At 40.0% G+C, this 144,179-nt stretch overlaps 2 protein-coding genes across 2 annotated transcripts; one reads left to right on the top strand and one right to left on the bottom strand.

Moving 5' to 3' along the window:
• The first annotated feature begins 46,024 nt into the window (after positions 1–46,024).
• On the top strand, positions 46,025–55,948 carry dtwd1 (DTW domain containing 1). The gene is made up of 5 exons (XM_060853016.1): positions 46,025–46,448; positions 48,428–48,735; positions 49,620–49,763; positions 50,125–50,434; positions 55,463–55,948. The coding sequence occupies exons 2-5, from the start codon at positions 48,469–48,471 to the stop codon at positions 55,693–55,695; spliced, it is 954 nt and encodes a 317-aa protein (XP_060708999.1). The 5' UTR covers positions 46,025–46,448; positions 48,428–48,468; the 3' UTR covers positions 55,696–55,948.
• A 14,659-nt stretch (positions 55,949–70,607) lies between these two features.
• On the bottom strand, positions 70,608–140,544 carry LOC132834133 (NAD(P) transhydrogenase, mitochondrial-like). The gene is made up of 22 exons (XM_060852764.1): positions 140,406–140,544; positions 133,317–133,504; positions 120,725–120,954; positions 118,364–118,581; positions 114,375–114,462; positions 111,334–111,422; positions 110,370–110,557; positions 106,896–107,029; positions 106,567–106,758; positions 102,248–102,401; positions 100,468–100,629; positions 99,532–99,642; positions 98,604–98,749; positions 96,147–96,342; positions 88,370–88,603; positions 87,481–87,641; positions 86,125–86,304; positions 84,806–84,965; positions 82,668–82,749; positions 80,686–80,804; positions 77,417–77,532; positions 70,608–70,881 (listed from the first exon to the last, which is right to left on the bottom strand). The coding sequence occupies exons 2-22, from the start codon at positions 133,453–133,455 to the stop codon at positions 70,735–70,737; spliced, it is 3,246 nt and encodes a 1,081-aa protein (XP_060708747.1). The 5' UTR covers positions 133,456–133,504; positions 140,406–140,544; the 3' UTR covers positions 70,608–70,734.
• Between the last annotated feature and the right edge of the window lie 3,635 nt (positions 140,545–144,179).

Raw genomic sequence — 144,179 nt, 5'->3', positions numbered from 1 at the left:
AGATGGACCACATCTTAGTATAGTTTTCAGGGGTTTGTTCAGCAGTGGCAAGCTGTTTCACTTTGGAGAAATTGTTTAGCTGGTTCATTTGCACAACAGCAAACTTCCTCCAGGCTCTCCATCCAAATTACACTTGGATGCTGTTGATTAAAGACAACTAAATAATTAAGATCCCTCATATACATTTTCTTCTAGCTACTGAAAAAAAGCAAATAGGTCAGTGCAAAAACGAAAAGGGAAAATTTGACAGGTAATCTTGTTTCTTTATTCATGTTAGCAACCAGAACAAAATACACTTTAATTTGTTATACTTAATATCATGAATGCAAAGCAATTGCAGATTAATGCAAAAAAGGAACACATGCTTTTGATTAGCTTTGCTGAAAGATTGACCTGAAATATTAGGTTTCTTTCTTTCTCCAAAGGTGCTGCCAGACCTGAGCATTTCCAACATTGTCTGGTTTTATTTCAGATTTAGTACATGTGTAGTTTTTGTTTTTGTGTTGTAGTAACAATTACCTGACAATTACCATTCTTTTACAATTTGAAATTAATCTTAATTTTACAAATTGGAATGATTCTACAGAAAAATACTCATTTTCTTAACTTGAAGAACTCCTTTCAAAGCATTAGCAGGATCTTCCTAATTTAGTTATGATACCTATTAATGAGTAACTCCAATGTAGCATCAAAAACAATTGTGCAGTTCCAGGCTCAAGTGTCCCTGACCTTATTAACAGCAGATGCTGCAATTTATTGCAAGTAGTATGCAGGATTTCCACAACTATACATAAATTTAGAAAAAAGTCAAAGAACAGACTCTAGATTACTATTAACAAGGAAAGAATTCATACCTGTGATCCAAAGTGAGAAGAGTTCAGTTAGCTCATTTTTAAATTCATCCCCAAAACGGTTGTGAGATTCTGGGTAAGACTTGTAGAAAATTGCAAAGACAGCTTGAGCTAAGTAACCAGGATATACCTAAACAGAAATCAGATATAGTATTAACGTAATATGGATTTTCAGGTCATCTGCCTTGATCACACATGAGTTGAATGGAGACGTGGAACTTTGGAGAGGAATTAGAAGACATTTTTGCACAATACCTACTGACAATTCTTTGTTCAGCTGCATTGCATACACTACAATTTTGCAAGCATTTGATTTTAAGGGACAAAAAGCATCCAAAGTATTGATATTAAATGTTTTTAATGCTAACAAAGTTAATTTTGAATGGAAGCTCTATATGCAAAATACTTAAGGGGAACATGTTTTGACTTAAGCATTGAATTTTTGGTTATGTTTGTTGTTGCTAGTGTTCACAATAGTTTAAAAGGGTGACATTGTATTTAGTACAGATTTCTTTTCCCGTATTTCTAAATAATATGTAAACGTATACATTTTAAGCTTATTTAAGTATTGTGGTATGTTTTAAATGTTCCTAAAAAGTTCATTGTTGCCCACTAAGCCAGAGAGAGTGGATTGTACAAGAATTATTTCCCAGATATTAGGGAACAACAACAGTAACAAAAGGCTACATGAGAAAGAGTTCGACCATAACCAATGTTCACAGGAATTCAAGACGACAAGATAATTTGGTGCAACCTTCATAATGCTGTGATTGGCAGCAAGTGAACATAAAATTAATACTTGGGGATATTTAATGGTAGAAATATAGAAGATGAAATTATATATAGCAGAAATTCTAGAGCTATTTAAGTCATTCTGGTCTTCAATATCATTAAGAGAAAGTGAGGACTGCAGTTGCTGGAGATCAGAGTCAAAAACTGGCACTGGAAAAGCACAGCAAGTTAGGTAGTATCTGAGAAGTTGATGTTTTGGGCATAAGGCCTTCATCGGGGTTTATGCTGACTTGCTGTGCTTTTTCAGGGCCATAGTTTTCCACTGTGACTTCAATACCATTATGTCTAGCTGCTTAGTGTAAATAATTGTCTATAACTAAAATTTATATATTTTGATTGATTCATATCTTTCTGGCAATTACACATTGAGATGTAAGATTGTCTGGAGACTATTCAGCTGGAGAAAAGAATGAGCACACTTATGAATATACAAATGGATCTTTATCAGCAAGTGCATTTGGACAGCAGAGGATTGAGAAGGAAAGTCTAAATTTATGATCAAGAACTGGAGGATTCTCTCTCACTTTTTCGCTCAATCTCAATCCTAGCAAACCAGCATTGATGAAAAAAGCAACTTGAATACAGCACAGTTGACTGAGAAATTAATCATATCTGCAAGCTTTGCCATTCCTAAGACAGTAATTTAGCAGTTAAGTAGAGACTCTTGAAAAAAAAACTAAAATCTACATTTACCTTTACCTCCCTGTCTGCACCAGTCAGCTTCCCCGACCCCTTAAGCTTATTGGACATGTGTGTTTGTGTGTGTTAGTGGTTGCACTTTATTAATTTTTAGATTAATACAATTCCACTTTTATTCTGGAAGATATAGGAATTGGCTCTCCCATGTGATTAAAACAGAAAGTTGAGACTGACCAAGATGATGCTTGGTGGAACTGAGAAATAAGAAAGGGATAATCAGCTAATTGGGATGTACTATACACCCCCTCACAGTCAGAGAGAAATCAAGAAACAAATTTGTGAGGAGATCTCAGTCATCTGTAAGAATAATAGGGTAGTTATGATTTTAGATTACATTCCCTACAGTATGGAAACAGGTCCTTCCGCCCAACATAGGCAGCACGGTGGCTCAGTGATTTGCACTGCTTTCTCACAGCACCAGAGACCCGGGGTCAATTCCCACCTCGAGCAACAGTCTATGTGGAGTTTGCACATTCTCCTGGTGTCTGCGTGGGTTTCCTCCAACAGTCCAAAGATGCGCAGGCTAGATGAATTGTCCATGCTAAATTGCCCATAGTGTTAGATGTATTGTTCAGGGGTAAATATAGGGTAGGGGGATTGGTATGAGTGAGTTACACTTCAGAGGGTCAGTGTGGACTTGTTGAACCAAAGTTCCGTTTCCACACTGCAGGGAATCTAATCTAATCTAAAAAAAAAGAAGTCCACAACGACCCACCGAAGAATAACCCATCCAGACCCATCCCCCTACCCTACATTTACCGCTGACTAATGCACCTAACACTATGGGCAATTTAGCATGGACAATTCACCTAGCCTGTACAGCTTTGGACTGTAGGAGGAAACCGGAGCACCCGGAGGAAACCCACACAGACACGGGGAGAATATGCAAACTCCACACAGTTATCTGAGGTGGGAATTGAACCTGGGACCCTTGTGCTGTGAGGCAGCAGTGCTAACCACTGGGCTACCCTGGTGGGAGATTTTAGGTATGATAGGGGATTTTAACTTTCCAAACATAGACTGGGACTGGAACTGCCATAGTGTTAGGGGTTTAGATGGAGAGCAATTTGTTAAGTGTGTACAAGAAAATCTTCTCATTCAGTATATGGATGTACCTACTAGACAAGGTGCAAACCTCGACCTCCTCTTGGGAAATAAGACTGAGGTATCAGTGGGGGAGCACTTTGGGGTCAGCGACCATAATTCTCTTAATTTTAAAATAGTGATGGAAAAGGAAAGACTGGTTCTAAAAGTTAAAGTACTAAATTGCAGGAAAGCTAATTTTGACGGCATTAGGCAAGAGCTTTAAAAAGTTGATTGGGGGCAGATGTTCACAGGTAAAGTGATGGCTGGAAATGGGAAGCCTTCAAAAATTAGATAACGAGAGTCCAGAAACAGTATCTTGCTGTTCGGGTGAAAGGCAAGGCTGGTAGGTATGGGGAATGCTGGATGACTAGAGAAATTGAGGTTTCGGTCAAGTAAAAGAAGGAAGTATGTGTCATGTATAGATAGCAGAGATTGAATGAATCCTGAGAAGAGTATAAAGGCAGGACATTTAAGAGCGAAATCAGGTGGGTAAAAAGTGGACATGAGATCGCTTTGGCAAATAGGGTTAAGGAGAATTCAAAGAGATTTTACATTAACGAGAAAAGGGTAACTAGAGAGAGAATAGGACCCCTCAAGGGGCAGCCTATATGTGGAGCCATAGGAGATGGGGGAGATATAAACAAGTATTTTGCATCAGTGTTTATTGTGGAGAAGGACATGGAAGATGTAGAATGTAGGGAAATAGATGGTGACATCTTGAAAAACGTCCATTTTTACAGAGGAGAAAGCGCTGGATATCTAAAAACACATTAAGGTGGATGAATCCCTAGGAACTGATCAGGTATACCCTAGAATTCTGTGGGAAGTTAGGGAAGCGATTGCTGGGCCCCTTGCTGAGATATTTGTATCATCGAGAGTCACAGGTGAGGTGCCAGTAGACTGGAGGTTGGTTAACATGGTGCCAATACTTAAGAAAGGTGGTGAGGAAAAGCTCGGGAACTATGGACCAGGGAGCCTGACATCGGTGGTGGGCAAATTGTTTGAGGGAATCCTGAGGGATAGGATTGACATGCATTTAGAAAGGGAAAAACTGATTAGGGATAGTCAACATGACTTTGTGCATAGGAGATTATTTCTCACCAATTTGATTGAGCTTTTTGAAGAAGTAATGAAGAGGATTGATGAGGGAAAAGCAGTAGACATGATCTGCAGACAAGGTTCCTCATGGTAGACTGGTTAGCAAGGTTAAATCACATGGAATACAGGGAGAACTAGCTATTTAGATATAGAACTGGCTCGAAGGTAGAAGACAGAGGGTGATGGTGGAGGGTCCTTTTTCAGACTGGAGGGCTGTGGCCTGTGGTATGCCACAAGGATTGATGCTGGGTCTACTGCTTTCGTCATTTATATAAATGATTTGGATGTGAATACAGGAGGTATAATTAGTAAGTTTGAGGATCACACCAAAAGTAGAGGTGTAGTGGATAGCAAAGAAGGTAACCTCAGAGTACATCTGGATCTTGATCAGATGGGCCAATGCACTGAGGAATGGCAGATGGAGTTTAACTTAGATAAATGTGAAGTGCTGCTTTTCAGAAAGGCAAATCAGGGCAGGATTTATAAACTGAATGGTAAAATCCTAGGGAGTGGATGAACAAAGAGACCTTGAAGTGCAGGTTCATAGTTCCTTAATAGTGGAGTCATAGGTAGATAGGATAGTGAAGAAGGTGTTTGGTATGCTTTCCTTTATTGGTCAGAGCATTGAGTATAGGAGTTGGGAGGAGTTGTGGCTGTACAGGACATTGGTTTGGACACTTTTGGAATACTGCATTCAATTCTGGTCTCCCTGAAGAATGTTGTGAAACTTGAAAGAGTTCAGAAAGGTTTCACAAGGATGTTGCCAGGTATGGTGGGTTTGAGCTATAGGGAGATGCTGAAGAGGCTTGAGCTGTTTTTCCTGAAGCGCCAGAGGTTGAGGGGTGATCTTATAGAGGTTTATGAAATCATGAGGGGCATGGATAGGGTAAATAGACAAGGTCTTTTCCCTGGGGTGAGGGAGTCCAGAACTAGAGGGCATAGGTTTAAGGTGAGAGAAGAAAGATTTAAAAGGACCTTTTCACGCAGAGGATGGTGCACGTATAGAATGAGCTGCCAGAGGAAGTGGTGGAGGTTAGTACAATTATAACATAGGAAGGGTTGACAGGGATATGGGCCAAGTGCTGGCAAATACGATGAGCTTAATTTAGGACATCTGGTCGGCATGGACTAGTTGGACTGAAAGGTCTGTTTTTGTGGTGTACATCTCTCTGACTCTGTTAGAAAAGGGTAGAGCTATGAACCCTCCTCATTCAGTCATAACAACAGTCAGTAAATTTTTTTGCTGCATCTAGACTAAAATGTCAACACTTTAAATTAAATCTCACCAAACACCTACATTAAATATTGTAATTACTGATGGAAATCATTGACAGTATTTCTTGGCTTTAGATTCACAATTTTTAATCTATATATTACAAAATGGCATTCTGCCTAAATAAACTCTCAAAATCTGAACAGCATTCAAATTTCTTTGTGAGAAATGTTGATGATTTATCACAGGTCACAGGTTAAGAGGAGTTCTATCCCCATAAGTCTGCAAAACAGTGAGTGTCATGTCTTATCTCAACTAGCCAGATGCCAAAAGGAAATAAGCATATTTTCTACGAAGGACCACCTGATGAAGAGGCAACGCCTCAAAAGTTAGCGCTTCCAAATAAACCTGTTGGGCTATAACCTGGTGTTGTGTGATTTTTAACTTCTATGAGGGAGGTTAATAAATGTAAAATCTTATAATGCATTTTCAACAACAACGTTGTTATGGAGGTAAATTGGAGCATGATCATGAGAAAAGAAGAAGAAAACTTTCAGCATAGCAAAGAGATAAATGTGAGTTTACAAAAACGTAGGCATATTACTTGATCTAAATGATTCAAAAATTGTTTGGGGAGAGCTGCAGATAAATTATGATTCTACCAATTTTAAATGGAAAGATATAACAAGTAACAGGTAACCTTTTCACAACCTCCAAAAAGATGTTAGATTTAGCATGATATCAGATGACATGTGATGGAATGCATTGAGAATTGTTTGCCTGGTCTTAATCAGTGCAGTCATTTTCTGTTTGGCTGCAAGTTACTATTGGAGTGTTTGAGAATTGTTGAAAGAATAAATTGGTATCCAAATGACAAGGAAGCAGAATGTTTTTCACTCAGTGCTTTCTTTACTGTATTAACGTTCACTCTGGCTCACAGTCCATTTCCTTTCCCTGATCCATCCAACTTATGATTAAATGTCACAAATGCAAACTGGAAAAATTGCAGATTCAATTATTTTTTACTCCATTCTGGTAAGTACATTTCATGGATAATCATCACAGTCACTCAATCTTATTGAGATTAAAATAACAGATTGATTCAGTGTGTTGAGCTTACACATAGCAAATCTGTGTTTCTGCAGTGAAACCCGAGAGATTAAATTATTGACCATAACTAGAAAAACAAAATCCAGAAGTTACAGCAAACTACGTATTTGGAAGCTGTTGAAGGGACATAAATTGAAGGAAAACATCTTTGTTACTGAGCAATGATAAGCATCTGTTATTCATCATTATGACTGGAGTGTTGATGTGAGGTGTGATTTGAGGTTTGACTCTGTTCTTGAGCCAAATATTTATAAAAATGGTGTATGTTTACAGCCCTGCAGAAACCTGCACCAGCTGTGTTTCTATGTTTCCAAAAGGTAGTTAAAGTCTTAGGGATAATTACAGAAGATCATGCAATAGCAGAAAGCAACACAGAATTGCAACACCTGTATAGACAACTGTACTTTGGCAAAATATGAAGCTATACACTCTTCATGATTAGTGAGAAACAACACTGGCATTGGCCTACAAACAGAACATTAATGTTCACGAAATGCTACATAGAATTTATAGTGCAGGAACAGTTCCAACTGGCCTCTGCCAGTGTTTATACTTCACATGAGCTTCTTCCCATTCTAATTCACCTAACACCATCAACATATATTGTTTCTCTTTCATGTATTTATGCAGGATCATTTCAAATGCACAAATAATGTTTTGCCACAACCACACAACGTGAACACAAGCTCTCATTCTAACCACACACTAGTTAGTTTCTCCTGAATTCCTTATTGGATACATTAGTAACTGCCCTGACTTAAATGTGAACTGTGCACTGATATTCATTTCCAACTGTTACAAACTATATAAAATTTCAATGAGACCACGAATTTTCCTGACTGACTTCAACTCTGAACAAAAGCAATTCACACCAACTTTCTTCCAATAGCAGTAAAAAATACTATACTGTAATACAATTTTAACAAGAGCAGTGAAAAGAAAGAATTTTTAAATTTATGTAACTTAAAACTATACCCTTCAAAACCCCAAACATACATGCAATCCAAATTAAGATACACAAAAGACAAACAGTTTAACATCTATTATTGCGTAAAAAAAAAGACAGGGTAAACAAAATTCCAATGATCAAAAGTTCAAACTACAAGGTAGAAAGTTAATTTTTCTCCCAGTTCTTTTGATTTTTGCAATGTCTATAGTGTGATGGTCATTCTTCAATTCGATGGTTCATTGGGTTTTTCTGGATGTTCCTTTACGTGCTTTTGCTCTTGATACTTAAAGCTTTTTGATATACTGCAGCTCAACCAATCAGACAGCTGCTGTTGGGAAGAATTTTTTAAAAACTTGACAGAACCTTCAGGTTGTTCAGTCTCAAACCCTCCCTCTTACTGCTTCGAAAAAGCAACATCATCCTGCATAGCTCAACAATGTACAAACATTGATTCTCAAGGTGCAAAACGTGCAGCCATTCCAGTTACAGCAGACTAATTTCCACTTCAGTTTATAATTGCCAAAAAAAATGAAAAACATGTGGCTTCTTATTGTAACCATCCTATATTTATAATACCTAGCTTTTGACAGGTTGAAAGTATCTTTCCAATATGTAATTAGTCTAGATTTTGAAAACTAATAAAGGCATATCAGAGTTGTAAGAATCATACAGATTTGAAGTCATGGTTGAATTTGAAGTCCCCAAAAACAGGTGGACAAGCAAAGAGGTAACATTGGGTGGAAGAGCAGCAGTACCATTTTCATGACTTACATGCCATTGCTGGTTTTATATATCAATCATACAATAAAGATTAATTAAAACAATAATGCTGACTCTTAACTAGAATAAAGATCATATACATACGATGAAAATTGGGAGACCCTATTTACACGTCAGATCTCTACCACTATTGCTATTACCTGAGCACAGATAGGGGTCTACTGCATCACATCCTCCTTCTGGGCCTGCAGTTAGGATACATTCCCTTAAAAGTATATGCACATCATCTTACCCCACACACCCTTTTTTTTCTAAACCAGAAGTTTACCCTTAAAAAATAAAACTATTAACATTATAGTAAGTAAAGTGATATTGCCCTAGATTTTCTACTCTCCAGATAGGTCGAGACAGGACATAGCGCCACCCAAGATGTGTTTCAGGATCCTGCAGATGTCCTGATGTATTGATTCTAAAGAAATTTCCTGGGAGATCTGAACTTCCGATGTGCAATTCTCCAGTTCCAATTAAAACCCCGATGAAGATGAGTAAGTAACTTTTTTTTTGTCTTAACAGCATCAAAAAAGGGGTTCCTAAGCTGACCAGAAGCTTTGTGCTACTGTCTCTGAACATGCCCCAGTAGAAATGAATACATTTACCAGTATCTAAAATGTACAATTGTTTTTTTGGGTTCAAGTTCCACCTGCTTCAGAGATGTGTATTAACATCTCTGAAAGGTTAATTAGAAAAAATATCTATCCAACTAGACTTGATTATGCTAATTTTGTTTGGAGGTTGCTGTATGGTTTTTGAATGTTAGGTTGGGGCTTTGTATTTGTGTTGCATCTTAAGCCATTATGTGATTTGAATAGAAAGACTCGGTGTTTCAGGTTGTGGTATTGGTCCACATGCCATTTGTTTCATTGCTCTGCCTTGCCATTTTTGTCCATATTAAATATTTTCACTGATGTTCAGGTTGGGTAATTCAACTTGTGTGCATTTTGTACTCCAGGAACATTGATGAATGAGGATTTGGAAGAGTTTTCCACATGAGGCTGCTGAATAGTAATTCTGAATTGGTTACACAACATAATGAAGTACACAAGATCAGAAAAGGTATCTCCAACTGTTCTACTTGGACTATCAATTGATGACCTGCATTGCTAAATTGGATGATCTTCTCCAATGCAAGCATGGGGTTTCTGCTTGTGTTCACAGTGATACTCAGCTTTATCTAGACATCACTGTGATTGGCAATCAAGGGCAGGTCCCTTCACAGCTTGTAAGCCTGGACTTGCAGTTTCCACAACATAAGTTGTTGGAGTGACATCTGAGTGTCATAGATCCCAGGGATGTAATCTCAAAACTATATATGTGTTGAGCTTGACAGTGATTGGTTTAATTATCACTTGTCATTTTATCTGAGTAAAACATTTCAGTGTGCTAAGCAAAAGGATGTTTGTGCCTGTACTATATCCAATTTTGCAGACAATTTTTGCTTTCCTTATATCCATGGACTTTAAGCTGGATGGTGTCAAAAACATCTGTTGCACCCACTATGCTAGTACATTCTTTCACGGTCACCATACTGAATGTCTGCTCATGTTGTGCATCGATGTTCTAGTTATCCTCATCATCTGAATGTGTAGTTTGGCTACATATTTCATGGATCCTATTTTGACAATGTCTATTGCACATCCTTGGCTGAGTGGATTGCTGCACCTATTTGCCCTCTAGCTGTAGCTTGACATGACATGAGCCACTTGTTTTGGCCTTTATTTTCTGTACTGATACTTCCAATGTCTTTTGGTGCCCAATGCATTTCATACATCATTAAAAGGTGAACAATCACTGAGGCCACACTGCTTACTAGATTTGTCTATATTGCCTATCATGCTAATGTGGATAAATTCCACATATCTGTGGACTCTGTCTATTCAGTAGCATTGCTTCATACTTACATTTGCTTTGCAGTAGTGTTTCCATTTGGGTTGGTCAAAGCGATTTTCTGGAGCGCTTTTTTTTTTTTAGATTAGACTTACAGTGTGGAAACAGGCCCTTCGGCCCAACAAGTCCACACCGACCCGCCAAAGCGAAACCCACCCATACCCCTACATTACCCCTTACCTAACACTACGGGCAATTTAGCATAGCCAATTCACCTGACCCGCACATCTTTGGACTGTGGGAGGAAACCGGAGCACCCGGAGGAAACCCACGCAGACACGGGGAGAACGTGCAAACTCCACACAGTCAGTCGCCTGAGTCGGGAATTGAACCCGGGTCTTCAGGCGCTGTGAGGCAGCAGTGCTAACCACTGTGCCACCGTGCCGCCCACAGCTTCTGCTGGGGTAGATGCAATCAAGAGCTCTATTATTAGATCAGATTCCCTACAGTGTGCAAACAGGCCCTTTGGCCCAACAGGTCCACACCAACCTTTCGAAGAGTAACCCACCCAGACCTATTTCCCTCTGACTAATGCACCTAACCCTATGGGCAATTTAGCATGGCCAATTCATCTGACCTGCACGTCTTTGGACTGGGAGGAAACTAGAACACCTAGAGGATACCCACCACAGACATGGGAGAATGTGCAAACTCCACGCAGACAGTTGCCCGAGGCTGGAATCAAACCAGCCTTGGCGCTGTGAGGCAGCAATGCTGACCACTGTGCCACCGCAATTATTCTATTGCCTAGTTCTCAGTTGTTACCTAAATGACATGCATTTCAGACAGCATATTCTGAAGTTGGAAATCAATTACATGAGAGGCTTAAGTGCCAAATTTTATCTGGATTTTGAAGGTCATTGTTCAACAGAACTGAAGTCTGTAGAGGCCTTCGTTGCCTATGGAAAGTTTAATTTTAATGGCTTATTTTTCTAGCCCATAAATACTGAGTTTCAAGGTTGCTGATTAAATGCAATGACATTGCTGTTGAGCCAATTCTGTCTTTCATAAACTAACTGAAGCTTCATGCAAAAACAAACAAACAGTCATTTCTGGTATGAAAATGGATTGCAAACTTCATAGTTAGCATTAACCAGAAAAAAATGCATACTTTTTGCTGCCTTCTTTAAGCTGTTATAAGCTTTTCTCAATGAGCTCTTCTATTTTATTCACTATTGACTTCCTGAAGGTTGGTAAGCAACAGTAATTGATTATTCTATCAGTTGCATTTTGCTTAAACCTATACCCCCTGGAATCAGCAACGAATGTCTGTTCCTGCACAAACTTCATAGCCAAAAGATTTATGAATTTTAGCAATCCTACAACTCTGAATTCCAGTTGACTGGAATGAGATTTCAGTCCCAGACTGGAGGCACAGAGTGCATGATTCCTACAGTTGCAGAATCAGTTATGCACAATGAGTTAGTACTAGATCATTGTTTCAATTCCAGACCAATGCTGCAGCATTTAAAATGCTTTTTAAAAGGTAAATTTAGATTAGTTTAAATTCCCTAGAGTGTGGAAACAGGCTCTTCGACCCAACAAGTCCACACCGCCCCTCCGAAGCGTAACCCACCCAGATCCATCTCCCTCTGACTAATGCACCTAACTACGGGCAATTTAGTATGGCCAATTCACATAACCTGCACATCTTTGGACTGGGAGGAAACCGGAACACCCAGAGAAAACCCACACAGACAGTCACCCAAGACTTGAATCAAACTTGGGTCCCTGGTGCTGTGAGGCAGCAGTGCTAATCACTGAGCCACTGTGCCACCCTTGTGTATCCCCTCACAACCAGTCAAGTCCGAGTGGCTAGTCTTGTTGACTACAGCAAGAAGGGGGATCTGACGGGTAGAATCCTTCTTGTTCAGGCCAGTGGAGGCTCATCCACGAACATACACACCCCATCCAACTGGCCTGGGGAGCCCAGTACTTTTCCCCAGAGCCTGTCAGGCTAACCTCAGCAAAATTCTGCCTTACTCTCATATCTGGCTCTATGGCTATTCAGATTTGTCGACTGCATCCTGCAGAAATCAATGGACCTAGAGGCATCAGTGGGACTCGAGAGCTGTCAGTCATTTGGTCGACAACCCTTGGAACGAGGGCATGTTTCCTGATTAAGGGGAATGGTGAAGGATGGCTCAGAACTATCTGGTCTAGAGAGATGCACTTGGCCCAACTTTTAAGCCAGGGTTGGGTCATTGCCTCTGCATAAACTCAAATACTATAAAGTATAAGACCTTTTCATTTGCAGGCACTTGAATCGTACTTACCTGTAGAAGACATATCATGCTTGAAAATTAGAGGGAGGTATTCATCGGGCACATTCCAACATCTAACCCAGAATATCTAGCCTACAGAATTTTGAGCCCAAGCTAATCTTAAGAAAATAAGGATGATGCATAAGATTTAAGTTATTCAGTTGCTTATTTGAACCACAGGCGATGCTCATAATTACAATGAATGAAGTAAATGGATAACTTGTGCATAATCATTGTACTTTAACTTCTTTATAAAGTTTACTTTATAAACAGCTTTTCCACAGTTAGAAGTTGAACTCGTATGCTGTTTGTGTAGTTGGGAATTTCAAGTGAAAGAGATTTAATATGACTTATTGTCAACCTTCAGCTTCCACTGAACAGACAACGGCAGTATCTTAGATGTGGATGGGGAGGCGATGGCTCAGTGACATTATTGCTGGACTGTTAATCCAGAGACCCCTGGATCCTGGGGACCCAGGTTCGAAACCCACCATGGCGGAGGGTGGAATTTGAATTCAATAATAAAAAGAAACTGTTAAAAAATTACTAAGCGTCTAAGGACGACCATGAATCCATTGCCAATTATAGGAAAAACCCATCCGATTCACCAATGTCTTTTAGGAAAAGGAGCTGCCATCTCACCTGGTCTGAACTACATGGAACTCCAGATCCATATCAATATGGTTGTTTCTTAACTGTCCTCTGGACAATAAGGGATGGGCGACCTGATTTCCAACCTACATCCTGCACATGTTCACATGTAAAACTCTTATCTTCAAGTTTAAATCTCTATGAGTCCTCATAGGAGCCTAATATTCCTCTTCCTCTATTCCCTTTTGTAATCCACACACCCACTTCCTTTGCCTCATCATTGGTAACTATTAATTCAGACATCTATTCCCTATACTTTTAATTTTTTCCTTAAATCAGTGACACCCTCATCCTAGAAATGAATATAATATTTTTTTAAAAATCCATGTCCTCTAACACCTAGAAGAGCAAAAACAGCAAACTCATTGAACAAGATCACCTTCAAGTTCCCCTCCAAGTGACACACTGCTGGCATCGAACTATACTGCTGTTCTTTCATTGTTGCTAAGTAAACGTCATGAATTGGAAATTTATCACCATTCATTTGCTGTTGCTAGAATAAAATCCTGGAATTCCCTCCCCAATGGTATTGTTGGCCTGCCTACAGCAAATGGATTGCAGCAGTTAAGAAGGCAGCTCACACCACCAAGGGCAAGTGGGGATGAGCAATAACGCTGGCCAGCCGACCACTTCCCCACAAAGTGAATTTAAAAAACTGAAATTGAGGAACCACTTGATGTAGTCGTCTATTTGGATTTTCAGAATGCATTCAAAAAGGGGCCACAGAAAGTGTACTATGAGTGTACATCTATCCCAAAGCTCAGGAAAGTGCCCACTTTCTTAAGGGCAGTTTAAGTATAGATTGGTAAGTGCTGGGCTTTTCAGTGATGCTGATATTGCGTAAAAGAAGTATTATAAAATAAGAAAATTGCAGGAGCACTATATCTTCATGGCAGTATGTTGTTGCCTATGAAGCAGAGCATTTTTTAACCAAGGTATCAATGCAAGTGTTAGAAAGTCGATAGTAATTGAAAATACAATATGCCTCTGCACAAATATATGAATTTAGTAATATTACCTCTAATAATGAATCAAGCACCGGAGGAGGGCACGTCATAAAAAGTGTCACAAAACTATCAGCAATTCTGCTAAAAAGTTGATCTTGATCTTCTTGGGAAGGCTTATAATGATCAAGAATAAAATAAATTTGTTAAAATCACAACTTCATTCATGACTTCCACTCTACATACTGAATACAGCTGAACTACAGATTAAAAGGCTTCAGACAATGACAAAATAATACTGTGATGAGAAATATCAAAATTATTCCAAACATAAAAAAAGACAAAAATATATAAATTATAGAAAGCAAGTCTTTGAAAGATTACAAACAAATGATTACAAGCAAAAGGATTATACAATTTAAAAAGGCAAGCAAATATAGATTTATATATATATATATAATATATATATATATATATCATACAAGTCAAGCAAAATACTGAATATAAAATTTCTGAAAAGCAGCTCTTTGACAGCTTACTCTTTTCCAACCTACATTCTGCACACGTTCACATGTAAAACTCTTATCTTCAAGTTTAAATCTCTAGGAGTCCTCATGGGAGTTTAATGCTCTTCTTCCTCTATTCCCTTTTGTAATCCACACACCCACTTCCTTTACCTCATCATTGGTAACTGTTATGTCAGACATCTATTCCCTATACGTTTAATTTCTTCCTTAAATCACTCTTTGGGCTGAATTCAGCAGACATAGTGGTGGCCCAGTTCATTGGCCAGAAAGCTAGTGACAACTCTGTGGCAGTCCAATCCTGGGCTCCTGAATGGATTAAGTCCCAAACAAGCACAGCTTTTCCTGAAGTCTTGATTCAAGGGCCTTTGAATGCAAAGATACCCCTCCCAAGAGCAGCCAGCCAATGGGATATATGTACGAGAATCACATCCGACTATAGTGGCCACTGCTAGGACTGCAGTAGGCTCAGGGTCAACAGCAGAGATGAGAGTCGGACGAGAGATAAGTGAAGAAGCTTCTTTAGAATGCAAGTGGGATGACTTGGCGAGGTTTGAGGTAATTGTGGAGGGCGAGTAAGGAGGGAACATTCAACTGTGTAATCACCCGGAAATACATACACATGGACCCCACATAGCCAGTGGCAGTGAGACAGCAGGATGAGCCTCTTACTGGCCATGCAAGGGCTTCAATTGACCTAAAGGTGGAAAAGACGACTTTGATGTTCCCATTGATGACTTACTCATGGGGGCATCAGGAAGGCGATGGTTTCTCCTCCCTATATCTTCTGGTCCGATTAAATGGACTTCATCCATCTCCCTGCATGCCCCTCAGGTGAGATGGGGAAATGGGCATTAAATTTTGCCTTCCATTTCTATCCTCCTTAAAAGCCATAACACTTTAGTCAGGCAATATTTGGGTCATATAAAAACGTAAAGTGCTGGAGAAACTCAGCAGGTCTGGCAGAATTTGTAGAGCAAGGAAAAATAGAGTTAACATTTTGAGACCAATACAACTCTTCTTCAGAGCCAGTGTGTAATGCTTCCATAATGATTTCTGATGAAGGGCTTTTGCCTAAAATGTTGATTTTCCTGCTCCTCGGATGCTGCCTGACCTGCTACCCTTCTCCAGCACCACTCTAATCTTGAATCTAATCTCCAGCATCTGCAGTACCCACCTCCACCATGCTTCCATAATATCAGGGATCACATTCTCCAAATTTTTAATAACAACTGCTGATTTGAAATACTGAAAAGTGAAAATGTTCCACTATTTTTAGTATCAGTTCTGAAGAGTCAGATCAGATTTGAAACGTTAACCATATTTTGGTAATTCCTTCTAATATTTCTTTTTCAAGTATGACATCTATCCTTATTTAATTGTGTCACTGTGGAATGCCTTTTCATTGATAAACTGCTCACTAAATATAGTTAATTATTGACAATGATAGTTCAATGAGTTTACAACATAGAACATAGAAAAATACAGTGCAGTACAGGCCCTTCGGCCCTCGATGTTGCGCCGACCAAATCCTACCTAACCTACTCTAGCCCAATAACTTCCATATGCCTATCCAATGCCTGCTTAAATGACCATAAAGAGGGAGAGTTCACCACTGCTACTGGCAGGGCATTCCATGAACTCACAACCCGCTGCGTAAAGAATCTACCCCTAACATCTGTCCTATACCTACCACCCCTTAATTTAAAGCTGTGTCCCCTAGTAACAGCTGACTCCATTAGCAGTAAAAGGTTCTCAGTGTCTACCCTATCTAAACCCCTAATCATCTTATACACCTCTATCAAATCTCCCCTAAACCTTCTTTTCTCCAATGAGAACAGGCCCAAGTGCCTCAGCCTTTCCTCATACGATCTTCCTACCATGCCAGGCAACATCCTGGTAAACCTCCTCTGCACTCGTTCCAATGCCTCCACATCCTTCCTATAGTATGGCGACCAAAACTGCACACAATACTCCAGATGAGGCCGCACCAGAGTCTTATACAACTGCAACATGACCTCAGGACTCCGGAACTCAATTCCTCTACCAATAAAGCCCAGTACACCATATGCCTTCCTCACAGCACTATTTACCTGGGTGGCAACTTTCAGAGATCTGTGTACATGGACACCAAGATCCCTCTGCTCATCCACACTACCAAGTAGCCTACCATTAGCCCAGTAATCCATCTTCTTGTTACGCCTACCAAAGTGAATGACTTCACACTTAGCCACATTGAATTCCATCTGCCACCTTTCTGCCCAGCTCTGCAACCTATCTATATCCCGCTGTAACCTGCCACATCCTTCTTCACTGTCCACAACTCCACCGACCTTTGTGTCATCCGCAAACTTGCTCACCCAGCTTTCAAGCCCCTCCTCTAGATCATTTATAAAGATGACAAACAGCAACGGTCCCAAAACAGATCCCTGTGGTACACCGCTAGTAACTGCACTCCAAGATGAACCTAGTCCATCAACTACTACCCTCTGTCTCCTTCCAGCCAGCCAATTCCTAATCCAAACCTCTAATGAACCCTCAATGCCATACCTCCGTAGTTTTTGCATTAGCCTACCATGGGGTACCTTATCGAATGCCTTGCTAAAATCCATATACACCACATCTACTGCTTTACCCTCATCCACCTCCTTAGTCACCTTCTCAAAGAACTCAATAAGGTTTGTGAGGCACGACCTGCCCTTCACAAAACCATGCTGACTATCCTTGATCACATTATTCCTATCCAGATGTTCATAAATCTTATCCCTTACAATTCTCTCTAAGACTTTGCCCACAACAGAAGTGAGACTCACTGGCCTATAGTTACTCGGGCTGTCCCTACTCCCCTTCTTGAACAAGGGGACCACGTTTGCTATCCTCCAGTCTTCTGGTACTATTCCCGTTGACAATGACGACATAAAAATCAAGGCCAATGGCTCTGCTATCTCCTCCCTAGCTTCCCAGAGGATCCTAGGGTAAATGCCATCAGGCCCAGGAGACTTATCTATTTTCATCCTTTCCAGTACTCCCAAAACCTTCTCCCTACATACTTCAAGGCCATCCATTCTAATCACTTGTGACTCAATATTCACACCAGCAACAGAGTCCCGTTCCTGAGTGAATACTGACGAAAAGTATTGATTTAGTGTCTCACCAATCTCCTCCGCCTCCACGCACAACTTCCCACTACTATCCTTGACTGGACCGATACCTACCCTAGTCATTCTTTTATTCCTGAGTTTAATAAGTAAATAGCTGACTCACAGAGCAGCAGGTTTTAAATTCAATCTCTAATCTATACTAGCACACAGTGGTGAACAATGAAATAGGCTAACATTTTTACCTTCAGTATTTTAGGCTTTTCACACCAATAGCTGCTATTAAGATATTTTTGGAGCATGACACGTGATGTTCCATGCATTACGGAGGCATCGTGCACCAATTCCACACTGGCAACATTTTTCATGGAAATGTTAAAATCAAACGTTTATCTGAACTTTTTACAGACTGTTACAATGATACACCCAAACATTTTTTTAAATGACATAATTGTACCTGAAACTTGGAAAGGAAGAACCACCAAAATGCATCCTGAAGAATGGCACCGGATGAAGTTGAGAGAACCAGCTTTTTCAAGGTAATTTGATATTGAAGCTGTCAAGAAGTTTAGTTTGATTTAGTATTTGTAACTTTATCATAAGCTTGACTACAAAAAAGGATAGGTGACAGTGCTGTACCCTGCAGCAGCTCACATGGCACTTCATAAAATATAAAATACTACAGACACTGGAAATTTGAACAAAAAGAGAAAATGCTGAAAATAATCAGCAATTCCGGAAGCACCCATAGAAAGAGAGCATAAAAGAGTTAATGTTTCAAGTTAAATATCTTTTTCAGAACATATTATTTTGAGAAATTTTGGAATTTTCATCTTTGGAATCTTGCCAGAGACCATGCATGAGGCCATTCTTCTGACAGAACTAGAGAATTCAAAAACCAAATTAGTTTCTGGCATTGAATAAACAATAAAATATTACACATGCTGAAAATCTGAAATAAAAACATAAAATGCTCAACCTACAGGATAGCAAGCAAGATCTAGGATACTGGGGACATCTCTGCATTTTTCATGTTTCTCTTTCACCCATCTAACTCATTACTTTATCTATTCACACATTTGATGTGCCACATGCTTACCATATTTCTCTCACTGCATCTCCAGTTGTCTCATTTATATTTTCTTTCTCTCATTTACTTATTTCCTATTTGAGACTTGAATACATTATAGGTAAATCACTTAATTTAATTTTCATCTGGGTATGTTTATGATCTTTTATTTCGCCTTCACATTCGCCCGTTCAATTTTAAAACTCTGCTCATGTGCAATATTTTTCAGTCTGGTGAAAGAGCAAGCCTGAAGCATTAACCCACTTATTCTGTCTATAGATAGTCTCTGGTCTGCTAAGTAGATCCACACAGTTTTTTTTTGCTTTTCTTCATCCTTTGGCATTCTTGTACATTTCCTAGTACACAACTGTAGAATAGCATTGGAGAAGAGCATGGAAACAATCACCAACTTTCAGGAACTACTCTGTCTCCCAACACAGTGTACTAATTCAATTTACAATATTTATCTACCACAAAGTAAGTGGTGATTATACTATTTTATGAAAACTAATTAAAACTAAAATTACAAATCATATTTTGTAATGCATAAGTTGAAAGAGATGGACAACTGAATAGATAGGTATAACACATATATGACATCTGTATGCATATTGAATTTCAGATAGAGAAGTTAAAATAGATTCAAATTATTTGTAAAAACATAAACAACGAGTCACATTTACTTTCCAATATTTTATTAAAAAGACACATGAATCTGTTGTAATGGTTCAAAGAAATGCTTTTCCTTCACCACATTCTCAAAGCATCCAATTTGTAAATTTATAACTTTACCACAACAACAAAATCAGAACGCATAATAATGATTAGCATGCTAAAATGTTTCAAACTTCACAAGAAAAAGACCATAAAATATTCCGAAATACAAGGATAAGGAAGTAAAACAGTTAGTAAATGAAGGTTAAATCAAGTTTTAATAATAATAGCTTACATTAAACTTCTGAGTCCTCCAAATCAAACTTAGCAGTTGAATAGCCTCCGTATGTCCAGGAAGTTCTGTAAACTCAAATGGTTTGAAGCCTGGGAAACGTTCAGACTAAACAAAAAGAAAAATTACATATGACAAAAAAACTTTGATTGTGTTTTTACAAAGAAGGTGAGTGATTCTGTGGTCATCTATTTCCTAACACTGCTTCCTTCCACCAACCCCACAATCGAATAATGAAAGTGGAGAAGCTTTTATACATTTAATACATAAAAGAGAATAGAAATAGAGTCATAGAGATGTACAGCATGGAAACAGATCCTTCAGTCCAGCTCTCCATGCCGACCAGATACCCCAACTTAGTCTAGTCCCATTTGCCAGCACTTAGCCCATATCCCTCCAAACCCTTCCTATTCATATACCCATCCAAATGCCTTTTCAATGTTGTCATTGTACCAGCCTCCACCACTTGCACTGGCAGCGCATTCCATACATGTCCCACAGGTCCCTTTTATATCTTTCCCCTCTCACCCTAAATCTATGCCCTCTACTTCTGGACTCCCACACCACATGGAAAAGACTTTGTCTATTTATCCCATCCATACCCCTCATGATTTTATAAACTTCTATATGGAAACACACAAAATCCAGCTCATGGACCTGCTCCAACATTCATATTTTAGCCATTGCAGTCAGCATTTTGAGCTACATGAACAGAAAAGTATCACTTCAACAATGTAACAAGCCGATCTTTCTCCAGCCAGCTAATATTTGTTTCATTGTGGAATTGGCGTCTTTACCTTTCCTAGCTGTTGACTTGATAGTTCAATTTGGATGACGTTCAGCAATGTCCATGTTCATGTTCCAATGAATACTAACAAATTCTACTTATTATAACGTTGATTTCCAAGCTTACAAAATACGAGGTCAGTTAAGCATAAAGTACGCAGCTTAACGCATGACATGCAAAGAAATTGAAGGTTTACAGTTATATCTCCTATAAAAGCAATCAAATATGCTGTGGAACTCTACCATCCCAATCCTGATGAAGTAAAGGAAATATTATTTGAAAATGTAATTATTTGAAATGTGCTGCTGTAGATTTCAATGTTGATTGATATTTTGGAAATATGCCCCATTACACTAAAGGTACAGGGAGAAGTTTCAGTTTTGTTTCTGCAGAATTTATTAGGCTGCAGCAACTTAAATTAACATGGCAAAGAATGTTCTGCTAGAGACAGATAAGGTTATGGTTGCTGGAGATCAGTCATCTCAGCTCCAAGATGTCAATGTAGAGTCCAGTGTGATAATGTATGAGACACAATCATCTTCAGTTGTTTCATCCATGACCATTACGTTTCCTTCATTGTATGGTCAGAAGTGGGGATGCTCGTTGATTTTCAGCACCATTCATGACTCCTCAGACATTGAACCAGTCCAAGTTCAAATGCATCAAGACTTGAAGGACATCCAGGCTTGAGTTTACAACTGGCATGTAGCATTCAGACCACACAAGTGTCAGGCAATGACTATCCCTAACAAGATAAATTCTAACCATTGCTCTGAATATTCAATGGACCTATCATCACTGAATTCCCAACTACCAGTAACCTAGCACGGTTAAACGTTGACCATAAATTGAAATGAATTAGCCATCTCAATATTGTAACTACAAGAGCAGATCAGAGGCTAGGAATACTGCAGCAAATTACTCATATTCTGATTCACCAAAGCCTGTCTAGAATTTACAAGGCACAAATTAAGAGTTTGATGAATTGAAAAAAACAAAGAATTGTGGATGCAAGAAATCTGAAACAAAACCAGAAATTGCTGGAGAACCTCAGCAGGTCTGGCAAGATTAGAGGACAGAAATTGGAGAAAACGTTCTAGGTTCAGAACTTATTGTAGCTAGGAAAAGGTGTGATGGAATACCTTCCATTTGCCTGGATGAGTTCAACTTCAATAACACTCAAGATGTTTGACACTAATCAGATCAACTATACCCACAAATATTCATTCCCTCCACTACCAATGTGCAGCAGCAACAGTAACAGTGTGTACCATGTACAAAATACACTGTAGAAATTCATCAAGAATCCTTAGATAACAGCTCCCAAGCCCACGTCTACAAATATCCATAATGACAAGAACAGCAAATACTTGGAAATACCATCACCTGCAAGTTCCTCTCGAAGCCACTTGCCATCCTGAAATACAGGTATTCCACCTCCTCGCGCCCCCCCCCCACCCCGTATCCGTGGGTGATACATTCCAAGACCTACCGTTGATGCCTAAAACTGCAAATAATCGCGAACCCTATCATTTAAATGGGAAACTTACCTCCCCACTGCCCCTGGAATTATTTCTGGAATATTCCATGCAATATTTTTGGGCCACAGTAAACTGAGGATAACTGAAACCATGGAAATGGAATCTGAATATATCACTATTCCTTCACTGTTGCTAGTCAAAATTCTGGAACTCCCTTCCTAACAGATTTGAGAGCATATCAGCACCAAATGAATGGTAACAGGCCTTTTACCACCACCTTCTGAAGGGCAACTAGGAATGGGGAATTATTGCTGAACCAACTAGTGCCCACCACATCCCTGAATGAATAAAAAGAACTTTGGTGACTTTTCAAAAAATGATTACTTGTACCTAGGCAGAATACAACATATATTTGGTGGTCTGGTTCAGGATTTTAACACTTGTTACCGTCTCTAGATGCTATATCTAGAGCTATTATCTAGAGATAATATGCTATTATCTCATTTCCTCTTTTTGTCATTTTCACACCTTAACTGGGAGATGTGAGAAAATGAAAGAGGAATGCAGCAATGAGGAGGAAAAGGGGAGAGCAAGGCATGTTATTAGATGGTAATAAAAACAGTAATGAGGACGCTAATAATCATTGTTATCTAATAGTCCTATCCCTCTCATCAGTTTAGCAGCTTCATCTTGAACTTGATTTGTCCAAAATAGCAACTTCAAGGACTTATACCCAGGACTGTTTAAATAATGACAATGAAGATACTAAACCTTGAGACTAATATCTGAACACTGAAGTTATGAATTGAATAAACTCCATACATCAACAGTAGGAATATACAGCCCAACAACAGTTAAAAATGGTGCACTAATCCCTGAGCAATCCAACAACAGCTCAGAATTGAATAACCCTTTCACACTGCCACTAGGAACTGTATCAAAATGGATGTATCCTCTGTATGGTATTAGTGACCGTCACTAGGTCAAAATCTTGGAACTCCCTTTATAACAGCACTGTGGGTGCACCTAGTCAAAATGGACTGCAGCAGTTCAGGAAAGCACTTGCCATCATTTCTCCCTTTAACTGTGCCCTTCTCTCCTTGAACCTGTGCCCTCTTGCAGTTGACCTTCCCACCCTGGGAAAATGCCTTTGAATCTTCATCCTATGTACGCCTCCCATAATTTTGTCGACCTCAGTCAGGTCACCCCTCAGCCTCCATCTTTCCAGCGAAAATGATCAGAGTTTATCCAACCTCTCCTCATAACTTAAAACCCTCCAGACCAAGCAACATCCTGGTAAACCTTCTCTGCATCCTCTCCAAAGCGTCCACGTCCTTCTGGTAGTATGGTGACCAGAACTGCATGCAATATTGAAAATGTGGCCTAACTCAAGTTCAGTATAGCTGAAACATAACTTGCCAACTTTCATGTTCAACATAAAACATTTCAGGCCTCCTCTGTGTCCTATACATCCCGAGGAGCTCTGAGGCTGCGACCTCTCACTGAGCTGGGTGCTCCATGTTCTCCATGCCAAGCACCAGCCCCTGCCTGTTTACCAGGTACCTTGTTAAAGCTTGCATGTCCCCTATTACCTCACACTACTTCAACAACCCATTTCAACCCATACACCCAATGTCAAGATGCATCACATTAAGCTTCATCTACAACTGTCCTAAGCTACTCCACCTCACTTTACTTTTTGTCTATTTTTCCAGAACACAGTATACCATGAATATTGACCAATAATGGTCACCCTACAACCATGTTTCTGTAATAGCTATCAAGTCATGTATTTCTATTTGTGTCTTCAACTATCTTGTCACAAATGCTGTGTGCATTCAGATAAACAGCCTTCAGCTTTGCGTTTTTAACCATCAATACTTATTCTGGTTCTAGTTTCTGCACACTTCTGAATATATTTTCTACCCCTTCCTGTCACCTTTGATTATCTTTCACTCTTCACTGCCCTGCACCTCTGATTTTCCATTTCTTTTGGTTTCTTTACATTTCCTTTCAGTTGAAGCTAGCTTCCCCTCACTATCATCAGTCTTTGAACCATGCAATTACCATGCCAATTTGCAAATGATCCAAAGGTTATTTCCTTTGTGGTCTGCTTTCTAATCTAGCCCAAAGATGCTCATAGTTCCTCAGTAGAACCTCTTTCCTAGTCCAACCGATGTCATTGGTACCTATTTGTATCATGGTGCCCTTCCTGATGAAGGGCTTATGCCCGAAATGTCAATTCTCCTGCTCCTTGGATTCTGCCTGACCTGTTGTTCTTTTCCAGCACCATACTCTGGGCCCCTATGTGGATCATGGCAACTGGTTCCTCCCCTCCCACTCCAGGTTCAGCCCAGAAGAGATGTCCTGAATCCTTGGTGCCTGGTAACAGCTTTTAGGACTCTGTCTTTACTGCAGAAAACAATACCTATGCCCCTAACTACGCTATTGTCTATTAACAATACATTTCTCTTTTCTCTCTCCACTTTAATGGTACTCTGGATCAGGGCGTCATCTACTGTTCACTTATTCTGCCCACAATCTGTGTCCTCATCCACACCAGAAGCAAAAACCATGTGCAAACACCTAGACATAATGGGAGGAAGTGGAATAAAAACCTTCTGAGGGCACATCAGTGGCATGGGTGTGAAATCATAGTACATAATCTTAACTTTTTGATTGTATATTCACTCTCAATTCTAATATGTTATAGTCTTATTCAATCAGTAGGAAATGAGAAGGATCACCAAAGTGAAAGATGTAGAACAAAAAGATGTGCTGAGTTTCAATAACCATTTCTTGGTACCTCTGACATAGTCAGCAATGTGGGTGACTGATATCACAGCATCCCTCAGGAAACTACATTCTTATAAATTGGGATTTGAAATCAGGGGCTACACATTACAACCAGGGGCACTGAGAGTAATAATAAAAGGTCTAGGGAAAGAACCAGGACCTGGGCTGTCTAATTGGTGGAATCCACACTCCTTTTCAGAGTAATGGCAGAATCTGTCTTGTACCTACAGGCTCCAGGAGGGAAAGATCTATCCCATGTTTAGGCTTCTCAATGCCATTTTAAAACACTTAAGATAGTGAACAGCTGTTAAATTTATGAATTTGAATGCATGTCATTTGTATATGTGAAACACTGGAAGTTCAGGTGCAAGATGCTGCCCCTCTTATCATTGTGCAGCAACGGTGAGCATATCATTGATGGAAATTAACAGAGTTCAAAAGCCCAATTCATAAAGTTTCTTACACAGATATTGCACACTTATCATACCAAAACAAGCTTATGTTTTCATTAAATAAAATGAGCTCAATACAGACAACTATTTTTTCTTGTTGATTAAGAAACTGTGCAAAGGGAATAATCTGTATCCCGTTTATGTTGTTTGCCATGTTTCCAAAACTTTTAACAAAACCTCAAGACTAGTTTCTTTGTAGACACTTTATAAAATTTACTGAAGTTAAGAAATGCTTAGCTGTTGTATGTATGTTCAGAAAACCTTACCTCAACAGTCTTGCCCATGCGTGCAAAAGAAAGTTCTTCAGAAAGCTGTGAAAAAGAAAGCAATTTTGACAGTTGTATTTCCTTCAATGTTTCAAATCTCATAATTTCCATTAATGATTGAGTTAAAAAAAACTTCATGATAAATTCAACAAATTTAAACCAAACTTTAGAATTAAAATACTCTGGATCTATAATATGTTCAGTTTAAAAATAAGAGAAATACAATAGGTTGCAAATTTGCTCACTAAGCTGGAAGGTTCGTTTTCAGACGTTGTGACATCACGCTAAGTAACACCATCAGTGAGCCTCTGGTGAAGCGTTAGCATCATGTCCCGCTTTCTATTTACGTGTCTTGTTCTCTTAAAGGGGGTGATATCATTTCCGAATCTTTTTCTCAGAAGTTGGTAAATGGGATCCAAGACGATGTGTTTAGTGATGGAGTTCAGATTTCGAAATAAGTGACAGTTTCATGATGAAATTTTTTAAAAAAATCTTACCAAACAGCAGATGCACCTGTGAGTAATGCGGGCCCTGAAATAGAACAGATGCCTGCCAGTGCTGGGTCACGTCCCCACGTTGTATCTGAGTGATGTAAATCAAGTGAGTGTGGAGGTGGCCAAACAACTTTGTTAATGAGAAAAAAAAAGTTTCATGAAAAAGTCTTTGGATTTTGGAGCTTTTCAGATTTCAGGATTTCGGATAAAGGATTGTCTACCTGTACTTCAAATACATTGAGTATCATAACATCAAATGACCAACATAGTATGCGATCATTGAAATATGAAAAGCCAAGAAATACATTCCATGGCTAATTAAAATTTGGCATCAATATCTCAATTAATTGATTTTGCTCCAAATGGTTGATTGGTTAGTTTACTAAAACCAACATTTATCATTGTTAAACATTTCACATAGTGTATGGAGTGACATAAACATTACTTCAAAAGATGTCAAATGCCTGGATATCAATGTGTGATGTTAATTGGACAGTAAAATTACTATCACCTAAAGATTCCTAAGAGATTATTATGCACGGATGTTCCAGCTTTGGAGGATGTATGACAGAAACACTTTTTATTGCACATTCAAGAGTTTCCACCAAAGTTTGGGTATCTGACAGGAAAAACCATGAGGGAATTCACTCCAACTCTCCAAATATCAGGCCTTGGCTTTTGTTCCTGTAGTTATATAATAATGATAAACTTTACAGATTTTACTCGTAAGTAATTTCACTACTGTTACAGAAAACGTCACTGGAATTGGTTTTACCTTTCGGCTGGGATGTGTTAGTAACGCATCAGAATCCTTTATTTGTGTTAGAAAAGCTGGAACAGAAAGAAAAACATGATTTTATGCTCAAATAAATAAACCTTCATAAACTATAAAGCATCTTGACAAGTTTTAGAAGGAACATCTTGCGATTATATGGCACATTATCATATTTACAGCACATTCCATAGTGCTTCATATCTAATTATTTACTTTTTGAAATGCAGTCACTGTTGTACGCAGGAAGTGCAGCGGCCCATTTGGACAACGGAATGTTCTATAAAAAGCAAACAAGATGACAAACAGACTTATTTACTTGTCTACAGTGGTGCAAGTTGAAGGACAAATGTTGTCCAGGACATCAGATCACCCTTCTGTGTTTTTTTTTGAATCCCTTTTAAGCCAGAGGTGGGACATATTCTTGGTAAATAAGGGGCATGCAAGAGAATCTGGGGAAGGCATGAATGTAAATTGCAAATTACAATCAATTCAGCCATGGTCTAACAGTATGGTGGAGCAGACTTGAGGGGATAAATGGCCTACTCCTGCTCCTCGTTTGTATGAATACTACTATATAATAGTTTATATTTATCTGAACAGGAAAATGGGATGTTAATATGATGTCTTATCTGATGAAAGTTCATCTAATGAAATGTAACTTCCTTCAGTATTATACTGAAGTTCTGATCCAAATTGTGTCAAATTTCAGGATAGGGCTGGTAACCACAACAAGGGAGGTAAGAATCCTGACAAATCACTCAACCTGATATTTAAGGATAGCTTCATCAATTGCATGCTACTTAAAAGGATTCATTTTCTTGGGTGGAGTATGCACCAAATATAGAGCTGCAAAAAAGTGCCTTTCTTCCTCATTTCACTATTTAAACAAATCTGATTGCTGTGAGAAAATACATAAACTTTCACTATCCATACGTTTTGCTGTTAAGAACAGCTGTTTATTTTCAGGTGGCATGTTTTCTACTTTGAAGTTTGTTCTTCATAAAATATAACCAGTCTGACACTGCCGCAGGATATAGTGAGCAGGGCAACGGTAGACGTCTAGTAAGTAGCTACTGCCTTGGACACCTTAAAACGGCGGTGCTCAGATCAGACGTTGTGCACCACTGGAGGATGCGCTTACCCTTGCATGGATGGAATTTCACATTGGCCTCAAGGTCCCGTACTTCCCCCAGGAGCCTGTGCCCCACAACCTGAGCCACCTCCAGAATTTTAGTTTTGGCCCTTTTAAGGACATAAAACGGCGGGCCCTGTATCGACTGCTGCTGCACACCATCCACCTCTTCTCCCTCATCCACTGCCCGGACACGCCCTGGCGTGCCCATTTACCACCGGGCAGTGGGGACCCTCCAGTGGAGGGCTCTCTACGCAGGAGTCCTCCCCCTTTCTCTCGGGGATCTGGAGTGGAGGGTGCTGCACGCAGCGGTCCCCTGTAACCACAGATTGCGGTGGTTCACAGACTCCCAGCCCAACTGCTTGTTCAGTGGGGCTGTGGAGTCCGTGGACCATGTGGCCATTTGCACTCCCTTTTTGATTTTCTTAAAAACCTCCTTCTCTGGTTTTGGTTGCATTTCAGTCCCACGCTCCTGATCTTCGGACACCCAGCACGGAAGGGGGAGGGCAGATCTGAGGACCTTCTCTTGGGTCTGCTTCTGGACTGGCCAAACTGGCCATAAACAGGTCCAGGCAGCAGGCCGTGAAGGGGGTTGTTAGGGCTGACTGCCTGCCCCTCTTCTGCGGTTCCGTTAGAGCCCAAGTGTCTCTGGAGAAGGAGCATGCAGTGTCCATCAACATCCTTAAGCTGTTCAGGGAAAGGTGGGTGCCGCAGGGAGTGGAGTGCATTATTTCCCTTTCCAACACTATTTTGATTTAATCCCTGCCCTCCCCTTCACTGTTTGATCACACAGCATTGCCCTTTGATGAGAAGGGCACTGCTTGTCACAGGCCACTTGGGTGTTTCTTTTCTTCCTGGTGGTGGAAATTGAATAAAGATTCATGCACCTTGTGTCTTTCACTGTGTCTCACACCTGCACACACACAATATAAGTGCGGGGGGAAAAATTAATAAACACTACCGCAGTTAGGCAGTAGTGTAGGGGGAAAAAAAAGAAAAAAAAATAACCACAGTCTGCTCTGAACCTAATATACATTCATAAAACAAATCATTCCTATTCCAGTTCACACTTAAACTAAAAAATCATTTCCTAAAATATAACCGAAAGTGATGAGGTTAGTGGCACAGTTGATCACATCCCTGTCCCCTGATTCAAATGCTCTGAGTTCACATTCCATTGCATTTTAAGCACTCTTGCTGCAGCTTTTGTAGGTCAAGTCCTATCCTGAAATTTTACACATCATTTGGACCAACACTTCAGTGCAACACTAAAGACTTTCTGCCTCATTTAAATGAACCTTCTTCAGTCAAGATATTCCAGGTTATATTTTACCAAAACTCAGCTCAGTGTCAAGCCTTGCACCACTGTAGACAAGTAAATACGTCAGTTTGTCATGGAAAGTGTACTCACTACATGCTCATACAAGTTAAGCATCAACTTGTAAATCCTTCTAACATGCCAATGGCAGGAGGTAAATACAGGAGAGATATCTGGTCATACATATGATGGAAAGAAATTGGTGACTCTAACCCAATAACAACATGCATCAGGAAGCATATATAGCCATGGCAACTTGGATTCTTTGAAAGACCAGCTGGCTCATACAGCTGGACAGACAGTGAGGAATTGCTTGGTGCCAATAGCTTGGGGCTCAATCCTCATTCCAGCTGGAGTGGGTTTGTGGCCTGCCTCCTCATCTTTCCCATGGTAAAGGTCCTAGTGCTATGAATTGGACCCGATTTCATTCAGAGAAATGAAGACGAGGACTCAACGTGGCAGAAAGTCTTCCTCCATCACTTCAATCCTAGAAATAGCCAGGCCAGATACAAATTTTAATGTAGACGCCAGATACAGTGTGAACATGCAATTTGTATATACTGAGAATCAACTGATTCTGGAGAGACTTCTCCTGTACTGGATGACGAGTGGTTGCAGCTAGGGACCGACAGCATGATAGGTGGGGGCCTCAGGCAGGAAGAAATGCTGCACTGCCTCATCTCCAATCTTAAAGCTGTCTCCTGTCGCATGTAAATGGATAGTCTTTCTGTCTCATCCAGCCTTCTTGAAATTAGCTCAGATGTGGGATGGGGCTAGCAAACTGGGACGCCAACAGGCAACGTAAAATTCCAAACCTATCTGACTCTGGTGTCATTCCTATCAGTCATCAAACCTCCTGGCTGGTAACTCTGTTTATCTCTTCACAGTTACTGCCTGAGGTGTTGAGTATTTCCAGCATTTTCTGTTTTTTATTACTAATACAAGCTTCCACTGCTATAAAAGCAATACTGAAAAGCACAGATGTCTTACTGTATGATGTATTGATTTGGTGCTCGTTGATCTTAGATTCCCTAGGTTTATCTGTCAGAATTTTTGAGGAATATCTTTCCAATCGTGATACAAACTCACTAATCTTTTGCTCAATATCATCGAGAATCTCCATTTGGAAAGGTACATTTTCATGAATGTATTGCAAAGTTGATTCATATGAACTCAATACACCAGGCTTAATATTCATTTGAAACTCATCTTCGTCAGGGAGTAACTCTGGCCAGTTAGTCTGTAACATAAACAATAAAAGTCACAAACCAGAACATGCAATCAGACTAAATGTTTTCAATTACAAAAAATATAATTTTTATATAAAACATCTTTTTAAGTGAGGAATGAATTTTTTTTTGGTTGGTTTTGACTAATAAAATATTTTCTAGTTATTACACTATTTGTTACAAATATTATACAGTCATAATCATAGAAATATACAGCACAGAAACAGACCCTTCGGTCCAATTTGTCCATCTCGTCCTGATATCCTAACCTAATCTAGGCCCATTTGCCAGCACTTGGCCCACATCCTTTTAAATCCTTCCTATTCATATACCCATCCAGATGTCTTTTTAAATGCTGAAATTGTACCAGCCTTCACCACTTCCTCTGGCAGCTCATTCCAAAGGTGTACCACCCTTTGTGTGAAAAAGTTACCCCTTAGTTTTCCTTTTATATCTTTCCCCTCTCACCCTGAACTTATGCACACTAGTTCTGGACTCCCCCATCCCAAGGAAAAGACTTTGTCTATTTACCCTATCCAAGTCCCTCATAATTTTATAAACCTCCTCTTTAAGGTCACCCCTCAGCCCCCAACGCTCCAGGGAAGTCAGCCCCAGCCTATTCAGCCTCTTTCTGTAGCTCAAATCCTCCAACCCTGGCAACATCCTTGTAAATCTTTTCTGAACCCTTTCAAGTTTCACAACATCTTCCTGATATTATTAAATTGTCATGTCTTCTGTGTAGTTCTCAATAGTTATGTGATCTTTCCAATTCTTCATAGTACCTTTACTATTCCCAATGATAATTGATTATGTCACCTTCAAATGCTCACATTTAGTGATCCTTTAAAGCTTCTCAATGTACATTTTGTAGACTTAATTTGCCTTTGTTTGAATAGCAGGACTATCAATAAATACAGATAAAGTTTGAAGAGCCTGGATTAATTATCTTTCTATTTTTACAATAATAGCAGCAATTCCTGCCTCTGCTATAGATTCCAGCTTCATTAGTGTGTAAAGAATGTCAGACACAATGATGTTTGTGCAATGCCTCTGACTAGCTTCAGTATCACTGTCCAGCTGTGTCCTTCAATTACCCTGCCTGGCAATACTGCTGTTCAACAGCTGGAAATCTATTTAAAATGCTTGTACCCATGAATACTGCAACAGGATACTGCTGCATTGAACATGCCAATAAAGATGCAGAACAAATAGGTACGTCCTATTTTAGATCTGGATTTTATTGTCACGTGTTCTTGAGTACAGGAGTACAGTGAAAAGTGTACAAAGTCACCATGCTCCAGCACCATCTTAATATACAAAAGACAAGACTGAAAACAGAAGTAGAAATAAAAGAAACAGTCAAAAGAAAAAAATATGTCCAGATCACTCCCCTGCCTCTGTCATGAGTCCTCACCGCAAGGAAAGTAAAGCTACAAAGTCCATCCTTCAGTCTGCGAACACTTAGGCACCCCAAGTTCCACTGCCAAAGCTGAAATGCCAAAACACCACCACTTCGCTGTCAAGTACCCAGGCCCAGCCATATCCTGGAGCCATGCTACACAGCTGGAACCATGTCACCATTCTTTGGCACCATCTTGCCTCCATCAACTGTCACCAGCATGAGTCCATACTGGGTTGATCTTAGCAATGCAGCCACTGCTGGAGCTACTGTTTCTCCAGTTGGGCTCAAATTCGAGTCTGGGCCCAACACACTGAAGTGGCTGGTGCCCCATTCTGGGTTACATTGCTGCTTCCTCCTCAGATTGCTTTTTCAGCAAAGGATCCCACCACTGCTGACCTCTCCCCTCCCCACCACCCCCGGGGATGGGGACTGCTCCTGCCACTGCCAACATGCCCAGGAAAGGGACATTCAACTATCTTTCAAAGTTTCCCTTATTAAACCTCTTCCATATCGCTAATAATACATCATTGGCTGTTAGATGAGACCTTGTAGCTTTGCATGCCAAGGTTTAAACACTTTTCCATAAAATCTACAATGTAGTCAGTCTATTCCAGATACTTCTCTGGAGGTGTTTTTAACATGCACTAGTCCCGACATCAGAATTATGCCTAGCTGTCCATGTGGGTCTCCCTTCCATAAATGCATGTTTCTGCTTTTATTACCTCTTGACCTGGCTATTCCCAAGCACCCTGACCAGCCTCCTGTGTTCCACTGTATAAATCCAAGAACATCAAAACTCCTGCTGCCCATGTTCTACTGCACACATCACCCTGTGTTAGCTGGCTTACAGTGGCTGCTGACAGTCAATTAACTGAAGCTAGCTAACTGCATGCATGAGAGTAACTGAAGATAAAAAGGTCTGAAGGTTTTTGGTGATAAGGAATCATATAATTATAATACTTATAATTAAAGTGAAATGTAAATACTTCTAGACCATTTAAAATGGGTGCGATTATCAGACCTTAGGTAGGTCAAAACACTAATTTTCCCTCTGTTTACCTTCTATTACTAGCAAAACTATGGACAGATTCATTTATATCAAATCACTAAGGTGACCTCAGCATTTCACCAGTCAATGCAGTTAGTGTATGTAATGCAGGATAAAATCCATACTAACAACAGACCTTGACTTTGCTGGATTAGTACATGCAAAGTAGAGCAAAGGACAAGAAAGTATTTCGCAAACTATTTTCCAATGTGATCCTATTTTAACTCACCACTACATGTTCAAGCACAATTAAGGATAGTAAGAAAGGCTAGCCTTGCTAGTGGTGTTCACAGCTCATGAATTAATGTGCACATAAAGCAAGAAAACATCTAGTATGTTATTAAAGCTTGCCTGCTATAAAACAAATAATAAAACATTACAGAAAAATGAAGATTTATGTTTCTGTGCTCATGTAGGTATCAGCCAGACTGTCCATATTCTATGTTGACATAAGACTAAGTGAAGCGCTCTCCCCACAACCACACACATATTATAATCATCTGCTCTCTCCTAATCACACACATCCCCTTCACTCACACATGCCCTCTAACTCCTCTTAGCCTCGACACTCATTCATGCTGTCCGTCCTCATTCATCCCATTCAATGATCCTCTTCTCCACCCTCCCCAATCTGGATTTCTCCACCTTGCCTGGATGTTGAAGAACTGGAAGGACAGAAGTGACTGATAGCTGCCAAGAGCAGGTGGCTTTGGCCTCTTAAAAAAAATCAGTCTGTTGGTTGCACTGACGAGAGTAACCTGCCTCTGACCTTTGAGCAGCTTTGTGGGTTTCTGGCCTATCCAGTTGAAAAAAAATAAATTGTCAATGAAACTGACATTTCAGATTTCTTTCAACCTGACCAGCTAGGAATCAACAAAGCTGCTTCAAGGTCAGAAGGACCCCACCTTCAGTCAAACTGATAATAGACTTTTAAAAACTTTTTAACATTGGAAACAAAAGTCAAAATGTCAGATTTTTAAAAGTCCAATATCAAAATTTGCCATTTGCCAGACATTTCTCATGACTGGTCACTAAATGTTAAAGGATACCTTCTCGTAACTTAGTCTAAAATCTCTCGGCCCAAGGGCAAGATCATGAATGTCCACTAATTTTTGATTACAGGAAATGTGCAATTAACTGGCAGTCTTCTGCATTACTTCTACACAATGTGAACGACTCCTATGAGACTTTTGGGAAGCTATCAAGCACAGGGAAGTTGCTTCAGGCAAAAACAAAAGCAGAAAGGCGAGTAAACCTGGCAAAGCCTCATGTCTTTTCTGCCAACTACTTTGAACAGAGCTGTCAGTGGCCTAGCAGCAGCTCACTTGTCTACGCTCTCTGTTAGTTGTTTTTAGGACCTAGGTGAGAGGAAGACAAAATTGAATAGAAAGATAAAATTTATGTAATACTAATATTCTGCCATTTAAAATGTCATAACACACATATTCACATGATATCCATCCATTTGCCTTGAAATTCTAGACTGCACAATATATATTTTGTATTATTTCTCTTAAGAGAATAATGGACAGCTATGCAAAGTCATGGAAAGATGCCAAAAATGAAGTATAGGCCCCTTTCAAATCCAGAATGAATTTCAATCATTGAATAAAGTGACAGCTATTCACATTCTCTATATATTGTTCCTCTGTGTCTTACGTTAACTAAAATTTCCCACACATAAGCTTCCAACAGTTACATTATAAAAAGAATAGCAAAAGTTACTGTACATTTTCTGGAAAGTTTACGAGAATTTGGGTGATCAACTGCTTCATGCTGCCGGTCTCTAAAGCTGGCATGTGTTACTTGACTGCTGTAACCCAAGACATGGTGAGATACTTTTCACTGACATAGTCATCTTGTCTTCCTTCGAAACTGTCCAGAAACTTAAGTGTCACAATTTAAAGAGTAATTGGCATTTAGGAACCACAATATGTAAGATCTGTGTATATATTAGTATTAAACATTGCATTCTTGTTCATTCTTTGACTAGTACTTCAGACAAAGGGATAGTCTTCATGTGAATATCTGTGTTCTAACATTTAGTGACAGAATATTACTCTATAATAATCTTTATCTTTCTACTTGAAATTTTCCTTCTTCTCTCAAAGGTTTTAAACACAAATGTCTAGTAGAGAGACTAACTCATTAACAGCTCTGTTCAAGTTGTTGGCAGCAAAAGAATGATGACCATTCTGGTGGGATTGCTTGGGTTCTGACCTGCACCCGGATAATTTTGCTGCAAATCGGTCAAGAAACCACAGAAAACGGAGTTTCAGCTGAGTTGCTGGCTTGGGCTTCCACTCTGCTGTGACTTTCTCTCTGCCATGATTTGTGTTTACTTTTGAAGAAAGCAGCACCATTTTGCTTTGGCTGTGCCAGATGCAACAATCCTGAGCGAGCTCTTCCCAGGACTTGAAATCAAAATCAAAACTCCTAAAAAAGCATTCAGCTTGTTCTCGTAAAGCAACCTTTTGCGTGCTTTGTGAATACACCACAGACTCAAGCTCTCCAAATTAAATTCACTTTTATAAGTTAGATATCTAGCTACAGAATCAGCCTAACTCAATTGTGAATGTTGAAAATGTGTTGCTGGTTAAAGCACAGCAGGTTAGGCAGCATCCAAGGAATAGGAAATTCGACATTTCGGGCATAAGCCCTTCATCAGGCTTATGCCCGAAATGTCGAATTTCCTATTCCTTGGATGCTGCCTAACCTGCTGTGCTTTAACCAGCAACACATTTTCAACTGTGATCTCCAGCATCTGCAGACCTGATTTTTTACTCAATTGTGAATGTCTCAATATAGTGTAATGCTCGGCATACCAGCTTGGATAAGCACATCAACGTACAGCATTTGGTTCTGCTATCTGATCTTCAGAAACTTCTAAAGGCAGCTTAACTCAAAATGAAAGAGCTTATTAAAAGCAATGGAAATAAGGCAGAGACAGAACGTTCAGTTCTTGTTTCTGTTTATGATCCATTTGAACGTCCGCTCACCCAAATTTATCACCATGACCATTTATTCCCTCTCCCCCAAATGCTTGTCCAGTTTCTTCTTAAATCTATTTACAGTAGGCGCTTGATTCACTGCTATGTTGGCAAATTCTGTGTTCTCACGACTCTGGGTGAAGAAATTTCTTCTGAATTTCCAACTGGATTTCTTTATGACTATCCTATATCTAGTTATGATCTAACAAATAAGTGGAAATACTCCCTCTTCAATAACATTGATGTCCCTCTTTGGAGTCTTTACTACTTACAATAGTAACAGCAGAAACCAAGTGTTGTGTAATGTCTCATGGTCAGTACATCTATATACCTTTAAGAGACATGTTCATAAAATCACTGTATCATAACACGTGACCTAAAGAAAGAAGATTGTATAATAGATCTCATGTGATGCTGCAGTAGCATCCCTATCTCTTGTTAAGAAGGTTTGGTTTAAGTCCCACATGTTCCAGAGATGTGTCATAATAAGTCATAGAGTCATAGAGATGCACAGCATGGAAACAAACCCTTCAGTCCAACCCATCCATGCCGACCAGATAGCCCAACTCAATCTAGTCCCACCTGCCAGCACCCGGTCCATATCCCTCCAAACCCTTCCTATTCATATAACCATCCAAATGCCTTTTGAATGTTGCAATTGTACCAACCTCCACCACTTCCTCTGGCAGCTCATTCTATACATGTACTACCCTCTGCATGAAAAAGTTGCCCCCAGATCTCTTTTATATCTTTCCCCTCTCACCCTAAACCTATGCCCTCTAGTCCTGGACTCTCCAACCCCAGGGAAAATACTTTGTCTATTTATCCTATCCATGCCCCTCATAATTTTGTAAACCTCTATAAGGTCACCCCTCAGCCTTCGATGCTCCAGGGAATAAAGCCCCAGCATGTTCTCCCAATAGCTCAAATCCTCCAACCCTGGCAATATCCTTGTAAATCTTTTCAGAACCCTTTCAAGTTTCACAACATCTTTCCGATAGGAAGGAGATCACAGTTGCACACAATATTCCAACAGTGGCCAAGCCAATGTCCTGTACAGCCGCAACATGACCTCCCAACTCCTGTACTCAATACTCTGACCAATAAAAGAAAGCATACCAAACGCCTTCTTCACTATCCTATCTACCTGCACTCCAAGGTCTCTTTGTTCAGCAACACTCCCTAGGACCTTACCATTAAGTGTATAAGTCCTGCTAAGATTTGCTTTCCCAAAATGCAGCAACTCGCATTTATCTGAATTAACCTCCATCTGCCACTTCTCAGCCCATTGGCCCATCTGGTCAAGATCCTGTTGTAATCTGAGGGAACTTTCTTTGCTGTCCACTACACTTCCAATTTTGGTGTCATCTGCAAATTTAATAACTGTACCTCTTCTGCTCGCATCCAAATCATTTATGTAAATGACAAAAAGTAGAGGATCCAGCACCGATCCTACTGGTTAACTAAAAGTAACTGAACAGATCATATACTGCGTCTTAAGTAAGATCATTCAAGGCAGGACATCCTACTGGAAACATATTGCTCAATGCTGTTCCTGTGCAACTTAATATCTTAATGTTAACCCAGACACTGATGTGCCTGTGAATATTATGTTTACACATAATAAACATCTGTTAGATTCTTCAATTTCATATTATCCTCATCCAGTTTCTTATGCTACATGGGATAGCACAAGCATTACCACATCAGGTAAAATATCCTGTTGGAGGCAAGACCCATATCTATAAAGCTAGGCTTTTTATAGAAGTCCAAAGATCGTTTTCAGAACTAGAAGCTTTAGCTGTTTCAAACGAATCAAGTCAGACATACAAGCTGTTCAACAAAATAAATAAAAGAAGATAAACGAGTCTAGTCAAAAATCATGTATTTAATCTCCAACCTTGGTAACAACACTCTAAGCTGAGCACTGATTTTAACAGTTGAGAGTACAAATTTGGACATATATCAGGACATCGAAAAGCTGATGAAATAAATTCTTAATTATTGCATCGGTGAACTTAATTGTTTTTTGTGAGCACATCAAGACTGAAGCTTTTCTGGGATTTGTGTAGTGCAAACACCAAAATCTAACCTGGCTTTTTACATCATCAGCAGTGACAAGTTTTGTTTAGCAATCGATTTGCAAAAGAAAGTTATATCATAAGACATAGGAGTGGAAGTAAGGCCATTCGGCCCATCGAGTCCACTCCGCCATTCAATTGTGGCTGATGGGCATTTCAACTCCACTTACCCACACTCTCCCCATATCCCTTAATTCCTTGCAAGATTAAGAATTTACCAATCTCTGCCTTTAAGATATTTAACAACCTGGCCTCCACTGTGCTCTGTGGCAATGAATTCTATAAGCCCACCAATCTCTAGTTGAAGAAATGTCTCCTCATTTCCACTTTAAATTGACCCCCTCTAATTCTAAGGCTGTGCCCACAGGTCCTAGTATCCCCACCTGATGGAAACAAATTCCCAGCGTCCACCCTTTCTCCAGTATGCATTATCTTGTAAGTTTCTATTGATCTCCCCTCAACCTTCTAAACTCTAATGAATAGAATCCCAGGATCCTCAGCTGTTCATTGTATGTTCAGCCTACCATTCCAGGGATCATCCGTGTGACTCTCTGCTGGACACACTTCAGTGCCAGTATGTCCTTCCTGAGGTGTGGGGCCCAAAACTAGACACAGTATTCTAAATGGGGCCTAACCAGAGCTTTATACAGCCTCAGTCGCACATCACTGCTTTTACATTCCAACCCTCTTGAGATAAATGACAACATTACATTTGTTTTCTTAACCTGCAAATCAACTTTTAGAGAAACCTGGACTAGCACTCCCAGATTCCTTAGAAATTTTCTCACTGTTTAGAAAACAGTCCATCCCCGTATTCCTTTTTCCAAAGTGCAAGACCTAGCATTTGCTCACACTGATTTTCATCAGCCATTTCTTGGGCCAGTTTCCTAACGTGTCTAAATCTTTCTGCAGCTCCCCACCTCCTCAGAACTGCCTGCCTATCCCCCTAACTTCGTATCATCGGCGAACTTCGCCAGAATGCCCCAGTCCCTTCATCCAGATCATTAATATATAAAGTGAACAGCTGCGGTCCCTATAGTGAACCCTGCCGAACACCACTTGTCACTAGCTGCCATTCCGAAAAAGAACATTTTATCCCAATTCTCCGTCTTCTATCAGACAGCCATTCCCCAATCCATGCCAGTAGCTCACCTCGAACACCATGGGCCCCTACCTTACTCAGCAGCCTCCCATGAGGCACCTTATCAAAGGCCTTTTAGAAGTTAATACATTCTCAAGGATTCAGAAAAGAATGAGAATGATTTAGAGCCAGCCTGAATCAATCATATTTGAAACACCATTTTCATCTTACTTAGTCACATCCTGCACATATAAAGTTTGAAACAAGGAAGTTAATTCAAGTTCAGCTGAGATATTTTCTGATTCTGTTATCAAATACTTTATGAAAGTGAAGCAAATTATATGAGTACGATTTTTAAATCAGTTTTAAAAAGATTTGTAAATGATCTGTAACCTTGTCTACTGCTAACTTTTAATTCTGTAATGCTAAATTAAGCGCATAACAAGTTAAAATGAAAATTACTGTACATGACAGCAGAACAAACTCATTTTTACAAAATTAATTCACAAGATGTGGGCTTCCCTGGTTAGGCTAGCATCAATCATCTACCCAGAGGGCAGTTAAGACTCAACCACTTTGCTGCAGCTTTAGAGTCACATATAAACCAGACCAGGTAAGGACAACAGAGTTCCTTCTTTAAAGGACATAGTGTTAAGGGTTAAAATGGACAGGAATTTGTTAACTGTGTACAAGAAAATGTTTTGATTGAGTATGTGGATGTACCTACTCGAGAAGGTGCGAAACTTGACCTACTCTTGGGAAATAAGGCAGGGCAGGTGACTGAGGTGTCAGTGGAGCACTTTGGGACCAGCGACCATAATTCCATTCGATTTAAAATAGTGATGGAAAAGAGTAGACCAGATCTAAAAGTTGAAGATCAAAATTGGAGAAAGGCCAATTTTGACTGTATTAGGCAAGAACTTTCAAAAGCTGATTGGGGACAGATGTTCGCAGGTAAAGGGAAGGCTGGAAAATGGGAAGCCTTCAGAAATGAGATCACGAGAATCCAGAGAAAGTATATTGCTGTTAGGTATAGGGAATGCTGGATGACTAAAGAAATTGAGCGTGTGGTTAAGAAAAAGAAGGAGACATATGTAAGGTATAGACAGGATAGATCGAGTGAATCCTTAGAAGAGTATAAAGGCAGTAGGAGTATACTTAAGAGGGAAATCAGGAGGGCAAAAAGGGGACATGAGATAGCATTGACAAATAGAATTTAGGAGAATCCAAAAGGTTTTTACAAATACATTAAGGACAAAAGGATAACTAGGGAGAGAATAGGACCCCTCAAAGATCAGCAAGGCGGCCTTTGTGTGAAGCCACAGAAAATGGGGGACATACTAAACAAGTATTTTGCATCAGTATTTACTGTGGAGAAGGATATGGAAGACACAGAAAGTAGCAAAATAGATGGTGACACCTTGCAAAATGTCTAGATTACACAGGAGGAAGTGCTGGATGTCTTGAAATACATAAAGGTGGATAAATCCCCAGAACCTGATCGGGTGTACCCTAGAACTCTGTTGGAAGCAAGGGAAGTGATTGCTGGGCCTCTTGCGGAGATATTTGTATCATCGATCGTCACAGGTAAGGTGCTGGAAGACTGGAGGTTGTCCAACATGGTGCACTGTTTAAGAAGGGTGGTAAGGACAAGCCAGGGAACTATAGACCAGTGAGCCTGACGTCAGTAGTGGCAAGTTGTTGGAGGTAATCCTGAGGGACAGGATGTACATATATTTGGAAACGCAAGGACTGATTCGGGATAATCAACATGGCATTGTGCATGGGAAATCATGTCTCATAAACATGATTTGAGTTTTTTTGAAGAGGTAACAAAGAGGATTGATGAGGGCAGAGCCGTAGACATGATCTATATGGACTTCAGTAAGGTGTTCGACAAGATTCCCCATGGGAAACTGGTTAGCAAGGTTGAATCTCACTGAATACAGGGAGAACTCGCCATTTGGATACAGAACTGGCTCAAAGGTATAAGACAGAGGTTGGTGGTGGAGGGTTGTTTTTCAGACTGGAGGCCTGTGACCAATGGAGTGCCACGAGGATCGGTGCTGGGTCCTCTACGTTTTGTCATTTATATAAATGATTTGAATGCGAGCATAAGAAGGTACAGTTAGTAAGTTTGCAGATGACACCAAAATTGGAGGTGTAGTGGACAACGAAGAAGGTTACCTCAGATTACAATAGGATCTTGATCCGATGGGCCAATGGGCCGAGAAGTGGCAGATGGAGTTTAATTCAGATAAATGCGAGGTGCTGCATTTTGGGAAAGCAAATCTTAGCAGGACTTATACACTTAATGGTAAGGTCCTAGAGCGTGTTGCTGAACAAAGAGACCTTGGAGCGCAAGTTTCATAGCTCCTTGAAAGTGGAGTCGCAGGTAGATAGGATAGTGAAGGTGTTTGGTATGCTTTCTTTCATTGGTCAGAATATTGAGTACAGGAGTTGGGAGGTCATGTTGCAGCTGTACAGGACATTGGTTAGGCCACTGTTGGAATGTTGCATGCAACACTGGTCCCCTTCCTATTGGAAAGATGTTGCGAAGCTTGAAAGGGTTCAGAAAAGATTTACAAGGATGTTGCCAGGGTTGGAAGATTTGAACTATGGGGAGAGGCTGAACAGGCTGGGGCTGTTTTCCCTGTAGCATCAGAGGCTGAGGGGTGACCTTATAGAGGTTTACAAAATTATGAGGGGCATAGATAGGATAAACAGACAAAGTCTTTTCCCTGGGGTCAGGGAATCCAGAACTAGAGGGTAAAGGTTTAGGGTGAGAGGGGAAAGATATAAAAGAGACCTGAGGGAAAACATTTTCACGCAGAGGGTGGTACATGTATGGAATGAGCTGTGTTGGAGGTTGGCACAATTGCAACATTTAAAAGGCATTTGAATGGGCATACGAATAGGAAGAGTTTGGAGGGATATGGGCCAAGTGCTGGTATGTGGGGCTAGATTGGGTTGGGGTATCTGGTCAGCATGGACAGGTTGCAGCAAAAGTTCTGTTTCCATGCTGTACATCTCTATGACTCTATGACTTTAGTGAATCAGAACATTTTCCTGACAATGGGCAACAGTTTCACGGTTCTCATTAACAGCAAAGGTATTTTCCCGAGGATTGGGAAGTTAAAAACTAAAGAGTGTAATTTTAAGGAGAGAGGAGCAAGATTTAAAAGGGAGCTAAAGGGCAACTTTTTCCACACAGAGAGTGGTTTATATGTGGAATGAACTGCCAGAGGAAGTTGTAGATGCAGGTACAGTTCTAACATTTAAAATACATTTGGACAGGTGCATGAATAGGAAACATTTAGAAGATTACAGGCTGATGCAGGAAACTGGCGCTAGTTTGAGAAACCTGGTTAGCATGGAAGAGCTAGACCAAAGGGTCTGTTTACATGCTGTATGACTCCATGACTCTTAATTCCTGATTATTATTAATTCAAAATCAAACCATCTGTCATGGCAATATTCAAATGCAGGGCCCCAGAATAATACCTAGGTCTCTGGATTGATAGGTTAGCGACAATACCACTGGTCCACCACAACCCCTTTTGTGAATAGGTAGGTTTGTCATGAATGCAGTTTTGCAAAGGTAAATGCGAAGTGGTACTTCAGAAACAGAACAGAGAATTGAAATATATATTAAACAGCTCACAGCTGGTTTTGAAGGAATGAATGATGCCTGTCTGAAGTAAGCTAGTTATAGTTTTCTTGAGCATTGGGGCAAGATGGTAGGGAGAGTAGCTCATCAGTCAGCAGTTAAATGGGAAGGGCATCAAAGGGCACACAGTTGAAATTAAATCTGAGAGAGACAAGTGGAGTGAAAATAAAGAGTGAAGCAGAAAACTATATATATTTTAATATATTCCATATTATGACTATGGAAATGTAATGGTGTACAGTGTAATGATAAAGAGAGGGAATATGAGTCTGGAATTGACAGGTAGAATTTGTAGCTAACAGTGAAGCTGATATAATAGGCTAAACTGGACCTTTTCTGCATCTAAACTCCATGGTATAACTGAAGTAGGATGTACAGTGAATAAGCAACTGAATCACTTACCAGGTCTTCAAAGTGCAAAAATTCTTTAAGTTCTTTGGGTAGATTTTCCATTCGGTGTAAATATTTTCAAAGCGAGCTGTAAAGTATCATTGTTTTTAGAACAATTAAAATATCTAGTGCTAAAATAAGAGCTGAAAACGTGTTGCTGGAAAAGTGCAGCGTGTCAGGCAGCATCCAAAGAGCAGGAGAATCGACGTTTCGGGCATGGGCCCTTCTTCCAGCAACACATTTTCAGCTCTGATCTCAGCATCTGCAGTCCTCACTTTCTCCTAGTGCTAAAATAAGCAAATTTAAAAACCTTTCACACAAAACTAGTTAGAAATTTGAATTTGAACAGTTTTCAGTGTGGTAAGGTATGGTAAAAACAAACGTAAACTTATCACATCTATTATATGAATCACACCCTTGTCATAACCCTTTTAAAGCCCATGGGGAATCACTAATTTCCCTATAGAGCTCCTTATGTATGAGTCCCCCTGCTTACAGGCAATGGCCTGTTGAGTTGGTAATCAGACCTTCATAAAGCAGTGGAGATATAAAAATATATATTTAAAAAATCAAAACAAATCAGCTGAGATGGTTCTCATGGCACAGGGGTCGTGTCCCTATTCCTGAACTGAGATACCCGGGTTCAAGTCCACCTGTTCCAAAGTCGTGAATTGACATTTCTGAACAGGTTAATTAGGAAAATAGGTTAAATACAAAACTTGGGGCCCTTTTTGTGACATAGTGGTAGTGTTCCAGCCCTGAACCTGGGCCTCCCTGGTTCAAGTCCCTCCTGCTCTAGAGGTGTATTGTAACATCTCTGAACAGATTGATTAGAAAAATACTTCTGAACCAAGACACCTGGGTTCAACTCCATTTGCTCTAGAGATTTGTCATAACATCTTTTAAACAGGTTGGTTAGAAACATAAGTTAAATAAAAATATAGTATTAAGGGTTCCTACTTCCATACCAAGAGACCTGGGTTCAAGATCCATCTGCCCCAGAGGCATGTAATAATATTTCTGCACAGGTTGATTACTAAAGTAAACTGATCCATGAGCACTCTTATGCAACAGTGGTAGTACCCTACCTCTCAGTCAGGGGGGGTATGTTCAAGTCCCACCTGTTCCAGAGGTGCATAATTACATATCTGATTAGGTTGATTAGTAAAAATGTTTAAATCAGATCAAAAGTGCTCTTATGGCTCAGTGCTATTGTCGCTAACACTGAACCATGAGGTCCTACCAGCTTCAGAGGTGTGTAATAACATTTCTGAATGAGTTGATTACAAAATAGCTAATAAAACAAAATAGATACAGCAGATCAATAAGTGACCTTGTTGCACAGTGCTAGCTCCCTATCTCTGAACCAGGAAGCCTAGATTCAGGTCTCACCTGCTTCAAACAGTGCGTCTGAACAGGTTGACAAAAAACAGAACAAATGCAAGGGTTCTTGTGGCACTATGGTATGTTCCTATCTCTGGAACTGGAGACAAGGGTTCAAGTCCCATCTGCTCCAGTGGTTTGTAATAACATCTCTGAGCAGATGATTAGAAAACAGAATAAACATGTTCCAGTATAGTTTTGGTATTTGACAATAAATGGATGTTACTTTTTATAACCATAAGTAACATATATCCCTATTTAGTGTGTAATAATATATTATTATAATAATAATAATAATAATAATAATAATATACAAATGGATAAAGTATATATATGTATGCTTCCAAATATCACAATCTGAGAGTAAAGGTCTCAGATCACTACACAACAGAATACAATGAATGGACTAGAAAATGCAATGCTTAAAGCAAAACATTAAAGACGTCCCAATAAATTAAAGCATCTCTGCCTGACATCCTTCTCACCCCATCCCAAAACTGTCAAAATGAATTAGAATAAGCACTAAGGTTTTATCAACGCTCCCAATCCACCTGTGATTTAAATCGACCATTACTTCACACATTTTTCTTCTAACATTCCTTTTGCATTTTTCATTTTCAAAAAAGCTATTTAAATTTTATTAAAAGAGTGTACAGGGACTTTTATCATATTCTACGTTGCTTATTTTTCAAATGTATTGTAAGTTTTAACAGCAAGAGACGCTAACTTCAGTTTTGTTTTTTTCTGAGTACCTGACGCCTGGAGAATTAATCCTGTGATATTATCTTTATGCACATTCACATGCAGTCAGGATCTCAGTGCTTTCAAAAAGCATAATTGCAAGCAAATTTTATTTTTCCAAAATGACAGATTTTTGAAGTTAAGAAACGTGTCAGGAGATTATGATCAATAAAATGGTACGAATAATGAAATTATTTAAACAAATGCAGCTGCATATTCTTGACTTTTACATTTTACCAAAAATAGCGTATTACCAATAAACCAAAAAATAAGCAAGTCTCTTTTCACTGAAGTATAGTTCAACTAGAAATCCCACACAGCTTACATTCAGGAATCCTTCCTTCAACACGTTACTGTCAGCAACAAGTTGTAATTAATGTTCTTCACTGTGGACAAGAGAAGAAACGTCGAATTGATGAACTCACAAAGTGAAGAACCACCTTAGAAATTACAGCTGCTCTGTTGCTATGCAGCCCTAGCAACCACTACTTCCGGTGAGATGGGTGCACCGCCTTTCCCCCTCCGTCTCAGACATTCCTGAAAACAAAGGTTCCTACCCAAAGGGCCTGCGTGGGTGAACGGCAACCGTGAGTGTTGGCTTTATCTGAGGCTGCCCTCGCAGCTTGAGTAGCAAAAACTCTATTTTTAAAATAAAAGAAAAGAAAGAAGAAAAATGATCTTAGCTTGATTTGGAATAAAGTACAATTGGATTCCAGAACTAGACAGAAGGATTTTGCCCGGTTTTCCTGCTCCTCGGATGCTGCCTGACCTGCTGTGCTCTTCCAGCACCACTCTGTTCCAGAATCTGGTTTCCTGCATCTGCAGTCATTGTTTTTACCCAATAAATAAAGCCTGGTAGAGAAGGCCGACGTCTGGCGCATGTGCTGTGGCAGCAGATTGATGTTTGTTTAATGTTTGGTTCCTTTCACTGTAGCGAAGACCACAAAGAATAAAACTCTGCGAGACACCATCATGTAAGACAGTTTTCTTTTTCAAACTACGCTGTAATCTAGGTTAGAATTCACTGCAGTGATACAGGGCCGGGTGTAAGGAATGTGTAGAAATGTTTAAAGTGAACGGCAGTGTATTTGTAAAATTTGAATTATGCACTCTTATATAAGAGGGGCTAAAGCATACAGATGTTCAGCTTGTTCCTCTTGGGCAGCTAAACAGGCAAAGTTCAGTCTTGAAAGAGTCCTGCATTGACTGGGAGTTTGCCTGAACACTGTAGGGTGATGAGTGAGTGGGAAAATATTAAGGTAGAACACTTGCAATGGTAATGCCCCTGACTTTGAGCCCTGGAGGTCCTGGCTTCAAGTCCCACCTGCTCTGGGGGTGTGCAGTAATGTCTCTGAACAGGTTAATTAGAAAATATTAAGAACAGAATATGTGAATATGGTGATTATCTGAAACCTGTAGAGTGAGGCCAATGTGAATCTGATTAAGGGAACATCAGAGCAGTTGGAGCCTTCAGGTAACAAAGGCAGCCAAAAGTGGGAGTAAGGACACATAGCCTTCCTTAGAGTCATAGAGCTGTACAGCACAGAAACAGAATCTTTGGTCCAACTTGTCTACGCCAATCAGATATCCTAAATTAATCCAGTCCCACTTGCCAGCATTTGGCCCACTTCCTTCTAAACACTTTCTATTCACATACCCATCACACCTTTTAAATGCTGTAATTGTACCAGCCTCCACCACTTTTTCTAGCAGCTCATTCCATACACACCCCTCCCTCTGCATGAAAAAGTTGCCTCTTATTCCCATTTAAATCTTTCTCCTGCTTGGGCGAGTTTTAGAGGTATCAGTTATCTCAGCACGAGGTTCTGAGTTGACAGTTTGATTGACAATTTAAAGAGACTGTTAAAGGATCATCTGTCTCTGTCAGGTCTGAGGAGAAGTGTTTTTTTTCTATAAGAGACTAATAACTTGAGATTGAAAGGATTTGATTGTATTTCATGAATGGAAAGTTTTTTGCACTATAAAATCTGAGTGAGCAAGAGCTATGTGAGCTTATTAAATTTTTTTATTAGCATGACTCCTGATAGATGCTTATGATTACTTTGGAGATTCCCATATGGTTATTGGGTAAACTGAGTTAGAATGGGGTTAATGAAAGTCATTTAGGTGGAGAACATGAGCTAGTAAGGAGGTAACATAGTGACCAAAGTCTTAGAGGACTGAGTGCCTCAGCACTTTTCCTGCCCCAATAACCACTGAAGAAGTGCTTCCAGGATTACCTGGCTAGATTCTGTTCTGCCCAAGTTTCTCAGAATTAAAATTGGATCTCATGGAATCCAAGCTATATCCAATACAAGCTATTCACCTCAGTAGGGAAAATCCAGCTGGCTTTGATCTTGTCTATGTTTAATGGGTAGAAGGTGTGTTTTATCCAAGATTACATGTATTATTGGTAACATGAGATGATGGTGCTTATCATTAACTTTCATGTGAAAGTTGACATCCTATACCTGAACAGTTTGGCGAGGGGGAATGGGTCAAGGATGGATCCTTGAAGAAAGTCAGATATTATCTGGAAGAACAATAATATAAATAATTTCTGGAGAAATTAAATTAACATAATTGAATTTCATTTTTTTAAGAATAAATACACGTAGTACAGACTGTATAGTAGCACACTATTTCCTAAGATGGCTATTGTATGCTTATTATGCAAGTGGGGCTTTGAATTTGCATAGGCTTTTCAGACATTCATAAAGTGTAAATTATTTTCCCTTCTATGTCCACTAATATTGAAGCATTAATCATTGAGATTAAAATGTTCATAACCTCAAGCCATGTTGCTGTAATTTGATTCTATTTTTAAGTGCCAACCTTGGATATTATCTTTTGAGATGCTGTATTTTAAAATGAACAGTGATATATTCAGGAACACTTATTTGAAGACTGAAATTAATCAGCACTCACTTCTATGCTTTATTCTTAATTCCAGATAATCAACAATAATTAATAAAGCCGTAACAATTCCTCAGGATGTCAGTGGGCTTGGAAAAAACTGAGAGAGTTGAAGACATACCACACACTGATGCAAGTTCTGAAAGACTGTGCATTCAATCATGTGAAAGTTGTGGACAGGATTCATTTAAAGATTTGAAACTAGCTTCCCAGACAATACTCGAAACTCTGCAACAAAATGGTCGATCAAAATGTCCAAAATGCCTCAGCTCTAGGATGTTTTACTGTTACTCATGTTTTCTTTTAGTAGATGGTGTGAATTCTGATGAGATACCTCAGGTGAAGGTTTGTAACTAAAATTTGGTCATCATTTGGAGTTTTATAATAGAATTTAGTGTATAATTTCTAATGTACAGAACCTTCCTGAACATTGTCTTTCAGGTAACCACACAAACTTGATTTCACCTGGATGTAAGATATTTATGTTTTTTATAGTTCAAATATAATAAATTAAAACCAATTCCTCACTCTTTTAACACTGGTTAATTTGTATACTGGTACTCAGAAGCTTGGAGAAGTTACATTACAATGCAGTGATCAGTCTATTCCATTCCAATAGAAATCTAGCCATAAAGACCATGACGTGCTCATGCTATCATTTTTAGCTTTACTTATCTTTACAATTCATAAATATATGTGTATAGATGAATCTTTAACTTTTATATCATGACCTGACACTTGGTTGGAAAATCTGATTTCCAACATTGGAAAAACAAAACATCTGTGGTTCATCATGAATTGAAGTACGTTGTTTTAAGTCAACATTTTCCTGAAAACATTGCTTTAATGGTCATTGTGAGTCACAGCTTAAGTTTTTCCCATCCCTTTATGATGCCCACACACACAGAATTTGTGTTAGGTATCATTCATTCTTCAACCAGTGGTCACTAAGAACTAGCTTAGGAGAAATGATTTCAATTTCACTTTGGACAGTTGATTCTTAATGCCCTCTGCTACGGCTCTACAAGTTTCCCGGTTTTAAGTCATTACTTTGTCAGAGCAACTGGGGATTCAGAGGAACACATTTTTAAAGTAATGATATGCAAATTAGCTACTGCTTTTGGACCTCTTAAGGACCTGACAAAGGTTATATAAATACAGATCTATTATGTATCAATTATATTGTCTAATTTCCATTTTACTAAAAAGTAACTATAATTCATTTTCAGCTCCCTTTGAAGATTGATATTATCAAACATCCTAATGAAACTGATGGCAAAAGTACTGCTGTACATGCAAAGCTGTTGGCTCGGGATGATGTTAATATTTACACATACCCTTGCATGCCAGATAATGAGGAGGAAAAGCATGAAGTAAGTTATCAAAAAAAAAATACACTTTCTTTATCTAAGACCACATAATGTCTTTAGTTGTTCGGCTGTCAGTCTTTCGTTTAACGTCCCACACCATTTACTTAGGTGGTTTATGTTGAATTTCTATATTAAGGTCATACTGCAATAAGATTAAAGGAAAGTGTTGAGTCCATTCGAGGTAAGGTAGCGCAATTTTGGCTCACATCACACCTACCTTAGATGTAGGAAGTTGGATAATTAAAGTATCAAGAGAACTGAAGTTTTTTTTAAAAGAATTTTGTTGTTTCATTTTGTGTTTCATACGATCTTAATGTGTCACTTTAATTTTAATCCATTATTATTTGATGTTTCCCTGTTTTAGGTTGTAGTCGTGTTCCCGGGTCCAAAGTCTGTTTCCTTTGAAGATCTTCCCATGCATTTGTCTAAACTTGCTAATGAGAAATCCAATCTTTTGAAATATTCTTCCAAGAATGTTCACAGCCGTGAGGAGAGCCTTACATTGGAGGGACCAGAACATAAACGTGCAAAATATGACGATAAAGACCAAGGCAGGACAGAGGAGCAGAATGTTGGAGAGACAAGGACAAAAATTGCTCCACTAAAAAGAGTGATATTTATTGATAGCACCTGGAATCAAACCAATAAAATAATTACTGATGAACGTCTTCAAGGTACCATGTAACTTAGTATATTGGTGAGCTTGCTCAGTAATCTAAAACTTTCTCTATCTTCCACAGATACAGAATCACCAAATGGTTTGACTCAGTAAAACAAGATAGTCAGTTCAGTATCATACACAGTTGTTTCAGTGCATCCTTGAATAAATTGTACTTGATTTATTTAAACATTCGCTCGCATACACTTTAGCCTTTATTGACTATTGCTTTATATATGCCCCTACCAGTCCACTCCATATCTATTCTGTTCACTGAACTACATTTCATTTTGCTTTTGTGCTCTATATATTCTGTATATTTAGAGATCTTTAAAGAATTTGATTTTGTGCTTTTAAGAATAGAATTTTAAACTTAAGTTCTTGCACAGATGGAGAGGAAAATTGGATGAGGTATAGAGAGGGCTGGAACAGGCAAATTCCAACTCAACACTTCAATTTGTAAAACAATTACAATGTGGAAAAAAAAAGTCCTAGACAGTTCACCAAGTAGGTGTAACACAAATGGATGTGGAACACCGTGCATTACCATCTCTGAGAATTAGTTTGTGGCTTTGGTGAATATTTGCTTGGCATAAAGTCATTGCTAACATGATTGCTGGAGGCTTTGCTGACTTTTACATTGCACAAAGAGCAGGAAAACCAAAGTGAGATTGTGATTAAAGCATTGTTGTTGTTGTTGTTGTTGTTGTTGTATGCAGAGAAAAAATGAGGTACGAAGGTAAACTGGCCAGTAATATAAAGGAGAATAGTAAAAGCTTTTTTAAGTATGTGCAAGGCAAAAAAATGGTGAAGACTAAAATTGGGCCCTTGAAGACAGAAACAGGGGAATATATTACGGGGAACAAAGAAATGGCAGAAGAATTGAATTGGTACTTCAGATCTGTGTTCACTGGGGAAGACACAAGCAATCTCCCTGAGGTAACAGTGACTGCAGGACTTGAACTTAAGGGAATTTATATTTGCCAGGAATTGGTGTTGGAGAGACTGTTGGGTCTGAAGGTTGATGAGTCCCCGGGTCCTGATGGTCTACCTCCCAGGGTACTGAAGGAGGTGGCTCGAGAAATCGTGGATGCGTTGGTGTTTATTTTCCAGAGTTCGATAGATTCGGGATCAGTTCCTGCAGATTGGAGGGTGGCTAATGTTGTACCACTTTTTAAGAAAGGTGGGAGGGAGAAATCAGGAAAATATAGACCAGTTAGTCTGACCTCAGTGGTGGGAGTCTATTATATAGAATGAAATTATGATACATCTGGATAGTAGTAACAGGATAGGTCAGAGTCAGCATGGATTTATGAAGGGGAAATCATGCTTGACTAATCTTCTGGAATTTTTTGAGGATGTAACTCTGAAGATGGATGAGGGAGACCCAGTAGATGTAGTGTACCTGGACTTTCAGAAAGCTTTTGATAAAGTCCCACATTGGAGGTTAGTGAGCAAAATTAGGGCGCATGGTATTGGATTGAAAGTTGGTTGGCTGATAGGAAACAAAGATTAGTGATAAACGGCTCCATTTCAGAATGGCAGGCAGTGACCAGTGGGATATTTTTCCTTTTTGATGCTGCGACACTCCTGTTTTTTTTTTTTCTTTTTTTTTGATCATTTCAACAAGACTTCCTAATTTTATTTATTTATTTTTTAAACCCCCACACTACCGCCTAACTGCAGTAGTGCTTATTTTTATCCCCAGCACCCATGGTGTGTGTGTGCAGGTGAGAGACACAAAGTGTACAAATCTTTATTCAATTCCCACCACCAGGAAAAGTAGGAAAACACCCGAGTGGCCTGTGACAAGCAGTGCCCTTCACATCAAACCAGTGGGATACCGCAGGGATCAGTACTGGGACTGCAGCTTTTTACAATATATGTTAATGATATAGAAGATGGTATTAGTAATAACATTAGCAAATTTGCTGATGATACTAAGCTGGGTGGCAGGGTGAATTGTGAGGAGGATGTTAGGAGATTACAGGGTGACCTGGACAAGTTAGGTGAGTGGTCAGATGCATGGCAGATGCAGTTTAATGTGGATAAATGTATGGTTATCCACTTTGGTGGCAAGAACAGGAAGGCAAATTACTACCTAAATGGAATCAATTTAGGTAAAGGGGCAGTACAAAGAGATCTGGGTGTTCTTTTACACCAGTCAATGAAGGTAAGCATGCAGGTACAGCAGGTAGTGAAGAAGGCTAATAGCATGCTGGCCTTCATAACAAGAGGGATTGAGTGTAGAAGCAAAGAGGTTCTTCTGCAGCTGTACAGGGCCCTGGTGAGACCACACCTGGAGTACTGTGTGCAGTTCTGGTCTCCAAATTTGAGGAAAGACATTCTGGTTATTGAGGGAGTGCAGCGTAGGTTCATGAGGTCAATTCCTGGAATGGCGGGATTACCTTACACTGAAAGACTGGAGTGATTGGGCTTGTATACCCTTGAGTTTAGAAGACTGAGAGGGGATCTGATTGAGACATATAAGATTATTAAAGGATTGGACATTTTGGAGGCAGGAAACTTGCTTCCGCTAATGGGTGAGTGCCGAACCAGAGGACACAGCTTAAAAATACGGTGTAGACCATTTAGGACAGAGATGAGGAGAAACTTCTTCACCCAGAGAGTGGTGGCTGTGTGGAATGCTCTTCCCCAGATTCATTTAAGAAAGAGTTGGATAGAGCTCTCAAGGATAGTGGAATCAAGGGTTATGGAGATAAGGCAGGAACAGGATACTGATTTAAGGATGATCAGCCATGATCCTATTGAATGGTGGTGCAGGCTCGAAGGGCAGAATGGCCTACTCCTGCACCTATTGTCTATTGTTTTCCTCGCTGAGCTGGTGGGTTTGTTTTCAGACATTTCGTTACCATGCTTGGAACATCATCAGTGAGCCTCCAGTGAAGTATTTAGTGTTCTGTCCTGTTTGCTATTTGTGTCTCTGTTTGTTGTGGTGAGTGGTATCATTTCTGGTTCTGTTTCTGAGGGGGTTGGTAAATGGGGTCCAAGTCTATATGTTTACTAATGGAGTTCGGGTTTGAATGCCAGACTAGAGGAATTCCTGTGTGTGTGTCTTTGTTTAGCCTGTCCCAGGATAGATACTTTGTGTCAGTTGAACTAGTCGAAAGCGAGGACTGCAGATGCTGGAGATTAGAGTGGAGATTATGGTACTGGAAAAGCATAGCAGGTCGGGCAGCACCCAAGGAGCAGGAGAATCGACGTTTCGGGCAAAAGCCCTTCATTAGCAATTCCTCGGACGCTGCCTGACCTGTGCTTTTCCAGCACCACACTCTTGACTCCATTTGAACTGGTGTCACTCTTCGACTGTTTGCATAGATCCCAGTGATAGTTGGTCATGTCCCTTGGTGACTCGTTAGTTTACTGACAATTATCCAACGTAATGTTTGTTGCACCCTTGCAGGGTATTTTGTAAGTGATTTCCGTTCTGCTGGCTGTGGGTACAGGGTCTTTTAAACTCCTCAATAGTTGTTTAAGTGTGGTAGTAGGTTTGTGGGCTACCATGAGGCCAGGCTTACAACCTGATTAGCTCAGGTTGTAATGAGGAGGTTGTAACTACAAATTTTCTCCAAAATCTAATTAAAGCTTTGTTTTGAAAATGACTATCAGTAGCTTCCAGATTGATGTCATGCTTATCCAATTTCATCTTATGACCTTATTCATGTTATTTCTCTCTGGTTAGATGGCTTGGGCTTAATAGAAAATGACAAAGAAGATACAATAGAGAAACCAGGAATTTAGTCCATGGCAATGTTTAGGTTCCACTCAAGCCTCTTCCCAACCTTTTGTCATTTAACTTTGTCAGGATTATTGTCTAATAGTTTCTCCCTCACGTGGTTGTCTAGCTTCGTCCTTAAAGACTTATATACTGTTTTGCCTCAAGTACTCCCTCTGTTAGCAAAGTTCAATTCTCATCATGCTGAGAGAGTCATTTGTGAATGGCCTTTTTAATTATTTTTGGTAGCTATCTTACATTGTGGCCAATAGATTTGCTATTCTCCACTGATGGAAACAGTCTACTCAATCAAACATTTCATCGTTGTGAAGGTCTCTTTTAAGTCACCTCTCAAGAAAAGTGACACCACTTCGTATTTGAATGATTATAGGGGAGACAGTGGCCTAATTGTATTATTGCTGGACTATTAATTCAGACATCTAGATAAATGTTCCGGAGAAGGACAATTGATGTTTCGGGCATGAGCCCTCCTTCAGGCTCATGCCCGAAATGTCGACTCTCCTGTTCCTTGGATGCTGCCTGACCTGCTGTGCTTTTCCAGCAACACATATTCAGCTCTGATCTCCAGCATCTGCAGTTCCCACTTTGTCCTAAATGTTCTGGAGACCCAGGTTTGAATACCACCACGGCAGATGGTGGAATTTGAATTGAATAAATATCTGGAATTAAGAATCCACTGATGATCATGAATCCATTTTCAATTGTCAGAATAACCCATCTGATTCACTAGTGTCCTTTAGTGAAGGAAACTACCATCCTTACCTGGTCTGGCCTACATGTGACTCCAGACTCACAGCCATGTGGTTGACTCTAATCTGCCCTCTAGGCAATTATAGTTGGGCAATAAATGCTGCCTAGCCAGTGATGCCATCATTCCTGTGAATGAATTTTAAAAAATGAAAATTAATCCAATTTGAGAATGCTGTTGTGTAAAGTCAAGTGAAATTGACTGAAGTTTTCTTGCTATTGATCTTTATTTAGCTGTCCCAGTTAAAAGCGAATGTAAATTGAGTGAGGATACAAAGAGTTTTGACTTCTTTGTCTGATGCTAAGTTAACGTTCCCTGCATAAGATCAGGAGTGGTTATTCTGAAAATAGAGCTGGCACCTTCAGAACATGAAGGAAGGAGGAAGATTTCATTTAATTGGAAACACATATTTTTCATGTAATGAACAATTATTTTAGAAGGAATTGATTTGAATTGCTATATATTGACAGTTAATTTTACATATTTGTATTGATTGTTCTCAATAAGCTTATTGTTTTCCTGCATCCTTTTCTTTGTAGAATTACTTCACGTTGAGCTAAGAACACGGAAAACGTGCTTTTGGCGTGGCCAGAAAGGAAAGCCAGACACATATCTTGCTACAATTGAGGCTATTTACTATTTTTTAGTTGATTATCATCGATTGCTTTTAAAACAGAACTACAATGGGGAATATGACAATCTATTGTTTTTCTATTCATTCATGTACAGATTAATTAACAAAGCTAAACTTGCAGCTGGGAAATTGAACTGAACTGGAATGTAACTGATAGTGTCTCATTAAAATGTCAAACTGAAGAAGTACTATCATTAGTAGGCTAGTTACAATAAATAAGATTAAAGTAAATTCTGGATTTTAATCAAAACACGAATGATTTAAAACTTGTGTAGTTTGTTTAAATATCTTTTGGTCTCTGAACCTTACTTATTTCAGTACAAGATGTGTAAAACAAAAATTAAAATTATTTTTTCAGTTAGTTTACTTCTTTAAAGCAAAACTTATCATGTATGATTTTTCAATTAAATGTCTTCTTCCCTAAAGCAGAAAGTAACATTGAATGTAGATGACATCACTCATGTTTTTTTGTTTTTGTTTTCTTCAAAATTGAAAACATCTTGTTTTTTTTTAAAAATTAGCTAGCAACATTTGGTTTTGTATTGTTGACATTGGTTTTGGGATTAAACTTTGGTGCAAATTCAGGTTGAAAAGAATTGATTCCAAGTTATTGAGAATCATGGGTGATATTTTAAAGTCTATGTCGATTTTAAAAAATTGCAGTTAAGCTTAGAAAAACATTCAGCCCATGGAGTCCATTCTGCCATTCAATGCGATCATGGCTTATCTAATAACCCTCAACTCCACTTTCTGCCTTTTCCCAATAACCCTTGATTCCCTTAATGGTTTAAAAACTTCTAACTCAGCCTTGGGTATACTTAGTGACCCAGTCTGTACAGTCCTCTTCAGTAACAACAAAATCTAGTTTCACTACTCTGAGGGAAGAAATTTCTAACTTATGTCTCAAATGTGTGACCCCTTATACTAAGATTATGCCTTCTGGTTCCTACAAGGAGAAACAATATCTAGCCTAGCCTGTCAAGTCCTCTAAGACTCTTGTATGTTTCAACAAGGTCACCTCTCATTCTTCTAAAGTCCAGTGAGTACAGGCCCAACCTACTTCATCTCTCCTTTCTAAGACAGTTCCTCCATACCTGGTATCAGCCGAGTGAACCTTCTATGGACTACCTGCAATGCTAGTATATGTTTCCTTTGATAAGGGCCTACAACTGTTCACAGCATTTCAGCTGCAAGTTGACTCATGCCTTGTGATCTTTATACTCTATTTCCTTTGACATAAGGCCACTATTCCATTTGCTTTCTCTGTTACCCACTGAATTTGAATGCTAGCTTTTTGTGATTCAGATACAAGAACCTCTGAATCCCTTTGTTCTGTAACTTCTGCCATCTTTCTCCATTTAAATAATATTTTCCCACTTTCTGTTCCATGTGCCTATATCCCTGTGCAGATTCTGGGTCATCCTCACAACTTGCCTTCCCACCTATTTTTGTGTCATCTGCAAACTTAGTTATAGAACATTGCTTATCTAAGTCATGGTGTTGACTATTAATAACTTTGTCAGAATGCACAAAGTGACACTGGAGAAGCAGGCAGGTTTAATGGAGACATTTGACAATCTGAACTAAAGATTGGAGGAGTACACTAATGGCATCAATACCATGCTGGCTTTGGCATGCATGTATCTGGCTGCCATGGAGAACCCTGTCTAACACACTGTGTTTGCCAGTTATTCATCCAGCCCTTGGTCAATGGGAAGGTGAGGGTTAAAACAATGACTGCAGATGCTGGAAACCAGAGTCTAGATTAGAATGGTGCTGGAAAAGCACAGCAGTTTAGGCAGCATCCGAGGAGCAGTAAAATCTACGTTTTGGGCAAAAGCCCTTCATCAGGAATACAGGCAGAGAGCCTGAAGGGTGGAGAGAAATGAGAGTAGGGTGGGGGTGGGGGTGGGGAGAAAGTAGCATAGAGTACAATAGGTGAGTGGGGGAGGGGATGAAGATACAATAGGTGAGTGAGGGAGGGGATGAAGGTGACCTTGATCTACCTCAAAATGCCACTTCCTCAATGTCTGTAACCCAATCTTCTACCTGTAATGATGCAGAAACCCCTGATCAATTGACCATGTCCAATGCCATGATGTAAATCGGACAACACCCTCCACTGATTGTGACGGACTTGGATTCGACTGACAACTCTCCTTAGACTTGAGGCATGGCTATTTGATTGTAGTATTGTAAGCTCCCAGTTTGTGGTACAGGTATGGACACTAATGAAACAAGAGGTCGTACACCAACATGACAATCCCCTTGACTAATCATTGCTGGAAAAAAGACTGGGTGCCTGGCTTTGTGTCTGCACTAAAAACGAGATAGAAATACTGTGAGCCTGTAAGTTCTGAATGAAGAAGTGCACAAAAAATGCTGTGAGCATCCAAATAGCTGCAAACTGAAGAATCTCAAGATGCATCCTGTCCTGATACATGCCTGTCCCTGCCTGGCAGCAGTATTGCAATGAAAGCCATCAGCAACATCCAAAGTGCTGATGTGTTGAACTGGATTCTAAGCGAGTCGAAGATGCAGTTGGTTGCTTGTCTGATGCCACTTCCGGTTACATGGTGTGCAGGCAATGAACGTCCCTGGAGCGTGCCCTGAATTGTTGGGACTGCAGGCCAAGGTGGAGACCTGGTGGAGTAAGTGACAAGCAGAAGGATCCCTGTGGAAACTCACTCCGAGTTATTTTAAGATGCTGATCAGCAGGCATGGTGTTGCTTTGGCAAGAGGCACGGCTGCAATAGGCTCATGTATTTGTCCCATAAAGTTTGTTTGGTATTGAGAGGGGGGCATTATCCTATAGAAGTTGGTTACATCTACTACTCCCAGACTTCTTGATGTTTACTCATTGGTAACTGACACTCCATATCACCCGATATTAGATTGCAGGAGGCTAATGAGAAGTTAACGCTTCTGTAGTTGCAGTTTGAATTGACAGCCCAAACAGGATTATCTGTCCACTGCAATTATTTGTTCATGCAGCAACAGCTCAATAGCTAAAGGCATTCAAGAAGCTGCTTCCATTCCTAAATAGTAGGCTTATGCTCGAAACGTCGAATTCTCTATTCCTGAGATGCTGCCTGGCCTGCTGTGCTTTGACCAGCAACACATTTGCAGCTCCATTCCTAAATAACCTGGGATACTATGATATAGCAGTTTATGTCGACAATTTTGCAAAATTCATGCAAAGGCTATTATTCTGTTAAATTGATGTTAGTGGTGCAGCATGCCTGTGTAACGTACCATTCCACACTGGCCTGCTCTTTTAAGACCACCCACATTCACTTTGCATTACTTCGATTTAGTTGCGTATTACAATTTATAGCTTTCAATTTTTTCTTTATGGAGTACCTATTAATTGCAAGTGCTTTGTGAATTTCTTATGAGCCAGAGCCAAAGAGCAACATGTTTTACTTTGGTATCTTGTAAGGTTCTATACAAGTTGTTTATTTGAATTTCCAGAATGACACTCTCTTTTCTGGCAAAATGGCTGAAGAAGCAGCCAAGAAAAGAACTAATTGCCCACAGACCTTCACCCCCTGCCAAGATCTGTTTACAGGCTTCATGCATACTGCAACACTTTCATCTGGACATCTGAAATTTATCTTGACTATGTTATTCTATAAAAGACCTATTATACCCTTCAATCATACAATGATGAATGGTCGCAATTTTTCAATGCTCAACTACTTTTGAAATTGCTTAAACGAGCGATCCTGAATGCAGTGCATCGAAGAAAAAAGTTGGTAGGCCAGGGAGAAGGGGAACAGAAGAAATACAAAAACAAGTTTCAAACCTCAAAAGCTGAAGAACCATTAAGTGAACAGCAGCTATCCTGTAAGTGAAAGAAATCTGCTTTTTGTCTTTTTCCCAGAAAGGGGCGGTATGGTGGCTTAGTGGTTAGCACTGCTGCCTCAGTGCCAGGAAAGCGGGTTCAATTCTCACCTCTACGTGGAGTTCGCACATTCTCCCCATGTCTGCATAGGTTTCCTCCAGGTTCTCTGGTTTCCTCCCACAGTCCAAAGATGTGCAAGGCATGTGAATTGTCCATGCTCAATTGCCCATGGTGTTAGGTGCATTAGTCAGGGGTAAATATACGGTAGGGAAAATGGGGCTGGGTGGGTTACTCTTCGGAGGGTCAGTGTGGACTTGTTGGGCTGAAGAGTCTGTTTTCATACTGTAGAGAATCCAATCTAATATAATTAAAACCTCACTGAAACAATTTCCCCTCAAATGGTTGTACATTTTCTGGTGGCTGACTTAAAGCATTATTCACATAAAACGAGAGGCTGTTTGCATTCAGCTTCAGTGAACCTGAGAGGAATGCAACCAAAAGAGCGATCTAAAACCTACCCAAACATTTCATCATTATAGTAAATCCAAAGATTAAATGATAAACATTTACCTTCAATACAGAGTAAGTCAGAAGATAAGAGGAGCAGTAAGGTACAATCATCCTGTGTGTACTTTTGGTGCATGTGACCATTATCTAGATGTTTTGCTGGAAAGATGGAACTCCCATTTATAAATTCATAGAATAGGTACAGCACAGGAGTTGAGTGTGTGTTGCTGGAAAAGCACAGCAGATGAGGCAGCATCCAATAGCAGGAAAATTGACGTTTCGGGCCACAGCCCTTCGTCAGGAATGAGCTGATGAAGGTCTCCAGCCTGAAACATCAGTTTTCCTGCTCCTCAGTTGCTGCCTGACCTGCTGTGTTTTTCCAGTAACACACTCTCAACTCCAATCTCCAGCATCTGCAGTCCTCATTGTCTCCGCAGTGCAGGAAGTGGTCATTTAGTCCACTCTATCTGTGTCAGTTCTCTGCAAGATCTGTACTGGTCCAGTTCCCTCTCTTTTCTCCATAGTCCTTCAATCCTTTCCTTTTCAGATGTTTATTCTACTCCCTTTTGAAAGCCACAATTGTTTCCAAACTCAAGCAATGCATTACAGATCCTCAACACTCATTGCATTTCCTTGTGTTACCTTTTGTTCTTTTCATCTTAAATTCGTGCCTGCTGGTTCTTGACCCTCCCATCAGTGGGAACAGTTTGTATGCACCTTGTCCAGATTCCTAAATTTAAAATCTGTTGTCAACCTTCTCCGATGAGAACAGCTCTAGCTCCTCCAAACTATCCACTTATTCCTGTGATCATTCTCATAGATATTTTCTGCACCTTCTCGAAATCCTTCAGAAACTTCCCAAAAGGTGATTCCCAGTATTTGACATAATGCCATCATTGAGGCAGAAAGTGTTTTACGTTGCTCACCATATCCTACTTGCTTTTTGTAAACTCCAGGATCCTATTTGCCTTATTAACCACATTCCCTCAACCTATGCTGTCTCCTAGATGTGTGCGTATGTATAGTACTTTTCACAACTACAATGCACTTTCCAGTCAATTAAGTACTTTTCGGAATTAAGACAGTGCTCCAGTGTAGGACACATTGCCGTGTGCGCATTGCCATGTCCGAAAGCAGCACTAAAATAAATTAATAATCTTAGTGATATCACTTACATGATAAACATTGAGGAACTTACCTGCTCTTCTTTGCATTGTGTTGTTGCCCATCTTAGAAAGCAGCCAGGACCTTGGTTTTACTTTTACCAGAGTGATACTTTAGTAGTATGTATCGCCAAACTAAGGTTGCAAAATGTGAATTAAAGAATAGCTTGAGACAGAAGAGAATCCAACAATTGCAATGAAATCTAAGTCGATGACAAGCCTATTTCTTGATCTCCTTCACCTACCTTCCAAGCACTTCTCACATTTGTGGTCTAAATAGGAGATCTTCTGCTAGCAAGTGCCCTTTCCACTTTTATCAGCAGCTTCCTCCTGTTAACAAAATTAGTGATAAATTCCAATGATCAAGACAACATGCTGTGATATCCAAGTGTCAATACAAGAGACAGCTCCAAGAATAATTTCATGATAATATGTACAAGTTACTTTTGAATCTATAATAAATTAACAATCTTAGCAATATACAAGGAATGTTGTTTTTGAAATTTAAAGTATTAACTTATGTTAAGTGAACACTGACAGATTAATTTTTTTTCATGATATAGCAATCAAAAAATTAGTTTGAGATCTAGCATCTTATCTCCAGTGTTTTTTTTGTAATACTTTCTAAAATGGTCTGATCCAGACTTTCCTGTGCTTGCTTCTTTAAGCATTTGCAAATCTTTAGATCCTGCTTTAGAACAAAAGGTAACACAAGGAAATGCAATGAGTGGTAAGGATCTGAAATGCATTGCTTGAGTTTGGAAACAATTGTGGCTTTCAAAAGGGAGTAGAATAAATATTTGAAAAGGAAAGGATTGAAGGACTATGGAGAAAAGAGAGGGAACTGGACCAGTAACTTTCTGCTTATTGATGGGCAATTTCCCAATTGCCGATGAACACCCAATCAGAATATATACTTATACTTAGCACCAAGATAGTCATGAGTCAATGGTGTTATGCTTATTTCTCAGGATTAATAATATGTGTTCAAGCCCCATTTCAGAGATTTGAGCACACAATCTCAAGTGATTCTTAAGTGCAGTACACACAGACTTCAGTGGTTTTACATGACCACTTTTCAGTATTGATTGCCAATGAGATAACCCAGTGTTCCCAAGATCCAAATATCATGCTTAGGTGGACCGATCAAGAATGGCCAGGATGTTTCCATCTGATTACGTTGTTATTTTTCTTAAGTTCAATGTTTAAATATGTTCTGCAAACATATTTAATATTCTCTAAGATTTCTAAAACTATCTCACACAGAATGAATTATCTAAAAGGGAACTGATATGTTAAGCAGGTGAAATTTGTCAGCCATCTTGCATGTATTCAGATTCTACAAATAAAAACAAAATAAATAAGAAGTCTAAATCACTCATCTCAACATAATGCCATTGGACCATAAACAAGTAATGACAGATATATTTGTGTCCTCAGGCATTTTTATCATTAGCATATCAAAAGGAAATATGTATCTATGGGTATATTTATCATTTTGTTTAGACACATTGCTGAAAGGTTTTACATGAAAGTGTCTTTTTTTGTGCAGCAGCCTTTCTGATACGTGAGTAATATTGTTAAATCTGATTTCCAACTTTATTGAAGAAATCTATTGGTTGCATACGGAAATCAGCATTGTGCATTGATTGAAAACGGAAGCTTTCTTCAGGGCTCAACATGTTTGCAGAGTTTGGACTATGCCAACATCTGTAAACAAATGTTGCTTTTTAAATTATTTTTCTCCAGTTGTATTAGCCTTTGCATTGACAGATCCATTTTTCAGAGTACTTTCTATTATTCCTCAACATGGGAGTTAAGGGCAGGCATGTCAATGTTTTTGGGTCCAAATGTTTACAGCTAACACCTATTATACAATGTTTAAAAAGATTTCAAGTCTCTACCTAAAACATGAACTTGTGTTCAGATGTATCTGCTGCACTTCCAACAAGTTTTTTTTTGTTATTTTGACACAGTTTATTACATATGGATTAATTGCCATGTTTCTGGTATTAGACCTATGTCTCTGAAACAGACACAGTTTGGTAGCATTGTAAAACTCCAATGTGGTAATGCTTAGCAATGTTCTCCAAACAAAATATCAGTTTTTTTCTCCATATTTTTACTTACCCAATCCTGGTTATCCATGTTTAGTCAAGAATCTCCATACATGTTTCTATAAAAATGTTCAACATCAATCTTTAGATGAATTTGCAGGAGTCATACATCAACAGAGCAGGAAAGTGCCTGGTCTCTTTTTTTTCCCCACCATAAATAACCCAACAGTACTGAAAGACAGTTCTTATAGGAAAATCGTGACCGCAAAAGTCAGTTAAACTGATTGCAAACTTGGATCTTGGGAAGCTATTAGTATAGCTACTAATATGCCAAGAATCAGGATAATTTTCCACCCAAGTCATTGGTGCTGCTTTAGTCCATTAACTTACATAATGATTAACACTTTCAACACCTTTTGCCCCACTCATAGAACAAATTCCACATCTTGGCCAGCATTACAAGTAAAATCAGATTAAACTGTAATGTAAAGGGTGATCTATCACTTTGCAAATCAAGAGCGGAGATTTAACTTAAGAACTGCGATGGATTCACTATCCAATATATAACCTGGCCAGTTTTCCTTACTGAGAGAAAGTGAGAACTGCAGATGCTGGAGATCAGAATCAAAAAATGTGGCACTGCAAAAGCACAGCAGGTCAGGCAGCATACAACCCTGTCACAGTAGGTACTGAAAAATGTGCCAGAGTGTGGACATGGATACCACCATTACATGTGGGGACACCTCCCACCATGTACGTGGCAGATACTCATGTGACTCAGCCAACGTTGTCTTTATGCGTTGCAGGCAAGGATGCCTTGAGGCATGGTACATTGGGGAAACCGAGCAAAGACTATGGCAACGGATGAATGGGCACCGCACAACAATCAACAGACAGGAGTGTTCCCTCCCATCCTCCAAAGTGGACTTTGGGACAGGCAGCAGCGAAAAGTGGCCGAGCAGAGGCCTCAACCTTGGGTCAGATTACCACCATTGCACTATATACACACACACATGCATCCTCTCACAGTCTTCATGATTTGGAGATGCTGGTGTTGCACTCGAGTGTACAAAGTTAAAAATCACACAACACCAGGTTATAGTCCAACAGGTTTAATTGGAAGCACACTAGCTTTCGGAGCGACACTCCTTCATCACTATCATCTGATGAAGGAGCATCGCTCCGAAAGCTAGTGTGCTTCCAATTAAACCTGTTGGATTATAACCTGGTGTTGTGTGATTTTTAACTTCTCACAGTCTTAGATCACTCTACACTCACACACACACGTACACTTCCTCTCACAGTCACTCACAACCCCCCACCCCAGACACACACACACACATGCACCCCCTCACAGACTTAGACACTCTACACTTACATACATACACATGAACACTCTCTCTCACACTCACAAACCCCCACCCCAGACAGACAGACATACACTCACATAAACCCATATGCACATATACATATACGTTTGTGGGGTGAATTTGTACTTGCAGAGTTACATTGTACTTTGCTCAAAAACTGCATAAATTCATGTAAGACTCTGTTAACTCACTTTTTAAATTAGAATCAGTCTAAACATTATGGCACAGACAGAGAACACAGGGGGCTAACACCTTCAACATAGTATCTGACTAACACCAACTGTTATAGTTAACCAGAGAATGTAACTTGTAAAAACAATGTTTTGTGATTTACATATGAAAGAAGTGAAACTATCATGGTATTCGAACAGTTGAAAGACTCAACAAACAATCAAGGTATTTTTCAATGCATAATTTCAGTTACATCACACTGTAAACTTTTGCTATAAATTCTGTGCCTTACAATTGTGTCCCCCACAACCACCTGATGGAGCAGCACTCTGAAAGCTAGTGCTTCCAATTAAACCTGTTGGACTATAACCTGGTGTTGTGTGATTTTTAACTTTGTACACCCCAGTCCAACACCGGCATCTCCAAGTCAAGAATAGAGAAAATGTACAAATATGACAAATTACAGAGTCTTAAAGCATGGAAACAGACCCTTCAGTTCAACCATAATTCCAAACTAAACTAATCCCACCTGCCTGCGCTTGGCCAATATCTCTCCAAACATTTCTTATTCATGAACTTATTCAAATATCTTCTAAATGTTGTTCCTGCATCCATCACTTCTTCTGGCAGTTCAATCTACATATGAACTACTGTGTAAAAAAAAAATGTCCCATATGTCTTCTTTAAATCTTTCTCCTCTCACCTTAAAAATATGCCCCAGTCTTGGAATCCCCCACACCTGCCATTCACCTTGTTTATACCCCTCGTGATTTTATAAACCTGGAGCCCTGAAAGCAGCTTCAACCTCGACAAACATTATTATTATCAACTTCTCACATCTAATATCCTATTACTGATGCGCCATTATTGTAAATGCATAAAGGGAAAAATATTGTGGAAATTCTTAAGATACATAAGATTTGTGCAGGGCATCCTCAAATTACATTACAGTCAGTCCAGGTTGCGAATAGGTTCTGTTCTCGAGACTGTCAATTTGTGCATAAGTTGGAGCATAATGCAGAACAATATAAAATTGCAGGTTAAAAATACGGGAAATGATTGTATGTCAGATCTTTAAAACCATGCCCACCATATGGGATCATGTTTGTTAAGTACAAACATTCATAAGTTGGACGTTCATCAATCGGGATCCCCAGCATTGCAATGACACTCTCGGGGTGAGGCGTGAAGAAATAAACTATGGTTTTAGATGTGAGCTTCCATTAATACAAGATCAAGACCAGCAATAGAGTTGAAGAAAAGGAAGAGGGATTTCTGTAAGTAGTCATACTAGGAATGCTTCTCACTTGCATTTGGGATCTTGTAAGATTGTGACAACCAGAGCCAGCACATACCCCTCATTGAATCTGGAACCGTGTTGTCCATGATATGCAGATTGGATTAGAGCCACAAGTCTGACGGTACTTCAGTTTGTGGGTTTGGAGCTGTTATGACTCAAGATTGCCAACTTGGATTAGAGCCACTACAGCGTGAATATTTTTTTTCCCCCTGCAGCTTTGAAAAGCTATGCAACTGGTAATGATTAAAAACTCAACAGCAGCTTTTCATCTGGGTTCAGTGTGAAGACTTTTTCTAGTCAAAGGCAATAGAATTAGACATGTATAAAAAGACCATTTGCATTAATTGGATACAAGTACCAGTGCATACCAGTATGCTTAGCTGACATTAATAATTAAAGCTCTTCCACTGGGGAAAAAATTACATTGTTGATTAGGATGGACAGGTTTCTTTGGCTTGGCATAGCACTACATTTCTTAAATTGATTTGTTACAGTTTTTAATCAGTGTTTGTACCAGATTAGAATGCAAGATATATATTTTTTAGCTGACTACTTAATTCTCAATGCTTTGTAGTTCTATGTTTATATTAATTACTTGATTAAGTGACATGCCGCTAAAACATTATACATGGAAATTGATTTTTTGTTCTTCAACACATCACATCCTGAAATACCACTACAAACAGAGAAACTCAGCAGGTCGGGCAGCATCTGTGAAGAGAGATACTCAAGTTAACATTTGACTCTGTTCTGACTCTTCTTCAGAAATGGAAATTGTTGTAATAAGTTTTTTAAAAAATATGATCTAGAATAGTATCCGACGGTGCTGCGTTTGTCTCAGGTTTCTGGCAGAGGCAGTACTTTGCTTTTGAGTACCACCGTTAAATCTGATTTCAAACTTGATTATCCAATTTCATTGGTTCTATACCAAGCTCGACATTATAAATTCTTTTGGATCTGAAATGTTCTGGCCTCAACATACTTAGCAGATGTGCATAATTTCAGTTTGCTTTTTAAAAATGGTTAAAAAATGTTGTTTTCTTCCATTTGTACCAGTCTTTGTTAGTTTTCATATCTACTTTTCACTGACTAATTTCTACTATTTTTGAATGTGGGAGGTAGCAGTAGATATGTCAATATGTTTGGGTCTAAACATGAATAGCTAACACCTATAACTCTACAATGGGCGGAAAGATTTGAAGTCTCTATCTTAAGCATTAATCTCTGTCTGTTTGAATAAGGACATCGCTGTTGTTTCCAACATAGTGTTTGTATTTAAATATTGTTAATAAATATGAATCAATTGTCATGTTCTGTTTACCAGCTTCAAGTAGAAATGGCGACTTTTCTTAAACACAATTGGCAGAACTATATTTCAGGAAAATGCTGTTTATGCCACAGTAAAATTTTGGAGAGCTGCAGAATTCAGACTCGTTCCTAAATTGGGCTAGATTTTGCCAGGTGTAAAAAAGAATGATGCCAATATCCATTAATTATCAGCACAGATTTTTCCATTGAGTTTTGCACTGGGACGTACTGTAATGAGAAGGCCTCGACAGTCACTACAGAGTGCTTGGGACCTGTGTGAACAAGACAAGCAATTGTGCATCATTTTAACCAGATTAAAGATTTACTGCTGAGCAGGGCAGAGTCTGAGTCAGGAATGTTAAAATAGTTAATTCATCGGGAAATCGCACACAGAAAGCAAAATCGAAATGCTGAGAAAGGTATTTTTGAACTCTGCTGAGGGAATGTTACTCCACATTTGTAAAAGTTAATTTTCTGTGCTAGACATTGTTTGACATTACTGTACTAAAGAATTACACTTTTAAACGAAAACCCTTCATAATGGTAATAGATAAAATCTAACTTTTTCTGGTCTATCTACTGGCTATTTAATGGTAAGTACAGCAAATTCACACTGTCACATATATTCAATGATTCTCTTTACACAATATTAATAAAGCAAAGTCTCTGGGGACTTCATCACTAGAATTTGCTTTACACATCTATTATTTAATAAATGTCAAATACTTATTGTTATTTGTACTGCAAAATCTGGACTATTATCATCTTCAACAGTGTCGTATGTAAAACAAATGCACTGGTGAGTCAGAGTGAAGAAGCAATTATGTTCAATGTACAACATCTGCTTGGCTTGGTATGGTTTTGTGGATTATGTTGTTAATTATGTGTTTTGGTCTTCCCATTTAACCTTTAATAAAATGAAGCACAGCTTAAATATTATTTATCAATTAAGTTAACAAATTCCCTTCGGTTTCTGTCAATGTTAATGACAACAGAAAAAGGTTTCAGCAATTAGCAATTGTTCATTTACATTTAAATGACACAATGGAAGTACATTTTTAAAGACTACTCAACATATTCATTTACAATTAAAAATGTTGCAATGATTATTTTCTATTGCTGATTCCATAAAACTACTTTATGTACCACCCTCCTCTGCATAGCCTTTTCAGTTTCTAATTGTGTTCACATTGTTCTAACCTGATTTGACACAATATATTGTTCCCGGAGTACCAGTCACTTAATCAGATTCTGCAAAAAATATGGAAGATTACATTTTTGACCGATGAGCTCCACGTAAAGTGATCACCCGTCTTCTCCTACAAACACTGAATAGACTCGTATATTTCATATATTTTCCACCACTAAATTAAAATCCAGCATTTGTTTCTTTCATCAGTTTGTTTTCTCGCATGAAACTACCATCAGTCATGCTCACATACAGTTGCCAACACAAGCCCTGCAGCAAGTTTTAAAAGGAATTGTGATCATCTGCTTTTGTACTTTTCCCCCCTTTATTCTTTAAATGGGATGTAGGCCAGCATTGTTTTACCCTTCCAGAAATTCCCTTCAATTGAACATCTTGCTAGGCTATTTCAGAGGGCACTCAAGAGTCAACCACATTACTGTGTGTCTGGAGTCACATTTAGGCCAAACCAGGTAAGAATGGCAGATTTCCTTCCCTAAAGGGTACGGTGTGAGCCAAATGGATTTTCACAACTATTAATGACAGCTATCATGGCCCTTATTATCAAGACCAGCTTTACACTCCAGGTTCATTAATTGAATTCAGATTCTACTATTTGCGTTAGTGGGATTTGAATGAGTGGCCCTAGACTATTTAAATTAATAGTATAATGAAACTACCACCTATAGATTTCATTACAAAAGTTTTCAATGTGGTGAAACACTGGTCATGGTGCCATTCAACACCCAATATATATGTTTTTATATTTAACATATGGTGAAAATAGGATCTAGTTTGACAGATTTACTGAATGATGTGACTTCCACAAACCATTATGCATTCTGCAAATCACTTATAGAATTCTTACAGTGTGGAAGCAGGCCATTCAACCCATTGAGTCCACGCCATCCCTCCAAAGCTCATCTCACCTAGACCCACCCCCCCAACCCTATCCCTGTAACCATGCATTTCCCATGGCTAATCCATCTCGTCTGTACATCCCTGGACACTATGAACAATTAAGCATTGCCAATCCATTTAACCTTCACATCTTTGGACTGTGGGAGGAAACTGAAGCATCCAGAGGAAACCCAAGCAGTCACAGGGTCAGAGAGATATACAGCACGGAAACAGACCCTTCAGTGCAAACCGTCATGCCAATCAGATATCCCAACCCAATCTAGTCCCACTTGACACCACCCAGCCCGTATCCCTCCAAACCCTTCCTATTCATTTACCTATCCAAATGCCTTTTAAATGTTGCAATTGTACTAACCTCCACCACTTCCTCTGGCAGCTCATTCCATAGACGTACCACCCTCTGTGTAAAAAAGTTGTCCCTTCGATCTCTTTTATATCTTTCCCCTCTAGGGAAAAATGTACAAACTCCACACAGTCACCCGAGACTGGAGTCCAGACCAGGTTCTTGCTGCTGTGAGACAGCAGTGCTAACCATTGAGCCACCATGCTGCCCTTCTAGAGATGAGACTTTCTTCCAGTAGCATCAACAGACTTGTCACTTATGTGATAACTGCATAACTTCAAAATAATTTACTTGTTATCCATTCCTGTTTCTCTTTTAGAATTCCTGGTATCTCCTCCCTTTTACTGCTGCCTTCAATCTTCCGTTTTCCAGCAGTCATTGCAATCTCTAATCCAAAGCTAACGATTCTGCTGCTGCGTACATGGATTTCAGTTCCTTCCTTGTTTTCTCAGGACATTAAAAAATGTAAACTAAAATATTTTAAAAATCAATCATCCACCAGAAATAAAAATAAATCAGAAAACAATTAAAAGATAATGAAGCAGAATTTTAAAAAACCTTTCTTTGTAGCTTTTTTTTTTGAGATAGTTAATTCCTTTTTCATCCACAATTATCCCTAATGTCCAATTAATTTGGTTCCCTAATTTTCAGCTGCATTAATTCTTCAAAATCCCCAAAAATTGTCAAAATATTAAAATGTGAATAAAATGAAATATGAAAACATTGAATAACAAACAGTAGTTTCGAGGTCATTCCCATTTGTGATGCTAGCATTCCTGATCTAACCTGGAATTAATTTATTGTAACTTGATGCAAGTACTATGACTGGAACTTCCATGAAAACAATATCGGTAATAAAAGATATGAATACAAATAATATAGGAAAATATTTATTTTCAAATTTCCCCTGGATTATGTGTTCTGTTAGTTTCTGTAATCTTCAAAGCATGAAGTTCTGGACCAGAACAGCAGGTTTCTTCAGTATAACATTTCTATATCAATGTTTATTTTTCCATCTCCCTAATCTTGCCCTGCAGAGCATCACATGTCTTCTTTGCATCACCAAGCAGCATTGAAGAGTTCGGTTTGTAGAAGATTGGATTGTCAACTGCAGCATAGCCAACTCCAAGGGTTCGCTTCATCACAATAACCTGCAGGTGGAAGAAAGTTTCAGACAGATATCTCATTCAATTCTTGTACACAATGTTAGATTCAATTGGAATTTATCTCATTAATTTAAAATGCATATAGAGTTTCAGTTGCCTATTATTTGTCTTCACACATCTTTTTTTCAGTTCACAGTCAACTATGTCAATAGCTACATTGTGACTTTTTTCCAAAGTTGTTTTGCATAAAGAGTAATTAATATTTGTGCTAATTTGTTTTTTGTGAGAATCCAATCCAATTTTGGAAATCAAGTGTTTCTCTATTATTCTGGCATCCCAACTATCCCTTTTCAATTATGTTACAGCTTTGTAGAGTGCAAAACTCTCATCCAATGAATAGCTAATTTCTAATCAAATGACTGCCATGGATCAGTTTATGTGAAACTTTACACTAGTGGAGGCTGCTTTTCTGGCAATTTGTCTCAGATTGTTACGGTAAGGTAACAATGACTTTTCCTTACATTCAGCCATACTATAGCTTTCTGTCCTGAATGCTGCCCACAATGTAACCTCTGCTATTCTTCAGAAATGGTAACCATGATGTTGCTGATTAAATAATTCATAAATACATATTTTAACAAGAACAGTAAGAATTTCTGAATGTTGGAGCAGGGATATTAAGATGCCCTTAGCTACAAAAGTGGTAATCAACAAAGCAGGAATGTTGTGAAAACAAGAATGGCAAATTTAATTATTAATGACATTCGTCAAAAGTGTGTTGTGTGTAAAGAAGTGGAGAAACAAAATCAATGGTTAACAAGAAAGTGAAAAAGCCAGTGTGAAGAGCTAAGGCTTGCAATACAGGTGATCAAATCTTAAAAATAAGAAAGATGAAATTAAAATCAGTATGTGGTAAATGATGGGCAAATTATTCGAGATGTCTCAATAAAATGAAAAGACAGATTTGTAACGATGCTCTGCTGTGAAGTATTGTTGCAATTAATTCAGATTCTCAGAAAATGCTCCATAAAGCTCCACATACGAAAGATTTTAAGTTAATGCTCATGGAATATACGGCATGGTGGCTCAGTGGTTAGCACTGCGCCTCACAGCACTAGGGGCTCAAGTTCAATTCCACTCTTAGGCAACTGCGTGGAATTTGCATGTTCTCCCCATGTCTGCGTGAGTTTCTGCCGGGTGCTCCGGTTTCCTTTCGCAGCTCAAAGATGTGCAGATTAGGGTGGATTGGCCATGCTAAATTGCCCATAGTGTTCAGGAATGTATAGGGTAGGTGTGTTAGCTATGGAAAATATGGGGTTACAGGGTACGGGGATGGATCTGGGTGTGGATTTGTTGGGCCAAATCGCAGTTTCCACACTGCAGGGATTCTACGGATAATGGCAAAAATACAATCTTTAGCTAGACTGAAAATGGCTTGGCAACAAGCAGGAAACACATAAATAAAAAGATTCAAATTCCATGCAATGACTAATGACTTTTACAAGGATATTTCGGTCATGCCTTCTTTCCAATATTCATATGCAATTATGATACACATTTTCTGACAGCATTGCACTGGGAGAATGATTGCAATCAGAGCTCGAAATCAACATGAGAACTGGGTTTAGGAAGGACAAACGTGTTTATTAAATGCACTGGAATAGGAAACGAAAAAACATGCCCAGATGAAGAAAGATCTTTATGAACACAGACAAAAAGAGAAGCAAAGCAATTGTTTAATATACAACACCTAGTTCTTGATGTACTGGAAGGCATGTCTAGGAGTAAAAGTTAGCGAAACAAAATAAGTTGGCTAAAGAAATTCATCTTGCCATTTTCTTTGCAGAAAACGTTGTCTAGTCATTTACCTGCAAAATCAATTCAGGCTGTACACAATGCACTCTTTTTATATACAACAGTGCTGTCTAAAAGCAAGCTGTCATTTTAAGGCAATAACAGTTGTTCCAGAGCGCTAAGAGCTGAGAAGCTTCTTTAAGTCCTCACCTTTTTTTTTAAAGAAAACAGTGGTCTACCCAACTTTCTCATCTCTTTCTTCCCAATCTCAGTCACTCACCTCTTAGGTCATGGTACTTCTTAAGCCTCAAAATGGAGTCACAACGGGAAGGAAGTACTGCTACCCAACATTATAACCTGGTGTCCACAGCACTTTAATCCAGCAGAGATCTTAAGGGCTGGTGGAATCCAGGTGTAAACTCTGATTAAGGAGCAGACCTGGCACAGTTTATGAAATCTGGATAAGATTGCAAGACCTGGAGAGGTCTTTAGAGGACTGCAGGACCTGAAGGAGACCTGCAGGACAAGAAGCTAGTCAGATGGAAGATACATAGATACACAGAATGCAGGGAACTGGATCTTGCAAAGCAGATTATCCCAGGCATTGCTTACTGGGCAGACAAACAAGAAAATCGATCTGAAATAAAGAACTGAATCTGACATCATTCCAGGCTAAATGGCAAATCTGGCTTTGGGATGGATTATGGGAAAACACTAATTTGTTGGAATTTTGACCAGGATGCCTCCTTAATTGGTATCAAGACAGGTTCTGTCTTCAATTAAGGGCAGTGGGTAGGTTCACAATTTTGGACAGCCAATCAGTGGCCATCCACAGTTTGGGATAGCAGCAGACAGCATTAAAGGATTAGTAACTGAGAAGGTGGTTTATGGTAATATTGGCCTTCCAGACACTTTTTAAAGAAGAATAATTAAAAAGTAAACAGTATAGCCATGGCTGTGGGTTTGGAAGAGAATTCTGAGGGGTAACTGGTCTCCTCAGAGTAACCTATGATTGCTTGTATGCCCTTACCAAGGAAGGAGGGCCTCTGGGTATCCCTGGAGGTCGACAATTGGGTCCTCACCTTGAGGCAGTGGAACTCCACTCACTGCCATCACAATGAGAGAATGGAAACTTCGCCCTCCCCGTCAGCCATTACTTACTGTTAAAACTCTAAACAAGCCGAATTCCTGTTTTGTGGCAGTGTGCAGCCATTTTAGCCAAAGACTGACACAAGGAGGTTCCTGTATTTTCTGACCCTGTTCAACTCCTTTCCTAGCCTCACTGAGGGTCAAAGATCCTGCCCAGTGTTACACTGCAAACTGAAAATCCACACTGGGGAGATAGTCTTTTGGGGTTAGGATTAAAATACATTACTGGGGCACTCTGGAGAGTGCATTGCTTTCCGCTATGCCACATTTGCCTTGCTGTTTTCAGAGCTGATGCTGAATGCCAGAAAGAGAATAAAAAACTACATTCCCAAGTACTGATGCCTCTTGAAGTCTCTGACTGAGTCTATCCCACTGGATATTTTGTTGAAAGTAATAAAGAGGAATTTTTTTTACTGTACACAATTTCCAAGAATGTACCTCAACTGTCATAATGTTTCAGAGTATAACCTACTTTGGCCAAGAATTGTTATGCTTGGATAAGACTAGAATAAGCATTCAGCTTTCTTAAGGCCAGTCCATTATAATTACAGCTTGTGCGGCAATAAGAGAGGGTGGGCACGCATCAAAACCAACAGCCCACCCACCACATGTAAGTAAATATTTAAATACCACAGATCTTGTTCAATAAGCAGCCAGCCAATTACAGGGCATGATTTGTGCCCCAGTGAAAGGTGAAAGTCCAACAGTCAGCCAACTTAACCCACCCACAGTGTGCTGTTAGCTCACTGTCCATTTTCCTACCAGGACTGGTGGGGGTTGCAAGCGGTCTTCTTTTCCCTGTAATTTTCAGCCCCAAGCTGCACACATTCTTCAGTGTTGGGTGCGGCACAGTGGTCAGCACTGCTGCCTCACAGTGGCAGGGACCTGGTTCAGTTCCAGCCTCGGGCAACTATCTGTGTGGAGTTTGCACATTCTCCTTGTGTCTGCGTGGGTTTCCTCCAGGTATTCTGGTTTCCTCCCACAGTCCAAAGATGTGCAGGTCAGGTGAATTGGCCGTGCTAAATTGCTCAAAATGTTCACGGATGTGTAGGTTAGGCACATTAGTCATGGGAAATGTAGAGTAATAGGGTAGGAGCAGGGGAATGGGTCTGAATGTGATACTCTTTGGAGGGTCAATGCGGACTCGTTGGGCTTAATGGCCTGTATCCACACTGTAGGGATTCTCTGATCCATGATCAGAGTTTGGCAAGTTTAATAGTATACTTCTTTGTGGCACTAACAGCACATTATACAGAGAAACAGTGAGAAGCAGACAAGCATGGAGACACACTTCAAGAATTTGGAAAGTTAGACTAACGTTTCCATCCTGGATAGTCCAGAGATGTGAGCTGCAACAGAGGCGGTGGAAAACATGTTGGAGTTGTTTACCCAGGGCTGCCAACCCCAAGGCTCTGGGCTGCAGTGGAAGCCTGGGCCTCGGTTTTGTATTTCCAAATTAATTTTGTCAGAACTGGCTAGATCCTTTTGTTGACTTGCCAAATTATATATGTGCCCATCGTGCCACCAAAATGGGAAAACACATGCTTTTATACATTTTGACTACTTCGGCATAATCCTCAACTCTTTCATCCAAGTGGAGAATCAAACATGGTCTTCCAAATAGAAACAAAAATAAAGTATGATCTCAGACCCATTGTACAAGCAAACACTTGAAACGTTGGTGAGGCTAGCCTCATTCCAAAGTGGTTAAAAAAAAAACAGGCGTGTGTTATTTGGGGAGCAAATGTTCCTATTCCACAGCTTTCTCTTAAAACATTTTAATGCAACATTCTTTCTTTTTGTTTAACCATTAAACCAATAACCATTTGTGTAGCACTTTACACAAATCCAAAGCACTTCACCGCTACTTATCAACAAAGTGCAGTCATTGCTACACTGTACGAAATGTCGCAATAAACAGGCACAGTCAGGTCACAGTGACCAGAAAGTCTGCTTTTGTGACAATAGGCACAACACTGGAACGGTTCCCCAATTCCTCTTCGAAACAGTTGCACAGAAACGGTTTGCATCCATCTGAAGGGACCGGGGATCATCTCAGTTGGAAGGTGGCTCCACTGACAATGCAGCACTTCCTCACAGTTCATACCGAAATGAACTAAGAATCTAATGTGCACAGACATTAGTGAGAAAAGGGAGACTCAAGAACAGACATGATTTCACATTCGCAACTGCTGTTACGTCAAAATCATCATCATCATCATCCCCTGCTTCCTCCTTTCAGTGTCCTGGACAAATTCTTTTCCCCCAGCACCATCTCCAGCCCGCCACCAGCAACTGTCTGGATTGAGTACAATTGCTTGTGACTTCGGTATCATATGGGATTCCAAGATTATTGTATATTCGGCCAGCACAAAGACTGCCTACTTTCACTGTCACAACATCATTCAACTCCACCCTACCTGAGCTCATCTGCTGCTGAAACTACCATTTCTGTCTTTTTTATCCCTAACCTGGATAGTTTCAACAACTCCTAGATTCCCATCTTCCATGCTGCATAAACCTCTGCACTAAATTTCCTTACTTCACCATATGCCTCTGATCCATTAATACTGTGCATCAACCAATATCGAAGAGTTGTTTGAGTAGGTACCAATTTTAAAGTTCCCCACCCTTGCTTTCAAATTTCTCCAAGACTTATGACCTCCGGATCCATAATCTTCAGAGATATCTACACTATTGTGTTTGTACAATTTTAATTAAGCCACAATTGGCAGCTTTGCTTAACCTCTAGAATCCTCTTCCCCTACCCTCAGTTCCTCTTCGGGTGCTCCTTCAAACCTACTTCTTTGACCAAGCTTTTGGTCATGAGTCATGGCATCGACCCCAGAGAGAATGTTAAATTATGTTCGATAAATTGTTTTGGAGCATTGAAGGTGGTACAAAAATGCAAATGGGTTGCCTTGTGAAGACTTGTACATGATTTCAAAACCCCAGAGTGCCATATAGTGAGACAAGTAAATGTAAAAATTCTGCCTGAAGACCAAAAGAACATTGTTTATGGACATTAACTTGGTATATATCCAACAGAAACGGATTGATCCATTTATGGACCTAATTGAAAATCTGTATTCTTTGTTCTTCCCCCAACGCACTCTATTAAAAACACAATTTGCACAACCTGACCCTTTCTATAATTGACTGCTAATGACCACATTTATCATCTGCCAAAACGAAATGGTGTGTTTAGATCAAGATTATGTTTGGCTCAGGATTCCAAATTAAAGTGAAGTACTAGGAATGCTGGACAACCTCAACAGGTCCAGTAGATCTGTGGAGAGAGGCAGTTAATGTTTTTTTAGTTCAATCAGTGTCTTCTTCAGAACGCACTTCGAAAACGAGTTATATCAGACTCGAAATGCTGGCTTTCTTTCCACAGATTCTACCAGAGTTTCTCCAGCACCTTCCACTTTATTTCAACATTCCAAATGTTGTAACAGACAAAAAGAACAACCAAATGTATAGGCCTTTATAGTAGGTTTTGCAAAACCACCCTGGATTCAGAGCAAATAATAAGAAATGTTATTGTTCACAAAGCAATTGGTTTGCATAACGTATCAAGCAACTATTGTTTCAAACACCACTAGATCTTATAAGGTACTTTTACACTCCAGCTCACCTGCTTGGATTTCCAGACCTCCAAAACAGGCATACCAGCAATAATAGAATTGGGATCTTCCTGTGCTGCTGAATTTACAGTATCGTTGGCACCAATAACCATAACCAAATCAGTTTCTAAGGATACAAAAAGAGCTTGACGTCAGTCTGTTATTGTTGAATGCAACATAATAAACAAAATGTAAATCACTGTTATACAGTAATATTTTATTAATACTGAACCCTAAGCCCAGTTGTTTTATAAAAAAAGTACAGAACATCCTCATCAAGAATTATTTGTTTCTGCTATAACAAATATTAAATAGTGATTGCAGACTCACAAGTTGAGGCTGAATGAATCATCGTGAATGTACCTCATTTGGATTATGCAATCTCAAATGTTAATTTACCACCTGATTCACATACAGATAGGAACTTCCATTGGGCAATATTTATTTCGGACATTCTGCCTTTAAGAAATCTGTGCCTAAGAAGTCAAGTTGCTCAACTACATTCATGACACGGTACACAAAAACCTTTTTCTCGGAAGGCAAAAAGCAGCTTCCCTTATAATGAATGCAACATTTGATCAAGTGTAGGATCAAAGACCTTCTGTAAAACCCAGAGGGAAAATCAACCAGTTGCAGGTCAGACCTACCACAAAGACACATATCTGTGGCTGCTTTGTAAAATCCAGCCCAGGATTTGTTGAAATTCCTTCCAACTAAAAGGAAAGATGAATGGCCCTTGGATGGCCCCTGCTACAAAGATCATCCTCTCGTCAGCAGATGCACCTCCCATTCTGCCCACAGAGGCTGAATCAGACTGCTCTCAAAACTGGGCTGCAATCTGACCTTGCATTTTCTCCATTACAAGACCTCCCTACTTCACCTCTAGCATTAGTTGTCTCTTCATACCATCTTGTACAACTCTAGCTTGTATTAGCTTCAGTTTCAACTATTCCCAATATTCCCCAGCCAACATATTTTACTCCACCCTCCATTAAACTCAGCTTAATAAAATGTCTGCTGTCCATACCCACATTGTATGTACAAAGTTTACTTCCTTACAGAACTAGATGAGGAATATTGGGCCAAGTGCTAGAAAATGGGATGAGAATAGTTAGGTGGCTGATGTTGATACAATGCGTCAAAGGGGCTTATTCCAAACTCTCCGACTATGTGCAGCCACACACAGCCATGCCATTCTCCAATTGAAAGGATAGACATTTCTAAGGTTTTCTGCTAATGCTGCTTTGGAAAATGATGCATATCGATTTCTTTTCTGATCTTCCGTTCCTCCAAGGCAGGAATCCACCTCCGACCCAGCATTTCTCCACATATCCTGAGACAACATTGGAAACTCTGTGTGAGGCTGAATCAAGAGGAAAATCCAAGGGCTACCATTCATGGTATGGTGTGTCAGTTGCCATCAATATTATCTGATCAGTTTTTCTACATTCAAAAAAAAATTAGGAGGCAAACAATAATGCCAGTAATTGTTGAACACATGTTTCTCCTTAAAATCCAAGTTTACTAGAGTTGGTCATTTTGTCAATGCCCACTGCCTCATGAATAAATAAATCCTTGCACTTACTTCCAAACAAAAGCAGTTTGCTACCTCCTTTCACTTATAGATTACAGATATTTTAAGCATAAAGTTTATTTTAGCATTAACTTTTGATTTATCAGCAAATGTCATACATATTACCATGTTTGCTGAATTGTTTAAGGTAAAACAGTATTTTGTTAATTATCGTCTAAGTTTGCAACAACTTGTAATGTGATTGAATACAAAATAAAGGCCATGAGTTGCATTACAAACTCAGTAGAGACCAGTAATGTTTTTGTACTTATTTTAGTAATCACCTGGATTTCCAGATTCTAAAAGAAAAAAGCCATAGGCTGCACGGCTTAAATCAAAAATATTTTACTATCCAATTAGCTCAGTTACTTATAATCTAAAATGAACTGTTTGAATCACATATCCTTCTTTCCACAATGGACAGATCTTTTTCTTCTGCAGCCTATATTGAACCACTTTAACACAGAATCACCACCCTATAATTAGCTTATATTAAACTTTTCCCTCTCTCATTTATTGTTCAGGCAACCAGAGCATGTGATCATTCGCTAGTGACTGGGTGAATTACCCAAAATCAAATCCTCATGTGATCATTCGCTAGTGACTGGATGAATTCAAATCCTGGAAAAATCTAACTCCAAAGGGATCTTCATTCCATCACTAAATACGGGTTTCACCTGTAAGGTGAAGTCATTCATTGGACGTGTGCATCACTGGCTAGGCCAGTATTTATGGGGCATCCTTGACTGTCTTGGAGAAGGTAATGGGGAGCTGCTTTCTTGAAACACCGCAGTCTAAGGCAGAAATAAACAACCGAAATTTGTTCGAGGTTTATACTCTTTCCAGATCGGGTAGGCAAGCATGAGGGAGGAATGAGACAGCAGAGGATGTCAGTTTGAGGATGCCAAGGGAACAGGGACTAGATAGGAGAAGGGTGGTGGAAGAGAACGAGCAAGAGAACAGGTCAAATATTTATCAAATGCAAGATAGGAAACGCGAATTCATTTTAGGAATAGGAAATCGCTATCCTCAATGTCTGCTTATCTAACAAGTTTCTTCCTGAAGTATCTTTGTCAGTTTCAATTACATAGGGAGGCAAAATCAACAAAAAAATTATATCAGAAGGTCCAACTTAGAAGAAACATTTGTGTGCAGTATGGAGTCCATTACCATATTACAAACAACTGATAATGTGCTAATGGGTACAGCAGTATAGTCGTGGTATATATTACTAGTCTAGAGGTTGAAAATGGTACAACATACTTTGTGTTACAATTTTTGAATTTCTACTGTTGTTGTACATTTCCTGTGTCTATACATGACTGATAACGTGGCCCATGTGCAAAAGCTTAATGAGAACTTACTGCAAATTAAAAGGCAGCAAAATTATCCTCTGCTTCCATGACCTCTTGAATTAGTGGAGGGGAGGGGAGAATCTACTATTTATTTTTATTATGCTCTGCTTTATTTCTGCATTCATAGTTCTATGAATTTCTGTTCAAGTCTTCAATATACTGCTGCTCAACCAATATGAAAAACAAGTTCAGCTTTAATTTCAAGTGTTTACATAAGTAATTTTCTGATAAACTATACATATTATCACAAGCAAGTATGTGAACATTAATAAAACAAGGGATAATATTGAGAGGACACTGCATTGGTTCCTGGCAGCACCTCAGAACTATTGTTGTTTTTTTCTGTTCTCACCTGGGAAGTCCTCATTTATCTCATCCATCTCTAAAACAATGTCGTAAGGTACACCCGCCTCAGCCAAAAGTACATTGAGTTGACCAGGCATTCGGCCTGCAACAGGATGTATTCCAAACCTGCAAAACAACATTCCAACAATTAATGAAAATAACCTTTTTCGTAGTAAGTACCATATCATATTTTGATTGCTTAAACGACATTGTTTCTCAGTGAAGAAAAGTGGCATGTTCCATCGTGCATTTGATGGATGCAAACTTCACAAAACATGCCTTTCTTCTTGAATATTCGGTGCTGAATTTCTAACATCTATTCAACTGAACTATTACATAGGTTACCTGTAAACCATGAACTGCGGAATTAACAGCAATTTTGGCATGGATACAAACCAGTGTGACAGATTTTGAAGTAATGTTTGACCAGAACAAAGCAGTTTTCAATTCGAGTTTGAAAACCTACAAGAAGATTAAACAAGCTGAGTTTGCTTTGAAGAGTCTAAGTTTTGGACATCAAATTTCTGATTGAATCCATGAAGCATTTCATAATCTCTTTACTTAACGTTTAATGACATACTGGTTCATTGCAACAATTTCTGTTGTATTTGTCATGGTTTTAGTGTAAAACGTTTTTGCTCAATCAAAAATAAAAACATAAATTTGAATCTATAAATTGCTGGTTTATATTAGACTCCTGGTCAACAGAAGGAAATATTTTCTACACTGAATAATTCTCCATTACAATCATTTAGTAGATTAACGTAAGTCAGTTACACAGAGGACAAAATACAATTCATAAAATCTTTGGTATTTTAGAATGAGAGTGAAGTACAGACAGAAACAATAGTCAGGTCTTCATTGGAGAATTTAATAATGATGTGGGCACTATTTTATTCATGCAAGATTAAACCTGATTCCTGATGAAGGTCTTATGCCCAAAACATTGATGCTCCTGCTCCTCAGATGCTGCCTGACATTGTGGTTTTACAGCACCACACTCCCCAGCATTTGCAGTCCTCACTTTCTACTGTTTTATTCATGTCTGGGACATTCATAGGCAAGCTTATGCTTGAAACGTGGACTCATGTATGAAGCAATTTAATCAGCTAACATACTTAGGTTAAACAATAAGCCCAATAACACCAAAAGATTCACTAGTTTCTACATACCTAGCACTCTGGACATCTTTCAATGAAATAATGGTCTGACACATAATATGTCAAGCTATAAACTGCATTTACCAAGGCAAACCAATCAAATAGAAGGACAGGTAAACACAACAGATGTAAGCAGGATCTCAAAATAGATGCAATTAACTGATCATACCATTCACCCCACATCACCAATTCTCCCTGAGCCTACTGCTGGACAATTGAGATGTTTAGCAGAAGAACAGCACTAATGACTTGTAAAAACAAACCAGGGCAATGATTATACAGTAGATACGCATGTAGAATATTCAACAATATATAGAAATGTAAAGATCTACTGGCAAAGTACGTGCCTTGAATACTCCACTCTGATAGCATAGAATGGACACTGCTGTTCTCACACAGTGTTCATGCCTCCCGAAGTCCAATATCTCTGGCAGCAAAGTCAGCTTACAGGCCTCCCAATATTGCATTGACATGGAGCTGCAAAGAGGCATTTATAGAACCCCTGCAGCCTGCCAGTAGCATATTGATGAGGACCTGCCGTCAAATGGACTAGGCCTATTGCCACATATACCAGGAAGTTGGCCAGTGTGTTGTGGAGAATCCTCAGGTAGAAATTGTAAACAACTCATGACAGCCAAGTGTGATGGTGGTATAGATGAGAGGGAGGGGGAGAAAAAAATGAGAGAGAGAGAGAGAGAAAGAAAGAGAGAGAGAGAGAAAGAGAGAGAGAGAAAAAGAGAGAGAGAGAAAAAGAGAGAGAGAGAAAAAGAGAGAAAGAGAGAGAGAAAAAGAGAGAGAGAGAGAGAAAGAGAGAAAACCAAGCCCTTACCTGACCTGCTTCCCTTGTTCGATGAGCATCTTCACCATGTCAGCTATTGGATATTGAGCTTTTGCAGCACACAAACCCCAACCTGTTTTACAGAACACATATTTAATCCAAAATTAATGCACAACATTTTTTTTTAAAAAAGGTGAGATGGCATTTTAGGGCATGACAGCTTAAGATTCCTCAATGGCATTACCATTTACCTTGTTAACACAACATTAAAACAAGTGATTTTGGAGAAGATTAAATGTGTTTTTGGTTTGCTTGTATATATACTGGCCGACTAAGTAACTCCTCTGAAATTTTCTATTTATTTATTAAACCAGCAATGATGCTGGTGCTCATCCCACAATAACCATTTCTGCAGAATCAGGTAGACTCCACCTGATTGAGAGCGGGAAAAAAATCTCAAACACTAAAGTTTAATAATTAATGTCATGTTTAGATTAGATTAGATTACCTACAGTATGGAAACAGGCCCTCTGAAGAGTAACCCACCCAGACCCATTCCCCTACCCTGTATTTATCCCTGACTAATGGACCTAGAACTCTGGGCAATTTAGCATGGTCAGTTCACCTAACCTGCACATCTTTGGATTGTGGGAGGAAACAGGAGCACCCGGAGGAAACCCACGCAGACACTGGGAGAATGCGCAAACTCCACACAAACAAACAAACACCTGAGGCTGTAATCAAACCCGGGTCCCTGGTGCTGTGAGGCAGCAGCGCTAACCACTGAGTCACCGTGACGCCCTGGTGATATTTAGCCAAACTAGAAAATGGTAATAATATTGTCAGGGCTCTGCAAAATATCTAAAATATCGTTTGATACAATCAATCATCCAGCAACGTTTGCAACAACTGCAAGTTTTTTTAATAGATCTTAAAGAAACGGACAGGTTTAGTGACCCAGTATTTCCATGATCTCACTGTTTAATGCAGAAATAAGCTGGTAATAGGATGACAAGCAAGTGAAGCAAAAGCAATGTCATTGGAAATGGGAATTTTATCAGCGTGGAAATTCAACGGCGCACAGTGGAGAACGTGACAGCGAGTAGAGTAGCCACTAATGTTTTAAAATTCTTGTGGCCATCACTCACATGCAGCATTAATTGCTCATCATGTCTTTCCCTTGAATGGAATAGGTATTTAAGAGTCAACCACATTGCTACTGGGACTGGAGTCACATGAAAGCTAGACCAAGAATGAAGATTTCCTTCCCTAAAGTCCATCAGTGAAACAGATGAGTTTTTACAACAATCAATAGTGGTTACATGGTTGTCATAAAAGATAACTTCTAATTCAGATTTTTATTGGATTCAAATTTCACTATATGCACCATGATGGAATGCTAACCCATGTCCGCAGAACAATAATTCAGTAACATAAACACTACACCTTCTTCTTTCTCTTTCTACATGTAAACTTTAAAATATGCAGAGTAGCAAACACGTGGACGAATTTCTGGCATCTCCCTCTTCATTTTGTATCTTCTGGTAAATCATCTGACTGAACGAACAGTTTTTCCAAAGTTCCATTATTAAAACTCTTCACAATTTTAGCATTTAATCAAAAAAATACTTCATTATTGTTTTACCACTGAACCAAAGGGATTCTGATGGTGATGCAATTGTACAGATGCTGATAAACGACGGGTTCATATGATGTTGATTACATTACTAATTTTCACATTTATCTTCACCTTCCTCCATAAACACTATTTATTACTAATTATGGCTTATCTCTAGAGAAATGGTAACGTTCAATTGCAGGATGTTTGGCCTGAAGTAAAGTTGAAAGAAAAACAGTCTACATAATTCAGTTTTTTTCTTGCTTGTTAGTACAAAAGTGTTGCTGGAAAAGACAGGCAACTGAAGCTTTTCATCTTGAACACAACATGGAAACTCTTGCAATTTTGTCCCGAAAACAAAACAAAAATCTTTCATGGCATCTTTTTCCGATGAAACTCAAGTTTTTCAGTTTATTTTTGTAAAAAGAAAACAAATATTAATAATAAATGCATATATTGTAAATTATTATTAAAATATGGCAAATGTTTAAAATAATCAGATTGCGATATCTATCTTTGCTGCTTGAAACCTTCCTTTTCATAATAAGTGACCGATTTCAGATACCCATACCTGGAGTAATGATGATCGAGTTGGCCTCCTTGATCATTTCAATAGCCTGATCCACATTTACTTCAGTGTGAGTTCCAACAATTTCCATGGGTTTGCCTGTGCCTGTAGATGATGTTCCATATCCTCCCAAGATTACATTGGGTAATGAGCGATTCATCGCCTTTAATGTAAAGCACCAAATATTTAATGTATAGCAAGATATTTAGGTGTAGTTTAATTCCAGCAGATTGTTTCTTGTGAGCAATGACTATCTGACTAGATTTACTTTTGTGCATTGCTCTTCTATTTAGTTACAGTTTGTAACTGCCTGGATCATGGTACAAAGCTACTGAGGACACTTAAAAAGGCTGATACAGTAGAGCACATATATATATATATAAATACAAACTTCAGGAACCATGCACGCAATGAGTTTTCTTTTTTTTTTGCAAATTATGGAAATAGGCCTCACGTTAAGAACAATTTGTTGAAGGGATCACAGATGAATATTCGTTGTTGCACTGGTGCTGAACATGAAAAGCCTAATCACATATTCTCATTTAAGAACGTAACAGAGCAGTTTGCTAAGTTTAATTAATTGGCAACACAAACCAACGACTGAAAGTCACAATAATGTGACAAAGATGGAGCTAGTATCTATAAATGCTGCTCTATGTCAGTAACCAACATTTCACAACGATTTACATGTGCGATTCTGAAACCCTTCCTAAACAATCCATTATGACCTGTCTCTATAAACAAACTAGTCAGATCCATTTTGTACAAATGAGGAGTGTGCAAGGTATTTGTAGGAAGGAGTTATTATATGTAGCTCTAAGGGAAAAAAAAATGTTAGATTTTAATTGTTATTTATGTTTCTTCCTGTTTCAATATGGAAATCTGTTGCAGCCCACATAAAATCACTCCAGGTCTTCAGAGCATAGATCCACAATGATTAGATTTGGGAGACAATGATAAATAACTAGCACTTTTTAAATGTCTGTTATGCACAATCAACTAATAAGCTATTCTGATTACAGCTTTATTCTAATTCTCACATCTTCAAACCACTGATAACTTGTTCCCTATTTACATCCAATTTTTAAAAAATTCCAATTATCCTGGTCAGAGCTATTATACATACCTCTGGAGCAGGTGGGATTCGAATCCAGGTCTCCGAACTCAGGAGTAGGGATACTGCCACTGTGCCACAAGAACCCTCCCATTCAATTTCTGACTCGATAACCACTCACTCTGCCTCGGGCATCCCTACCAGCCCCCACTAGCTAATAACAGGCAGCAGCATTCTAAGGTTTACTTTTAAAAAGAAAATGTCTTACCACACACATGATGTAAGAGAGGATAGCGCCGGAAGATCCTATCAGAGCACCAACAATCGTCATCAAATTGTTATTCAATAGAAAACCTTCTGCACACAGGGCCCAACCAGAATAACTGTTTAACACAGTGATCACAACAGGCATGTCAGCCCCACCAATGGCAGCTGTGAGAGTTACCCCCTAGGCACAAAGTAGGTACAACAGTGTTATAATGCAGTCACATTACTCATTACCCAACTTATTGATCATAATGATCAGAAAATACTTATATCAAATATTGTTAAATATCTCTACAGCAGTGTCACAACAGTCCATAAACTTACGTGATAATATAAAATATTATCAATGAATACTGTCATCATCAGAAAAAAAAATCTGTATTTTAAACAATTAGTTATCAAGTTGCAATTTCAAAAACTACAATTAGATTCTATTGTCTTAACTATTTATCAAACAACTGAGCTGGCAATCCATTTCATATTTTCACAGTTCACAAGAGATACAATACAGCCAATAAAGGCCAGTTAGAATACCTTTGTTTATCCACCCTGAAAGACATTAAATGACAGTTGGTACCTGAATGTCTGTAAAAGAATTTTTTCATCTGCACGATGCTCTAGAAATCCACTCCAAGCTTTGAATTCTTTTGCACTTTGTAAAGAAACCCTGATAGCATCCCCCCCCAGATGAATTTATGCCTCTTTTTCTACTTAGTTTTTAAGTATCGCTTTATTTTAGGGCCAAAGAGTCATTTTAAATTCCTCCAATTTTCATTTGATCACTTAACAGCTTCCTGACTTTTCTATGAACCTGGTTGCCTTGTAATGAAGTCCTGACAATAGCGTGTACTCCCATTTTTTTGACTACACACTTGATCGGGATACAATGGATTGTTGCTTCAGATTACATGACCTGTAAATTGTGGCATTTACTGACAAAGTTATCTGAACTTTTTATTTCTTTATTTTTCTAACTTTTTTCTCTAAGAATTTGTACTCAAGAACCTCTACCTAAGGGGGCACCATAAGTGGCAACTTGTAAACTTTTCACTGTACACAAGCAAGTACATATAACACCGAAGTTAGTTCAATTCACTTTACTGTTTCGAATTTCTTTTTCCCCCAGTATCAAATTTTCTTAAATTTTTAACCCAATAAACCCAGGGAGAATGATAAAGCATGAAAATCATTCCTAAACAATTTTACTTCCAAGAATACAATGAATTACTCTTAAAATGTATTGGACGACATTACATACTTGCCATTTTGTGTAAAATCAACTACAGTATTTTTTTTTAAATTAACAAATATCAATTCTTTCAACAAATACCCACAACAGATTTAAAGGTTTTCGTACCATGATTGTTGACAAAGCAGAGACACTTAACAGACAGGTCATGCCTGTGGTATAACTGGGATCCAGCATAAATGGTACCAGTCCACCGACTGAGGCTGCTAACAATCCAGCGTTTAGGTAGTGTCGCCCAGGTAGCATAAGTGGAGCGGAGTTTAGTAGGCCTGTGTAACAAAGAAGCTTAGCTAGTAACTGCTTTAAAAAAAATTCTGTTGCTAAAGTGACTTTTAGTTGATCAGTTTTAAAGCAGTTTGGAAGAATTCAAGATCATTAAAAAAAAATAAATTTAATTGCAAACTGAAAGTAAAAAGCAATCAGTAACACACCAAGTAGAGAAAGTAATCTTCAGGTTGCAGATAGAAGTTGTGTGACTATCACCCTGTCTCTTTCTCTCTCTCACACACTCTCACACTGACTGTTTTGAAAGTTAAGCAGCATCTTGGCAGATGTGAAATGTGGCAGCTTCATCAATGAAGCATAAACTTACAAAAATATCAATGTTTTAAATAAAAAAAAGACACTTGTGTTCAAGCACTTTTGCTGACACTCTCAGTGCATTCATCTGTTCTCGACTCAGTACATGTACCTCCAAAATGCAAAGCCTTTCTGTAGCTTAAGTAGCAGGCAGTAATGGAGTTTAAACTTTCATTTGTATATTGCCTGAAAATAAAATTAGTTTATATTTTGGAACTAATCCGATTCTCATTGTTAATAATATTTAATTATAATTCAGAATATAAAATGCAATATCAAGAATATATAGATATTTAGAGTTACTTAATTAAAAGTATTAAAAAAAAACACACTGCATTCATGAAAGAACCACAAAGATTGAACCTAAAGTTTTAACAAGAAGGTAATTTAATACATTTTACTATATAGAAAACGTTACCTTGCAACTTCCCATAAGCCACTAGAGAACCGCTAAATGTCACGCCACCGATATAGGTGCCCAAATAAGCCACAGTCTTAATAAGATTTGCAGCAGGATTTGCATCAAGGTGTGGGAACTCGATCATATACTCAGCAACGCAGGTGAGAACTGCTGCCAAACCAACCAAACTGTGAAAGGCAGCAACCAGCTGAGGCAGATCCGAAATCTCAATGCGTTTGGCGATGGTGAGACCTAACAGATAAGAACAGCGTTTATAAATAAGACAAAATACTAAATTCAAAAGCTAGTAAGGATGCAGATTTAACTCTTCTACCCATTCAAAAATAGAGAGACAACGAGATCCAATTATTTGCCTTGAAGCAAATGGCGTTATTCATCTTTGCGGTGTATCCAGCTTACATTTATACCCATCTCTATTGGCCTCAATGACAGTACGGGCTGACATTTTACACCAGACTTCTGTTTGTACCCAAAGTCAGACTGAGCTCAATTGTCAGCAGCAGGACTGGCTTATGATCTTACCGCAGGATGTACTCATTGACCTTGAGGACCCCTGATGCTGCCAGCCCAATTAGAAAGCAGGAAGCTGTAGAGCCCAGGTAGTCCCACTGGAAGGGGAGGGCACTGCTAAGGCAGGTCAGAAGCCTTAAAAAGTGCCTCAGTACAAAGGCAACATGGGCCAGGTATACTGAAACTAAAATGCAGAGGATCAAGGGCAGTTGCTCCCACGGGATGGAGGGAAAATCCCTCGGGGGGGGGGGGTATTATCTTTTTTCTCCCCCCAGGCTCTCGACCCCTCATCAGTTCTCGGTTCAGTACCGTACCTCCCAAATGCAAGCTTTTTTGTTGCTTAAGTCGCAGACAGTAATGGAGTTGCCACAGAGAGTCCACCTCCTTGAAACCATTATCAACTTAGCTGGATAGCTGTTGCTCCATCAGCAAATGCCCATGTCCAGTCAAATCTCCTCTAACTGGGTCAGTAATGATCAGACTGCCCACCTCCACGAAGCATGTAGCTAATCAAAATTCTTCTCTCGAACCTGCCACTGCAGTGTTTCCTCATTAACAGGACAGCAATGGGAATCTGTACCCTGCACCTTTACAGCCCTATCCACCCATAGATCAGCAGAATTCAGCCTCTGACTCCATTCCATTCCCAATAAGGCCCGAGTGGGAAAGAAACTGCACTTTCCCAGAAGCCTTGCTGCCGTCCCCATCAACCTACCGCCTTTGAACAGCTTCATCTATTATGGAGCAGATTCCACAGCTACACCGTTCACATTGAGCTTTACCAGTCCAGCAGCTCCCTGAACAGCACCAGTGTTGGGTGCAGGATACTCTCTTTTACAGTTTGTCCCCATCTTATAGACCAATCCATCGTAACTCTAGAATACTGTAGTAGCATCCTTTAACAAAATACTAGATGGAGAGAGCTGTGCAGGGATTACTTTGTTTGGTTTTCCACCTGTCCTGGTGGGAGGCATTTCAGTGCCAGAGAAATGTTTCTCTGTGATCGTGTCTTATAGCTTAATGCAGAGGATTGGGTCTACTAATACAGCACAGTGGCTCAGTGGTTAATACTGCTACCTTACAGTGCTAGGGACCTAGGTTTTATTCCAGCCTTGGGAGACTGTTTGTGTGGAGTTTACAGATCCTCCCCAGTGTCTGTGTGGGTTTCTTCTGGATGCTCCAGTTTCCTCTCAGTCCAATGATGTGCAGGTTAGGCAAACTGACCATGGTAAATGATCTGTAGTGTCCAGGCTGGGTCGATTAGACTTGGGAATTACAAGTTTACATGGATCGGGTCATGCTCTTTGGAAGGCTGGTGTGGACTTGATGGGACAAATGGCCTGCTTCCACACTATAGGGATTCTCTGATTCTAACACATGGTTCATTACTCCAAGGTATATCAGCACGCTATCTCCTACTTAAAACCGTTCATTAAACCCTCTATGGTTTCCAGCTTTGAATACTTGCCCTCATGACGGAATGCAGTTTCATTACCAATTTCCTGCTGCTTTTCTTATTTGGTTCAAGCATTCCTCAACTCCTTGAACAACCATTGTAAATGACTTCCACCCTGACTACCCACACATTCCAGTTTGTGTTTTGTAGAAATGGGAGGAGCGCAAGAAAGCTGGAAGCAAAAGGCACGAGACAGTCGGAAAGAGTAAATGAAATGAGGTGACAAAAAAAAATTAAACCCAGTCAAACAAACGATAATTAAAGAGAGAACAGAATGGAAAACAAAAAAAGGTCCAAATTGCGTTTGGTCAATCTACAACCAGTTGATATTCTGAGTAGACTTTCTCTTGGGTTGTCGTACCCTAAGCTTTTGAAATCCTGCCTGTGTAGTCTGTTGAAATGTAAAAACTCAATAATGGAACTCACATGTGAGTGGTATTGAATTCTAATACTGGTGACCTTGTGTTAACCTATTCTTAAGTAACTACTTGGATTGTGCTAGTGCTTCTGCCAGCTGCACTGAATTTTGCTCTGTATGACTGGACGTTTGGGAGCTGTCGGGAAATAAATTGTTACCCTGTGCAAAAACACCAACATACATTTCACAACACCGATATACAACATGACATTTCAAATGTGGTACTTTCCAAAACGCCAGAGGCTCGGGTATTGGGTTTCTAATAGATGCAAGTCCACACTATTTCTGTCAGCATCATTTCAGTTGCATAAACTGTCTGGATACTGAACTTCTACAGACTATTGCATTCCTTTGAAAACTGTTACAGCTAGTCAACAACAAGAAGAGGGAGAGTCTCCAAACAATGATGCCTTCTCAAATGAAGTCGATGAAGCAAAGTTTTGTAAAGAATTATCCTGGCTTTCAAAAGCAGCCTGCTTACTCAATTGTTCCTAAGATAATAACAGTGTAGCACAATGGAAAGAATTCATGAATTTGTGCATTAGAAAAATATTTTGTTTTTCTAACAAAATATTTCTATTTGCAGTACACTCACTAAAGGAAGGAACCATGTTAGTGACAAAAGTAATCCTTTCTCTTCACACTTACTTTCAAGCATCTAGTCTCACTTCCAAATAGCCTTAATCAGTTTGACATGATTAAGTAATAGGGCAGATGTTTAAAGTCTATATCTATAATTCATAATGAAACAAAAACTTATTTTGTCATTGAACAATTCTGAAGTAAACGATGGTTGCGTTTTAATATTGGGATTGTACAATCCACAAATTACTGCCTCAACATTTATGTGATCAGCTGAAGGATGTTAGTCTTGGAAAGTAGCATTTTACATTTAAGGCACCTATTTTTTAAGCACACCAGGGAAAGATTAAACACCATTAAGTACAGAACAGAGCTTCGTCCACTACATATTAAAAGATGCATTATGTCTGCTGAAATTTTTTGGCAAAATTCAGAATATTGCCACTGGTTTTTATTTCAACTTCACAGCACACTACAGAACATGGGCCGTGGGTGACTATAAAATACACAATCTTACTATCAAAGCTCAGTTGATTCCACATCTCAACTCTTGTGATCTGTCCTTTTATAATTCTTTAAGAAACCCAACATAAAGACTTACACCCAGTACATTGTGGAAAGCCCAATAACCAAGCTCTACTTTGGTCATCAGAACAGATGGAGTGCTGGATCCAGTTCACAAAGCTGATGTATAATCCCAATATTTAAACATGAAAGAACAAAACAAAACTGCACTAATAAAGCACCTTATCATGACTCTCATAAATGTCTCAACATATCGCACACACAATAAGTTTCTTTGAAGTGCAGCAACAATTACGTCAACATGTCATAAAATGAAAAGGAGATTAATAGCCAGTTTGTCTGTTTTTGGTGGTGATGGTGAAGGAGGAATGTTGGAACAGCCTTTCCTGGAATAATTCCATGGGATTGTCAATGTTCACTCCAATGTTTAAATGAATATCCACCTGACACAGCAGCTGAGTATTTATATAATCCTCATCTTGTGGACACATTTGCCTTTTAAACAAAGAGCTGCTTGATTGGCTATCATTTTATGTTCCACAGTAAACCATTATGCAGTTTTTTTTTGCATTATTTACAGAATCCATTTGATAGGCGAGAGGGAAGTGGTTCCTCATGCTCCAAGTGTTGAAGCTCTGTTGCACCGTTATTGATTCTTCCACATTCATTTAAACCATGAGGCAAAAGTTAAAATTCATGAGATGATAAAAGGAAATGGAGTCAGAACTGGAGGAGATAAATCCATCATAGAAGCCAAATTACTCAACATTGAACTCGTACAATGTACTGAAAACTTACCCACTATACGAGAAACATGGCAACAGTAGTATTCTAGCAAGCACTACATTTTCTATAATTTTATAACTTTGAATCCTGTTTGGCTACTTTGCAAATTTTATAGCACTCACTTTTCATGTAGCATTTTGGTCACGACACATACTCAAATTTAGCTCTTCCTATCTGATTCCTCACTGTGCTTACAATGTACAGTAAATGCTCGAGCTTACAGCCACTTAGCCTTTGTCAATTTGTTGAGGAACTTTCTGAAATAGTTCACTCATAATCAATCTATTACTTGTGTCAATTAATCTTCCAACATTTGTATAATCACATTACTGTTATGCTGAATGTTAAATAATTTTTCCATCTGTACTGGATTTTTTTTTTAAACATTATTTTACTTATACAATGTGCATTGATTTACTGTGGAACACTCTGTACAGGGGAAATTTAGTTAAGATTTGGAATGGTTTTCTGACCAACAGCACCCTCTACTGATGGTTTCTCATAAAAAAGATCAAACACCAATGTCACCACTGTTCTTTCCTTGTGTCACTCACTTCTAATAGATACAATCAAAAATCAGTTTGCAATATCTTCTAACCACTTTTGTTACCATAATACAAATACACCAATTTTCCAAAAAGTCCCTCAAATCTCCAATTACTTCTAATGTGCAAATCATCTTGCCTGACCATCACATTTATATGCTACCAAGAACCAGTTCCCTATATACAGCATACAACTTTATCTCTCTGCCTCTTCCATCGATTCCAAGACTGCTGCAAGATTACCCTATTTCCAAATCTAAGTAGCAAAACCAGCAGGGTCAAAATTTCTGTCAGCGTTATGCCATTTCTTTCGTGCCTGTCAATAACTACACAAAGAATGGCAGGATCCTCACCAAAAAACAAAGACATTCATGGAATGTGGGCATAGCTGAACAGACTGACATTTACTGTCCCTCTCTAACTGCCCAGTTCAGGGTTAACCACATAGTTGTGGGTATGGAGTCACGTCTAGAGCGGGCAAGACAAGGATGGTATATTGCCTTCTCTGCACAACATTAGTAATCCAGATGGGTTTTTATGACCATCAACAGTTTCTTTTTTACATTCTAGATTCTTACTCAATTTAAATTTCACCATCTATCATTTTAGGGCATATTAGCTTGGGGGGTCTGGATTACTATCCCAGGGACATCATTAATATGCCAGTACTCTGGAAAACTGTAACAGAAATCTTTATCAGTCTTTGCTATGTATTTTGTGAAGTTTTATTTTGCATTAGTTAGAACATACACTACAGTTGGAACATTTATTGGGTAGACTAGAGATGACTGGCTCCTCATGCTCCAATTTTACTTTGAGAATTTTGTAAGCATAGCCCAGCTTCTCAACACCCTAACCAGACCCAATTTCAGTGATTACCTACACTAATCCAACGCTGCATCAACCCATCTCTCTTCCAACCTCAATGTACATTCATTCACTGCGTGGAATTAATCCCTTCTCCTGAGATAGACTTGGCGGCGTGGGGGCAACTATTCGGTGGAAGAATATTGATGGGGAATTTCACCACCTTCCTAACTTTTCACCAGTTAACTCCAGAATAGGAAGGCTCATGGATGACCTGAGCAGACCCTGCTATCGATTGAGGCCTTCAGAAGCACAATTAGTAGCTGGTATTCAACCAGCAATGGACAAGGAATGTATCAGTGCACTTTGCTGAATTGTGATAGTCTGTAGGAATGCGCATACATGTGGCAGAAGTGCCTGTGCTCCCTCTATTAGGCATCATTAACATACTTGGCACTACAGTGCAAGTCTGCTTAGACTGATCCCTAAGGTCCTTGTGGCGCAGTGGTAGCGTCCTGACTCTTGGACCCAGTGGCCCGGGTTCGATTCCCATCCACTCCAGAGGTGTGTAATAACATTTCTGATCATGTTGTTTAGAATAATAGGTTAAATTAAAAAGGAAAAAAAAAGCATCCCTGCTCTTGCTAGAGAGTTCTCCTTTCCTACACACCCAGGACTCAGTCTCTCAGGTGAGTGTATGACCAGTAACAGTCATTGTTCTCTGGTGCTGCTATTGAAAAATAAAACCTCTGATTGGCCAGCGGCTCTCAAGGTGGGGTTTCAGCCCCTAGGAATGGTCCATCACTGGGCGTCCTGAAAGGAAGTGATGTATGTTCTTTCCAACTCCCCAGCTGACAGGCATGACCAACCCCAACTCCCATCTCCATTAAATACCCCACAAATGACTCTTAATCCACTCACTCCCATGTTTCAAAAGCTTAACATTTTCACTTTGCCTCTCCCACCTGTTCAGGGTCTAGTGTTCACATGAGGCTGCTGCGAGATTCAATTTGTACTTGAACAATTGAATGTCTGAAGGCACTTAACTACCAGTGAAGGTTTTACAGTGTAGTCACTGTTGTCATGTTGACAGTGCAGCAGCTAATCTGAAGTCAGCAAATTCCCACCAGGAGAACATCTGCAGGACTCCACCTTCCTCAAGCCTTCAGACCCACCCACAGCAAGTGCAAGCTCCAACCCCAGGCTTCAGTAAAAAGTCTCATCTGAAGATGGCAGCTTTGACATTCTAGTACTCCCTCAGTACTGTCCTGGAGTATCACTGCTTTGTGTATTCATGGCCCAAGTGGGGCTTGAATCCAAAATCTTGCAATTCAGAGGCAAGTGCACTGCCAACTGACCATAACTGCAGAACAACCCCCTGCCTCCTGGACAACTGAACTTGAGATTACTAATAGGAAATTATCATGGCAGATTTATAGCTTATATACTCCTAACGGTCAATGGACCCATATTTGCTTTCTTTGTATCCCTGACTTTACTTAATCCATTTAATCAACTGACGAAGTTTACTAGGTTTCACTTTGTTCCCCAAAAGTACATTAAGCAAAGCAAAGCCCCACCCTGCGACCCAGAAGATTCATTCCAGGCTGGATTTTTTTCTGTATTGTGGCATGTATACAGTTCCAACATCTAAAAGATCCCTCCTACTTCACGTAGCATTTAACTATAAATCAGTGCAAACAAGTCCCGTTAACTATTGATCCTGATCTTAAACAAGTTATCAGTTTGCTTTAAGGAAGTAGGTCAGCCAACTGCTTTGCAAGGAAACACGTTGAAAGCGAGCTTCATCAGTGGATGCCCAACTTATTCGGCTTACAGAAAATTTCATTTGCAGACTGTCCTGGAATTAAGCAGTTGTAAATTTTTTTTTCCCTTTTATAACCGCATGCTTTGTCCGCTATAAAACTGACACATCCCTTTTACGAAACTCTGTTCCCCAACAAATCAAAACTATCTGGAGAATAGAGAGGCAAACTGTAGGATAGGCAGTTACAGAATCAGCCTTTCTGAGATTGAAGAGCCCCTGTTTCATTTTAATTCATATTCAGTATTGAAGATATTTCAAGTTAACCTGCTCTAGATACACTGGTTGACAGGTTACATTAATTAGACTTGTTTACTTACCTATAGTTCCACCCATCGCCATGGCTGAAGACATCTGACCCAGGAGTTCTGGTGTCGGTTTAATTGCACCGAGGGTGGCTGCCAAACCACCGGCTACACCGATCATACCCAGTGCATTTCCCAATCTAGCTGTTTTCTGTGCAGAAAGTCCAGCCAATGCGCCAACACAGCACAGCCCTGAACCAAGGTACATCATCTATAAGAGCAACATATTTATTACTTTGTAATGAAATATTTTAAAATGTTAGCAATATTGTCTATAATTTAGTATCCATTGAAATAGTAAACAGCGTATTTCAGGTAGTAAACTTTGTATGTTAACAAAAAGGTTAAGCTTTTCCCCCAACTATTAAGTACACCAAAAATATCCTGCTTCCAATTAAATTCAGGAATAGCCCATACTATACAAGTATTCAGTTTTATACATAGCCTTTCCTAATAGCTATTATTTAAATGCATTTTTTTCTATGCATATTGTGGGCAAGTTAAGTAATTATAACAAGAAGATAAAACCCTATTAAAGTTGTTCAAATGCTTCAAAATGGGTTCAGTTGCCTGATGGCCTGATACATAGCAGCACTCCTGCTGTTTAAACTCCATTATTATTTACTGCTGTCTGGAGATGACTTCAGCTTGGGTTTTCCTTCAATGCCACAGAACAGGGAAGACTTAGGAGTTAACTCCATGGGCTTCCAAGTGTTTGCAACAAAAAAAATTACTTCTAACATCTTAGATCTTAAAAGGCCACTGGTGTGAGAAAAAGCCAGAGTCATTAAATAACATCAGTTAACCTCAGGATGTATGGACTTTCCTTAAGCAGGTCAGAAATGTTAGCACTGATATAAAAGTTTCACCAGATTCAGAGATCAGATTGAATACATTTTTGTTTCTTTGTTAAAATGAAGCCCAGGGTAATTTCCAATTAACAAAAAAAGCTACATGAGCCTATAGCACCTCGGGGGTTAAAAAGAAAGTGAACGACTTTCAAAGAGGTATAAGTAAAGCATTGCCAAGCTGGATGACAGTATTAGCCTAGCAGGCAAATGGGGTTTCAGACATTTTAAAAGTTTAGTATTTACAAGTTTTCAGGTGAAAACTGTGACAACTAACCATTAAGGAGGTAAATTGAATTTTGGGTCCATCTTTTAGCTGTATCATTACATGCAAAGTTATTGTTAGCAACCAGACACTAGAGTCAAGTCTCTTTCGGTATTAAATTCAGTTTGCCCATTCTGCATGACTTGTCTCTTCTTTCATTGAATGGAAAGGATGAATAAAGCAGTGCATCATATTAGACATTATTAACAATGTGACAATACTATGGCTTGAAGAGGTGTATTCTGCCCTGCTTTTTTAAAAATGAAGAGAAGTTGAGACAGAGGTGCCGTGTAGTTTACTTCAGGCTGATAACATAAAAATAATTCCCCAAGGTCTCACAAGTTGCTTAAGTTGGAACAATAGAAGCAGCCTGAATGGGTGGGGTCAAGCTCCAACAGCACCAGGATATTGATTTACCTTTATGCAGTTGCTGGGGTCTTGAAACTAATGTGGAAGCTCTTATTCCTCTCTCTGTTACAGCTAAAAGCTGAAGTTCTTTTCCTGCTACTAAAATTGCATGCGAGACAATCGGTTTTATTGAATTTGCCTTTGTGAAGGGTGCATTTATGGGATGCTAATATATTGGAACAGTTGTTGTTAAGCAGTTAAATAATCTATTATTCTGTTACACTTTCCAATGGAGTTAAGTTATTCCAATTCTTCCTTCTTTTCTTTGCATTTTAAGATAGTGTAAAAATAAAATGTGTCTTGCTTCAAGCCTGATTGTTTGACTAATCAAATTGCATCTGGAAAGGAACACCTTACACTTGCCTTTAAAAGCACAAAAATGGTGGAGTCTAGGTTACTGTCTTAACATATTTTGAGGGGGTTTGGTCTGGTCCATAACAACAATTTCATCATGACATGGTGGGTCAGGGTGTTAAACGGAGCCGAAAGCTTCCTCGGGCAGTGAACTGCTTAATGATTCATGGGAAATTCCTTCACATCCCCTAATAAACTTGTTCTGAAAATGTGTCAATTACTGTTTTAAAACCAAGTAATTGTTTGTTTCACAAATGTATTAACAATGCAGGGAGTAAAATAAATGCTAATAATTTATTTTTGATTATTGTGTCACAATTTAAAATTAAAGTGACCCTTTGTTTTTGAAATGCTATAGAACAGTACAGCACAGAAACAGGCACTTTGGTCCCCCATGTCTGTGCTGACCATGATGCCATACTAGCTAACTAGTGGGCAAAATAAAAGCAACGTCAAATTCTAAATAAAATTGCAGCTTGTAATCCCAAAGAAGGGAGATACAAAATCATGAGACTCAATAGCTCAAACATGTTTTAAGCTTTTCACATGTAAAAGGAACTGGAATTAGAAGTAAAATAGAAGGTAAATAGACTCGACCTGCTCTATGTCATATCCACTGGCCAAAGAGGCACCATAACCACCAAGAAATGCTGCTCCTGGTAACATGTAGAGATAGTTGTATTCAGGTGGATCTGTGGGGCGCTTAAACATATCCAACATCCTCTGGGTAATAAGGAAACCACCTGAAATAAATACACATTTCCAAATATTGTTTATTTCACTGTAGACAAGCATATTAAATTGATGTGGCAAGGAGTAACATCAATCGCAGTTTACCACTGAAAGCAAGCATTTCCATCCAGAAGACAGTTTAAAACAAGCAACTCTTGAAACATATAGGGAATGAAATGACTGGTTCAATGTTTGTGACAGTAAGAGTTACTGTTTTTCTAATCCATCCAATGGTAGGAATGGAGGCACTATGCTTTATGGAGAGACCTCTAAAACTGTTTGGTGAAAAGGGCATCACGGCTTTTTGGACAGAGTGGGAGCTAGATCACCCTACTGCTGGGTTATAGGAATATCCTGGGCCCCTCACTTGAAAAATTAAAAAGATAATTTAACAAAAAAAAACCCTAGAATCACTTCAAACATAAATATAGGAGGCAAGTCAGAACTATAGCATTCTGTTTGCTCAGTCCTACTAAAGAAACATCAATTCTCTGGAGAAAGGAAGTTTCTGGTCAGGTTAAAGGGAGCTCAGGTTCAAATAATTTACGAAAGGACACAAATACAATCTTTGCTCTTTTAACAATTAAAAGTACTAATGGAGCAATTTCGTTCCAACTCTTTCCATCCTTGAGCATTAGCTGTGCCTGTGCAATCTGAATGAATTAAAATATTCTGTAGAGGGAAAGCAAACTCAAGATGGATTGATTGATAATTATAGTGGAACTGTTCAATCAGCACCTCACACTCACTTGTCCAACTAATACTGGCATCCTATCTCCGAAATACAACCCACCTGCTATATTAACTGATGAAATAAATGCAGCTAGGAGGGCAAGTGTTTGAGGAACGGATGATGGTAAGTAACTTCCTCCCATCAGGACTAGACCACCTACAGCTGTAAGGCCTGAAGAATACAAAAGAAAAACACGAGTGAACCACACAGTGAAGGAAAAAATAGCTTTCAGAAATCTGCTTTCTGCTCTTTTTGTTTATTGCAATAATTTCCAAGGTCACAGGATGTTTTGATGACATCTTTACATAAGTACAGCATAGCAATATGAAACATTAAAATTCCACGAGTAAAATATATGATTACTTAAGTTAACATTCCAACACAGTTTGTGGATCAAGGCACATAATTTGTATGCCTGTTTATAATGGGACCCTGTGAAGCAGAGCATACGATGTCTCCTGATCAAGGCCTGTTGGAAGCCAGAGGCCCACAGTTTTCACAGTCAGAAAAACAACTGGATGGAGTGGAGTTTGAGGAAGTGCCAACCCAATGCAATCTCACTAGGGACCAACAATTTTTGATTTTGTTTTCAACATGATCAGGTCTTGGTTGGTCAGATGATTACAAAGTTCACCAAACACCAGGCATTTGCTATTGATTTTATTTCATGAAAAGAATGTCTGTAAACTGACAACACAGGAAAAGGCCAGTCTGACATTTCACTGATAACAAACCTGAGGTAAACCTACAGGCTTTGCAGTCAACAGCGTTATAACTGGCTTGGAATGTCAGTGGAGTGAGAACTAAATTAGAGTCTGGTGAAGTAACAAATTACTCGTTTCAAGAAAACCTTTCTGGAAAATGCTTATTTAAACATATATGGAATTTTTTTTTAAAAAGATGGGACAGAACAGTCATGAATATACCCAGACTGGAGAACATTTTCTTGTACTTCAGAGATTATACCTTTATATTAGAACTTTACAAAATGCTTACCAGAAATGGCATTCGTCACTGACATTAGTGGTGAATGTAGAGCCGGAGTGACACCCCACACAGTGTGATAGCCCACAAGGCCAGCTAGGCCGAAGGTTGTCACCATCTGCGTGAAAGCAGGATTTGGGGAGCTTATTCCTAACCCGAGAACTCCAGCCAAACCTAAAGGTGCAACATGAGTTTAGTGTTACTTCAGTAATAAATCTTGATAATGAAACATTTCATTAAATTATTGTTAGAATGAAGCACACACTTCTTTCTCTCTCACACAGCTATGGTAATGACAATGAGCCGAACATTCAAGATGGAGTGAGTGGATCAGGAAACTGGTTTATTATTCAGACAGAAAACCACTTCTGGTAGGAAGCAGATTAAAGGTAAGATTGAGCCCTTAGTTAACATGCAGGACGGCTTCCTGTTCAATTAATGGAGGTGAATAGGTTCTCAGAACTGCAGGATCAGAGGTGTTCTGGCGATAGAAGCAATTGGCTGCAGTACTGGGTAAATACACCAGAGGGCACTTCAACAAGGACACAAACAGAAAAAGTTAAAAATCACACAACACCAGGTTATAGTCCAATAGGTTTAATTGGAAGCATCTGGTGAAGGAGCAGCGCTCCAAAAGCTAGTGCTTCCAATTAAACCTGTTGGACTATACCCTGGTGTTGTGTGATTTTTAACTTTGTACACCCCCCAGTCCAACACCGGCATCTCCAAATCATGACAAACAGAAAAGGCATCCACCAATAGGTGAGGGGACAGGTTTTGCCTTATTAAGAGGGTCTACCTATGTATTGCTACCCAAGTGTGCTGGGACAGTCTGAGAGCTTATCTGGAACACTCCAGTCATGTGCCAGACATTTAATCTCCATCCTGTCACATCAGGAAATTGACTCACCTCACCTTTCATATTCTCACTGAACCTAGCTTGCCTTTCTGCCTTAGAGGGACTTGGTTCCCCTACGGTCAGACAGGATGGTGCTGGGATCTACACTCTGATGATGATCCTCTCCTCAATGTCCCACCCCACTTCCCTCCTGCCTTCAGGTGGAGTCCTGAAAATTTAACCCTACAGGCAATTATCTCCAACTGTGCTGTGACAGGATCAATTCATCATCAATACAATGAATTATTTTTATCCAATTAATGAAATTAGGAATCAGATAGGAATTTGATTTTCACTAGATGGATGATCGATTAAAAAGACGAGTGTATCAGCCGCTGATTGCAAAAGGCTAGGGGTGTCTGAAAAACGCCTGATCCTCTTCCGATTTTACAGGCTAAGACAGACTTGACCTGCTTTGTGGATGGCCACCTGTGAACGCCACACAGAGCAGAAACCTGCAGGGAGGGCTGCTCAGATCACGGCCACTCTTCCATTTCCTACTCATGGCTGCATAGCCTTGGGAGCAGGAATTGAAACCACACGAGTATCAACAGCACAAAAACACTGATCCAGCTCCCCTGAAGCCGCTTTCTGTTTGATTGTCCTCTCCCTAGGTTAGAGTTTACTGGCATTTTTTTGAAAAAAGGGGTTTTCCAATATTTACCTGCTGTCCTATTATTTACTTATCTGTGCTACCTAACTGTGTAATCTGCCTGTATTGCTCGCAAGACAAAAGCTTTTCACTGTGCCTCGGTACACGTGACATTAAATTCAATTCAATTCAACTTATTTTTGTCCATTTGGATGTAATTCTGCACCACCTTTACTGGTCCAGTTAAAATAAAACAAAGTACAAAAGCTTTCTTCCCCTCCCCCCACTGCCTCTGGCCGTACCTGTTGTATAGATCCCCGCAGAGGTCATTGTCTTTGTGAAGGGAGAAACCATGGCCTCCTTTTCCATTTCGAGCTCTGCCACTGACTTTTGTTTAACAGGCGCACTCACCGGAACACTTAAGGGTTGAGGTGCTGGAAACAAGTTCTTGCCTTGCTGTGTGCAAAGGTGGAAAGTTTTAAGCATCCATAATTTAATCTCTTATCAAATAAAGATTGATTTATCTTCCTTGCTTTTAAAACTTACTGGCCAAATACACTTTAGACAGGTAAGAGGGGTACACAAAATTAGTGAAAGATCCAAACTCTGTTCAGATGTCGGGACTTACATCGCATCTTTATTGTAGGAAATTGTTCTTGCGCATCACAGCAGCCTGATCAGTCAAAAGCTGACATTGAATCAAAAGAGATAGTAGAAAATGGAGACACAAGATTCGGTTGGAGATTTTTTTTTGAGAGTCCGTGTTTTAAATAATGTCAAAAGAAAGGCAATGATTTAGGAAGAAAATTCCAGTGCTTAGATAACACTTGAAAAGTGCGATGCTGGAAAAGCACAGCAGGTTAGGCAGCATCCAAGAAGGAGAATCGACGTTGTGGGCATAAGCCCTTCATCAGGAATGGGTGGGGGGGGTCTGAGACGACGATAGGTAGATGCAGGTAGGGGCTGATGGTGATAGGTTGGAGGGGAGGGTGAAGCGGATAGAGAGGATGGACAGGTAGGACGGTTCAAGAGGGCAGTGCCGAGTTGGAGGGTTGGATCTGGGATGAGGTTGGCGGGGGGGGGAAGGAGGGAAGATGAGGAAACTGGTGAAGTCGTGTGGCCGGAGCGTCCCAACGTGGAAGATGAGGCATTCTTCTTCCAGGTGTCGGGTGGCTTGGATTTGGTGGTGGGTGAGGCCCAGGATTTGCATGTCCTTGGTGGAGTGGGACGGGCAGTTGAAGTGGTCGGCCACAGGGTGGTGGGGTTAGTTTGGTGAGCAACTCCCAGAGATGTTCCCTGAAACATTCTGTGAGTTGACGTCCTGCCTCCCCAACGTACAGGAGACCACATCAAGTGCAACGGATACAGCAGATGAGGTGTTTGGATGTGCAGGAAAATCTCTGCTGGATGTGGAAGGATCCTTTGGGGCCTTAGACTGAGGTGAGGGGGGAGGTGTTGGTGCACACAGGTTTTCTGATGAAAGGCTTTTGCCCGAAACGTCAATTTTCCTGCTGCTCGGATGCTGCCTGACCCGCTGTGCTTTTCCAACACCACACTCTTGACTCTAATCTCTAGCATCTGCAGTCCTCACTTTTGTCTAGCAGGTTTTGCAGTGATAAGGGAAGGAGCCAAGAGTGGGGAGTGGGTTGGTGGGAAGGTGTGGACCTAACAAGGGAATCGCAGAAGGAATGGTCTCTGCAGAATGCCAATAGGGGTGGGGAGGGAAGTATATTTCAGTTGGTGGGGTCTGAATGTAGGTAGCAGAAATGGCAGAAGATAATGCGCTGTATCTAGAGATTAGTGGGGTGAAAAGGTTCTATCCTTGTTGCAGTTGGAGGGGTGGGGTTCAAGGACAGAGGTGCAGGAAATGGAGTAGATGCACTGGAGGGCATTGACCACATGGGAGGGCAAGTTGAAATAGGAGGCCATTTAGGATGCCCTGGAATGAAATTGCTCCTCCTGGGAGCAGACATGGTGGAGGCAGAGCAACTGGGAGTAGGGGATATCATTTTTACAGGAGGGGTTATGGGAAGAGGTGTAGTCCAGGTAGCTGTGGTTGAAGATCATTGGAAATGGAGACAGAGGGGTCTAGGAAGGGAAGTGTCTGATGGGTGTCTAGGTGAACTTGAGATCAGGGTGGAAGGCATTCGTGAAGTTGATAAACAGTTCAACCTCCTTGTGAGAGCATGAGGTGGCGCTAATAGTCATCAATGTAGCAGAGGAAAAGGTGGGGGATGTTGCCAGTGTAACCATGGCCTCCTCCAACGCCAAATCCAAGCCACCCAACACCTGGAGGAAAAACACCTCATCTTCCATCTTGGGACCCTCCAACCACACAGCATCAACATTAATTTCACCTGTTTCCTCATCTCCCCTCATTCCAGACCCAACCCTCCAACTCCCCACTGCCCTTTTGAACTGTCCTACCTGTCCATCTTCCTTCCCACCTATCTGCTCCACCCTCCCCTCTGACCAATCAACATCACCCCCACCTGCATCTACCCACACCTTCCCAGCAACCTTCCCCAAGCCCCACTCCCACCTTCGTATTTATCTCTCAGCACCTCCCTCCTGCCCAGCCACATTCCTGATGAAGGGCTCATGCCCAAAATTTCGACTCTCCTGCTCCTCAGATGCTGCCTGACCTGCTGTGCGTTTCCAGCACCACGCTTTGCGACTGTGATCTCCAGCATCTGCAGCCCTCGCTTTCTCTTTGATAACATTGCCAGTAACGGTGTAGCACAGCAAGCACAGGGCAGTGCAAGAGGTCAGAGTCTGAAGATCCCAAGGCTCTTGGCAGGTTATAGGGCCGAATGAGGTCACAGCAATGAAGAAACTATGAACTATTTTGATGGCAAAAATGAATTTTATAAAAACTCTAAGCAGAGGTGAACTTTGAGCCTGTGTATACCCTTGAGAACAGCTTGATAAATGTTAGGTTACAGAAACCAGAATTGTGTCAGGTGCAGCTAAGAGACAAGCTAGCCAGCTGAACACTAGAATTGCCAGTTCTAAAGGTGAGAGCTTCAGCAGTGGATGCAGGGACAAAAGCAGCTAATGTTTCTGGGGGAAAGTATACGCTTTGTGTTGGTATTAACCAAAGGGAAGGAATTGGTAGAGGATGATCTCAGGGAAGGGAGTATCACATTTCTGAGCCAAGTCGTTATTAAAAAGGAAGAGGTGTTGTTCATCTTAAAAAGTATTAAGGTAGATAAATATTGAGGGAGGCAAGGGAACAAGTTACTGGAGCATTGACAGACATCTTTATATCCTCTCTGGCAACAGGTGAGGTCCCAGAGGACTGGAGAATAGCCAGTGTTGTTCCATTGTTTAAGAAGGATATGGGGATAATCCAGGAAATAACAGGCCTATGAGTCTCACATCATTATTAGGGAAATTATTGGAAAATTCTCAGGAACAAGATCTATATGCATTTAGAAGCAAATGGATTTATTAGCGAGAGACAGCATGGGTTTTGTGCGGGGTGAGGTCATTCCTCACTAACTTGATCGAGTTTTTTGAGGTGACGACAAAGATGATTGATGAGGGAAAAGTGGTTGATGTTGTCTACACGGAGTTCAATAAAGCCTTTGACAAGTACCAGTCTGCTATAAGGGACCAAAAAGGTGAAGTCACATGGCATGGGATGTGCTGGAACGATGGATACAGAACTGGCTTAGCCATAGGAGACAGAGGGAGTCGGTGGAAGGATGCTTTTTGGAATCGAGGGTAGTGACCAATGATGTTCCAAGGGATCAGTGCCAGGACCTCTGCTGTATGTGTTCAAAGGTGCCAGGGAAGGAACTTAAAAGTGATGCGAGAGGCAATTTTCTTTTCCACAAAGGGTGGTGAGTGCCTGGAACACACTGCCAGAGGTGGTGCTGGAAGCAGACTCAAAAGCAACATTCAAGAAGCACCTAGACAAACACATGAATAGGAAGGGAATAGAAGGAGATGGATTCTGTAAGGGGAGAGAGTTTTAACATGGAAGGGTAAAATGTGTTGACGAGGGTTGGAGGGCTGTATTGTTCTTTGTTCTTCTTTGTACGTGATTTGTGGCAACGGGGTCAGAAAGGATGCAAAGGTCGAGAGTGCAAAACCTTAAACAATCCATATGGTTCAACTCACCAAAATTCTCATCTTCATATTGGTTAGCACTTTTTTTAATTTCAAGCTTCACATTTCCTCTTTCTCCAGTACAGTGATAATTAACTAGTAATTATCCCTCCTGATTTTACACTTGCTGTCCCTTTTTTTGAGAGAAATCTGGATTCAAATAGTATTCAGGTGGGAAGGTAGTTATTAAATCTGAGCAAACGCAGCCGCAATTGCCAGGAATGCAATGATGTTGCTGCTCCTTGTTAGCCTCATTTAATCAGCAGAAAAACCTCAGGGAAAATATGTCCTACGATTTCAGCAATCCATTTAACATTCCTCCACTGACTGTGCGCAGCCTGATTGCACTTCATACTTTTTCTTTAAAGATTACAAAATTGAAGTGCAGTTCAGCATTTTCACATTACGTAACATGAAGTTTTAAATCTTCTTCACTTGCTTACTCAAATCCGATGGTAAGCCTTTCACACTAATCGGAATCAGATTAACGAATCACAACACGCACCTGCATGACCAAAGTGCCTCGGATAACGTGATCAACTGTTCCGTAGCCAAATTCATCCTTGGGCTCAAAGTGAAAGTATTCCTTGTCAGGACTGATTGCCTTCAGCAGCTTTAAAATGTTATTGGAGTACAGGCTACTGGCCTGTGTAGCCATTCTGCTTGGTAAATCTGTATAGCCGATGTGGGTCACACCCTAACAGATCAGACGAGAGTGTTAACAAAAACGAGCTGACATTTACAAAGATAATATTAGATTGTAACCTTTATTTTAAAAAAACCTTAAAATGTAAACAAAAACAAAAATGCAACTTTTGCAAATCTTTTACCAACCTTATGTACATAAATTTCTTCAGGTTTTGTTGTGGCAATATTTCCACCAGCTTCAGCAGCTAAATCCACGACAACTGAGCCATCCTTCATTGATTCCACCATCTCTTGAGTGATCAGAATTGGAGCCCGTTTTCCTGCAAAAACAAGGTTTATAATATTAGTATAAGTTTATTTTGCCTTTACTCATTGATATTCCATACTCAACATTATAAACATTACACATTTTAAGACGACTTCTTTCTACTTTATAAAGTTCGCAGAAATCATGCTCTTGTGAAATCTATAACTTTAATATATTGCTTTCATCTATTTGAATATACAGTACATACTGCAGTAAGTTAGCTCAAAGCAACAAAATTCTGTTTTATTTAAGGAAATGGGTAATCTTATTTCCTTTACAATATTCAATATTCTTTCTTCTCCTTATTACACATCAACTTCAAAGGGAAACTCCCTGCTGTGATCCTTAAAACTTAGTTTGGGCAGCTCAATGGTATCTTATTCATTTACCTATTTCTAAAGTGTACATCGAGACAACTGGGTTGTAAAAAAGGTACTTCATCAATGAGGCATTGAATTTTAACAGAAAGAGACAATTTTGTCAGTAGTGAATTTAGACAAATGGATGAGGAAATTAGAATAGGTGCAGCTTTCATCAAACTGGCTTTATCCAGCCAAATGATCACTGATGTGAAATGCGAACTGTTTCTCTCTCCAAAGATATCAACTGATATGCTGAGCATTTACAATTTTTGCTTCAGATTTTCAGCATCCATAGTATTTTGTCGTTGTAAAGATCATTGTAATCTTTGTTGTTTTGAATAGCTACTTTTATCTTCTTCTTCTTTCAACCAACTAGCCATTTATTCGGCTGCTAAGCCTGTTTTTGCATTTTAAAAACAATCCCTTAAAGGATGTGGCCACCATTTACAGCATTGCCAATCCCTAACTGCCCTCGAGAAGATGGTGGTCAGCTGCCCTCTCAAACTGTTGAATCCATGGTGGCACAGGAACAGTGTCATTAGCAAGCAACTTCCAAAATTTTGATTCAGTGACAGTGAGGGAAAAGTGATAAAAGTTCCAAGACACGATGGTGAGTGGCTTGGAGGGTAACTTGTAGGTGATGGTTTCACTATGCATCTGCATCTTTCTAGATAGTAAAAGCCAGGAACTTGGATGGTTTGCATGCTTTAATCTTGTCCATTAGTCTATTATGTTGTACCTTATGGAAATCCAGATACACTATATCTACTGTGGCACCCATGTCTACTCTCCCTGCTTTGAGCGCAGCCCAACACAAGCTGGAAGTACTTTCCATTTAGGCACGATGCAGCTTTCTGGTCTCAACAGTGAGTTCAGCAACTTTAGGACATGAACTCTCTCCACCATCTTGATAAAATATGTAATCTTCTGGCATTTAAAAAAAAATCTTTCTTTACTACTATGACTTCCCTCTGACAAAACCATGATGACTCTCCTTAATCAAAGTTTGCCTCTGAAAATAGAGGTTAATGTTCTCCTTCATTACTTTCTAAGAGAAAGTGAGGTCTGTAGATGCTGGAGATCAGAGCTGAAAATGTGTTGCTGGAAAAGCACAGCAGGTCAGGCAGCATCCAAGGAACAGGAAATTCGACGTTTCGGGCATAAGCCTGATGATTCCTGATGAAGGGCTTATGCCCGAAACATCGAATTTCCTGTTCCTTGGATGCTGCCTGACCGGCTGTGCTTTTCCAGCAACACATTTTCAGCTTCATTATTTTCTACAATAGCTTCTCTATCACTGATGTTAGATTCATTGGTCAATAGTTCCCCGGTCTCTCTTCACCATCGTTCTTATAAAGAGGAATCCCACTAGCAAAGCTTTGGCACCAGCCCTCAGGCAATTTAAAAAAAAATTCCTCCCTCGTCTCACAGCAGCTTGGGATATAACTCGTCTGGACCTGGAAATTTCCCACTTTTAAATCAGCTGAAAGGTCTTCACTTTTTACGTCAATCTGCTTCAGAACGTCATAGTCATACAGCACGGAAACAGATCCTCCAGTCCAAACAGAACATAACCCCAACCTTAACTGATCCCATCTGCCTGTTATTTGCCCACATCTCTCAAAACCTTTCCTATCCATGTACTGATCAGAATATCTTTTAAATGTCGTAACTGCACCCAAATCCTCCACTTTCTCAGGAAGTTCATTCAACAAGCGACCCATTCTCAGTGTGAAACTTTTACCACACTGATCCTTTTTAAAATTTCCTTCCTCTCACCGTAAAAATGTGTCCCCCGTCTATAATTCCTTCATCCTAGGAAGAAGACCCTACCTATACCCCTCATTATTCTATAAAGTCACCTCTCAACCTCGTACGCTCCAGTGAAAAAAGTCCCAAACTATCCAGCCATTTTTTTATAGCTCAAACCTTCCATACCCGGCAAATGACTGGTAAATCTCTTCTGAACCTTCTCCAGCTTAATAATACCCTTCCTATAACAGGGTGACCAGAACTGGACATAGGACTCCAGAAGAGTCCTCACCAATGTCCTGTACAACCTCAACATGCCTTCCTAACTCTTGTAATGAAAAGGACTCTATCTTCTGAAATTCTGTATCTGAGTCCTTCTCATCCTGATTAAAGTACTTATTTAACATTCTACCAATGTCCTCCAGTTTCAAGCACACATCGTCTCCGTGGTCACCAATATGCCTTACTCTTTTGCTGGTATATTTGTAGAATATCTTGGGATTCACCCTAATCTTGCCTGCCAGCATCTTTTCACCTCTTTGCTTTCCTAATCAGTTTTTTTTTTAAACATTCTCCTTGCACTTTCTACACTTCTCCAGGGCCTCTGTTGTTTTGCTCACTTCATTCCTGTTACACCTCTCTCTCTTTTCTTGTAATCCAGTCTTGACTATTGCAAGACATCCAAGGCTCTCTGGGTTTGTTGCTGCTACATTTCACCAGAAAAGGAAAATGGTGGGTCTGTCCTCCACCCCCAGTAGCTTTTTGAACATGTCTCACTGTTCTACTGTAGATTTACCCTCCAGCAGCTGTTCCCAGCCCATACTGGTTAAATCCTGCCTTATTTTATGCTTTAGGGAGAAAGTGAGGTCTGCAGATCTGAGCTGAAAATGTGTTGCTGGAAAAGCGCAGCAGGTCGGGCAGCATCCAAGGAACAGGAGATTCGACGTTTCGGGCATAAGCCCTTCGTCGAATTTCCTGTTCCTTGGATGCTGCCTGATCTGCTGCGCTTTTCCAGCAACACATTTTCAGCTTATTTTATGCTTTATCCCATTCCAAAACTTTTTTTTGCAGACCAAAAAGCTGAGACTATAATCATGGGAAAAAATAAAACTGGCTGTGTTTTTTTCCTTCTGTTGTAAAAAGGCCAAAATGCATCTTTTGGAAAATTTGGAGATTTTGCAAATAAAATGACAAAGTGATTTTGAAAAAACATTGAGCTTCAAGACTGTCATCACTCACCTGGGATCAGAGCAGTACTAATGAGAATATCCACTTCCTTACACTGTTTGGCAAACAGTGCCATTTCAGCTTCAATAAACTCCTTTGACATCTCTTTAGCATATCCCCCAGTTCCTTCTCCTGACTCCTCCACATCAACTTGAAGGGGCTCTGCTCCAAACGATTTAAACTGTTCCAACGCTGCAGCTCTAGAGAAGAATTATACATGATAATTTGTCTTTGATGATTGCCTATACAGCAGAGTTTGGGCACCTTTTCTGTAAAAGGCCAGCTTCCAAGCTGGTTGGAACATTAGTCATAATTCATTGATGAGGCCTTCCAGTAACTTCATAAAGCTTGTCCATCTCAGCTCTCTTTAATAGCAGCATTGATTGGAGAATTGACTGCAGAGGTTAACGTGCTTCACCTACAATACTAACTAAATTGGAAACAGGGTGAGCACTATATAATTTATCCCCTTTCAAAAGAAAGAAGTTTTTTAAAAAATGTTGATTAAATGCAGCAGCATTGCTTTTAAATTCCCTCACAGCCAACATTTAAATCTAACAATATCCTAATTAGTTCCACTTGTTCAATTTGGACATTTAATCAACATTTTTTTTTAAACTTTTCTTTTGAAAGGGGATAAATTATGTGGCGCTCACCCTGTTCCCAATTTAGATAGTATTACAGATAGAACACGTTAACCTCTGCATTCAATTCTCCAATCAACGCTGCTAAAAAGAAAAACTCTGCATTGGAAGAGAGATCCATAAGTGGATCCTAATAACCTTTGATGAAACGTTCAATGGTCGTTTAGTTTTAATTAACATCTTCCTCTGAAGATTGAGATTCCAATGTCCTATCGTCAATAACCAAAATATCCCTACCATCGTTTTACAGTTTTCTTGATCTTCTTTTTCCATTTTATAGGCAAAGGGGGCAGAATATTTAACATACTTGCATGCAGCAAAAGCAATATTACCTCGTGTCAAAACCACGGACTATGGCTCCCATCGATTTTGCAGCACCAGCGGCAGCTAAACCAGCCACACCTCCACCAATAACCAGTACCTAGCGTGCAAGACATTAAGGTGAGTGAAGTCGAGAAATTATAGAAAACCATTCATAATTACAATGGTTAAAACTAATGTTTACTGTGGCTTCCATTTTGGGGTATTCTTCATTAGGCAAGATACTCAGGCCTCAAAAAGAGCCCATGACAGATTCACTCAGAATAGTCTAGAGGGGAAAGGCTTCAGCTATGAGAAATGATTAAAGGAACTGGAGCTTCGTCATTAAGAAGAGGAGGTAGACAGGAGATAATGTTCAAAAATATGAACGGGATGGAATGAAGTAAATTGGAAAACAAAAGTCTATTTACACAGGATTGTGCATCAGTATAATTTTTGGGCTGCTCTTCCATAAACCAGTGTAAATAATATTCACAATTAGCTATTAAGTGGGAAGCAATTTGGAGAAAAGGCAGGAAAATTACACAAATTGGACAGCTTCTTTTTAAAAAAAAACTTAGCCATTGCAGCAACAGCGTAATGCTCAGATTACAATGTTACACTGCAATAAAACATGTAGTACATCATAAAATAATTTAAGCCAACTTTCTCTGATAACTGAATTAATACTTCTGGAGGAATGGAAATCATAAAATTATTAACTGCATTTTAGCCTTGAAACATTCAGTATGGTAAACATTCACAAAAACAAAATTCCCAAAAACTGCTCAGTAATTGTAAGGGGTTTGTTCAGTATTCAGTGTACAACATCTTTTAGTGGGGGGGCGGGGGGGGGGGGGGGGGAGAAGATTCCTTCACAATAAGGGGAGGTGGATATCATCCAGATTCCCTAACATGCTTTTACTCAATAATCGAACTATAGAGGCAGAAGTCCAAGGTCTGCTCAAAAGAAAATAACTGACAACGTATCTCTTTAACCATTTTACCCTTATTATCATAAGCACGATTTTGCCATGGCTGTTGCTACCAACTGGTTGATAAATTCAGTACATATTGTCCCACAAAGAGTTGATGTTTATAATCCACTTCAGTTGGAATATTAAATCTACTAGGGAAGTGGGAAAAGCAAAGCTGTTCTGAAAACTGCAATGACATATCATCAAAATAACAATTATGTTGCGCAAAGAATAGAAACCCTAAAATGTGCCCTTAAAGTCATCAATTGAGATAAATAATAATATAAATTCTGTAAATAAATGCAAAAACGGTGGCTCTGTGATTAGCACTTGCACAACACCAGGGACCCGGGTTCGATTCCGGCGTTGGGCAACTGTTTGTGTGGAGTTTGCACGTTCTCCCAGTGTCTGTGTGGGTTTCCTTCAGGTGCTCTGGCTTCCTCCCACAGTCCAAAGATGTGCAGGTCAGGTGAATTGGTCATTCTAAATTGCCCGTAGTGTTAGGTGCATTAGTCAGAGAGTATTGGGTCTGGGTGCATTTCTGTTTGGAGGGTTGGTGTGGACTTGTTGGGTCGAAAGGCCTGTTCCCACACATTTGGGAATCTAATCTAATCTAAACAAACAGGATTTAGGAACCCATAGGTCATGCAGCCCTTTGAGCTGGTTTACCATTCAATAAGATCATGGCTAATCAAACTATCGTCTCTACCCTAATTTCCTGTCTGCCTTCTATAATCTTTGATCCACTTGTTAATCAAGGATCTAACCTCAGCCTTAAAAATATTCAATTACCCTGCGCTCCCCGCCTCCCCCCACCTGCTCTCTGGCAAACAGAATTCCACTGAATAACAAAGGAATAAAACAATTCTAATTTTGTTCTTAAATGGGAGTGTGCTTCAAGCTTTAAACAGTTTTGCCTAGTTCTAGTCTCTCCCATGCAAAGAGATATTCTTGCGGTATCCACCCTGTCAAATCCCCTAAGTATCTTATATATTTCAATCAGGTCACTGCTCATTCTTCTAACCTCCAACAGAACCTACACAATCTGTCTAGAAATGTTCCAGAATTTAAAATGTAATATGTTGAAGGTGTGTAGTGGGTCTGCTAACGTCTGAAGGATTGGTTATTCCTTACATATGCAACCAGAAATGATGCCAATATTAGACATTAGGAGTTTCAGTATGTCTTTCATTTTCCTTTATCTGGAGGAAGTCAGTAAATATCTGACACTATCTCAAAGAAGGCAATTGCAAAGTTGTCTTCCTTCCTATCGGAAAAATGTTGTGAAATTTGAAAGGGTTCAGAAAAGATTTACAAGGATGTTGTCAGGATTGGAGGGAGAGGTTAAATAGGCTGGGGCTATTTTCCCTGGAGCGTTGGAGGCTGAGGGGTGACCTTATAGAGATTTATAAAATTATAAGGGACATGGATAGGGTAAATAGCCAATGTCTTTTTTCCAGGGTAAGGGTGTCCAAAACTAGAGGGTATAGGTTTAAGGTGAGAGGGGAAGATTTAAAAAGGACCGTGGGTAACCTTTTCACAGAGGGTGGTGTGTCTATGGAGTGAGCTGTTAGAGGAGATGGCAGAGGCTGATACAATTACAACATTTAATAAAAGGCATCTGGATGGATATATGGTTTAAGATAGAAATAGGCCAAATGGGAGTAGATTATTTTAGGATATCTGATGAGTTGGACCAAAGGGTGTTTTTCCATGCTGTACATTTCTTTGACCCTGCTTTTACACATGTAGCTAATCGGATGGTTAACATTATCTCACCACAGGGTCCAGCTGCTTAAATCTTCATCCTGATGTGTTTGTAACATTTTGCATACAAGCTGCCCACAGTACATCTGTATTTAGCCATGATATTTACTACAAATCTTCCTTCCATTAACTCAAGAACAAAGCAGTTGGGTCAAAATCAAAATGTCTTGGACATACTGAAGTCTAATTCTGTAGGAATTCAAATGGATTCTATAAGGCAGTGGGATAATGTAAAGCAGGACTGGAATTGTGCAACAATGCTACAACATTATATAGTGGTTGCACTAAAATTGTAAATTCCAGAGCAGTATTTGTTGAACAACGTTTACCTTTGCAGGAGGTACTTTTCCAGCAGCTGTTATCTGACCAGTGAAGAATCTGCCAAAATGGTTAGCTGCCAGGACAACAGACTTATACCTGGGAAAAGATAACAACAAGTATTTGAAAACATTCTTAGGAAATGACAAGGGTTAGTAAGACACTAACAACAGAATGCATTTATCTAGCATCACTAAGAAGCTTTACAGAGGGACAGTTGCTGAATGCATAGAAGGATGGAATCCCTACAGTGTGGAAGTAGGACATTTGGCCCATTGAGTTCACATGGATCCTCTGAAGAGCATCCCGCCCAGACCCACCGCCCAACTCACAAAAAGTCTGCAGTAGGTAGGGAAATGACCAACTTTGTACATCAATGTTTTTAAAAGTATGAAAGAGCGAGAAAAAGAGAAGTGAAGGTGGAAGGATTTAGTGAAAGAATTCCAAAGATGAAAGCCAAGACAATCAACGGCTCAGCTACCATTGGTCAACACTATCATTCCTTATTCTTATGGTGACATTTTGCAACCCAACAATATACAAATTATTTAAAATAAACTGTAATAGTCAATGCAAAATTCGACAGACAGGCAAATCATTTTTGCTTGCAATGTTGCTAGTTGTAAAGATTCTCCCAAGTTTCACTCATTGTGTGAACCATCGCATGGACAAAAGTTGCCATGAATGATTCTCCTGCTTAACCCCTCACTTCAGCAGAGGCATGAACATCCGCAGGTTAAAACCATCACCAGATGTCTCTCTCAAGATACGGTAAGAGCAGGGTGACTTTACCTTTTTATTAGCATGGGCAGAGAATGTGGAAAATCTCAGTGATCATTCTCCACAGGCAAAGAAGTGTAGCCATAGTTGTGTTTTAGAAAGCAATAGCTAATTTTATGCACAAGAAACAAAAAGATAATGACCAGATGACCTGCTTTTGTGAGTTTGATTAAGAGAAATATATTACACAGAACAATAGTGTAACTCCAGAGCTCTGCTTCAAATTAGGATCTTTTACATCCACCCGCACAGAACTCAGCTTTCTGTTGCTTTTATTCTTTGTATTGACATGGTAAACTACCAAGCCAATTGTTACTATTCCGCATCTTGTCAGCTTTTCTCTAATTAATTCATCACCATTTACTGAGTACTGCCAGACAAAATGGTGGCGGCTGGTACAACATTTAAAAGACATCAGGATGGGTAAATGAATAAGATGGGTTTAAAGGGATATGGGCCAAATGTTGGCAAAGTGGACTGGATTAATTTAGGATATCTGGTCGGCATGGACAAGTTGGACATATGGGTCTGTTTCTATGCTGTACATCTCTATGGTGCAATGACATATTTACAACTAACCCCTTAAAGTCCACATTGCTTCAATTTCCTCTAGAGTCTTAGAGATGTACAGCACAGAAACAGACCCTTCAGTCCAACTTGTCCATGCTGACCAGATATCCCAACCCAATCTAGTTTCACCTGGCAGCACCCGGCCCATATCCCTCCAAACCTTTCCCATCCATATGCCTTTTAAGTGTTGCAACTGTACCAGCCTCCACCACTTCCTCTGACAGCTCATTTCATATGCACACCATCATTTGCGTGAAAAAGTTGCCCGTTAGGGGCCTTTTATATCTTTCCCCTCTCACCCTGAACCTATGCCCTCTAGTTCTGGACTCCCCCGACCCAGGGAAAAGACCTTGTTTATTTATCCTATCAACCCCCCTCATGATTTCACAAACTTTTTGTGGTCATCCCTCATCCTCCGACGCTCCAGGGAAAACAGCGTCAGCCTATTCAACCTCTCCCTATAGCTCAAATCCTCCAAACCTGTTGTGGTTCTGTTCGCCGAGCTGGAAGTTTTTGAAGTGTGTAGTGCTGCCTCACTACAGACTCCACATTCAACAACCAGATATACGAACAAAGCAACGGCACACCCATGGGATCACCAATCTCGGGACTCATAGCAGAGGCAGTTATGCAAAGGTTAGAACAAACAGTCCTACCACAAATTCAACCCAAACTTTGGGTCAGATATGTCGATGACACGTTTGTAATCATTAAAAACACGGAAATAGAAAAAACACACCGGATCATCAACGCCACACTCGCAGGAATCCGATTCACGAGAGAAGAAAAAAAGGATAGCCAACTCCCATTCCTAGACGTGACAGTACAGAGAACACCGAACGGAGAATTCACCACAAGGGTATACAGGAAAACAATACACACAGACCAAGTCCTAAACTATGAAAGTAACCACCCCAACACACACAAACGAAGCTACATCAGGACACTATTCAAAAAGGGCAACAACACACTGCAGTACACCAGAACTGCAAAAAGAAGAAGAGGAACACCTATACAAGGTATTCGCCAAAAACGGATACCCGCGCAACTTCATCAACAGATGCCTAAGAGAAAGACCACGGAACGAGGACATGCCACAACCCAAAGGACTAGCCACACTACCATACATCAGGAGCGTTTCTGAACTGACAGCCAGACTACTGCGACCCTTAGGACTCATAACAGCACACAAACCAACAGCCACGCTCAGACAACAACTCACTAGAACGAAGGACCCGATACCCAACATGAGCAAAACTAATGTAGTGTACAAAATACCATGCAAGGACTGCACAAAACACTATATAGGACAAACAGGAAGACAGCTAACAATCCGCATACATGAACATCAACTAGCCACGAAATGACACGACCAGCTATCCCTAGTAGCCACACACACAGACAACAAGCAACATGAATTCGACTGGGACAACACCACTATCATAGGGCAAGCCAGACAGAACAGCCAGGGAATTCCTAGAGGCATGGCATTCATCCACAAACTCCATCAACAAACACATCGACCTGGACCCAATATACCAACCACTACAGCAGACGGCTGAAATTGACAACAGGAAGCGGGAAGGACAGACCACTATAAATACGGAAGAAACATCAAAGAAGCGCTTCGCAGGAGGCTCCAAAGCACTGATGATGTCGCCTAGCCAGGGGACGAAACGTTTGCAACAAAAACTTCCAGCTCGGCGAACAGAACCACAACAACGAGCACCCGAGCTACAAATCTTCGCACAAACTTCCTCCAAACCTGGCAACATCCTTGTAAATCTTTTCTGAACCCTGTCAAGTTTCACAACATCTGTATGATAGGAAGGAGACCAGAATTGCACGCAATATTCCAAAAGTGACCTAACCGATGTTCTGTACAGCCACAACACAACCTCCCAACTCCTGTACTCAATCCTCTGACCAATAAAGGAAAGCATACCAAATGCTTTCTTCACTATCCTATCTACCTGTGACTCCACTTTCAATGAACTAAGAACCTGCACTCCAAGGTCTCTTTGTTCAGCAACACTCCCTAGGATCTTACCATTAAGTGTATATGTCCGGCTAAGATTTGCTTTCCCAAAATGCAGCACCTCGCATTTATCCGAATTAAACTCCATCGGTCACTCCTCAGCCCATTGCTCCATCTGATCAAGATGCTGTCGTACTCGGAGGTAACCTTCTTCGCTGTCCACTACATCTCCAATTTTGGTGTCATCCGCAAACTTACTAACTATACCTCTAATGCTCATATCCAAATCCTACTATAATTCTGTCAATGGCAAGTTTCCTCTAGGTCAATCTGTAGCTCTCTGGCTGCCTCAACATATGCAAGTGCTCCCTTGTCTTTTTGTTCCAATTTGGAATCTGTTGGAGTCCAAGCACTACAGCACTTGAGTTAATGGGATTACAGTAGAACATTAAAAAAAAGTAGGCCATTTGGGCCCTCAATCCTGCTCCACTATTCAATAGGATCATGGCAGATCTGACTGTGGCCTCAACTTGACCACTCATACCCTCAAACCTCCTAGTCAATGAAAAGTCTAACTGACAAACAATGTAATTATAACAAGTAAAGCATTCCAATAGTTTTAAAAACACATTTAAACCCCAACATCAATTTAAAACAAAATATTTGCTATACCCTGCTATGTTAGCCATGGAACTGAGAGCATCATATCCCTGAGCTATAGTAACTCGAGGGACCTGGTCCATCGCCAGGACTGAGGCCTTGCGCTGAGCAAGTTTACTCATGAGGTCAGGGTTTTGGGCTGGATAGATGAAACTGATAAGAGTAGCCCTCTCCTTTAGTAGGTCTGCTTCATGTGCTCCCAACGTGTTATTGAAGCTCGGAGCCCTGACCTGCAAGAAAAATTATAAACAGATATAAATAGCTCTTACGAATACTGCTGAAGTAACAAATATTTCATCACATGGAAACGCTATTAGGAACGACAATGACATCACGCTTTAAGGCGTTTAAAGGCAACTTTTATATAGATACCATTTACATGTAAAGGAATAGCTATGGCACTTTGTAAGGGAGTGTCTTATCTATTGAGCCAATTTCAAGGGAGGGATCCAAATAACAACGGAGAAATTTTGTTACAATTGGGATTTGGATACACTGGAATTCCACTCCAATAGCTCCATAACGTTGAGGTCTCGCTTGTAAAACAAAAGATTTGCATTTAGATTTCATCTTTCATAGTATCAGATGTCTCAAAGCCCTTTGCAGTCAAATGAAGTACTTTTGAAATGCAGTCACAGTTTTAATGGAGGAACCATGGCAGTCAATTCCATATACCGCAAAAGGAACAACACCTGGGTCATCCACTCTTGGTAATATTATTCGAGGGACAAATTCTGGTCAGGACTTCAGGAGTGGTCTCTTCCTCTTCTAATGCCCAAAGATTATGTTCATCTGAGAGGTGGATGGGGTCTCAGGTTAACTGATCCAAATAACACCATCTCCAACAGCACATCACTTCTTCAGCACCGAAGTATCAGCACTGAGTTTGTGTTAGAGTTCGAATTGGGACTGGGCTCAGCAATCTGGCTAACTAAGAACTTTATTTTAAAATTACTTCCTTGAAGTATTCAACTAAGAGGTAACATGAAACCGAGAAGTTTAATGGGGAATGAATGCACCTACTGCACCTCATTTTACAGCAGAAAATGGTAGTTTTAACCGAAATTTCTTCTGACGTTTTTAAAATTAAATGTCTCCTTTTCTGCTGCATGACAATCCAATACCAAAAAGCTCCTGCCAGTGGCATGAATGGACAGTTAATTTCACGGTGCCTTTGAACTATAAGCTACTTGCTTTAAGAAAACATTTCAAATTGGGAAGGCAGATTTCCCAGGAAGAAACAGATCGACCTTAGGTTCAGACAAGATATTATCAGGTCAGCTTCACCAGGAGGGAACTTTTTTCCTGAATTTGGAACTGGTTTCTTGTTCAATTTTCCTCTTATTGATAATTTCTTTTTGTTCGGACATGTAATTTTAGAGCTATAAACATTTTAATAGTTTGCTTTAAGTTGATTAAATTTGACTGATCTTGTAATTCACATTGTTGTTTTGAATTTAAATGCTCTATCATGTTGATTACAATAATCAAGTAGTGTCAAGGTTCTATACAAACTATTTTGGATATTGGTCTTGACTTTCATACAAAGCTAATTAAATTTAATGGTTCAATGATTATTCATAACAGTAAAAAGTTGTCTTTTTTGGAGTGAGGGGCACCAGTGTGACTGAATAGGATGTTCAGTTATTATTACATTGGTCATATTCTGTTAACTACAACATATTATCCTCCTTTATATTACTTTTAAGAATTTACCAAAATTAGATCAAAGCCCTCTTCACAAGTCAATATCTGCTTTGAATCACAACGTTTCAAGTGCTTCAAAGGCAAAATCCTTCTCCATTTAAAAAATTTGTTTCACAATCTTATCCTTCCACATCTCTTTAGTGATTTTTGAAGTCCTTCAGAACCTCCACTCCAAACTCTGTTCCCCTGACACTTTTGTGGGCTTCATATTGTTGAAAGTATTCAGTCCTCAGCCATTGCTCGCTTGATCGTCATAACAGTAGTGGATTTTACAAAAGCACCATTAACAGATTACACTCAGCAGACAGTGGGGCTAGTTCCATCAAATGATTTGCGAGAAGTCTCCTTCTTTCTCTGACTATATGCACAATTACCTTGGGGCTCAGAGATGATGTTAGCTCAGTTGGCTGGAAGGCTGGTTTGCAATGCAGAGTGATGCAAACAGTGGGAGTACAATTCCTGTCCTGACTGAGCTTCCCATGAAAGGCTCTCCTTCCTTGCCTATCCCTTGACCTGAGGTGTGGTAACTACAAGGAGGGTTAACCACCACCAATCATTCCTGCTCTAAAAAGAGAGCAGCTTTATGGTCTGGTAGGATTGTGGTGATTTTACCTTCACTCACTTCCAGAAAATACCTTGTTGTTCATTCCTAGATAAAATAAATACCTTTAGAACAATATCTGATCCAAAAACATCTTTTGTCTCATTAATAGTGGCTCCAGCCTCTCGATATTGGTCATCGGAGAACTTAGCGCCTTCACCAGCTGTGGACTCCACTTTAACCGTAAATCCCTGCTTAACAAGAACTTCAACACCTGCAGGAGACACAGCCACTCTCCTCTCGTTCTTGTAGATTTCTTTAGGAATCCCAACCACCAAATCTTTGTAACGGACACCTACAGAAGTAGAAAAAAAATTCCAATTTTTAAGAAATCAAAGACGTGATGCAAAAGATCAATCATAGAATCCCTAAAATGTGGAGTAAGGCCATTCAGCCCATCATGATCCTCTGAAAAGCATTCCACCCAAACCCATCCCTGGGAACACTATCCCTGGGACCCCACATTTCCCATGGCTAATCCACCCAGCCTACACATCCCTGGACATTATGTGGAATTTAGCATGGCCAATCCACCTAATTCACACATCTCTGGACTACAGGAAGAAACCGGAGCACCCAGAGGAAACCCAGCACCCAAAGGATACCTACACAAACACAGGGAGAATGTCTCTGCAGAGTTTGCACACAGTCACCTAAGGCTGGAATTGAACCTGGGTCCCTGGCACTGTGAGACACCAGTGCTAATCACTGAGCCACCATGCCGCCCCATCTAAGAGTTGCCATAATGAACCAGAAATATTCTATTCAATTGCAGACCTTAATCAAAATGCACAGTCAGTTTTCTGAAATATTTCCATCAATCACTTTTATTAGCATATGGTAATATATTAAAGTAATAATTGGGTCACTTAGCCACTTTTGAACAAACAGTGACATTATATATATAATATGCAAACTAAATTCTACACAAACAGAAAATTCTGGAAACAAAAGCAATTCCTACAATATCTGCAGCGTGATGAAAATAGGGTTAATATTTCAAGGCAAAGATTTCACATCAAAATATAAAGATGTGACCGATATAAAGCCTATAAGCAAGTACAAAAAGTTAGAGAAAGAGGGGTCTGTAACTGGATTGGAAGGCTCTAGTGATCCAGCAATGTCACAGACCAAAAGCAATGGACTCTATCACTGGGGTCTGTATCACAGGCCTCAGTCTGAAATACTGAAAATGAATGTGATGGCAAAGGGCACTAAAGGGGCAAGGAGGTAAAGTGTTCTGTATCTAGCTTGCACCAAGAGTCATTGCAACAAGGTGGCCAAAGACAGAGAGATCGTAGTTGGAAGCCAGTGTCACACTCACAGACAGAATCAAACTTTGGTCACCCAGTCTGCATTTAACCTCACCAGCATTCAAGCTCAGCAAGCAGAAGCAGAAAGATTTGAACAAATGTAATGAATCACTTCCTTCCCTTGAGTCCCAAGTTACAGCAAGTAATGCTTCTTCCTCTCCCTACGCTCTTGAGCTGTAGATTGGGACTCGAGGTGTATTTGCATGTGAAGGTACTGGAAGGATAGCATTGATGGGGAGTGGCAGAGGAGGAGACGAAGGGTGTCATGGAAAGAATAGCCTCTGTGGAATGCTGAAAGGGAAAGGGGAAATAAAAGAGCTTTTAGTCATGGAACTGCACTGACGTGAGCAGAAATGGAAGAGGAGGATCTGTCAGCTGGTGGTATGAAGACAGCAGGGCCCAGTACAGGGCAGTATATTTGTGTCCAACAACTGGTCCCGGGGGTCTAAGGTAGCAAGGTGCTGGACTTAGGGGAGGGCTGGTAGTCCAGGTCAGGAGAGGCATCAGGGGCTATGAGTTTCCCTGTTGGCAAGGGCAAGGGAATGCAATCTGGTTGGAAGGTGAACACATGCACCAGAGCGAGAAACTGGAAAAAGGAAATGCAGTCTTCATAGGAAGTGATGAGAAAAGCAGTATAATCAACATACTGTTGAAATCAGAGGGCTCACTGCAGATATCAATGGATAACCTATCCTCCAGGATAGAGACAAAGTCAACAGAAGAAAACAGAACGTCAGAAGTAGACCATGTGAAAATGTTGAAGCTAGAAGCAAAAATTAAATAAAACTCTCCAGCTAAGGGTGAAGAATAGGGCATGGATGGGGGTCAGAATCCATAGCAAGTGCAGGAGTTGTCAGATGTTCAACCTCCAGGTAAACACAGTCTTTATTTTAAACCGTACAGCAACAGCACTTCCCTTATTAATATGTTTAACATCTAGATAAGACCTGGCTGAACAGAATTCTTCAAGGACAGAGAGAAATGAATTTGACTGAATGAGAGGATTGGAGATACTAATATGGCTGATGTCACATTGGTCAACTAAAAATGATAAAGAGATATTTACAGGCCGGAGCGAGGGGTGTGGTCGGGTTTTCTGTAGGCAGGAGGAGGGTCCATCATATACAGGGAGGCTTTCTGACCAAAGAGGCTGGCACACAGAAGCCAAACAACTCCAGCATCATGTAGAGCATGAGCTTCACTGAGGTGCAAGTGTGTGGATGGGCCTCCTCATTTGGGATCAGAAAACTGGGGATAAAGCAAATATGATAAGGAGTGAGTTTGGACTCAATGACAGGCTCAGGCAAAAACAAAGAGAAAGAGGGATGTCATGGTGTCTCCTGATCTAAAAGCTGTTGAACCATTTGTGCCACACAAATCCCTAGCAATGACCATCTTGAATAAAAGACAAATCCAACCACTGCCCGTTGACATTCGATGGTGCTACCAGCACTGAATCCCCCACTATCAACATCCAGGGGGTTACCATTGACAATAAACTCAACTGGATCCATCACATAAACACTGCAAGAGCAGGTCAGAGACCACAAATACTGCAGCCAGTCAGTCAATGACTCCCCAATGCCTGTCCACCATTGACAATGCAGAAGTCAGGAGTGTGATGGAATACTCCTCACATACCTGGGTGCAGCTCCAATAACATTCAAGAAGCTTGACGCCATCCAGGAGAAAGCAAATGCTTGTTTGGCATCATATCCAGAAGCATCCATTCCCTCCACCATCAATGCTCAGTGCCAGCAGTGGGGACTATCTACAAGATGCACTGCAGAAATCCACCAAAGATGCTTGGACATCACCTTCCAAACCCATGACTACTTCCATTCAATGGATAAAGGCAGCAGATACATGGAACACCAGCTGCAAGTTCCCTTTTAAACCACTCACCACCCTGACTTGGAATTATATTGCTGTTCCTTCATTGTCCCTGGGACAAAATCCTAGAATTCTCTCCCTAAGGGCATTGTGGGTCAATCTACAGCAGGTGGACTGAAGTAGTTCAAGAAGGCAGCTCACCACTACCTTCACAAGGGCAACTAGGGATGGGCAACAATGCTGGCCACAAGTAAATAAGTAACAGCTAAATAGAAGGGTTAACAATGAAATATTAGTTACAATCCAACATGGGAACATTAGATAAATGGTTTATAATACACTTGGTAATGCTTTTGTTAAACATACCCTCAATTCAGAATGAGCGCACACATCCTGGTTAACAAACTATAGAAACACTAACTCAGCATAATATTTTAGATAATGACAAAGTCAGTAACACATTTAAATAGTCTTGAATCATCCAAACCTACAATCAGCACATATCCAAGAATTTGCTTCTAAGTTAGTCATTTGCTTGTAGCTTTTCTCCCTCTCAGTATTTTAAACTGTAGCATCTCACAAGGTCCATTATTTTACTCTACAGATTATTGACAAAAGTCTAAAGATGATGAAAAATCTGTCTATGCCTATCCTGCGCCTGGCAGGACATCACTCAAGTGGGAGTCAGGCGTTGTGTGCATCTGGAAGGAAGGAGTCTCCTCCACCTGAATTTTTAAACGACTCACCAGTTCACAAGCTGCTGGTTCAAAGGTCACTGTCACATCAAGTCAACCTGAGCGAGGTGAAGGATCTGCTTCAGCCAGAGGGGCTCAACCTCTCTTCAGCAAGACCTGAAAGAGCTCTGGGCTGCCCATTTGCATTTGTAAAAATAACAAATGCTTATTTTAAATGACTATCCCAGAGACCTGCATGGTATTTGATATTTTTGCAGATGTCATCGAGATGTAGGATGCAGTCCTGGAAAATCTACTATTTTTGTCGTTGTTTTCCTCCCTGAAATCTAACGTAATGATGACTAATGTCTGCTCTGAAGAATGCTATAATCTTAAAATAATATTGCCAACTGCTAAAATCTGCACCTAGTATCAGTATACTTTGCTTTTACTGCTCTATTTCTAGTATCTCAACTTATAGATTCCATTATTCTTTAACTAATGATTTTATTTTGGTTACTTTTTACTGCATTTGTTGCCTTCTAACATTTTCAACACCTTTCTTGGTGCTCAATGATTTGTTGCTGATTATTTTAAATGAATGAGACTCAGCAACTGGCACTGGTGGTTACATAATCAAACCAGTTAGTTTCAAAACCTCGAAAGATCATGTGAAATCAGGCAATGTCCCAGACGGGGTGTTACCGACAGCCCTGGCCACCATGGGTTACTGGCCAGTGACACAGAGGAGACCGGTCAAGTCCTAGAATGTGTTGTCCAGAACAATGAGGCTAATCTCTGGGGAACAGACTCTGTAGGGTAAATCTGACTGGCTTTAACTCCAAGTGAAGATCCCTTCAGATACATGAGGAGCACAACACGATAGAGGAAGTAAACTGGAATAAATTATTTCAGATAAAGCAGGGCCATGGGACATGGAAGCCAATTGGTTTGCAGGTGCAATAAAAACAATTTCAGGACAGGTGTCTGGATGTATGGTATTTCTTTACTCAGGTGCCAAGTTGTGATCAGTTGTGGTGTGTTATCAGGACAAGAAATTCAAATGGCTGTTTGGGCTGGTACAATGGCTCAGTGGTTAGCACTGCTGCCTCGCAGCACTAGGGACCTGGGTTCAATTCCAGCCTTGGGTGACTGTTTGTGTTGAGTTTGTACGTTCTTCCTGTGACTACATGGGTTTTCTCCAGTTTCCTCCCACAGTCCAAAGATGTGCAGGTGGGTTGGATTGGCCATGGGAAATTATCCTTAATGTCCAAGGATGTGTTGGTTTAGGTGGATTAGCCATGGGAATTGCAGGGTTAAAGCAATAGGCCAGGGGGCTGAGTCTGGGAGAGATGCTCTTTGGAGAGTCGGTGTGGACTTGTTGGGCTGAATGGCCTGTTTCCACACTGTATGGATTCTATCAAAAAAAAAGAATGGGTTTGGTTCAGAAATGCATTATTGTAACAGGAAAGTTAGGAAAACGTCCTCGAAAGCCAGATCAAATGGGCTTCTTTTATCTTAAAATCATTCAGACTTTGTTTCCTGTAAGGTTTTTGAACTTATAACTGGAAGGATCATCTGTTATTTGGTAACTTCTCAAAGTAGGCCCAGTTAAGATTGTTCCATGAAGTGGAGGAGTGCAACGTGTGAGCATAGAAACATATTGTATCATCTGGTCCCTCCAATCTTTTTAATAAAGCAACAGAAAATGATCAATTACAATGCTAATTTATTCTTCCTCAACAGGCATGCTTGCTGTAGCATAAATAAAAGGTCACCCAGGGGTTTGTGAAGATATAAATAACCAAGATATCAGATAACATTACCCATAGAGCTGAAGTTAAATGGTCTTAATAGTGTTCCATTATTTTTCCACAGAATTACACAGTCAATTACATTGTCTTACTGCAGTACCTCTCACTGCTCAGCTACCCTCGTTTGGTTCCTCTCTCACTTATTCAAACCTACTCTGAAGATGCTCAGGTATGTTTCTCTTTCTGCTCCCACACCATTAATTCTGAAGCAGAGCTAAAAATGTGTTGCTGGAAAAGCGCAGCAGGTCAGGCAGCATCCAAGGAACAGGAAATTTGACGTTTCGGGCATAAGCCCTTCTTCCTGAAGGGCTTATGCCCGAAACATTGAATTTCCTGTTCCTTGGATGCTGCCTGACCTGCTGCGCTTTTCCAGCAACACATTTTCAGCTCTGATCTCCAGCATCTGCCGACCTCACTTTCTCCATTAATTCTGAAGCACCTAAGGTTCTGTCACTGGACTTCCTCCCCTAATACTTGCTGTTTCGCAATAGCATTAACTGCAAATGGTGTGTCACTGCCCACGTATCCAGCGGTGAATCCTAACCTGATCTCTCCTGCATCACCAAGTGGTCAGGTTGATCATTTGCTATCCACTCTTGCAAAGGTCTGCAGGCAGGATCAGTAGGATGACCAAAGTGATTATCTCAGGGATGTCACCACAAATCTCTGGGTCTGAGCCACAGGCTTCACATCCCACCCAAATCACACTCACAGGCTCAGATTCTTTGCAAAAGACACTCTACTCAACCCTGAATCAGCTTCTGGTGCCAGCACAAAATCTGTAACATTGCCAAAATCTTTAATAATGTCTGTCATACCCAGATTCAATCTTTCAAATAATCTCACGGTGTGTCTTCCATTCCTTACCGTCTGTAATCATTGGCTCCTGTAAAACCAAGCTGTACAGTCTCCACACAAACTAATCTCCAGATCTGAAGAAGACTTATATTAAACTCAAAATGTTAACTTTGTTTCGCTCATCCCAGATGCTGTCAAACCTGTTGAATTTCTCCAGCATTTTCTGTGTTTGTTTCAGATTTCTAGTGTTTGCGGTAGTTTGATTTTATTTTCCTTGACTAAGGTTTGGGTTACAACTCCTAACATCTGTTTCTTAACTTGGAGTTCATTCTGCAATGTCTCAGATGCTTAAGGCGTAAGCACCTTGAAATGCTTTTCCATTGTAACAGAACGACAGAATTGCAAGTTGCTATTACAGCTGAGAATCAAGTAAGATTTAAGATCACATATAGGTCAGACTGGTTAAGGAAGGTTCATTTATAACTATTTTCGCTTGGGGTAAATCCATAAATTACCAGATTTATCATTTCTCTTGGGGTTTTGGGGTGGGGGGTGGTGTCACTGGCAAGGCCTAACCTAGTTGTACTTGGGGACACAGTGCTCTGATACAATGAAATGACGTGGGGACATTTCAGAAAACTGACATGGAACTTTGTTTAACAATGTCATTGCCTTTAATCACTGCTCTTCCTGCCTACAGGGCTTTAATGAATCCATTGTATTTGTAATAACAATCCAAAAACTTAACAGACACTTTTGTCTTCAAGTTTTCTTTATTTCTGTTTTTTAAAATATGAATTCAAATTCTCAAACTGCCCTGGTGGAATTTGATCATTTGTTCACCATATCATTAATCAAGATCTCTGGATTAATTTTTCAGTAACTGTACTTCTAGTGTCCTGATATTTTAGGGATTACCATGATGGAGTTTGTACTCTACTTTCGGGACCAAATTCATAGCTGTAAAAACAATTATATGGCTACAGGAGCAGATTCATACTTTTATATTGTTGGACTTCTAACCAGATACTGAGGAGTTCAAATTCCACTCTAACTGACGTTTGATTGTACTGATCAAAACTTGCAATGCTTGCCAAATTACATCGCTAAATGTAGTAGCGTCAAACTCCATGGCAGAAGGTCAGAAAGACTGGAAACCCAGTATGTTTGCTTGCAGCGAATCTCCCTTCAATCGATTTTGGAGTGACATTGATGGTCATTGTTTCGCTGCCAGCAACAAAACCAAACAAATTCTAGATGACCGCAATTGGAATGGAGACAAAGGTTATAAATAATACTTAATTATTAATTAACAAATTTAATCACCTGAATTACAATAGCATTACATTCCAAACCTTCTCCTTAGGTTTTCCCAGATGTTGATTTACCTGGTCCATATCCCACATTCTTTAAAGTTTTTCTTTTTATGGTGCAGGGTTGTTAATTCTAAATCATCAATACTTAAATGACAATGCATCAAAGGTGTGAGTGAGATGACATCTCTTTTTCATAAAACCTTAAGTTATCTCAGGAACGTGACCTGAAAGTAGTTCTGGGATTTACCCTGTTAGGTGTTTTCTACAGGCCTCCTAATAGTCCTAGAGAAGTAGAGGATAATATTGCGAGGATGATTCAGGAAAAGAGTGAAGGTAGCAGGGTGGTTGTTATGGGGGACTTTAACTTCCCAGATATTGACTGGGAGAGCTATAGCTCGAGTTCATTAGATGGGTCGGTGTTTGTACAATGTGTGCAGGAGGGTTTCCTGACACAATATGTCGACAGGCCAACAAGAGGGGAGGCTATATTGGATTTGGTTCTAGGTAATGAACCAGGCCAGGTGTTAGACTTGGAGGTAGGTGAGCACTTCGGGGACAGTGACCACAACTCGGTGACTTTTACTTTAGTGATGGAGAGGGATAATCGTGCGCCGCAGGGCAAGAGCTATAGCTGGGGGCAGGGAAATTATGATGCAGTGAGGCATGACTTAGGATGTGTGGATTGGAAAAACAGGCTTCAAGAGAAGAACACTAATGAGATGTGGGGATTGTTCAAGGAGCAGCTACTGCGTGTCCTCGATAGGTATGTACCAGTCAGGCATGGTGTAAAGGGCCTTGTGAGGCAGCCGTGGTTTAGTAAGGAATTGGAGTCCCTTGTGAAAGGGAAGAAGGCGGCATATGTAAAGATGAGGCGTGAAGGTTCAGTAGGGGCGATTGAGAGTTATAAGGTAGCCAGGAAGGAGCTAAAGAGGGAGCTAAGAGAAGCGAGAAGGGGACATGAAAAGTCTTTAGCTGGTAGGATTAGGGAAAACCCAAAGGCTTTCTATAGGTATGTCAAGAATAAAAGGATGACTAGGGTAGGTATCGGTCCAGTCAAGGATAGTAGTGGGAAGTTGTGTGTGGAGGCGGAGGAGATTGGAGAGACATTAAATCAGTACTTTTCATCAGTATTCACTCAGGAACAGGACACTGTTGCTGATGTGAATATGGAATCACAAATAATTAGAATGGATGCCCTGGAAATATGCAGGGAAGAGGTTTTGGGAATATTGGAAAGGATGAATATAGATAAGTCTCCTGGGCCTGATGGCATTTACCCCAGGATCCTATGGGAAGCTAGGGAGGAGATAGCAGAGCCATTGGCCTGGATTTTTATGTCGTCATTGTCAACGGGAATAGTACCAGAGGACTGGAGGATAGCGAATGTGGTCCCATTGTTCAAGAAAGGGAGTAGGGATAGCCCTAGTAACTATAGGCCAGTGAGTCTGACTTCAGTGGTGGGCAAAGTCTTAGAGAGAATGGTAAGGGATAAGATTTATGAACATCTGGGTAGGAATAACGTGATCAGGGATAGCCAGCATGGTTTTGTGAAGGGCAGGTCGTGCCTCACAAACCTTATTGAGTTCTTTGAGAAGGTGACTAAGGAAGTGGATGAGGGTAAAGCAGTAGATGTTGTGTATATGGATTTTAGTAAGGCGTTCGATAAGGTTCCCCATGGTAGGCTAATGCTAAAACTTCGGAGGTATGGCATTGAGGATACATTAGAGGTTTGGATTAGGAACTGGCTGGCTGGAAGGAGACAGAGGGTAGTAGTTGATGGATTATGTTCATCTTGGAGCGCAGTTACTAGCGGTGTACCACAAGGATCTGTTTTGGGACCATTGCTTTTTGTTATCTTTATAAATGATCTAGAGGAAGGACTTGAAAGCTGGGTAAGCAAGTTTGCGGATGACACAAAAGTCGGTGGAGTTGTGGATAGTGAGGAAGGAAGTGGTAGGTTACAGCGGGATATAGATAAGTTGCAGAGCTGGGCGGAAATGTGGCAAATGGAATTCAATGTAGCTAAGTGCGAAGTCGTTCACTTTGGTAGGAATAACAAGATGATGGATTACTGGGCTAATGGTAGGCTACTTGGTAGTGTGGATGAGCAGAGGGATCTTGGTGTCTATGTACACAGATCTCTGAAAGTTGCCACCCAGGTAAATAGTGCTGTGAGGAAGGCATATGGTGTACTGGGCTTTATTGGTAGAGGAATTGAGTTCCGGAGTCCTGAGGTCATGTTGCAGTTGTATAAGACTCTGGTGAGGCCTCATCTGGAGTATTGTGTGCAGTTTTGGTCGCCATACTATAGGAAGGATGTGGAAGCTTTAGAACGAGTGCAGAGGAGGTTTACCAGGATGTTGCCTGGAATGGTAGGAAAATCTTATGAGGAAAGGCTGAGGCACTTGGGGCTGTTCTCATTGGAGAAGAGAAGGTTTAGGGGAGATCTGATAGAAGTGTATAAGATGATTAGGGGTTTAGATAGGGTAGATACTAAGAACCTTTTACCACTAATGGAGTCAGGTGTTACTAGGGGACATAGCTTTAAATTAAGGGGTGGTAGGTATAGGACAGATGTTAGGGGTAGATTCTTCACACAGCGGGTTGTGAGTTCATGGAATGCCCTGCCTGTATCAGTGGTGAACTCTCCTTCTTTATGGTCATTTAAGCGGGCATTGGATAGGCATTTGGAAGTTATTGGGCTAGTATAGGTTAGGTAGGATTCGGTCGGCGCAACATCGAGGGCCGAAGGGCCTGTACTGCGCTGTATCCTTCTATGTTCTATGTTCTATATTAATCAAAACCTGCATCCCCATTCTAAGTGATAAGAGACTAAACAGCAATCTAGGTTTGTTCAATACTTCGCATCAGTTGTATGACACTTTGATCTTTTACTATAAATTCTGTGTCCTATGATCCTGCCCCATTATCTAACTGATGTAGGTGCAGCGCTCTGAAAGTCGGACTTCCAAATAAACCTGTTGGACTACAACCTGGTGTTGTGAGATTTGTAACTTTGTCCACCCCAGTCCCACACCGGCACCTCCACATTATGCAAGTCAAGCAAAAGCTCTTCACCTTTATTTCCAGTTTTAAAAAATATGTATTCACAGAACATGTGCATCACCGACGGTATTTATTGCCCAATCCTAACTGTCCTCAAGAAAGTGGTGGTGAGCTGCCCTCTTGAGCCAATACAGTCCAGATGCTGTAGGGAGACCTGAAATACCATTAGGGAGAGAATTCAAGAATTTTGTCCTGACAATACTGAAGGAACAATAATACATTTCCAAGGCAAGGTAGTGAGTAGCTTCGAGGCGATCTTACAGGACACAGAATTTATAGTAAAAGATCAAAGTGTCATACAACTGATGCGAAGTATTGAACAAACCTAGATTGCTGTTTAGTCTCTTATCACTTAGAATGGTGATGTTCCCAAGTATCTGCTGCCCTTGGCCTTCTAGATTGAAGTTGTATGGATAGTTAATTGGTAAAGGAATGAACTTAAAGTAAAAAATGATTTAATAAAGTATGATATTAATACTCAACTTGCTTTAAGACTGATATTGTGAGAGACAGTACTGCTTAATTATCTTTAGGACAGATTAAAGTTTATAAGAGTTTAACATGTATTGGATGCCTGGAACTTCCCTGAACAACCTGCATGCAAAAATGAACTGTACAATAAGTGCAGCTTTTTTTAAACTGGATGTTTAAGGAATGTAAATACTTTATATCATAGTTGCAAGTTAATAACTATATTGGGATTTCTACCAGAATGTTAAACTACAGTGAGACACTATTCTGTAAATTGAAACATTGTATCCACTTAAGTATCATTTGGGAAGCAGAGAGGGGATAGGTTGATTATGAGTTTTCATGTTGGGCATGGAATTCTTCAAGACATTGGCAATTCTTAACAGTTTTAGAAAATAAACATTATTTCATTAGAAACAGAGGAAGGAGGACTATGGGGAGAAAGGCAACCTGTCACATGCCCCGAAGATTGGCAATAGTATCAATGGGTCTTAATTTTGCTTCTAGCAACGAGCTGCATCAGACACAGTAAGACGAATGCTTGTATACTGTAAAGTTCCTTGGTTCTATAGGGAAAATCAACTAACTCTGGCACAAGTGCATTAAACAATGTGTTGAAATTGCAATCCGTCCTGGAACAAAGATGTGCACAAGTTCTATACAAACATTATATACAACACGCAACAACACTTTTTGCTGCACATATGCTGGTTTCACATATCACTCCTTTAATTGGCAGGGATGCAGTCTCAAGTTCTAGTAAACAGTTGCTGGGAACTGTGCCCAACACAGGCCTAGGAAAGGTTAGCCAGTTAGTCAGACCTGCTGTAAAGTGAATTACTTTCCTTGTAGAACTAAAAAAAAAGTCATAACATGTACAAAAATATGACAATTGGACTTAAAGAATGCAATTGTCCTTTGACATTATGCAAGCTAGACTTAAAGGTGGTTAAATTACATTCACTTTTATTTGACATTTACAACATTGATTATATGTAACTACAACCAGAAAGCAATGTGGAAACTTCATGTTCATAAAAAAAATCCTATTCATGTCTTTACATTAAAATGAAATCAAGCTGATTCTGCACTTCAGTTACCGATGCAAAAGGCATACATAATCACAATTCTCTACATCCATCAGCCAACTGTATCTATACTAATTGTTCTGTGCAAGCAAAGCTCTGTGTTCGTCATGAGTTTGGACAAATAGAATGGGGTGGAATGTGGTATAGATCATGAACAAGGCAAGTTAACAAAATACCACTGATGGTTAAAGATAGCAAAACAGTTCTTATAAGCAACTTGCCCCTCTTGTTTAACTGAAAAGAGCTACAGTAACAAGCCACTTGCAAAATGATTATAAAGTTACCTTTAATTGCTTGTTGGTTCCACAAAACCCGATAAGTTTTAAAATAACGTTTGCAGGGTGTTTGTTTAATCGTAACAGCTGGTACGCTGTGGAACAGTGGTAAAGTGCAGCACGTCACACCACGGAATAAACTGGCCATGATGAGCAGAGGGCTTAGGATTGTTGTGCTGTGTTAATGTTGAGCCACTCTAGAGGGAAACAGAAAAAAGAAAACAGAGGATGTGGATAACAGGAAAGTCAGCATTTCAATAAAACCTGCCATTAAATGGACACTGTATTCCTTATGATCTTACATCATCACAACACTTCTACCAATGGTACAGTGCCTCAAAATCAGCCATCTCAGGACTAAGGCCTTGCCAAATTTCTGATCCCATTAGCTTCAAAAAAAGAGAGAAAAAAAAAGGAACTTTAATTTATTCACTTCATTTCATTACTTCAATTATGTCTTCAGAAGAAAAGAACATGATAGCGAAGTTTGAAAACAAATGATATGCTAAGATTGAAAGAGTCAGAATGGTCAAGCAAAACAGGCCAAGCTTGTGTGGGTCAGCTCAAGGGTTTATGAAGCACAGGTGAAGACCAGTACATGAAGAAAAGAACTAATCCAAAATGTCAATACATTAATCCAGCACTAGATGAAATGTAGCAGTAAATTTTATTTATTTAATCATAATTAAAATTGATGCATGACAGCCTACAGAGATGCCCAACATTTGGGCAATTCCAATTTTCAAACAGCTGATTTGAAAGACAGCAGCTCAGGTGAAGCCATTATAACATGGATTGTCAAAGCATTAGCTGGTGTAAACAGGCATTTTATTTGATTAAAAAGTTCAGGATTCCTTAACTGAAAGGTTATTATGCTAAGTTCTAATGGTCCAGGGTGAATTAAGTCAATGAAGATTAGAGGTTGTAATTCTGCTGTAGGTAAAAATTGGTAAAATTTGCCAAACCCATCCCAGGGCTACAAAGGTGGAGCAGGAAAATTGACGTTTCGGGCAAAGATGAAGGACTTTTGCCTGAAGTGTTGATTTCCTGCTCCTCGGATGCTGCCTGATCTGCTGTGCTTTTCCAACACCACTCTAATCTTGACTATCTGATCCCCAGCATCTGCTGTCCTCACTTTTGCCTACAAAGGTGGAGCACCTATTCTCCATACTTTGCACCTTTCAAACAGATCACCTCACTGAGGATGTAGGATCAATGAATTCCCCACTTCGTATGCCGATAAATCACTAAATGATTGAAATGCACACAAAAGTGATCCTGATAAATAAGTAAACTTGAACATGCAAAATAAAAGAATTGATCCTATCAGTTGTGAGGCTAATTGTGCAATGCATAAGCAATAAAATACCTTCTGACACTTAAGTACTTGGATGGGAGATTTCAAAAGCAGGAAAAGTGACCTATTTGTTAACAAACAAAATACATATCATGTGTTGATCTGATTCTGGTCGAGTGTGTTACTTAACAATTACATTTCCAAGGCTAATTGGTTTTGTGCATCTATTAATCCCACCACTATTCAGCACCCTTCGTGATCATAATGAAACCAAAAAAATTTGTTCATATCTATTACTTCAGAGCTGCTTTAAACAACGTCCACTACTGGTCCTTGGATCCTTGCTGATGCTTCAATTGTCTTGGTTGAAGTTTCTGTCATTATATTCTACGGTCACTCCTTATAGTGGACAATAAGTAAGTCCTCCACTTACTTATTGTCCACTATCCTCCTTCACACTTACAACTTTAAGTTCCTGCCCAATCCCTCTTTGCCCCTGTTTCACCCTGAACAATGCATTACAATTAACTCCATTCCCTGTCTGATCTGTAAAATAATAAATATTTATTTAAAATATGCTGTAGTTTGGATAGATTAAGGCCTGCAAATCTTTTCCAGTTAATCATGTAAGTAACAACAATTGATGTTGTACTGCATTATTTATTCTGGGTTTTATAGTTCTACAGACAACTTCAGTTATAGATAGCAAAAATGAAACAACTGTGGCCTTCATCAGTATATCAACAGCTTTTCTATTTCTAAACACTTGCTCTTGAAAATATAATTCATGTGGAAACTTTATACGGTAAAATGTTCCAGGAATTGAACTATAATAATTAGACTTTTGATACATTGTTATCCAAATCTAATATCTGTGAAAAATCTGAGGAACCCAACGGAACAATAACATACAAAACCTGGTTACAAATCACACAACACCAGGTTATCGTCCAACAGGTTTAATTGGAAGCACTGGCTTTCGGAGTGCCGCTCCTTCATAACCACCTGGTGAAGGAACGGTGCTCCGAAAGCTGGTGCTTTCAATTAAACCTGTTGGACTATAACCTGATGTGTGATTTGTAACTGTGTACACTCCAGTCCAACACCAGCATCTCCAAATCATACAATACCTGCTAATGAAGTTGAGGTGTGAAGGTGGAAGAGAACAACTGATCAAGTTTATTCTACCATGTTGACAGCATTGGCACCCAGGTGTAGTTTTTAAGTAAGTTTGAAGAATGAACTCTTATTGACAACTATAAAAGATTCCATGCAACATTCATTAGTCTGTTCTTGGAGTAGTTCTTCCTAAATTTATGGATGTGACTAATTTCAATGTACTGTACTCGAGAATGTTTCCTAGATTAGAAATAAATTGTTAAATACTTAGCAGTAAGTGTAGGTAAAGATGGTAGATGAAATATCAATTTAACAGGGTGTTATAGTGACAACTTTTCACTAGAAATATGTCCTGTAGTTATTCAGGTTCAAGGGTGATGGATAAACATTCTGCTACTTCAGAGCCTCCAAAAGCTGGAGGAATGACTGACTGCTTTCCCAGAATGAATTCAAAGCACCCAGGCACAGAACTGCAATGCACTGGATGAATCTCATGTACATATTTCTTAAAACAAGTTTGATTGTTACTACACATTATGCTAACTGTAAGAATGTACAGTACCTCAGAAAGGATCAATCACAAAGGCTTACAATCATATAGCATTGGTTTCAAGCAAGAAATGAAATGGCTAAAAAAAAATGCAGAAATGTCTCCGCATACACTGGTTGTGACTAACAAGATGGGAATTTGAAAATTTACAGATGAAGCTAAGAGTTTAAATTGCCAACAAGAGTTATTATATTTGCACAATTTGAACTATAAATTTAATCCAAGTTTAATACTCTGTCATGAAAGCTTCATCACAACACAGGAACATTTGGATCTATCTGTCTGAGGTTAGAGGGTCAGCTCGATAAGACCATAAGACATAGGAGTGGAAGTAAGGCCATTCCGTCCAGAGTCCACTCCGCCATTCAATCATGGCTGATGGGCATTTCAATTCCACTTACCAGCATTCTCCCCGTAGCCCTTAATTCCTTGTGACATCAAGAATTTATCCATCTCTGCCTTGAAGACATTTAGCATCCCGGCCTCCACTGCACTCTGCGGCAATGAATTCCACAGGCTCACCACTCTCTGGCTGAAGAAATGTCTCCGCATTTCTGTTCTGAATTGACCCCCTCTAATTCTAAGGCGGTGTCCACGGGTCCTAGTCTCCTCGCCTAACGGAAACAATTTCCTAGCGTCCACCCTTTCCAAGCCATGTATTATCTTGTACGTTTCTATTAAGTCTCCCCTTAATCTTCTAAACTCCAATAAATACAATCCCAGGATCCTCAGCCGTTTCTCGTATGTTAGACCTACCATTCCAGGGATCATCCGTGTGAATCTCTGCTGGACACACTCCAGTGCCAGTATGTCCCTCCTGAGGTGTGGGGACCAAAAATGGACAGTACTCCAAATGGGGCCTAACCAGAGCTTTATAAAGTCTCAGTAGCACAACAGGGCTTTTAGATTCCAACCATCTTGGAGATAAATGACAACATTGCATTCGCTTTCTTAATCACGGACTCAACCTGCAAGTTTACCTTTAGAGAATCCTTGACTAGCACTCCCAGATCCCTTTGTACTTTGGCTTTACAAATTCTCACCGTTTAGAAAGTAGTCTACGCTTTTATTCTTTTTTCCAAAGTGCAAGACCTCGCATTTGCTCACGTTGAATTCCATCAGCCATTTCCTGGACCACTCTCCCAAACTGTCTAGATCCTTCTGTAGCCTCCCCACTTCCTCAGTACTACCTGCCTGTCCACCTAACTTTGTATCATCGGCAAACTTCACTAGAATGCCCCCAGTCCCTTCATCCAGATCATTAATATATAACGTGAACAGCTGCGGCCCCAACACTCAAACCTGCGGGACACCACTTGTCACCGGCTGCCATTCCAAAAAAGAACCTTTAATCCCAACTATCTGCCTTCTGTCAGACTGCCAATCCTCAATCCATACCAGTAGCTCACCTCGAACACCATGGGCCCTCACCTGCTCAGCAGCCTCCCGTGTGGCACCTCATCAAAGGCCTTTTGGAGGTCAAGATAGACCACATCCACTGGGTTTCCCTGATCTAACCTACTTGTCACCTCTTCAAAGAATTCCAACAGGTTTGTCAGGCACAACCTCCCCTTACTAAATCCATGTTGATTTGTTCTAATCAGACTCTGCTCTTCCAAGAATTTAGAAACCTCATCCTTAATGATGGATTCTAGAATTTTACCAACAACCGAGGTTAGGCTAATTGGCCGATAATTTTCCATCTTTTGTCTTGATCCTTTCTTGAACAAGAGGGTAACAACAGTGATCTTCCAATCATCTGGGGCTTTCCCTGACTCCAGTGACTTTTGAAAGATCTCAACCAATGCATCCACTATTTCCTCAGCCACCTCTCTCAGACTTTAGCATGTATCCCATCGGGGCCAGGCGATTTATCAATTTTAAAACCTTTTAGCTTTTCTAGCACTTTCTCTTTTGTAATGGCAACCATACTCCACTCAGCCCCAACTCCCTTTAATTGTTGGGATATTACTCATGTCTTCCACTGTGAAGACTGACACAAAGTACTTGTTAAGTTCTCCTGCTATTTCCTTATCTCCCATCACTAGGCTTCCAGCATCAGTTTGAAGTGGTCTAATGTCTATTTTTGCTTGTCATTTGTTTCTTATGTATTGAAAGAAACTTTTACTATCATTTCTAATATTACTGGCTAGCCTACCTTCATATTTGATCCTCTCCTTTCTTATTACTCTCTTTGTTATCCTCTGTTTGTTTTTGTAGCCTTCCCAATCTTCTGATTTCCCACTGCTCTTGGCCACTTTATAGGATCTCGCTTTTTCTTTAATACATTTCCTGACTTCCTTTGTCAGCCATGGCTGCCTAATCCCTCCCCGGATAATCTTTCTTTTCTTGGGGATGAACCTCTGTTAAGTGTCATCAATTATACCCACAAACTCCTGCCATTTTTGCTCTATTGTCTTCCCCGCTAGGCTCTGCTTCCAGTCTATTTTTATCAGTTCCTCTCCTCATACCCTCATAATTACCTTTATTTAACTGGAACACCATTACATCCAATTTTGCCTTCTCTCTTTCAAACTGCAGACTGAACTCTACTATATTATGATCGCTGCTTCCTAAGTGTTCCCTTACTTTAAGATCTTTTATAAAGTCTGGTTCATTACATAGCACTAGGTCCAGAATAGCCTGCTCCCTTGTGGGCTCCATGACAAGCTGTTCCAAAAAGCCATCCTATAAGCATTCCATGAATTCCTTTTCTTTGGATCCACTGGCAAAATTATTTACCCAGTCCACATGCATTGTGAATTCTCTCATGATCACCATGACCTTGCCTTTCTGACATGCCTTCTCTATTTCCCGGTACAGGGGACCCCCCTGTAACCATGTCTCTGTGATGCCTACCACATCATAATCATTCACTATGATCTGTGCCATTAGTTCATCTGCTTTGTTATGAATGCTACGAGCATCCAGGTAAAATGCCTTAATGCTAACTTTATCATTAGAGATATTGGAAGTAATAAGGTGTCCTCAGTTATCCTTTCTTTTTGCTGCATTCCCAGTCTCCCTCGAGTTTAAATCCGCCTGCACATAAGCTATCCTGTTGCTTATCTTTCCATTTAACTCCATATTCCCTGTCGCTTTTACTTTCCCTTCCCCTCTAGTCCACGCAATTATTTTATTATGAACTTTACACCATACACCTCCACCACTCGATCATGTTCTGTAAGAAATCATCCTTCTTTGATCTCTCACCTAAATAAGAATGAAAAAGGGAAAAAAACCGCTATTCAATTCCAATCCTTCTTCTCATGAGATGTCAATCTAGTTTCCCCCAATGGTGTCAAGATTTCAAATTGAAAATCCCTTTTTTTCTGGGAATCTGTTAGTATCCCTTATCATACAAGAAATGTCTTACATTAATAAATTCCAGACTGGATTCTCAATCTGTGCTGAATATATGGATGAAAATCTAATCAGATGTTCTTCAAGTGCATGAATAAATCAGCGTCTTCCAGCTGTACAGCTTTACAAATGATCATTATATAATTCAGGCGTTGCTAGGGAGTTTGAGTTACTATGAACTGAGCAGACTAAAACTGGGTCACCATGCACAGTTCTGGTCAAACAAGCGACTAATGGCAATGGACGACAATGACACCAAAAGGACAGAGAGAAGGGCAAATGGACATTTTTTTTCAAGAGAAAAAAAAGCAAGTAGTAACTGTCCATTCTTATTCCACGTGTCCAAATTTAAAAAAAATCTGACACAGGACTGCAAATCCTGTGACCAAGGCGCTGTTGAGCTCTGCGGTGAGCGAGAGAAATGTATAAAAATGTAGAATGACAGAGGGGGCCTCGTATTGAAAGAAAACAAAGAAAGACCGGGCCAAAGCAACGGAGGGACTGCGAGCATCCAAATCTGATCCTCTTGCGAAAACGAAGGTGCAAGAGGCGATTGCTCCCACCGCTCGCCTCAAGATGGGAAGTGATTTTTGATGGAAAACTACTCAATAACCTTCAGGTACCCCCCAGTTGGAGCCTGATCCCGCCATTGGTAGCAGCTGGGGCCGGTCTTTCTCTCTCTCACTCACACATAAACACACTCAAAACATTACAAATCCACCCGAATCTGCATATTTTTTGTTACAAAAATTAGTAAATGCACCCCCACCTGAAGCTGAGGCGGACGGTGGACGGTGGATCTGCAAAGTCCCCCTCGCCCGGCAGCCGGGACAGAAAGGGAGGGATTACTCTCTCCCTGTGACCTTCATTCACGTCAGACGCCGTTCACCGCTTTTTCTTTTCCCCTTAAATAAACCCTCATGTGATTCTGGTGCAGGAAGAAGGTTTGACTGGGTGGCGGAAACGAGCTCTGCGGTCAAAGGGGGTTGGGGAAGAGATTTCAGAAGCTGGGAGACCACTCGCAGCCCCTTCACAGTGATTAATAAATCCCCCCAAGGGCATACAATCTCACACAAATACTGCACAGTGACTGGGTCCCATGTTCATTCCTGGTTTCTCCCTGGCTGGCTTTCACGTCGCTGCTCTCGCTTCTCAATGTCAAAGACGGCATGATGGGAGAACACTTTATATATATATATGGCAAGTCGAAACAGCATCAGGAGATCAGACAGTGTCAGCGGAGAAAGAAACAATGTTGATTTGTCCTACTCCCCAAGTGTAGAGGGTTTTGTAGGGGGTGAGGTCTACAGCGATACTGGTAGAGCCGTCTTCCTATCATAGAATTATAAAAGTGCAGCAGTTTAATAACTACACAAAGGCCGGTGTCCTACCACCAAGGCAGTCTTTATTTAAACGTGCCTAGTACATGACACCAACCCTGGTTAGTTTAAAGCCAACTCCTAGAGGCAACAGAACCCCTCTGTTTGTTTCTTTTAGTTTATTAACCAGTACAAATTACAGGAGAAAGTGAGGTCTGCAGATGCTGGAGATCAGAGCTGAAAATGTGTTGCTGGAAAAGCCCAGCAGGTCAGGTAGCATCCAAGGAGCAGGAGATTCGACGTTTCGGGCATAAGCCCTTCTTCAGGAACCTGAAGAAGGGCTTATGCCCAAAACGTCGATTCTCCTGCTCCTTGGATACTGCCTGACCTGCTGCGCTTTTTTCCAGCAACACATTTTCAGTACAAATTACAAACGGTTAACATGTACAGGAACACGACAGCTGGAGGAAGAGTGCCTCATCTTCTGCCTTGGAACCCCCCAACCACAAGGGATGAACTCAGGTTTCTCCAGTTTCCTCACTTCCCCTCCCCCCACCTTGTCTCAGTCCCAATCTTCGAACTCAGCACCACCTTCCTAACCTGCAATCTTCTTCCTGACCTCTCCGCCCCCACCCCCACTCCCACTCAGGCCTATCACCCTCACCTTGACCTCCTTCCACCTATCGCATTTCCAAAGTCCCTCCTCCCTACTTTTTATCTTATCCTGCTGGACACACTTTCCTCATTCCTGAAGAAGGGCTCATGCCCGAAACGTCGATTCTCCTGCTCCATGGATGCTGCCTGACCCGCTGCGCTTTTCCAGCAACACATTTTCAGCTTCATGTACAGGAAAGAGGCAGCAAAGCCAGACCCCAAATCACACCATTCAACCAGTTTTCAGGGAAATGAAGACAAACCTCAAATCCTACTTTCGATCATCACAAACAGTAACAACTACAATAACAAATAAAAACAAATACAAATATAACAAATACATAAAAGGCAGTTAAGACTCCTACTTTTTTTCTCAGAGTGGAGATTCCAGTTTATTTAGTTTATTAAAAAGTACAGTTTACAAACAGTTAACATTAAGCAGCTCTATACAAAGAAACAACAATTTTACAAGGAAAAGGGGTAGCAAAGCCAGACCCCAAACCCCACCGTACAACCAGTTTTCAGGGAAATGAGGATAAATTTCAAATCCCACTCTCAGTCATCACAAAAGTAACAGTAACAACTACGTAAAAGACAGCCAAGACTCCTTCATTTTCCTTTTTCTCAGAGCAGAGACTCCAGTTAAATGTTTTCTTTCTTTTTTCTTTTTTTTTCATTACCCCCACTGCAGTACTTATTTTTCCCCAGCACCCATGTTGTGTGTGTGCAGGTGTGAGACACAGTGAAAGACACAAGGTGCACGAATCTTTATTCAGTTTCCACCACCAGGAAGAAAGGAAATACCCTAGTGGCCAGTGACAAGCCGTGCCCTTCACATCAAAGGGTAATGCTGTGTGATCAAACAGTGAAGGGGAGGGCAGGGACTAAATCAAAACAAAGTTGGACGGGGAAATAATGCACTCAACTCCCTGCGGCGCCCACCTCTCCTTGAACAACTCCAGGTGTTGGTGGAGACCGCATGCTCCTTCTCCAAGGACAGCTGGGCTCTAACGTACCCGCGGAAGAGGGGGAGACTCCAGTTTGTTTTCTTTTCATGGTGTGTGTGTGTGCAGGTGTGAGACACAGTGAGAGACACAAGGAATATGAATCTTTATTCAATTTCCACCACCAGGAAGAAAGGAAACACTCGCACTTCTGTTTTGTTTTTCCTAACCCCCACACTATGACCTAACTGCGGTAGTGCTTATTTTTCCCCAGCACCCATGGTGTGTGTGTGCAGGTGTGAGACACAGTGAGAGACACAAGGTGCATGAACCTTTATTCAATTTCCACTACCAGGAAGATAGGAAAACACTCGAGTGTCCATTGACAAGCAATGCCCTTCACATCAAAGGGCAATGCTGTGTGATCAAACAGTGAAGGGGAGGGCAGGGATTAAATCAAAATAGAGTTGGAGGGGGAAATAATGCACTCCACTCCCTGCGGCGCCCACCTCTCCCTGAACAACTCCAGGGTGTTGGTGAAGACCGCGTGCTCTTTCTCCAAGGACACCAGGGCTCTAACGTAACCGCGGAAGAGGGGAGACTCCAGTTTATATTTTTTTTTCTATTATTTTTATCCCCAGCACCCATGGTGTGTGTGTGCGCAGCTGTGAGACACAGTGAGAGACAAGGTGTACAAATCTTTATTCAATTTCCACCACCAGGAAAAGTAGGAAAACACCCGAGTGGCCTGTGACAAGCAGTGCCCTTCACATCAAAGGGCAATGCTGTGTGATCAAACAGTGAAGGGGAGGGCAGGGATTAAATCAAAATAGAGTTGGAGGGGGAAATAATGCACTCCACTCCCTGCGGCGCCAACCTCTCCCTGAACAACTCCAGGGTGTTGGTGAAGACCGCGTGCTCTTTCTCCAAGGACACCAGGGCTCTAACGTAACCGCGGAAGAGGGGAGACTCCAGTTTATATCTAACAGCCAGGGCTCCCTGATTGGGCCAGATTAACAGCCCACATTAGGGAGCTCACTTCTATGAGATCAATCTGGCAGACCTTGTTCTAAGCATTACATCCCTCTCCCCCTAAGTCCTGAAACGTAGGCCCATTCTTTTCCTGTGGCTACTTCTGGGGCATTTTCACACCTGGTCCGCTTCCTCATGGCCCCTTTGTTTCCCCCATTACCACCAGCTGTTGTAGTTTTGCCAGGATGGATTTTTTTTGTCCACACTCACCAACCTAAGGAATGTCCCAAGCTCCAGCATGGCCATGGGAGCTGCAAACCTATGTTTAAGCACTATATCCAGGTTCTCTAAATGCTCTTTATTGGTCTTCCCAGTTATTAGCACATCATCTATATAACTGGTGACCTGGGGTAGACCTTGTAAGATGTTGTCCATAATCTGCTGGAAAATGGCACATGCTGATGATTCCCCAAAAGGTAGTATCATTTATTGGTACAAACCCTTATAGGTATTAATTTTAGCATACTTTTGGAAATTCTTATCTAATTGCAATTGCAGGTACACATGGCTTATGTCCACCTTTGTGAAGTATGGCTTCCCCAGCCAGTTTTGTGTATTAGTCCTTATTGCAAGGGATTAGGTGTGTATTCAGCT

The sequence above is a fragment of the Hemiscyllium ocellatum genome, chromosome 39 (genome assembly GCF_020745735.1).
Source record: "Hemiscyllium ocellatum isolate sHemOce1 chromosome 39, sHemOce1.pat.X.cur, whole genome shotgun sequence".
Lineage (NCBI taxonomy): Eukaryota > Metazoa > Chordata > Chondrichthyes > Orectolobiformes > Hemiscylliidae > Hemiscyllium > Hemiscyllium ocellatum.
Note: the sequence above shows the minus strand (reverse complement) of the source record. Positions and strands in the feature narration are given on the sequence as shown.

Coding starts and splice junctions, on each gene's coding strand:
- dtwd1 (XM_060853016.1), top strand. CDS start 48,469: ATGTCAGTGGGCTTGGAAAAAACTGAGAGAGTTGAAGACATACCACAC. Junction 48,736..49,619: donor ATGAGATACCTCAGGTGAAG/GTTTGTAACTAA, acceptor ATTCATTTTCAG/CTCCCTTTGAAGATTGATAT. Junction 49,764..50,124: donor ATGAGGAGGAAAAGCATGAA/GTAAGTTATCAA, acceptor TCCCTGTTTTAG/GTTGTAGTCGTGTTCCCGGG.
- LOC132834133 (XM_060852764.1), bottom strand. CDS start 133,455: ATGGCCAGTTTATTCCGTGGTGTGACGTGCTGCACTTTACCACTGTTC. Junction 100,630..102,247: donor TGCGGGGATCTATACAACAG/GTACGGCCAGAG, acceptor TTGCACCTTTAG/GTTTGGCTGGAGTTCTCGGG. Junction 77,533..80,685: donor GATAAATGAGGACTTCCCAG/GTGAGAACAGAA, acceptor TTGTATCCTTAG/AAACTGATTTGGTTATGGTT.